The sequence below is a fragment of the Channa argus genome, chromosome 21 (assembly GCF_033026475.1).
Source record: "Channa argus isolate prfri chromosome 21, Channa argus male v1.0, whole genome shotgun sequence".
Taxonomy (NCBI): Eukaryota; Metazoa; Chordata; class Actinopteri; order Anabantiformes; family Channidae; genus Channa; species Channa argus.
This window is the reverse complement of record NC_090217.1, coordinates 7,319,760-7,463,938: the sequence shown is the minus strand read 5'-3', so window position 1 is coordinate 7,463,938 and position 144,179 is coordinate 7,319,760. Positions and strand designations below refer to the sequence as shown.

Below are 144,179 nucleotides of genomic sequence, written 5' to 3'. Positions count from 1 at the left end.
CCCTCCCTCTCTTCCTTTTCCTCTTCCACCTTCTGGCTCACATAACGCTCAGACTTTTGAAGGGCTTAGCAAGCACAGTAAACATTTTACAGCATTTTTGGGAACCATAAAAAGGAGTCGTTTCATCTCGGCCCTAAAACCTTTTTTTTTTTTATAATGTCAGTGACTCACTGCAAAGAGAAGTACACCTCCTGCTTAGTGGGGATACAGTATTCACAAAGTTGCCTTTTTCTCTGCTGCATGCTATACTGAATGAGGTGTGTGGGCTGGTGCAGGGTTTACAGAGTGGGAACACTTGATTACATTTAAAGGGTGAAATGCTGAGGGTTTGTCAAGTGTGCATGAGTGTATGTGTGCCATTGCAAACTCATGTGTGTACATATGTATTTATTTATCAAACGTCTGCATAGCTGGTTGGGAACATATCATTACCGCTTTCCCTGGTAATTATTGTATACTATGATTAATGTCCCAATTTTAGAAATTATATTAGAGTTTTCAGGGTTCTCAGTGTTCGCCCTTTGGAAAAAATGTCACGTTAATCCAGAGCAGTTCAAATTGATTGGACTAATGAGTCTATCCAAGCAAATAGAAACAAAAGTGAATCTCTAGTAGAAGAAGTAGAAGTAGAACAGTGGGAAGCCAGAGTGGGACGCCCAGGGAGCTAGCGCCGATTGTTTCACTTAGGGACATACCTGGTGGGTAGGCTGGGATTTGATTCCACTGTCTTCTGCATCCTATCCTGCTGCTCTACCCATTGAGCTGCCAGGCCACTACAAAGCTAGAAATTTAATTTACATTTTGTGAAACCCTCATAGTTCATGCCTTGTACCTGAACTTTTTTCATACCAAACGACATGTGGTATGACCTCTGAACTGATAAATAATATGACCTAATTTAACCCATTAACAGATTGTGTTAGGTCGTAACTTTAAGACAATTACTGGTAGATGATCAGTTCATGTTTGCTTGGTTTAAGATGATGGTTTGTGGAGGCAGGAGGACTCTACTTTAATAGTTCCAACACACACACACACGCCTAATGTAAAATTCTAACTCTCTCCCTGACTGACGACAACTCATCCTCAGGAGAGACAACCAAGTTAATTTGAGTTTTAAAGGTCAGAGGCGGATGCTGTAATAAATTACTACAGTCAGCCATTAATAAATTTAGTGAAGAATAATGATTAACAGATATTTTTAGTTAATATGACCACCAAAACAGATTCTATCTCCACAAGTGCATTGTAAAATTAATACTTATTCTGCATGAGGCATACTGCATGTATTGGTATTACACAAAAAATGTGCACTATACAGTGCATTATATCATCATAAACTACTTCGCCCCAGACTACTGACCCTCAGCGTCTGTTTGTAGTTTTCTTCATCAACACTAATTAAACATCTGCCTGCTCTTTCTCTAACAGAGGCGACACAGTTAATTGCAAATAGATTACCCTCCTAATTGTGTTACTTTTCAATGTCCATGTTTGTTTTGGATGCTTTTGAGTGAAAAGGTGGAAACAGCATGTATAATAATGTGCGTGTGTCTGTCTGTATAGTGTATGTCTTGATTTCTTCTTTATTCACAATTATGTAAACAACCTCTTGAAAATATGCCCTTGAGAATGTACTTACACAAGCAGTTGTGGTGGTATTTGTTGGGTATGATCATCTGTGCATTATTGTGCTGTGGGTGTTAGCTTGCATTCATGCCCCGTCAGCTCTGTTTGTCTGTCTGCATTCTTAACTAGCAACCTTGGTAGAGAAATAATGACCTCAGGAAGCTTGACGTGACCCAAGTTGTTTGTACTATTTTTCTAAGACCTAATCCTGTCTTTTCTGTTGTGTTTCCTTTTAAGAAGTATAAGATTTTTTCTGACAAGCCCAAACGCATGTCATTAGTTCAGAGGGCACTTTGCACCAATTGAGAAATCTACAGCAAGTCATTACATCTCAGTTTTCCCCTGAAACTCTCGGTGTCTGTTATGGTAGATGGATCATCTACGGCAGCTGAGGCAAGTTTCTGGGTATGACATTCAGGACTACCAACTGCATTTAATGCTCAGAGCTTTCATTTCTCCCTTAGCATAGAGAGAAGTAGAGAAAAGGGATCCAAGGGAAGCACAAAAAGGTATTTTTTGTGTTTACTACATATGAAAGAGTCAAAGGTGGATGCAACATGGTGGTGAAAATTGATGTGAAAGAGATCAAGAGGTGAGGAAAGACAAGCTAGGAAAATGATAGAGTAGTTTTAATGAAACGCCATGGTTCAGAGATTCAGACCTTTCCTGTCTGGAGAAAGATAATTAAAAATGGAAGAGTGAGAATGATGGACAGAGTTGCTAATTTAAACTACAAACTGTGTCCCATAACCACTATAGATGAGTAGTAGTAGTGACAAACAAACTGTGAAAATGCATGATTCAAGATTCAAACACATTTATTTCCATAGGGAAATTCTGCCTCCTTGTTACAGCTGCTCTCCACGTGAAAAGTAGATGAAAAAAAGGAAACAACTTCCACTAAAACCAAGCTAGAGGAGTAAAAATAAATGAAATAATGAATGAAATGAAAACAATACTTTTTGTCCATTTTGACCATTTAGTCCCCCCTCCATTTTACAGAAGGGGGTGAGTTGCACAGTTTACTGGCCACTGGGAGAAAGGCTCTCCTGTGGCTGAAAGTGCTCCTCTGTGCAGCCAGCACGCAGTGGAGTGGTTGGAAGGGATTGTCCAGGATTGAGAGGCGTTGGGATAATATTCTCCTCTCAACTCACAACATGCAGAGGGTCCAGCGTTTTCCCCAGGAACAGAACCAGCCCTCCTTATTAGTTTGTCAGATCTGTTAAGGTCTGCCACCTTCATATTGCTGCCCCAGCAAACCACAGCATAGAAGACAGAGCTGGCTACAATAGACATGTAAATGTCCGGACAACAGTCTCACAGTAACATGACCAGTTTGACACTTGATGTACACAACCAGGCCCCCTCCTTTCTTGTCTCCTCCGATAGGGCCACACTATGCTGAAGCTGTCAATACTGATGCATGTGTCGGGCAAACTGTCCAGCAGCCATGTCCTCTAAGTATTGTTTTTATTAGTGATTTTATATGAAATGTACTAACTCAAAAAAATGCAGAAAAACAGAGTAACATATTTCCACTACTTGTTACTCTTTGTTACTCATAAGACATAACACATAACTTTTTTATTGAGTCTAATGACAAGAAACACAAATCACCTTAACGTCACTCCACACTAAACCATTTTTAGCAGTCATCCCAGCTGCTCATCACAACTCCAGGCTGCAAAGTGGCCCAGAGGCTCAATATGTGAAAAGTTCATTTTTTACTATATCTTTTGATGCACAGGATTAACAACCTGTAGACACCTCTTTTAATTTCCTCAAGAAACAGATGTACAAGTGTTTTCTACTCCAACTCAAATACCTAAAACTAAAGTCTACAAACACTGGTGTAGTAGTAACAAGAGAAAATAATTGCTAAACCTGAGCTGGGTATGTAAATCACATGCTACAACATTCAAGCACATAAAAAAACATGAGAGCCCCTGCCACTTCACATCTACATTTAGCTCAGGAAAGTTTTACAATTCTCCAGGCAGCTAAGGCCATTTGTGCATTTTCCTCCATCCACATTAAAACATGTATAGAGGACTGACAACTAAGCCAGTCTCAAAACTAGCACAGAAGAAACAGTAAATAACTTCAGTACCACTCCACACAGTTATATCAAGCAGAAATTAATTTTTAAGTTACGGCTTTGTCACAGAAAAAGCTGAGGACAGTATAAGGGAAAAAGAAAACTTAACTTATTTGTCCATCCAGACCAAAAAAAAAAAAGATCTAGTAAAATGCCCAGCTATTGCCACCACTTGGTTGGCTAGAAATAAGAGCATTTCTACCAGAGCTACACTGCATCGCAACACACAATGCCCAGCCAAGAGTCTTGTTTTTACACAATCCAAAGGGCAGTTTGGAAAACGTTAGGTATATTTGTAAGGAAACAGAGAGAAAAAGGCACAGTTACAGATCTGCTCGGCTTAATGTAGCCATGGTCTAAGTCTATGTATGAAAAAGGGGTTAAGAACTGCTCCAAATATAGTTCCTGACACTTGGTTACTTCGTGGATAGGTCCATGGTGGCACTTCTGACTATATCCAGCCTGCTACTGAGAATTATATATTATTGTAGTTATATAGTTGGTGAACTAGTAAAGAGATTATTTATACACACACAGAACAAATTTATAGCATCAGCTCTTAGTCTGATAAGACATTTCGCTGCCTGATGTTAACAGGTTTCAGCCAGATCCTTAAGTCACAGAAGCCCGCATAGTAGAAGTAGTCGGAGAGGCTTTGACTCACAAAGTACCTGTATATACAGAATGACAGTAAAACTCTACGTCCAGCACGCTGTAAGCCTGCAACAAGACATGCAGTAAGCTGCTTAATGTCATCACAGAAAAGAGGAAAGCAAAGCTGAGGGAAGAGAGCAAGACAGAGGAAGGAAGATGGGAGAGGTATGGATGGATGGATGGGTGGATGGGTGGATGGACGAAGAGAAAGAGAAAAGGGATTTGGGCCTGTGATAGGATGTCACAGGATGGGGGAAAAGGGTGGATGAATGACAATCAAAGAAAAGGATGGGTGTGTTGTTGAGAGAGAGAGTAGGGGCAAAGTAGACAGACAGTGAAATGAAAAAGTCCTTCCGGACAGCTTGGTGACAGGCTTAAGTAACCCCCCCAAGTCAGTCAGCACATAATCCAGGTAACTTGGCACTAATAACAGATGAAACATCAAACAGCAACCCCACCGCCCCGCCCACTCCCGACCTGCCAACCTCCCACCTTGAGCTAAAAGCTATAGCGTTCACATCACGACCTGCCAACCATCCCATCGTATCCAAAAATCCCCTTTCATGTTACTGCCATCCGGTATGTTACAAAAGCTTATAACCATTGACAAGTCCCCTTTTTTTATTTATTGCATGAAAATTGTGACATAGGGGGGGGAAAAATGCTGATATGTTCATTATTTATTTGTTTGAGCATGAGCTTGTTCTACATTTATTTCCTTGGGTTCAGGGTAGTGGAAGCTAACTTGATGAAAGATGCGTGGAGTACCAACACATGGCAGGAAGACAGAGTGTTAGTGCTACCACGGTGAGAATTTGAGGGGACTGTTACATAAACATGGGGCCCATTAAGTATGGGGAATTTAATCTGTGAAATTGACAGATCATTCTTTCTACGTTGTCTTGTAATTGCAGATGCTGCATCCTTGTGCCTGTGAGTGAGACAAATACGGGAGAAGTGCTTAAAAGTGTAAGTGTTCACAATGGGTAAATGTGGGGTGTCATGTGTGTTCATGAGTTCGTTTGAATGCCCAGTCTGTCATATACGATGATGGTGTGAAACTTTTGCTTCTCCTAGCAAGCACTGAACCTTCTGGGCTCCAGTTAGAGAAAGCTGCTAACACGTAATTGAAAGTGGCTGGCTGAGCACCGCTGCAGGCTGAAAAAGGTGGGGTTTGATCAGAGGCTGGGGGTCACAAAAAGGAAAACCTTCCTGAAGTTTCAGTACATGCTGAGGTGTTTTTGATAGAGAATGATTGGAGCACAGTTTTTTTTTTAACCTACTTCTTTACCCCAACTGCTACGAATATCAGCATGCGCAAACACACACACACACACACACACACACACACACACACACACACACACACACACACACACACACACACACACACACACACACACACACACACACACACACACACACACACACACACACACACACACACACACACACACACACACACACACACACACACACGCACCACCTAGAATCAGAATTTACCTCATCAGAGCTGAGTCCTTGGGGCCTGAAGGGGTCTCCACTGCCCTGCTTTCCCCTCTCTTCTCCTCTTTCTCTTTCCCTCTCACACTTTCTCTTCACTGAGCCCCAGAGCCGAGACCTTAATGAAGACGAATGCGAGGAATCAATTTGCGGCATCTTCCCTCCATCTGGATGGGGCTCGGCTCTGCGCCTCAATTAGCAAGGCAGCTGGGGGAGAGCTACTCTAAAGCAGCCCTATTACACACACCAGCATCTTGCGGAGCGGCTACGGGCTACAGGCTTTGCTGAGAGAAGAATGAATTAAATGGGAAGACTGTGCTACTTAAAACCTACCAGTAAAATCTGTTTTTCTTCTGAACCAAGGAATGAAAGGATAGTTTTGCCATACTTCACTCTGCATGATTAAATGTTCCCTAACAGCCCAGTGAATGAACAAAAAAAGAGAATAAGACGTTCACTATTAACTACTTGACCAAACTATTATGATATAACAGATTTGTCAAGTATATAATACTTGACTAATCTGTTATGATATAATAGATTATAAGTATTAGTATTATATCATTCAACAAATTAGCAATCTATTGTTTGTGATAATAAAAATGCTGGGAAACCATCTACCTGTTCTTCTCTGTTCTGCACCTACGGATACAGCAACAAAGTATGCAAGTATAACAATTTTAACATTTCGGATCAGGAAAACCATGCTAGTAAGTGTATGTGTGAATACAAAGAAATAAATATAAAAGTCTAGACAAATTCAACAACCGTTTAAAGAATCTTTTAGAGAATTTTTAGGATTGGCAGTCTCAAATTATGTTTTCAACAAACACCACAAAAGATAAAACTAAGGTATAGCTACCCAAAAAGTGTTCTGTATAAAGGTTCTGTTGCTCACCGCTCATTCCTCTGTGGTCTTGCTTGCTGAGTCAATAGATTCAAGAGACATTTAATCCAAGATTGGTTGCTACCCAGACAGAAACATAAATACCAGCATCCACTGTCACTAAAATCTGCTGTATTTCAGGATTATATCAATATAAGTCCTACATTAAATACTGAGCAACATTTACCAAATATTGACATGCTGCTATCCAACTGTCCCAGCTCAACCTGCTGGTGTCCATCACCCTGCATATCAGATTGGTGTGAAGCTAACAAATAAGGGCACAGCAGGATACTGCCAATATCGAGCTTAATCTTGGGCATTTACACTGTATAGTAAGCTTGTAATGATGACAAACTTGGCAATGGATGGCTGGGATAGAGTTAACACCATACTAGAGCTCAGGCAGAGAGAAGCTCCGTTCCTCAGAGGGACAGCTTATTCTGAGTGGGCCTAGAGAGGCTTCAAAGTTCAACTGGAGGAAAATCAGTGTGGCCTGGTACAGGAGGTGATCAGGGACTTCTAAGGGCTATTTGGTAGGTGGAAACCTAATTAAGTGAGCAAGAAACCAAGTAAGCTCACTATTTGCTCATTTGTTTGGCAGTGGCTTGCTCCAGGGTAGATTAATTGCTCTTAAGGTAAAGGAAAATTGAGAGCCAGAGGAAAATTGAACTCTTGATTAAGTCAGGCCTATACTTTGTCCAGACACTTGTACTAGACTGTTAAAACCCCTGTTTGTTTATCCAAATAAAAGTAAAGTGTTTTGAAAGTGCTTTTAAAAACCAAGTAACTAATTCAATTACCTCAATCACACACACACACGCCCACACACACCCCGACCCACACACAGTTAATGTAAAATGTACTATCAAGACGGTAGCAAAGCAAGAACATTTACTTTGGCAGTAATGTCTTTTTATCTTTCATGCCAAATGGTCTCTTATCAAACTAAATAGGTGTGTGCACTTATCTGAATTCTCTGATGTAGGTCATGTGTGATTCACAACATACCTGCTCATTGCTCTCTCCCTTTCTGTCTCTCTGCTTGTGCTCCGTCACCCTCCCACTCGACTTTCCTGATACAGAGGACTAAGCTAGGATCCTGCAGATATGTTTAAGCACAGCATGTTAGATGATTTCAGTCCAACGTACAGCACACAGCTTGAGAAAAAATATACCTGGAATATGGATGACAGGCATAAGAAGAGGACAGAGGAAGAGGCATAACATGAATGCACATTCACACAGACTTAAGCCCATATTTAGCACTACATATATAGATACTGATACAATTATATATAGTTTGGCTCCCTCCTCTGCAGCCTACGACTCATACATACAGCTCCTCTAACAGCATGCCCTGCAGACATGAATACAACTCAGCTGGATGAGATGTACTAAGCTCTACAGGGATGAGAGATGGGGAAGACCCCTTAATGCCAACACAGAGGAGCGTCTGACATCCATGGTTATGTGCATCTATGTGCGCGTGTGTGTGTGCTGATGAGTCAACATTCCTGAGAGGCAGGACTCAGAGTGAACACTGAGTCCTGCCTCTGGGGCATCACTCCTCCCTGGCAGTGGCTGTGTCAGCATCAAAGACATTTCAGCCAAATGTCAAGCATGCTACACTATATTTATATTTTCAACACACATTTACATGTATATAGTTGTGTGTGTGTGTGTGTGTGTGTGTGTGTGTGTGTGTGTGTATGTATATATATATATATGTATATATATATATATATATGTATATGTATATATATATATATATATATATATATATATATATATATATATATATATATATATATATATATATATATGTGTATATATATATATATATATATATATATATATATATATATATATATATATATGTGTATATATATATATATATATATATATATATATATATATATGTATATATGTATATATATATATATATATATATATATATATATATATATATATATATATATATATATATATATATATATATATATATATATATATATATGAATGTATGTATGCTTAATACCACACAGTAGGTACTTTTGTATAGGAGGCGTGCGGGTAAATAAATAACCTTTGCTTAAATGTGTAACAATAATAATCTAACTAGTACTTTTTCATAATTAAATTATGGGCTACACATTGTTTTACAATGACAATGGTAAGGTTATTGAATTATCATTTTAATTTATGTAACAGCCTACCTGTGAATGAAGATCACATGCGTGAAAGGCCTTGAGCTACGTTTGATGTTCAGTGTAACAAGCACAAGGTCCAGGAATGAACCATCAGGATGTCCATAATAATGACTAAAAAGATCCATGAAGTAGACAAAAAAGTCGTCTCTTCTGCATTGTGTGTATCCTTCAGCTGTATATCCTACCATGGAACCTGGCCTTGCCAAATCCCCCGAACACTCAAACAATGAGTGTTCACTCTCTCTGAAGTCATTCCACACCAATTAGCCTCTGCTACAAGCTGTGCCTTCACACTGTCTGTGCAGATCACCTGCTAGTTCAACAGTGCCCATTAAAGATGACTGAACATGGAGGTGGTCAAGGAGGCTGGCTGTCAGGAGTGGTGCTTTTCCGCTCGCTGTGTGTCTGACTTGAGAGCAGAGACACAGCACATATAAACTAATTTTAAAGCAGAGTCTCTATATTGCCTTAGCCTTTTCAGTTTTGCCTTTTATTTAAAGAATGTATTGTGAAATTGAGGGGAAGAGGAAGGCAAAACCATGTATATGTGTGTTAGCTTGTTTGAGTATGTTTCAGAGAGAGGAGAGAAAAGGATGATTAGTCTTTGCTGGTCTGTGTAAATAGGGGCAAAGAAAGGAACCATAGGAAAGCTGCATATTTGCTGCCCCTCTCAGGTTACAAGGTGTAACTGTGCGATTACTGCTGGCAGTTAGAAAGGTCTTTTCAGAGTCTTTTTCTAATCTTCCTGTCTCCCCTCCTCCTGCTGCCAACAATCCTTTCTTGCTCCTTTTCCTATATAATTTGTAGTTTTTCTCCCTTGCTTTCCCAGTTATATGCCATCTTTCTCATAGCTTCATCGCTCTCCCCCTTGTCCATTCCTCTGCACCCTCCCTCTGCTTCTCTGCTGCAGTAATGTGTAATGGATGCCCATGGGTTCTGCATACCTGCTGCGTACAGTGAGTTCAAATAATCTGTCAGCCGAGATTAGTTACTATGTGGCATAAACTTGAGTAAAGACAGATTAAAAAAAAAAAAAAAAAAGGCTGTGATCTAGACATACAATATATAAGTTGTATGGTAGTATGTGAACAGCATATCAATGAATTTCTGTCATAACATTTTCCCAACAACTTCATATAATTAAAAATAGAATCACATGCTGTAGTCGATAAGAGACAAATAACAGTGTTAATGATGAAAATCATTAAATGCCGAAATACACTGGAGAACAGGGATGTCGTCACTGTAGCCAAGCATCAAATTAAAAAGCTGGAGTGTTTCCAGAAATCCGTGATTACACTCACATTAAATCATTATAAAATCATGCAAAACAACCTAGCAAGTAGTTTCTAACCACATAGACATAAAACTACAAAATCTAATTCTGGATAGCCTTATAAAATCTGTTGTGTGCCAAGACTTGATTTTGGCAGAACAATAATATAACACAATGTCTGCCTTTGATAGTTAAAAACAAAGTCATTTTGCACAAATTAGAAAGGTTGTCAGGGAAACATATTGAGTTGTTACATGCATTTAAATCACAGCATATTTTAGATATAAGGTGTCCAGAGAGGATTTTCACAGATTTTAATATCACCTTAAAAAAGAAAATTACTTTGCAGCAAAGCCATAAGAAAACAGGAAGAGTGATGCTCTCCGTGATCGTGAAGCACACAGCATGAAGTACTGACTGGGTGACTGTCTATGGTGCTGAGTTTATAGCCCTCTTCAGCTATTCCTACATGTGATACTCATGCCATCAAACAGACTGCTTTTATCACAGCAGTTTAGGTGATCAGATGAAAAATTACTCTTTAGTCTAAAACTGTGTGGTGAAGGCAAGATTTACTGTGCTGTAAATGACTGTGCTGTGCTTGGGTAGTAGGAGCTTTACAGCAATGCAGTGACAGAACCACAGCTAAGTACAGAGTCTTGGGAAGATGTACTTAGAGCTTTAGTGGCGTATGCTAGACAGCAAAAGCTGACTGCAGAGCAGTGAGCACCACAGGGATGCCAAAGGGAAACACGAAAAGGAGAAAGACAAAGGGGGGGGAGGAGGGAGATGACAGAGGAGCTTCCATTACTAAACAGAGAACATTAAGAAGATTTAATTTGCCTAATGACAAAGGCAGATCCCTAAATGGCTGCACAATACACTGTAGTGGAGTATATTCCATTAATACAATACATTTCTGAATATTTAGGTCTGGCTCCCTCAGCGTTTTTTCCTCTTCAACTTTTCCTTACTTCATTTTGGCTTTTTGCTTATACCCCTCTGTGCCAGTTGTATTACATAATGTTGTGGACAAAACATACATAAAGGCTTTTGCATGAATCCATGCTCTCTTTTTGGCTCCTTCTCTCTTAGTTATCCATCTGAGCATCATTTCTCCATCATGAGCACACACAAATATGCAAAAACAAAGAAAATTAGTTATGTAATTCATGCACATACATACTACAATGCACACAAACACAAATATCCATAACTTCAACAAAGAAAAAGGCTAATTTTGTGTTGTTGCACAGTATGTGATTAACATCAAAACAAAGTTTACATTCGAGCTCCAGGGTGTGAGTAAAGCTAATATATTCTAAACTGATGGAAGATACACATTGCACATCATCTGCATTCAATGACCCATAATAACAAAGTGAAGACTTGTTTTTAGATTTTGAAAAATAGAAAAATAAAAAATATTCATAAACAAAAGTATTTAGAAGCTTTGCTGTGGCATTCCAAATTGAATGTGTAAACTAAATTGGTTGTACCTAGTTAGGGTCCTTAAATTCAAAACCAAACTAGGAAGTCAAAGAAAGTCTCTGTATACCTTTGCCATTAAATCATGATAAGGCAAAGATCAGGACAAAGTTATGAAATATTTTCTAAAGGATTATATACTTGCAGGAGAAACAAGTGCAAAGATGCAGAGATGAGAGAACCTGCTGCAATAGCGACCATCTTAGCAACATTGAGGCCACTGGTTTACTGCCAGATGGAAGCCACTTTGGAAAACTCAAACAGCACTGATAGAACATACCTAATTAGCGGGCTAGTCCTTCCCATTGTTGTGTAGAAACCTGTATATCATTACATATGCTAGACGGATTAGCAGGTTGTTACACATAGTTGGAGGGTTTGTGATTTTGTGAGGCTTCATTTGTTTTAAGTGGTGCTCCAATTCGTTGCACATAAGCAGGTTGCTTCTCTTTATTAGTACACTAATAATGTTAGAGTACTTTTTTTGCTAGGCCAGAGAGTAGTTTGAGAGCAGAAACTCACTATCCTCTATGCTTCTACAGTGTAGCAATACTTGCCTCCCTTTTCAAACTGTCCCATATGACCTTGCTTCCTGCAGCTGTGTTTGAGATTAGATGGAGGAGAATACAGCTGAGTGGATTTAGATTGTTAAAGAGAATCTATGGCAGCAAAAATAAACGAAAGTTCTTAAAGATACATTAAAGCTGAGCCACAATGGTACTAGGAGATGAGGAAAAACATCTGTGTATGTGTGTGTGTGTGTGTGTGTGTGTTGTGTGTGTTTGTGTGTGTGTGTGTGTGTCTCTCTCCTCTGCCTTTGGCTAAAAACGGTGGGAGGTATACTTTTTTTTTTTAATTCCCAAATTACGCTAAATTACCTGATGACTCTAATTAAGGCCCTTAATAATGAGACATGGGACCCTCCTGATTGCCATGAGAGAGGCATAAAATAACCACTGGCTAAAGCCCTCTCAGGAGGTTGTGTCTGTGTGTGTTTATATATTTATGTGTTTGTCAGCGTGTGATGTCAAAGTGGGAGGGAGACTGGGGGGAAAAAAAAATTGCTGGAATGTGGAAATTTTTTGCCAAGAATGTGAAAGGGTTGAAAAGTAAGTAGGATGATAGAGGGACAATAAATGAGTGAGTGACCATATGTTCACTTCACTTTCTCTCCTCTTTCTTTTCTTCATTATCTTCTCTCATTTTTTTCTCCTAATAATGATGAGGGGTTGACATGGCAGTGGGCCTGCTCTGTTAACCAGCTTATGTAACCGTGCCCAGGCAGCTTGGAGGATGTGCTGACAGCATGCTTTCTCAGCGTCATTAGCACAGCTGGCTTTGAAATAGGGGGAGGAGCAAAGGAGACTGAAAGGCAAAGTAGAGTGAGGAAAAGAAAAGGGGAAAGAAATTGAGACTAGGGAAGTTGTCACACTGGAGGATAGCCCCTACTGCCAGGTAAGCAGGGGCTTCGAGTCTTTAAGGAGGTCTATCCTATATGTCCTAGCTGAGCATTTAACTCAAAGACCATTCACGCAGCTCAGTCTCACATAGCTTTTACCCTGTTTTCTCTACTTACTGAGTTTCTACTGCAGCAATGCACCAAGAAAACCTGTGTTCCACCTATTGTTTTCATTTTCTTTTTTTTTTTTTATCTCAAAGGAGACAGACATGAAAGAAGAAGGGAGAAAAAAAAAAAGAATTGCTTCTTTCCCATCGGGTGCTCATCCAGCATGCTATCGTGCCCCACATCAGAGGCAACAGAAAAGCAATTCACATGCAAATACCAATCTCCTGTGTACTGAACACAGATTAGAAAAACAGCAACCTTGCATCACAGACCCCGAACAATGTCGGGGAAGACGCGTCAGATAACACAAATGTAACATGCGGAAAACATCAACCAGTTCCGGAAACTGCGCGATAGAGGAAACTGTCAATCAAAATGTCTGAACTCCAGCACCCTGTCAGGATCAAGCAGAGCATCAAGACAAAATACCATATGGGCCACCTTTTTTTCATACATTATTAAGATTTTGCACAACAACTTGTGCAGTAAGTCGTTAGTGCAGCCAACAACCAGTTTTTGATTTGGCTGTAAAGGTTCTACCTTCATAAAATGAGAAGCCACAACAGGAGTTAATTCGACAGCCACAATATCTATGAGCCAGTTATGGGAAATTTAAATTAAGCTACAGCCACTATGTTTTCTTGGCCACAAAGCACAACAGTGATAAGAGGCACACAAGTATTAAAATGAGGGGAACTGATTCCGAGAACTGACAAAAAAGTTGATGGGGCTTTCCTGAAAAACACCTACATAACTATATATTTTTTAATCCATTTTACTCTTTTTTTGGTTTAACATACATAAGTACAGTCACAAACAAAACATAAAGACACACACACGCACACACACACACACACACTGTCCATCTCTCTTTCCTGTTTGGGTTTAGCACAAGAAGCTTGGCAGCTGCTGTCTGTTTATGTGTTGGTATTCAAGCTGAGTATGATTGGTGGAAGGTCCAGTGCACTACGAGCTGCGAGCTCAGGGCCTGGATAAACATCTGCTGGGTACAGCACAGAGACCGAGAGATGGAGAAAGAGGTGGGAATAACTTGGATATCCCCAGTACCCTCGCCACCAGCAACATCAGGGGCAGAAGCAGCTTCCAGTTGCCTTAAACGGTGGTTCTAAGGGGAGATGTGATGCTGCAACCCGAGGACTCTCATCTTCAAGTGTTGACAAAATTCTGGAGAAAGATTTGGGTGAAGCATCCATAAAGATCTGGGGACAGTTTATAGCTCTGAAGATGGTTTTGTAGGGTTTAGGAAGTAAAGTCAGCAAAGAGGTTAGAGACAAGAGTGGCACACAAACAAATTTAGTCATATTTGTTGCAGTATAAAAAGCTTTAGACTCCGCATTAGTCAATACATCAGCTCCATCCTACCCCTGTTTCTGCTCCTTCTCACACCCTCTTGCCTTCAACAGACACAAATACAAAAACTCTTATATTATAATTTTTCTTGACTCTAACTCATTTCCCACAGCCTCAGCCTGCATTTCTTGTTTTGCCAGTGCTCATCCAGAGGTGGATTTCTTTGGGACAAGTTCCATGTCATGGTTTGTAGTTATATAACGTTTGTTTTGTTTTTCTGCTTCTCTGTGTGTATAAGCCTAGATGCCTGTTCTGCACACAACGGTGAAAGACAGATAACAGGCTTAACTTTGACGAGCCCCTCAAACGCCTTGGGGCAGTACAGTGACACGGTTTCACCTCAAACCCACAGAAACATCCCACAGCAGTGCTTAACTCAGTGAGCTAGTGCTCTGGGCTGATGGAGAATATGACATCTCCACATACACACAGAGTTCCACCTAAATAACTACAAAACCTGGGGAAATTAAACATGTAAGGAGGATGCAAACTTATTTGCTTATTCACTGACTCATGCATTAGAGCCATCAGGCAGGTTTATTTGGGCTAATTAAGGATACATGGATATCAGTGTATAAGCTGGCACAGAGAAAATTAAGATTGCTGAAATGCAAAATTAATAAAATAATTTCTGATGTATGTTTTCATAGTTGGAGTTTAAAATTGTATTAAGTTTTTATTTTATTATAGTTAATGCATTTATTATACTTTTATATAAAGAAAAGTTTAATGTTCTGAATAAGACAAAAAATGTATTGTTACTGTCATTTAAATAAAAAAAAGTTAAATGTTTAACCGGTAAATGAATTTTGCACTCTGAAGGAAAATTTATTTCCACCATATTTTTGGGCTTTAACGTTAAGAAATTGACAAAAATGTCACTCTCTAAGCTTTGATAGTCCAAAGTGCAATATTTAATTTGTCTGACAAAAGTCAAAGATATTTAGTTTATTATTTTATTAGACAAAATATCATTATGGATTTGGTAATGGAAAGTCAAACGTTTCAAAAGTTTTATACCTTACTTAAATACATATTTAAAATTGTATCCTGCTTTCCTGATGTTTTCTGCTCACATTCTCTCATGGCTTAAATGGCTGCAAAGGAAAAGTATTTAACAAGGCTTTAGGTTGTCTCGGGGCCAACAGGTTTACAACGGGCCAACTGGTTACATGACAGGTAAAGTCTGCAAGTTTTAATGCCCACAATTGACACAGCTACTCACTAAAATAGTTGAACTATTTCTGCACTGGGGCTATGATTTAACTGGCTGTCCCTAAGTGGACAATGCAGTGGTGGAGCATTGCCTCAGGGTAACAATACTGCCAAACTGGCACTAAGGCTCCTTCTAAGTCAGTTGGTACTCACTGTGCTTTGGCTGCTAAAAGAACATCCCTTGAAGAGAGAGACAGAAAGGGAGAGTGATAGATGTGGGAAATGCTGCTGATTTTATATTCTGTGTGAGGTAAGCCGCCTGTGTGTGTGTGTGTGTGTGTGTGTGTGTGTGTGTGTGTGTGTGTGTGTGTGTGTGTGTGTGTCTTACAAATTTTTGTGTTTTTTAGAGCTTCTCTTAAGTAGCACACTGGAGGCAAACACAAATATCCCTGCGGCTGGGGTGGAGGGAGGGAAGGATTGAAGAAGGCACAGAGAGAATCGATTAGGACACATATTCAGTATACACACAGTGCACCCAGACACTTCCTGGTTGGAATGTGCAAGCACCAACATTCCAATACACACACAAATGTTACACAACACCTACTCCATATGCCTTGCTCTCCAGAACTCGCCTTCGCTCCATTTATCATTCAGAGTTTTCTCCTTTTGAGCCATTTCTTCTTAGTCTGTGTTCTCTCCTTCCCCTTTACTCCACATCCTGAAATCCCTTCCTTACTATTTTTTTGTTATAGCACAAGGGAATCAGAGACATTCTTCACCACTTTTTTACTCATTGCAGAATGGATCCTACTTTGATTAATAATCCCCCTCACCCCCCCAAGGATTCCAATTATATTTGACAAAAAAGCGCCCACTACATTGATGTTTACCAAGTTAACAATCCATTGCCATAGCTGTTCTGCTGGTAACAACACAACTGTCTCTAACTTTATGGAACAGAGAAAATCAAAAAAGCCAAAGTAGAGTTCTGCCTTACATTGGCAGAGGTAAACACAATGCAGTAAGTCAAAACAGGTAGAAAAGTGACACTATCCTTAAAAAACGTCAACATTACTCCTTCGAGTCAGTCTGTAAGCAAAATCCTTCAAAACATTTCTGACACATTCAGTAAATGGTAAAAAAGTTGATTTGTGCGATTTCATTTTTGTGAGGATTTTTACTTGTCGAAATCACCTCCCAAGATGACAGAAAAATAAATAGATTAGTAAGAATATTTTGAGCCCTGGCTTTGTTTGGCTATGCTGGTAAAAAGATTTGATTCGGTCTGCAGCCAAGCTGCATTTGCCATGTTTATAAGGTCCCTTATCAGCAAACTCTCAGTTTTGTAAATCACTTTGGATAAAAGGGGCCGTTAAATTATAGATTAAGCACAAACCAGAATTGCACTTGTGATTTAATTATTTCTTTTTAAGAGTTGCTGGCGGGCACACAATTGACGCCGGCTGGCTTACAACTGGGTGCAGGTGGTCAGAGCTCAGCAGTGTTTGATTAGGGTTTCTAAATAATGAGTGGATGGATTCAAACAGAAACTCAAGCACATTGAAGGAAAAGCTGTCTGTCTATCCTTCTAGGGACTCTCTGTCTACTGCACTTGACTACACATTTCTTCCCCTATCAGAGCCACATGGTACAGTGCAACATTTGCCCCAGATCAGGGGTTTCCAAAGTCGGACCCATAAACCAACTGTGGCACTTGGCCAGATTTTAGGTGGCCTGCAATTTGCTTCTTGATATGTGATGTTAGTGGTTCGCCAGTAAACAACACAGTTCTGGATGCACTTACTTTGGCAATTGCAAGAGGGCAGCACCATTCACACACTTTTCTGCTTTACTGGTGATGAATTCACAGCCCTGGGGACATTGTAAGGTTAACTGCATTCAACCATGGATATATAAGATTGCTTTCGTATATCAGTAATCTCATGTGGCACATCAATTACATCCAATACAGACAATTGTACACTTGACAAGGAGGAATGACACTAGCTGTACAACCAACCACACTCATGGTGTAAAATGTCTGCTAACAATTACTACAATAAAAACAATGATAATCTGTGAAAGAAAGAACAAAAACAGAACAAAAACAGAACAAAATGCAATGCTCTTGATTAAATAATGGGGAAGGAATGCACCTGGTTTACATGCAATGCTTCCAGTACTACATTAACCCAGTGGCTCTCAGCGGATCAGTCATTTGTTGTTATTTACTGAAAACTGATAACGGTAGAAAGCTAGCTGTTACTTCAGACATGGGACATAAAGGAACAATGCAGATAGGGTTTTCTACAAGTAGAAAACAAAAGCTTTATCTAGCTTTGTGACCACAGTGAGGGACCCAAATAGTATGCTAGCATAACTTTCTGTGTGTTTGTGTGTCTTTATGTACATTTACATTTCTGTGTTTACTTGCTTTTTGTTTGGACAGCAGGTTATGTTAGTGTGTATGCATTTTGGGGTTGTACCATATATCCAGAATGTATGTTCAGTTGTTCCTAAAATACAGCTTTTGTATTATACTGAATTTCTACCAGATCTGGTGTGTGTACTGCAGACCTCAGCAGAAGGGGTGATGTCCTCGGTTATCTGACGCTCATACAAAGTAAGTTCTGGGTGTTTTAGTCCTTTGAATTGGCGGCTATTTTATTTTAGTTGCCCTTTCTGCCTCTTGTAACATCTTTCTCTAATACAACTTAAAAGTCAAGTCCATGGTTACAACTATGCACTTGTATTTTGACACTATACATAGTGATGTAAAATCAGCTAGGCCCCAAAAACATGACTCCACTGCCAGGCTTGGGTCCTTACAATGTAATTTAAGCAAGGGCACACACACATGCTGTATCTGGTGTAATCTCCACCCGTTAGTATTCAAGTCAGAGTGCAGTCTTGCTTTGATCTTTATCCCACTCATGTTCTCCCCGTTCACCCACTCTTTGCAGCACTTTCTCTCTGATCTCTCTGTTTACCACAAGTTTCCAGTAATTTTAGTTTCATTAGCATGACAGCCTTGGTTAAGCTGTCCTCCAAGTCAAGGTGCAAGTGGGACTGTTTGACAGTTTGATCAAACAAACAACAACTGGAAGTTGCCAACAAATGTCGATAAAAGACAAAGTTAGAGAAACACACTCCAAAATCATGTAAATCTGGTGTTTTCTTTGGTGACAGAATTTACACGAAGTTAAAATTATGTTCGTTTTTTTCTTTTTGCTTTTTAGATTTGAGTTAATCTCATTCTACCAACTTTATAGTTCTTTTAATAGACTCACAAACACTTGCACAATAGGTTTTGGCAATTAATATGAGCGCATAATAGTTTTCAGTGTGACAGCATTTGAACAGTATCTGTTGAGGCCCTCAACTAGTGTAATGAACGCTTACAGTTCCTATAGCCTACACAAGTATCCACCCCCTTGGAATGTTTCCCCTTTGCTTTCTTTCAAACATTAAAGCATAGTCAATGTAATTTAGCCTTTTTGGACAAAAATAAAAAATCTCATAATAAAAACATATCTCAACATAGCCTCACACAGAATGTCATTTAATTACAAATATGAAACATATTAAGCAAATGCATAGTCACCCTCATCAAGTCAGCATGTAGGACGTGCACCCTTGATCAATATTATAGCATTGAGTATGTTGGAATAGGTCTCAAATCAGCTTTGAACATCTGGACACTGCAATTTTTGTCCATTCTTTTTTGCGGAACTTCCCAAGCTCTGCCAGACAGCACAGAGACACAAATTCCTAACTGGGTTGAGATCTGAGCTCTGATTGGGCCACTCCAGAACATTAACCTTGCTGCCTTTAAACCATTTCTGTATAGCCTTGACTGTATGCTCTGAGTTTAATTATTTCTTAAAAACAGATCTTCACCCAAGTAACAGTTCTCTTGCAGACTGTGTCAGGTTTTCCTCCAGGATTTCACTATATTTTGCTGCATTAATTTTTCCTCTCTCTTTACAAGGGTCTGCTTCAGGGAAAAATCCCCACAGCACAATGCTACTACTATCACCATGATTCTGCCACAACCATGCTTCATGGTGGGGATGATATGAAAGCCACTGCTGAAAAAAAGCTCACTCCATGAAAAAGAAAGATTTCAGTGAAAATACATTTAAATCTTAATCTTATTTTTTCTCAGCTCTGCTCACAAGTAGAATTTTTTCATTTGAAAAAAAAAAAAACTTGACAGAACTACAAAACAAAAACATTTTCTTTCAAAGTAACCAAACAACTGTCAAAGTAACCAAGTAAACAACAGTTTCATCATAATCAGTATTACTGCATAAGGCTAGCCTATGTAATCAGCTGTGCAAAGTGCAGTCGACACTGGTCTCCTAAAGGACCTTGGAAGCTCCTTAGTGCTGACTTTAAGTGCAGTATTCTCTAACAGAGGCTGTTACATAACTTAATATGGACAACTGCATTCGCAAGGGGCATTCATGTGAACAGCATGCAAATGAAATGAAGGTTAAAGATAACAGATACAACAGCATGCCTTCATCAATAGGTCCTCAAATTCATGGGTTTTTCCCCTTGATTCAGAACAATACAAAAGGCATTTGTGAAGTTAGACAGGAAGGGCATTTATCCGGCCTTCCAGACAGGCCTTCTTACCTAACTCTGGAAAATTATGAGGAGGTTGTGTTTTTGTACAAAAGCACAGGAAGGTCAGCAGAGAAAAAAAAATCTCAACCCCTGACCACCACACACAGTGTCAGGGTTTTCAATAAATCTGGGATTGTGTGAATAAGATTGGTGAGTAAAGTAATGTTTGCCATCTTTGCTCTAACATTGCTGGGTGGAACTAAGATAATCTTTTGGAACTATACTCATGCAAACTCTGGCAGCCTTGCCCCTGAGATTTCCATGCCTGGGGAAATGTGCTGAGTTAAGAGTGCTTCATTAAATCCTCACACACATATACAGACACATGTAGACAAATACCCCTCTTCTTTCAGTCCCTATAAATTTTCAGGTGCACAAACAAACATACACAACAAATGCATAAACAACCACTGATATGCACACATAGGACCCTTGTTGCCTGTAGTGGGCTTGCTGGCACACTTCCTCGACCTGTTATTGCATTAGCTGTAAAATATAATGATGGGCAAGGTTTTGACTATCTGCCATCCTTTAGGGCCTAAAGATACTGCAGGCTTTCACACAGTGTGGAGAGACATAGTCAGAGTAAAAAGGATTCAGGCTGACGTATGAGTGTGTAAACTAAATTAAATTGAAGTGCTGAAGCAGGGTACACAAGAAAAAGGACAAAAGAATGGGCATGAAAGTGTGTGCATGAGAAAGTCAATGAAAAGATGTTCTGCAAATGTTCACAACAGCATAAGAAAAACCTTGGAGTTTTCTGCCCAAAGCAATATCAGCTATCCAACCATTTTTTTAAAATTTTAATCCCGTGAGATTTTCAGAAATTTGTGTTAGAGGAACATTTAAGTGTCGATGTGACATGTTATTATAGTTAACATTTTAGTAAAATAAAATGAGCATTTTAATTAAAAGCAGTAGAGAAAGAAGTACTCAGATCATCAACTTAAGTAAAAGCAGCAATACCACAAGGTATAAATAATGTATTATTACTCCTTGCATGCTACTTGTGTAAAAAGCTGAAAAGTATTAACTCAAAACATACTTTATCTCGGAAAAGTAAAGTCAGTAAAGTGTTTATGCAGAAGCCTCATTTTACATAAATGAATATGAAATTAATGCATTATAATGATTGATATCATTGATTATTAATTTGTTCATGACTTTAATGTTGCAGCTGGTATGAACAGACTTGATTTTAACTACCTCATAAGCTGTCACAATTTGGACCCAAGCATACAACCGGAGAGACAGTTCTATGATTATTATACAAAGTTTATAAAACCCAGATGAGACTAAAACTCTAATACAACCTAGTAACATTGAAACCAGAACTCCACATACTTGCATGATTGCATGATGATTAGTACTTAAACACATGGCAACTTTAACATGACAGGGAAAACCTGGAGCTTTGTACTTAACAGGGTAAAAGGATACACTAAAGGTTACACCTGAAATAGCTACTAGAAAGAGTAATTGAGGGAAACCTCTAATGTGATAAATAGTATGGCTCGAAACATGCTTCAAAAACTCTGTTAAAGTCACTCCAAACCCACATTAAAAGTAATGAAGACAAAACAGAAATTAACTAATAAAAGGGGATAGTAGGCTTTTAGGCGGTTACTTCAAACATAAGCACAAAGAGGTTAAATTCATACCAACTATAAGAGCTAACTCCAACGAATAACAAAGTAACATAAAAAGTAATAAACAAAAAGCAAAATACAGGTCAGAAGCAAAGGAACAAACAGTTAGTCCTAAAGCATATAGAATGCAAGACTGTGAAAACTCGGACATGATCAGAGACTAACAGGCACAGACACAAAAAGGAACCTAATTGACAAACATGGCAAGGCAGAAAGTCCACAGCTGAAGACCCGACTGAGATCAGTGATCATATCATGGTAAGATATGGGTTTACTGAAAACTGTTCACCATATAACTGACTCAACTCTGAGTCAGTTACCGTGGTAACTTACTCTAAGAACCTAACCTGCTCACTAGCAAGTTTTCTTCAACAAAGTTTTCCTTTGTCTCCTGCAGGGTCGAAAGACATTGTCTGACCTGTTTCATTTCCTCATTCATACAGCTCATATCGAAGGACGGATCAGAGCACATTCATTTTTACAAGATTATGTCGATAGAAGATAAAAAATCCAGTTTAAAACGCTTTTAGTTTGTTACAGAAGACCTGTTTATGGTTATCACTTTCATGATGAATTACTCAACGTAGGACATCGATCTCTCTTCACATCTAAATACATTACACACTGTGGATTCCTACTCAGTTCAGAATAAATCTATCCACTGTCTTTCTAACGCTGTGACTTTGTGCATAATAAGAATAACTGTCAGGTTGTCAGTGAGTTATCCTGCACTAAAACATTTACAGTACATCAGTCAATTGTAATCATGTGAGAAACTTTGAAAACATGGCACACTGATCTATGAAAAGTAATTTCTCATGTTGTAATTGATCACACTGATGGATAATTATCAGAGTTATTTTGACATGTTGGAAATTATATATAATTTAGGCATCTGGTAGTTGCAGCTGCCAATATGTGAACAAAAACTGTTTTTAGATAAATGCTGCAGGTGATTGAAAGTTTTTTTTTCCTGTGTTTAAATGTAATATAACTACACATTGAAAGTCTTTAAATCTTGTTCAGCAATAGTAATTTTTAAACTTACATAAAAGTTTACACTTTAAACTAAATACAGTTTCAAGTGTACCATCACCTTTACATTATTAGTGGGTCAAATTGATATTTAAGTCACTTGACTACATGTCCATTATACAGACATAAAAAGGGTCCTACAATTATCGCTGAACTATCTTGACAACTGACAAAATAAAAGGTAAGATTCAAGTAAATAAAAAGACATAAAACAGAGCTTAGAGTTTTGATTTTAAACTGTTTAATATTTCACTATAATTCATTTATTTCTTATCTATTCAAATCTGTTGGGCCATTTTAATTTGTTGTAATATTTATACTAGAGACTTTTATTTCATAAAACATTTTGTCTTGTATTAACATTTTTTTAAAGGGTTTTAGTGTCAGAGAAGGGGTGCAAGTCAACTTGTACTGCTTTTTATTTTTCTTGTCCTGTTAGCTTTTAAAAAAATAAAAAGCAGTCATGCGTTGACTTTTCTTGCCTTTTAAATTTGTTTTCCATGCAATAAATTTAATCAGTTGAACTTGAACAGTTGAATATTAAACTAGTATTCTAAACAACTTATGGATAAATAATTACTGTACTCATTTCCAAACGAAAAGGACGACATCGACAAAACAACGTGGTTTGTAGAGAGCTATCAAAGTAATCTACTGAAAATTCCTGTTTTATATCATGAATCATCATATATACATATATAAAGAAAGAAAAAGGTTTTTTTTTTTCAATATTATGCAGCCCTATAAAGAATGATGTTACTTATGGCAACAAAAAAAAGCAACTCAGAACCTTACTAGCATAAGGGTATGATAAACAGATAATTACTTTAGGCAGTGTGCACTGGAGACTGACAGCTGGGCAGCAGTGTGGTCTGCTGTAGTTCTGCCAGAGGACACAGGGGTCAATTAGGTTATATCAGCTTTTTTTTCTAAAGCAGCACTCAGTTTAAGAGTCAGTTGGAGATCTCAACAGGCCACACACCACTGAATCTTTGGGGTGCAGACAGGCAATTAGAGCCCTGGAGGTGAGGAACTGTTGGAAGATGCACTATATGCCACAGTGCATATAGTGTAATGGAAACTGCTTGAATGATTCAACACTGGTGGAATGGTGGGGGCTAATTTATGCTTTTCCTGATAATTGCAGGAAAGGACAAAGTAAGTTTCTTTGATGGGTGGGCTGACATCCTGGTCAAACAAATTCAAGAGCCTAAGGAGTAATAGCTTGAAAGATGTTGCAGCTCTTTCTCTTGTCCCATTAGCTTTAATAATAAGTGTTCTTCGATCAATAGCATGCCCACAACATTTGCACATTTGGCTTTTTATAGCGGGGGGGAGTCAAGTGCCCTGACCTACAGTATATCTTATTTAAGGACATTATCAAGCAGATCAGGTATTGGCAAACCATAGTCTAAGTGAACTGGCATCCAACAAATCATTTAAACCCATTTCTTGTCACTCTCAATGTATTAGGTGGAATTTGTGTCTAAAATTACTCTTTAAAAAGAATTGCAGTGCATAAATGTTTTGGACTACATTTGTAATGAAGCATTCCAATGCCATATATATAGAAAAAAAAAGTAATCCTACAATAAGAAAAATTAAAAATGGTTCTTGAGACCGATGCTATAGAGGAACCAAAAAGAATCTTTTACCAATGGTTCTTTAAAGAAGCTATTCCGAAAGCTATAACATGAGAGACAACAGAATTTCTTTGAAATGACTGATGTAAAGCTGGGGGCCTTTTTTGTATTTCCCTTCCTTTGGCTAATTTATAATTTATATATAAACCAAAAGATAAACATGTCACTGAGTGTGAAATACATATTTTCTTTATGCTATTCTCCACTATTAAAAAGCTCAAATATTAGTAAAGAACCATTTAACATTTTAAAGAACCATTAAAAATATCTAAACTAAAAATATCTTTGAAACTGCATGCTTCACTTTTATGATCAATGATGGAGTACACAAATGGAATAAAGTTTCTCCAGAGTGAGTCCTGGTGTCTCTTGTCAGACTTTAGTTCACTCTATTACTCACATCATGTCTCAAGTCCTCTTAAAGTGAAGGTGTAAGAGAGAGAATAAGAGACATGAAAAGATCAAAGTTCTGGCTCTGTGTGTGTGTGTGTGTGTGTGTGTGTGTGTGTGTGTGTGTGTGTGTGTGTGTGTGTGTGTGTGTGTGTGTGTGTGTGTGTGTGTGTGTGTGTGTGTGTGTGTGTGTGTGTGTGTGTGTTACAGCAGTAGATGTGTTTGTGCACACACCGACTTATGCATCTTGACAATGACAATGTATGGCACTGAAAGCCTGAAGGCACATCTCTGCTGATCAGCATCCTGCATCACTCTACTTTCAACATTGAGAACACACACACACACACACACACACACACACACACACACGACATTGTGCTTTAAAGTGTAGAGGACAGACGCATACTCAGCTGGGGAGACTGGAGTGAAGCTAAAAGCACTTAAGGACACACCTAGCACTACAGTCACAGTGGGCAGGACAGAGAAAGAAACAGGAAAGAAACAAAATGGACAGCTAATGGTAAGTAAATGAGGGAATAAAATCCTAATAAAGCAAATACATCAACTTCAACCTTGACGCAATATCACTGAAGTTCCATTTTAAAGCCTATACTATCAGGGGAAAAACTGACAACAAATAAGGCCCAACTAAAACAGGGTGAAAATCGTACCATCTTCAATGCTTGGCTTGTTAAGAGAAGTAATCCAAGTGATGTGTAATCATTTCCAAAATTAAGGAAAGAGAATTAAAAAGAAAATGGGGGAGAAGAGGTAAAGACCTGATTTGAAATGATCTTGGCTAAAATACAAGCCAGGTACTGTATGTGTTGGTGGATGGACTTCTATTTGTGTCTGTATCCCTGAATACACCAGAAATATGTCCTGATATTTGCTTAGCCAGGCAAAGTTATACTGTGCTAGAAATGAAAAATGAACAATACTATTGTATAGTCTTCCCGCTACTTCATTTTTATCTTCTTTATGGATGGTTATTTAACACAATGTAGAGAGACTTCGAGTATTTCTCATTAATTTAAACACAGCTAATTTCATGAATTCAAGTCAATGTTTATCAAAACCAGATTAATAATATCTTATGCAAAATGCACACTCTCCATAATAAATAGTCATGAATACAATTTATATGACTATAGCTGTATATTACCTTTAGATTTGTGTAGAAATTGTTAAAAAAAAAAAGAGCTTCTTTCATAATTTGTAACATTTACTTGAATCGATGTAGTGCTGGACAGCAAACTTCAATCCTGTCAGGAGTATTAGCAGAGTCTAACCCAAGCTGTAGTTCCCTGTAAGTTTTCAGCAGGCAGGGACAACAGTCTGCCAACCTTTTATACAACTGGCTTTGCCACAATCAGTGTCTAATGACTCTTTGGCCTTCATGTCCATTGTGCAAACACATTACTGACTCACCTCACCCACAGATGCATTCAAAGACATCGTTCATTTCCTCTGCAGCCCACCCAGTTTCTTTCTTGATAATGTTTTTACTTTCAGTCTTTCTGTCAAAATGTTGTGCTCATTCAGACTGAAAAGGGACACTTGTCAAGCAAGAAGGGCAACTATACCTTTTGGATTGGATGTACTCACCATTTCTTAAGGTTTTTGGAAGGCTTAGACACTGTGGTGTTGTAGTATGGGAGTCATTCACTACACATTGCAATATTAATAGGTAAAAATAAAAGTTTTATTAATGTTAACACAATAACATGTAAACACAAATTTCTTTCAAAGCAGCAAATTTTTTTTACATTATTAACGCAGAATCTGTAAAGATGAACCCTTGCCTCACTGCTACAGGATGTGACAATCCAAGCATATTACAAATGCAGTTAAAATGTAGAGTGCACATTAGTGTGATTGATTCCAGGTGGAAACAGTGATCGATTCTAAGCATTTGTTTTGCACTCAGAGAGCACTGACTAAAATTGGCAGATGTGAAGTTATGTATAATTTGGGTGCTTATAATGAGGTTTCTCTGCAGTTCGCTGAGGGTCAGACTCAGCTGAGTTAAGACACAGAGTTTGACAATGCCAATGTTCATTACTGTACACACATACACACACACACACTAAAAACTTGCCAATAAAAGTAGTTTATTAAAACAAATGTAAAATATGCATATACATGCAGAAAAGTGAAAAAAGAAGACGATACACAGGAAACAGAAAGTCACTACTGAAAGGAGGACAAAAACGTCAGTCAAAGGTGCACACATACAGAGACTGATCAGGAGCAGGGCTAACAATAAACTAAACGCCATGCACACACAGAGACTAGCTCACAGTTAAGATTTGTGAGCACGGCTTCTGAAATAAGTCAGAGAAGGAAGAGACCTCAGATTACTCTTCTGCTGCTTGTATACTTGGATTTCCAGTAACAAGGTTTCTTAAGTGCATGTAAACTCTGTGTCCCAATTACCCATGAAAGCTGATTTCTCCAAGTAATTTCTTTAAGTAACCTGGTTACTCAGAAAGTACTTCATGTTAAGCTGTCACTACAAAACACATTTGGGGCAGATTAAATGGCCCCAAAAATGCTTGCGTAACAACTTCAAGAATCCAATCAGCCAGTAATGCAACACTCTCTGTAAAAGACCATATTTATACTGGTACCCCATTTAAAAAGAATAGATGATAGAGTGTGATATCTAGTCCTAAAATAAAAAGGTGACTTCCACTTTTCACATAATTTCCAGAAAAACAACCCCTTGGCCCATATTTGGGCCCATATTTGGGCCAGTACAATATCCTTTCTCTCCAAAGTGGCAGAGAGCTAGAAGCAAAGTTTGTTCCAATCATCCAGATTATGAGTTATACAATATGGAAAACCCTCTGACTCATGATCAGGCCTAAGGTCTGATCTGAGCTGAACACTGACCACATATTTCTCTGAAGGGCAGCAGGGGTTTAAGGGGTAGGAGATAAGGTTGGGTAATGTGGAGGAGTAGTTGCCCTCTTATGAGTCCAGACATAGCATCCACTTTTGTTAGGATCTCACATTCCCCAATGGAGCCCCCCTCACTCTTGCACAGCCAGTTTCCTAAATTAACAGTCTGAGGCTGCAGACAGCTAAGGGGGGGAAAAAAGCAAACAGTTCAAAGTCACTCATACACACACTGCCGTCTAACTATGCTTCTAACCACACTTCTGCTCACGAGTATACCCAGTAAGGTGTTTTATTTACAAAGTTCCTCTTCATTAAATTTAAAAAAAAAAAAAAAATAGTCCATAAACACAACAGAAAAAAATTACACACGCTTCCCAGTGCACGATGATTCACTTTAACACCACAAGCCTCACTATTATCAGCACGCAGGATTGCAATAGATAGGAACTGCAATATTTAGCACTAAATGTAATCAACACACAAAAGCAATGTTTACATGGCAAAAGTGATAATCCATATGACCACTCATTACCGACATGGCTAAAGACAACAAAGATTTTTAGTCAAAGCCATTTATCGGGAAGTCTTCTGGAAAAATATCCAGTGTCTTTAGGAAAAAAATTCAGATTGATTCTCACAGGAATGACAACAAAACAAATCACAGACATTTGGTTATCAAACAACAAATACCAATGGTTTCTGGACGTATATACAACAGCTGGCACGCCTGTCTACAATTCACATACTCCCAAATTCTATCGGGCATGGTAGAAAAATCCAAGTGTCAAAACAACAAAACGAGGGTGGTGGCCTCCTTGCTACACGACAAGGTGGGAGATATTGAGTGCCTAGCCCCTGATCTCGGTGGTAGAGACAGAGCCTCAGGGGGGGCGAGAGAAAATGGAAGCAAGGAGATGGAAAGACAAGAGAGCTTGAAAACAGTGATGGCAAAAAGTACAGAGAGCACAAGTAATGATGGAAAAAGAATGAGACAGGGCAGACATTTGTCTTAGAGGCATAGTGTAAAAGGCAGACGAGGGAGAGAGAGCTCTGAGGAAAAGATAAGGTAGATAAACTGCACTGTATAAGAATAACTGTGTGTGTGTGTGTGTGTGTGTGTGTGTGTGTGTGTGTGTGTGTGTGTGTGTGTGTGTGTGTGTGCACGCACACACATAAGCTGAACCTGAAAGGAAAGACCGAGACTGTGCATATTTGCATGCACTCGTGTATATAAAGTGCATGCACACACTTCTACTGCAGTAGTATCATGTTCCTAGACCTTTAAAATGTTTGTGATTGTGCTTAAATTTCAATTCAACATCATTGAAGCATCTATGAAAATTGTCATTCAGGTCATAGTTATCCCAAAATTGTTGTTCAGAGTTTATCAGAACTGAAGAAGCCTTTCAGATAAGAGGTGAAACTGCTTCAAGAACAACAATCAAGTCCAATTGTCTCTAAACAGCAATTTTAGATCATCACTGGAGTGACAAGGCACAAGACATGATGTAACAGATTTCACTAACTACAACTTTACAAACAAAGCTCAGTAGCTCCACACAAAATCATTAACACATTCCACAAACAAGCACAAACACTACGTTAGAGACATTTTATGAACAATACTCATCATAGAAAAGTGTCTGCTTTATTCAGCACAAGGTGCTTCCTTTGGTGTTCCCATCGTTTTGATTTCATAAGTGAATGAGCACAGAAATGATGTGGCTGATGCATAAGCAACCAAGATCAAACATATGTTGCAGGATTTGTACACAGTGTTTTTTATTTTGACTGTACACATGCTTTTGTGGTACTGATATTCTGAATAGATACTGATTAGTACCTGTGAATATACAAAACAATAGTGTATACAACTATATAGCGTAATTACTGATAAATTAGTGTCTTACAACCACTGAGTCTTTCTGATTGGATTGCTTTCACATTCACGTGCCTCTGTGGCACGAGGCATATTACAACTGAAGAAGTAATACAGAACCTATACATTTGAAAATCAATGGAAGCTTGTATCTGAGGGCTATGAGGGCTCACTCCCATCTACAATACTGCATTGCAGAGGAATCCCCTGGATTCTCAGATATACTAAAGATGTAGCTGTTCTTCTGTTCCATCCTTCTTCCTCTGGTTCAAATACTATACACTTTGTCTCTCTGTTTTTTCTGTGCACACACACAAGGACAATCAGATATGCACGACGAGAGTTTTGTCAGTGTTTCCTTAGTCAGCATGACCTTTCACTCATGAACATGTGTTTTAATTAAAGAACATGAAGTACACTTGATATAAATGAAGCGTCATTTGAGTGGCTGAAACAAAACGTGTTAAAATATGCATGATTTGGTACAACTGCCTCTGGGTGTGTATGCACGTGCATTTGTTCTGTATATCTGCAGCAGTGTTTGCATTGTATTATTCTCTGATTACATTTGTGTGTTTCAGTACACAGTATATGCACAGTACATGCTGTGTTATGTCTGCATACACCATTTGCATGTTTACTGTGCAGATAGTAAATATGTATGTGTGTTTGTGTGTTTGTGTGTTTACTCAATGTGGTTGGCTTCAGAGCCTGATGGGCCAGCCCTGGGAAAATAAAGAGAGGAAGTCAGGAAGGCAATGATAGAAAAATGCATGGGTCCAGTTGTCTGAAGCTGACAAATGTGTGTTTGTCAGAGCAAATTTATTTATCACAGATCCCAGTGAAATTAGCATTGAAATGACTGTGGTGACAGACTCGCCCTGAATTTCTGCAATGGCAGACACCCAAAATGTTTATATTCAAAGAACTCAAGGGGAGAGTAGAAAGGGGCAGTAGTGTAAGAAAGAAGGGAGAAAGAAGAAGGAGAGAGTGAAAATATGCAGTATGGGGAGATAAGAGAGGTAAGATTAGGTAGACTAAAAAGCCAGGGCAAGAATATTGGACGAAATGCTGAAACGAGATAGAATATGTAAGAAGATAGAGAAAAAGTGCTAGACTCTCGAGGACGAGCTCCACTGTAGAAATAGTTGAATTGTGAGTCACAATTGATAAGGACTTTGGCTGAAAAAAAGTGTCCTCCTCCTCCTACACAGAGGGAGCGAGAAAAGAAGAGTATACAAAAAAAAGAATAGCAGAAAGATACTTCTGAGATTTTCCCCGTGGATAAAAAAATGCTGGGGAATGTAATGCAAGAATAAATCGGTTAAAAAAAAAAGTAAAAAGTTTGGAGAAGCAAAAAAGCAGGGTTAATTCAGAGGAAGACATCAAGATGAAAGATTTAAAGAAGTAGTGACAGAACAGAGAGAAAGGATAGAATAAAAAGGCACAAAGCAGTGGGGAAATTAGAGAAAGTGCCAGTAGAAAGAAAAGAGCCAGTAGTGCAGCTAGGCTCAGTCAGGTATATAAAGTATATGCACATTCCCCTTGTATGTGAATAATAATTCAATCCCACCTATCAGCCTTTTTATTATTAACCAACGCATCACAGTACTCCTAGCTCCTGAACTACTGCTACACCGCTGGCTACAGAAGAGGGTTGAGATATGGGGGGAGAAATGCAAAAGAATAACGGTGTCAGCAGAAGAAATGAATAAAGAGAAGAAAAGAAGGGAGGGCAAAAGAGAGGGGACATTTGCAAATCACTCCCGGAGCGCATCGAGAGAAACAGGATGTTGCCATGGTAATAGATACACCAGTGGCTAAGTGTTACTGTGTGCATAAAAATTGATGTGAATGTGAATTCTTGCAATTTATAATGAATAAATATCGCAGTTGAATTGTCTCACTTATTGTACCTAAGCTTTCAATGCCTCTCATGAGCTCCACCTTTCAACCACATTCATCAAGCTTATTACGTGTGCAGGCCTTCCAGCCGGCATTCTATCATAGCAATATAATTGCTAAATGGAACATGTGCCTTCTTACAGAATAATTCAAGTCAAAGTTTCTCTTAAGACTCATAAAGCTTAACCGAATTTAGGATTTATTAATAAAAGTGGAATACCTCTCAAGATAATACTTGTACAGCACGCCAAGTATGACTGAACAGAGATTATAACAAAACATTACTCAATATAGTGCAAATATATAGTGTAAAAAAATCCTTACAGTATTTATGAAAACCTTATTAAATCATGCAATAAAGATTCAAATAACCCACTTAGCTCCTACATTTGTGTTGATAAGTTAAGGAATCAAAAAATTCAGCTAATGTTGTTCTGGGCCAATCAAGTAATTGTTCACTGTAAACTGGGCAATATCTAAATGTGTACTAAAAACACAATCAATGCACACTATTGTAAAATTATGCTAAACACAGTCAAAACAGTGAAGATAAACCAAAACACATTTAATATAAAATATCAAAATCAGTTTGAATTAGTTGGATAAATATTTTAAATGAAAGCTAAATCAAGTGCATTTCATATTGCTATGGTTCTATGTAGTCTTTATTCATATGGCAATTCATTTTGCAATTGGCATTTCAATATGCAATGTCATGATGCATTTTCAAACTGCATTTTGCAAATGGCAATTCAGTTTGTAAATTCAAAATTCAACTCTATTCAGTTTGAAATATTAGGATTAAATATGTATATAAAAGTTATAGCAATTTAATTTCAAAAATCCATGGTTTTTGTAGTCTTTAGTCATTTGCCAATTTAATATACAGTTTAGTCATGCAATTTCTAAATGCATTCTACAATTGACAATTTAGTATTAAAAGTTGCAATCTTCAATTCAGTTTGAATAATTTTGATTAAAAAACTTAATAAAAGCTAAATAAACTCCATGTCATACTGGTATTGTTTTCTGGTGTCTTTATTCAAATTCACATTTGACTGCACATTCAAATGTGCAGTCAAACAGCTTTCCCTCCCCCATTTTCAATTGTCACCATGCTCTGTTGGTGTCAACGCTCAAACTGCAATGCAATATGCAAGTCCACTCATCAAGGTGGAACCCCAGCTGCACCTGTTATGACCTGCCCCTACTCTGCCTATGATTGGCCAACTCTAACCGTAAGTCTTAACCAATCAAAGCAACGAGAACCAGCCAATCAGATGATGATCACTGATGATTTTTAACAAATGAAATCAGCCTTATTTGCCTTAGGTTGTGTTTAAATGAGATAACACAGAAGTAGCAAAGTAAACAATCCTGGTGCGTAATCTTGTAACGCTAAGGTTCTACCATGTAAATCCCTCACAGGCTCAGACATACAATTTATCCTTGTGTTTGCTTCTGATTTTCCAATTAAGCAGCATTTAAGAAAGAAAACAAACATGCCTTTTTTTAATAAGACACATAAATAAGGTAATATAATAAACAACTCAGGGGGCTATACTCCACATATTGCTTTCTTTGTTCTTTCTTTTCACGTGGTGTAGAATAATTTGTGATGCTGGAACAGAGGCAATAAGTTGTTTATTAAGTTTATTCTTTGGCAGCTTTTTTCGTTTGTTATCTGTATTTCATTATGGTAATTAACCACTGTCTTATGAGCTCAGACTCCATGCGTAGTGACTCTCTCCTTTCTCTCACTGCAGTGACTGCAGCAATGCTTGAGCATTTGGAAGAGGAGGGGGTTGTTTCTGGGTCACCAGCTGCCTACGATTTCTGCAAACACAGCACTGCTAGACCTCACCAGCTGTTTTCTCTCACCATCTCTACCCCTTCAAACTTCCTCCCTTCTCTCCCTCTCTGTCTTTTCCCCCCCTTTTTCTCGTTACATGTTTCTCTACACTGTTTCCAGATGCTTGCCTGTGGCTAGAGGAAAATTAACTGTCTCCTCACTTACTACAGTTTTTTTTCTGTGGATAATTTTGTTTGCATATTAATAGGGAGTAGATAAGAGACTAAAGTCTAAAGCATTAGGCCATATTGATCATTAGTAAAGAAGAGCATGGAGAGAAGGACAAACAGACGAGATAAAAGTAGCTGAAATTTTTACTTTGATTTTGGCTGTGGTAGCATGAGTGTGGAAGTTTTGTTGGAAGATGTGATTATCCTCTATCCTACAATTCATTTTATTATCACTCTATAGCCTGGCAAATGAGGGGGAGATGGAAAGAGAAAATTAGAAAAAAGAGAAATACAGAAAATATAAAAAAAGAGGATGGAGAGACGGGGGAAAGACCAAGAACGCAAATGGAACTTGGAAAAGAGTAATTGGACAAGAGCGATAATTCTAATCCTACAGCAGTTAAATATGCATAAATGGGATTTAATCCATGGGGCAGGAAATGCGTGAAGCCACACTGGTAGTAATTGTGTGTTTTAATGTATGTCCCATATTATGTATGAGCCATTTAGACTGGATGTTGCTGCTTAAAATGCTAATGCATGTTGTCTGTGTGTGTGTGTGTGTGTGTGTGTGTGTGTGTGTGTGTGTGTGTGTGTGTGTGTGTGTGGTGGGCTAAATCACGTCCATAAGTGATGAACGTGCTTACCCAGTTCTCACAGGCCTGCGCTCTAAATATAATATTGATCAATATGTACTGGTCTCAGAGCTAATCTCTTCATAGTCCACATGTACAGTACTATTCAATCTTTGTGTTTTGTAGATAAAAGATCAAATGCAGTCAAGTAGGGGGATTATGCTTGGAAGTCACACACATGCATACTGTATATACACACACATACCTATCCAATCAAGGTGAGCCCACATTTCTGGAGTTAGAGCTTTGCCAAATACTGACATGTGCGTGTCGATTCACAGCAGTCAAACATTCCTATAGATTAATGGCTTTAGTAACACATACATAAACAAACACAGGATATAGCCTTACAAACTTTACCAGAGCATTTACTACTGAACACAGCTACCCATGGATAGAAGAGATAGTGATAGGCACAATTCAGGGGCAATTTCAACATAAAAACAAGAGATCAATCACTTCAAGCAAATGTTAGCTTTTCACACACATGCTTTGAAACTAGGCTGGTAGAAAATGTTAGGCACTTTGACAGCAGCCAATATGCCCTTGAACATACTTCACACCATGCCACAGTTCAGTAAATCTGCTGGGAGCAGTTACAGCAACTTACAACTGCACCAACTTATCATTGCATGCCTTATGGTAGCTCTTCAATAAAGCACTGGTGGCTCAGTGGTAGAGCATTGGGTTGGGATGCAGAAGGCTGGGGATTCGAATCCCGCCCCACGAGGTGTGGCCCTGCCCAGCCAGTCCCGAGCCCGAATAAAATAGGAGGATTGCGGCAGGAAGGGCAAGTTGAAAGCCGTTGATCTTTATCTCTGTCAATACCTCCTGAACCTCAACTACATCAAAGCACTCTTACACTGTGTGACCCCTAATAGATATTTTCTCATCAGCCAGATACTTTATATTGGTATTTTAGCTGGGCTATAAAGGCTGTTTATGACTTTACCCTTGTGTGATATTATGTGGTTATACACAAATGATCTATCTTGCTTACAGCCAGACCTTAAACAAAGAGGGTATTTAACATTGTATGTGTCGAGTAGCTTCCACAGAGAACAATAATTTAAAAAGTTTCACAATTAGTTACCTGCACCTGTAATATTGTACCACACACAGAAAGTACTCCATGTTCTTGTATACCAGTGCCATGGTTCAATAATGTACACCAATACAGCAGCACACCTATAAAGACAATGACTATTGTGATGCTATCAAGTATAAAAGGCAGGAAAAGATTACTGCAAATCAAAATATGCAATAACAAGTACTGAGCTGAAGAACAGGACAAAGGTGTCCAGTGTAACAGGAAGGATGAGCGAAAGCTGTTCTTGAGGAAATACATGGAAGAAACTGTCAAAACCACATAAGCTCAGTCTCCATGAAATCCACACTTCCACCGGCTCACTTTGCCACTTAATCAGAGCCTAGCCTGAATGATTACATGGCCCTTTTTTCATAAAAGTGCCACTATTTAAAAAATGCTCCTAATACTGCGCTCTAGGAATCATTTCTAATTTATTCTCACCAATCCTGATCTGCCAACTAAAGCTATTATAAGAAAGTCAGGATGATGTGCTGTCAGAAGCCAGAGAAATAGATGTCATCCACAGCAATAAGCCTGTAATAACTACCGTCAAATTATTTTCAGGGACTAAGTAACTTTTCCTTCATCTTCCCGCTTGGCCCCTGGTGCCTCTTTTGCAACTTATGAAATGCTTATTATCATAATTGCATAACTATGCATATAGCATTTGTGATGTTCAAGTGGGGCAATATATGCCTCTTCTCATTATTAACATACAAGAAGATTACTGAACTCCACTCGTGCACAAAAAAATCATGCTCTCAAGTGGACATATTTTCAGTTGTGACTAATAAATCTGCATGCATGTGGCACTGCAGTTGCCAGCCCCCCACCCCCCATACTGACACAGTGTGGACATACTGTACAGTCAGGGCAGCTAATTACAGTACATCAGAATGTGCTTGGCATTTACATTTGAGTTTCTTTCTCAAGATGCTTGTTGCGGGTGTGTGCGTTAATGATTAAGAGAGAAAAAGAGGACAAAAGGGGGTGAAGACTGAGAAAAAGAAAGAGGACTTAGTTGTGTTTATGGTGGTGCAGTGTAGTTAAAGTGACATTTTGGTGAGATGTGCACTTTCCAAAAGCCCTGTGGGAGTGCAAGAGGGCATGCCCGGCCATGCCAGCATACTCTACAAAGTCACACTGTATCATGACACTAAGCACAACAGGCAGGCCAGACCACGCGCCCAAACACATTATACTCTTTCCTATCTACCTCTCAAGCTAAATCACACTAATTTTATCATATCTGACATAAATACACCATAACCTTCAATAACATTTACACACACGTTCATCTGTTGCACTGTGAGATTATACAAATGTTTCTTTATCCCCTGTGGTAGTCCATCTAGGTACTGAGTTACAACTCAGCTTGTTCCATATAGACACCAAATAAAAAAGGTTTCATGCTGCAAGGACAATCAGCTCCTTGTGTTCTGCATATGGCTAACAAAGTCTTGGTCCACAGTTTGGCTCTTGAACTGAGCAGAGACAAGGCTGGGTGACAGAGTGCGAGTGGCTACAAAGGTATTTGATTGTGACAGGAACGTGGGATTGAGTGAGAATATGTATGTTATGAACTTTGACACACTGTTATAGAATCATCTTCAGTTCATTTAGAGAGGCTGAATGGCTATGTGGTGCCTTGAATCCCAATGATACACAGCAGAGTGTTATATTGACTGAAAAACAACATTTGGTGAAAGAATACACAAAACACACAAACCACTTAGACAGCCTGCTTTCCTGGGGCACTAAGGGGGACAGTATGGGTGGATTCTTTCCCACTCTAACAAAAGCACTACTGCTAAAATGTCAGCACACTGTTGGGGAACAGGTCAAAATGAAGCTGGAAACAGAGAGACAAAGAGAAAGTGATGGGAGGTTACCACACTAACCAAAGGTCACAGTTCCTCTAATCAGAGGTTGGGGTTAATTTTACAGCTGAGCTTTAGTGTCCTTTCAACAGTAGTAGCAAACAAACAGCAAAAAAACAACATCCCACTTTGGGACTACTTCATTTCATTTCAGTATTTTGCTACAGTCAATAAGAAGATATAATATTTACCCAGATTCACTACAGTGTACTTTCTGCAGTGTAATTGTTGAAGTGTGTAAACACAAATGTTTTAAGCTACTGGATGTCAACATCCAAGACTACTCTAACCAATTAGATTTCCTTTTGCTCAAGCTGCACATTAAAAAGCCATACTGAACATAAAAATCCGAAGAAGGCATCAGGTGAACTGTAAAACATGACAAGAAGCAACAAGGAAGGTTCACTCATTACAGTAAGGTAATTTTTATTTTTTTTACTAACAGATCCAAAGGTCTGGTCTGGAGCCAGATGTGCTTGGTTGTCAGTAGGAGCTTTATTATCAACTGATGAGACATAAGACTAGATTGGAATGTAAAGTAGATAATGGAGTGTGATTTGATTATGAATACATCAAAAGGGAATACTGTCAGAACAAGCCATCTGATCGGAAGATTAAAAAAGCTGTGGTTCCCTCTTTGGAGATAAAATGTACAACCGCAAAACAAAATAGCTGGGACGATGTGTAAAACCCAAATGAAAACAGAATACAATGATTTGCAAATCTCATCAACCTATATTTTATTCACAATAGAACATAAACATCAAATCAGAGGTTTAAACTGAGACTTTTGACCATTTCATGGAAAAAATTAGGTCATTTTAAATTTCATGGCAGCAAAACAACCCAAAAAAAGTTGGAAGATGGGCAACAAAGGCTGGAAAAGTAATTGCTGCAAATCAAAACCAAAACGAGGAGCATTTGACAACTAATTAGGTTAATTGGCAATTGGTCAGTAACATGACTGGGTATAAAAGGAGCATTTCAGAGGCAGAGCCTCTTGAATGTAAAGATGGGCAGAGGTTTACCAATCTGAGTCTAAAAATTGTGGAACAATTTTAGAAAAATGTTCCTCAAAGTAAAATTGCGAAGACTTTGAAGATCCCACCATCTACAACATATAATATCATCAAAAGATTCAGAGAATAAGGAGGAATCTCTGTGTGCAAGGGACAAGGCCAAAGGTCCAAACTAGATTCATGTGATCTTTGGGCTTTCAGGGGACACTGCATTAGAAACAGGCATCATTCTTTAGTGGACATCACTGCGTGGGCTCAGGACCTCTTCGAGAAATCACTCTCTGTTAACACAGGTCACTGTGCAATACACAAATGTAAGTTAAAGCTGTATCATGCAAAGAAGAAGCCATATGTAAACATGAGGCAGAGATGCCGCCATGTTCTCTGAGCCAAATCTGATTTATAATTATCCAAGACAAAATGGAAAACTGTTCTGTGGTCAGATGAATCAAAATATGAAATTCGTTTTGGAAAACATAGATTAAGTGTCCTGTGGACTAAAGAGTAGAGTGACCATCCAGCTTGTTATCAGCAGACAGTTCAAAAGCCTGCTTCTCTGATGGTATGTGGTGCATTGGTGCCTATGGCGTGGGCAGCTTACACATCTGGAAAGACACCATTAATGCTGAAAAGTATCTAGAAATTCTAGAGCAAAATATACTCCCATCCAGACAACGTCTCTTTCAGGGAAGGCCTTGCATATTTCAGCCGGACAATGCTAAACTACATGCTGCATCCATCACAACATCGTGGCTTCAGAAGAGTCCAGGTGCTGCACTGCCTGCCTGCAGTATAGACCTTTCACCAATAGAAAACATTTGCCACATCATCAAATGAAAAATCCTGCAACAAAGGCCCAGGACTGTTGAGCAGCTAGAATCCTGCATCAGACAAGAATGGGACAACATTCCTCTCCTAAAACTCCAGTAACTGGTCTCCTCACTTCCCAGACATTTACAGACAGTTGGTAAAAGAAGAGGGGATGCTACACAATGGTAAACATCACCCTATTCCAACTTTTTTTAAATGAGTTGCTGCCATCAAATTCAAAATGAGCTGACATTTTACATGAAATGCTAAAATTTCTTAGTTTCAACATCTGATATGTTATTTATGTTCTACTGTGAATAAAATATGGGTTGATGAGATTTGCAAATCATTGCATTCTGTTTTTATTTGCATTTTAGACATCTTCCCAACTTTTTGGGGAATTGGGGTTATAAATGTAAAGTTTTCCTTTCCCAACTGGCAGAGTGATATGTTATTGATAGCACAAAGGTAGAGAAAAATTGTTCGTTTATTTGCAGCATAGCCCTATCAGAGTATTTGCACTCTGCTAGTGTATCAAAATATGTCCTAGCAATCTCCTCTTATCATGCAATTTTTAGACAGAGGTTTACCAACTCTACCCTGTAATAGAATTTTAATAGGAGCTTTGATTCTAGAGTATTTGTTTTGTCAGTTTTCTACTCATAAGTGGACATACGAGTCCATCAGAATCCACCCTATGTCCTTCCTGCCCAAGAACATTAAGAACTCATTAGGCTGAGGATGATTCAGCTAAACTCATTCTATCCTTTCCAAAAGGGCAAGCAAAAAGAAGAATACTTAATTTAGGGAACTAAAACATGCCGAAACAACAACTTAAAAAAAAAAAAAAAAAAAAAAACACACTATTTTCAGATTAATACTGATTTATCCTTCTCCATTTGCAAATAGTCCTACTTCTTCAAAATCTTACTTTGAATATTATTGAAAGCTTGTATCAGGTTAAAAATTCAGGTGATTGATTTTCATTTAAAAGCTATAACCTAAAATTTAAAATTATGACCATCAAATTGTACAAATATGAGCAATATTACATATTTAAACCCTGAATGAGGACTATAGGAACATTATTATTTATAATCTCAACTCAACACTGTCATAGCTAACCTGTGTATCAAACCTAAAGTGGAGAAATTGTAACTATGGTTTTTAAGTAAGTAAGAACAGTCCAAGACAACAGGAAAGGCAAATCACCTTTAGTGTTAACCAATGTACAAGGACATTGCTGGGCTATAACCATCTTCTTAATTTAATGGAAATAGTTCTATGGTTCAACAAGCACAGTCAACTACAGAGTGCTAACAACCTTGCTGACCAAGAATGTTCAATTTGTGCTCCTTTCTTTATATCCCAGACAGAAGTGTATATGTAGGCATACTGCATACTCACACAGCATGCACACACACACTTACACTAGTCTTACACTCCAGAGACCTAACGTGCCCTTTCTCTCTCCCCCTTTTTCTAATCCTGGCAATTAGTGAGAAATAATTAATGATAAAAAAAATGAAAAAGTTGAGGGCAGAAAGCCTTGAAGATAGAATTTTGCACCATAAGCATTCAATTCCCCTCTCAAGGTCCTCAAGGTCCACTGCTCCTTGGCTCTGATCATTATACAGCTATTGGGGGAGGCTTGAACAAAGGCCTCTTTGATATCAGCCCACCCTCCCTCACTAAATTTATGCTCTCCCAACATACACTCTGTTTTCTTCTTTTCTTAACTATCTTTACATACAACTTTCTCTCTGTTTCTCTTTGATTTCCTTATAACACCAAGGTCTTGGCCTGCCTGTTAAAGGTCCATTTGAAAATATTTCAAAAGGTTAAACCAGACATCTGCTGCACCCCCCGGAGTAGGAGCTTTGTTTGATTACCTCCCTGTGAAATTAATAAGAACAGCCATTAACAATCTGGTATAAACAGTGAGTTAGATGTGTAGCTGTGAATAAATGTGTGATGCAGCAGAACTTTGATCATGCATTTCAGCACCGGATCTATAAGTCATGGGAGAATGGGGAAGTTGTGACCTTGTGAAGTCACTTTGGGGCCACATACAAGCATAATGTGATGACAAAGAAACTGCAATGTCATCCCAGGCTGGGGAGCAAGTGTTATATCCATGTAGGTATGTACAACTGCATGTAAACATCTAGATTTCTGCCGAGGGAATAAATATTCATGAGCATCTATGTGCACAACTGCAATTACTCTGAGCAGGCAGACAAACTGCTAAAAAGAGAAAGTCATGAGGGAGGGACAGATGGAAAAAAAAAACCCACTCGTGAGCACTTCTGCCCTCTGGTGGTAGTTTGCAGAAACCTCTGACTGTATGATGGAGACAGCAGCTGAATCAAAGTGGGACTGCCGTGTGAATTGTCTGGGCGTTTCTGCTTATTGCACCACCTCTGACTCCTGAAGCATAGCTTTGATCTTTGCATAAATCTCAATTCCAAAGCGGCAAAAAATACCAAAGGGTAGTAAAACTTAGTCATTCATAAATACTACCTTTACAGTGATCATTTATTTGCCATATGCAGTAATAATTCTTTACAAACTTCCACCAATCAGACTAGCCCGAAGAAAGAATGTTATATTTCATATTTCCAAAACACAGCATACAGTAAGTTGTACGTATAGAACTTTGGTGCAAAATAAAAGACAAAGGAGAACAGAAAATGCAGAAAAAGGATTATCAAGGAATTATAAATTCTTGAAAAGCCTGCATAGAACTACTATATCTAGTGGATCTCAAGCAATACTATATCTGTAGTTTACACTTTTAGCCAGCAGATGGCATCAGCTGTTAGTGCAGTGTTCACTATGGTGTAGTGCAATCTCCCCATGTTGTAGGTCTTCTAAGCATTTTTTTTTTTTTTAATAGCACGGCAACTACATTTTGGGAATCTGCATTTTATGATTTTGGATAGACAAACTTAGTTCCATATTTCAAGATAAAACATACCTCAATACACTTTAGCACTATTTTATTATCATTTCTCAGTATCCTTTAGTCTCGGGATTATTATTTTTTTCCCCCATTCCCCTCAACTGACAACCCTCCCACGCTCCTACAATCACACACATGCGTCTATGTCAAAGTGTCTTCGACCCACCAGTTGCTTGCGTATTCGTGTGTGAAAGTAAGTAAGCGATCATTAATACACATGCTAAGGAGCGTAGTACAACTTGTCTGGGGAATCAATACAAACATCAGAAGGAGGAAGAGAAAGATTAGATATTGACTGAGGTAATGGGGTGAGGTGAGAAAGAATTGCATTTAGCTAACTGCCATTTTCATCTAGCAATACTAATATTGCCAGTGTAAATTGATGAAGAAGAGTGAGCACTTATGCTCCCAACTGTAAAACCTACAGACAGTATCATCATAGGAAAAATGTGTAAGAATGTTGTCCCTGCATGGTCACTTCCAAACAAGGCAGACAAAAAAATGTTTTTTCCAAATATCTGTCACCACTTCAGTTGTAGGACCACAAACTCAACTCAGTTCAACAGAATACAAATACTTTGTGCTGTATACACCACAACGGAGAAGACTGAACAAGAGAAAATATTTTATAGTCCATACAGTTGAATTAATGTATTTAGAAATTCAGACGTTTTGTTCTCTTGTGATGCCAGTAATTCATTAAGTCTCTGCATTAACAATTTCACGCATGAATTAATATCCACTTATGAGTTTGTCGGCACAGAGTGGTATTACTGCTCCATATGCCCTCTTTTGATCGAGACCAACATGATTGCACCTTTTCTCTAGACTAGGTTGACCAATAACAATTACTGCTAGCCCAGAGCTAATACAAATCTACATCATAACAGTGAACTCTCACTAACCAATGAGAAAACCAAGCCAAAGCCAAAAATCAGAACCAATGACTCCAAAAAAACAGATGTTGTGATACCCACATATTATGGCATCTCGTCATCTTTTTGACAGCCATTATCATATAGAGGAAGGGGCATTTTCATTATCATGCAAGTGCATTGATTTTTTTGATGAATCTAAAAATACTGTAGATAAACCAACAGGCCTTATTGACACATCATCATATTTCTCCTACATATTTGATTCCTTAGCAGAATAGACACACTCAATGTTGTTTAACTCAGCATTTCGATTACGTCGGATTACATTTAGAGACTTTTACAGACAGTAAACTATACGAAGAATTTGGAAAGCCAATATACAATGGAAACACCAAACAAATGTTAGGGTGGCATCATATTGTGACTACTATATTTCTATGGTACCATATCTTTAACGCTGATTCTGACAAAACGTCTACACATAAAAGTACAGTGACAATGACAATGTATCTAGTATTTTTCACCTCAGGGAAAAGTCACTGACCAATCAGGTCACATAAACATGCACAGATGGCAAATACTAATCTGACCACACTGTAACTAAGCATCGCCACAAACGTCAGTCCAAACATCACAGTCAAATTTAAAATATGTTTTTACGTCTGCATTGCTGCCACCTTAACAAATGTGAATAGCAAAACACGATCTGCCTACCTGAAATTTCCACATGCAGACTGGGCAGGGTCTCCACGAACATGTTGGGGAGTGGCAGTGTAGCCATGGCTAATCCTGGTTGCATCTCTGGATAGCTAGCTTGACATCTTGAGTTACACCTGGCCTCACCTGAAATAAATTACGTTTACACATTTATGCGGTTTCAGTTGGAAAATACTTGACCTTGCATTAGTTTGACATGACAACTTAATACACTTCCAACCTACTGGAAACGTACAACTTTGCCGTTATTTAGAAAGGTTAGCAGGGAAAGCATCGCGTCCGCATCACGGAGTTCGCCTGACCTCAATTAGCTAGTGGGTAACGCTAGCTGAAGCTAGCTCGCGGCCGAAAAACCGCGTTTTGTTTGGAAAACAGTTGCGTTCACTTGCTTAAACTAATATTAGAAGTTAGCTAACGCTAACGCTTTACCAACTTTATGTATATACATATATCCATAAACAAGTCTAGCCATTACTAACTTGCTAGTAAAGGCAGCTTAAGTCGCTAAATGGTCGCCGCTAGATGGCAATAAATAGCTCGGCCTTTAAGTAGCGTTTTGTCAGTAAGGCAGAGCTAGTTGGCGTTGTTAAGCTAGTTTCGTTACTGTCGTTGGAATTACTCGAGTGGTTTGTTTTGATGCGGCCTGAATGACGTTAGTTACACTCACTCGCTCGCTCTCCAAAGTTTTGTTTAGCACCTCAGTACCCCAGGTTATGTATAGATATTGAGAATAGATATTAACTCAGTAATAGTTATATACACAGTTTTGGTTTTGTATTTCATGTTCTCATTATGTAATGTGTTTATGAGAGCGGGGTAAGATAACCCACCCTAGGTTTCTTCGCATGTTTGGCCATCTTCTGTTTTATTCGCCAAGCGAGCACCCATCATTGCTAACTAGTTGAGCTGGAGAGAAGCGGTGATGACAGTCTGAACGCCAGCGCATCGAAGGTCTTACTACTCGGAGAAGTGGAACCTGAACGTCGGTGTCGAGGTGTGTATCTGTCCCAGGACGTGTCATTGTGCCTGACGTATAAAGCGTGGATATCTTAAATGACGTTTTGAATATCTAGAATTGGAACCCCTATACACATGAATAGCAAAGTGACGTCATGTATCCTTGGAGGAATGACGTTGTGGCTGTCTGGACTTGAAGACTGGAGAGACAATCCTCATATTTCTGGGAAACCTTAAAAATTGACATGTAGTCACAGAATTAGGATGTTTTGGAGTCATTCATTCATTTATCGCCAAACAAATTAGGTAAATATTATCTCATAATGACAAGATCATATTATTACAATGTTAGAGTGGACATGTGCATTGAACCCACATTTCTCACATCACGAGAATGTGGCAAATGTTTAAACCATAGAGCAACAACCATAAAACACCACAAGGGCTATTCTGCATAAAAAGTCTGCATTCAAATCCCTGTAGTAATTCATTTTGGTCACTAGTTTGTTTTCTAAGACACTTCAGTTGGGCTTAATAAATACATTTGTATATGGATATTTCATGTGAAATGTGTGTTTTGATTCCCACATTGCTCGTAATATTACCGCCTCTTCCTATAATACACTTTAACTATGTATGAATGGATGCAAGTTTTTACCTTTACAAATATAATGAGGAATGGGTTTCCAAAATAATTAATTGAATGTTACTTCAATTTAATTGTTGGTCCTTATAAACAATATTTCCTCCGTGAGTGTGTGGTGAATAGGCTTGTGTGACTGACCATTTTTATTTAAAAGCAGCATTAATAACAATCAGTATGCCTTAGAAAAAATGTACCCCCACAACACTGTCACGCAGAAATTACTATGCAATACTACAAACCCACAAACTTTCCCCACAGTTACACCTTGCATCCCAAATATTAATAAAACTTCACATTCTGAAGTGAGCCTCAACACAAAACTCAACATGCAGTAAAACTGGTCCTCAGTTTAGTATTTAGCTTGTATTATACACATTGTTGTTTTGCTAACAAATAAAACAATGTACATCACTTAGCTAGAGATTAACCTAAGCTAACTGTTTTTTTTTTCACTTGGCTATGGGACAAGTTGAACCAACCTGCTCTTCCAGATGACATCATCTAAACTGGAAACCTCTTACTGATGTTGTCACCTTTGTTTTTGTTTTTTCTGCCAGAAGCAAGCATATAGATTACTACACATAAGGAAGCCAGTTGGAAGTTTGCATACATGTGCTTACCAAAATAAAACTATAGAAGGCAACTTGAAAATCAAGTGTCTGTGTCGGTGAATGTTCTTAGTCATTCAGGTTCATAGTCAGGACATTTGTAAGCGTTATAATAAGAATGCTGTTCCTCGGTTTGGAGTGACACATAACCATGTAACATGGAAAGCGCTCCTGTGCAGAAGATCAGATAATATTAGAAACTCCTGAAACCAAAAAAAGGAAAAGAAAAATGAAAAAAGAAAACCACTATGCATCAGGACACTGAGGTCATTGTAAAAGTCTGGCAATTTGCTAGCCACTTGATAAATAGTCAGGAGAATGTTGTAGTGCTGCTGATGCAGCCAGAGGAGCTCCAACTCAGTGGAACATGGTGAGGTCAAGATGATGATTGATGATGAGGTCATCTTGATAGAGGAGGCTTTGCAGGGTTTGAATGTCACACCAAATCATTTGGACAAAGTGTGAATGGTAACAATAGTCAGAAGAAAGTCTTTTGGATTTTTTGTGAATCACCTCAAAACATCAAAGAACTGCTTGTACCCTAGAGGAAACAATATGGACTGAACCTGACAGTATGAGCAAAATTATTTCTACTTTGAATACTTTGACAGTGAAGAAGGAGTGAGGTGTGGTGCTAAAGACAGACAGCAATATTGTAATCTGGGGCCCAGTTCTTTGACAGTGGTTTAAGTATTTTAGGTTAAAATGGAAATATCAGGCTAAAGTAATTGTTGTTAATTATCATCCGACTGATTTGGTTCTTAGAAAGCAGTTTGAGGATTACTTTGTTAGTTCTAGACAAAGTTATCCTGTGTTAATCCTGAACAAAGTTATCTTGATTAAAGAGTAAATGGTTGCTATTGTGATTGGCTGAGGCACATGAGACTGGAGGGTTATCCCAGCATGCACTGGGGTGAGTGAATAACATATACAAGTCCAATATTCACTAGATGTAAACTAGACTTAGAAAAGCAAATGAACATTTGAAAGGAACAGAGTCCGTTAGCCTAAAAATAAATTTTAAAACGTTTATTTTTGCTGACCGCACTTGTTATTAAGATAAAATTATGATCCATAAACACCGTCATAAACATGTCATTGCAATCCTCTATCATCTCACAATACTGACTGTGCCAGAGTGTTAGCGCACTTACAGCACTCGTGCTAGTAAGCATGCTTCCAGCCAGGTGTCACAGGGCTGGAGTGTGTGCATGTACCTGTATGTGATGCATTGTGGGGGCACACAATATCACGTCACTTGATCTGGAACACCAGAACAGATAGATGAAATCAAACCGATTACATGGGAGGTGGGCTCTATGTCATTGAAGAGGTGACTGCCCTGTATATGTGAGTTGACTAAGAAGATAACTACATGAATGAAAGAACAAAGAATTAATACTTTAGAGCTGTTCCTTATTTTCGTTGAACCGGTCCCATTAAAAGCTTCTCATGAATGTTTTCAGAAATTTTAAAAATGTTCTGTCATACAATTTGTTTCTTTTGCTATAATAATCAGTTAGAGGTCAAGGTCAGTGTTGAGGATTTAAATATTTATCCCGTCATTACCAATACGTTTAAATCACCTTGCTACTGCACATTGGCCTTATGCCCAATTTATATGAAAACACATTAAGGGTTAGGGGATCTAATTAAGTCTCATTCTGGTTAAAGAGATCTAACATAAATATTGTACCATATAGAGGCAGGGAGGACATCCAAGTGCATTGGAGTAACTTTAACAATGAAAATGACACAGGACTATGAGCAAGCTGGCTGGCAGGCACAAAAAAAAACCACCATGCAGCAAGACAGCAAGAGCAAGAGGAGCAGTCAAAAGTCATATTCCAAAGAATAGGCAGCTCGTCAAAAACAGACAGGATAAAGAGGCTGGCACATAGGCTGGAACCCTCCAGCCAATATGGCACAGCAGGAAATCCTGCATCAAGCAGGTGGAGCTGGCAGGGTTTTAATACTGGGAGGATTGATGAGAAAACTGGGAACAGGTGTGTGAGTGGATGGAGCTGGTGGGAAGGTTTTAGGGCATCTAGTGGCTAGGTTAAGTATGGCAGGAGTCAGAGGCAAAAAAGCCAAAAATAAACTGGGCTCAGACAGAAATAGTGACAAGGGACGTAAACAGCATTCACCACTTTTACCAGTTTTTAACAGTGTTTACTTAGATGACTAGTGCTTTTTGCATCCAAACTTAAGTATTCGTCAGCCTATTAGTCAATGTCAGCTGGACTAGTGGTGATGTGTAAGAACTAACTAGAATAATATTAAAGAGCAGTACTGCTTAATCTTATTTGGCTCTTTGTTTTTTTTTTTCCGTCTCCTATATCTTTTGATCTCACGGTTGCATCAACAAATTACAAAAAACTATACATATATATTAAAATCATGTATAAAATTGGCCATGAAGGGTGTAGTTACAAATAGGTACATATTTGCTCCAGTGTTAGACAGTTCACCACAGCTCACTACAGAAAAACTAGACAAACTGGGCAACTGCTCAGAGCTCCCACAATTCCACGGTTACCTTAAATCTGTTGGTTTGTTCTAATTTAACTGAAATCGAAAATCTAATAAAGCACAACCTAACCAATACAACACAATGAGGGCCTCAAAACAGGTCCTGTTTTATTCCCTAATTATGAGGCCCTGTCTGGGACACAGCAGGTTCCTGTGTCAAATTCTAGTTTGAAGTCAAATAGAGTGTACTTTAACAACTCACCACACAAAAAAGCTAGAGACCAGGTTGGACTGGACAACACAGGGGTAATGGGAGGAACATGGGTTAATAGGGCTCATTTTGAGGAGCTCTCTAGTAAGTTAATCTCTAGCCATGAATTCACCAAACACATTCAGCTGTGGTGTATCTCTAAAACAATAGTGTGTGACACTATAAAAGTTATGAAGTCTATAAATTTAGTCAAATGTTGCTGTAAAAGCACACAATTATGTCTGGATCGTAAATAACCACCATTTGATGTAGAAAACACGAAGGCAAGAAAGAAAAGAAAAAAATCAAGCTCATGATATATTATTGGGATCTAAGGCTACTGGATGCAAATATTCTATTTAAATATTATATCAAGAGAAGGAATAAAAAACCTTAAGGCTAAATATACCACACGTAAACACTGAAAGGTACTACAAACACTGTGGGTCTGTTATTAGTTAAAAGAAAAAAGCACAATAAGGTTATCATAAATAAATATAATTTTTTACTTTATTATAATTCTCCTGTCAAAATATGACAAAGGGAATCTATGAGTGTTGAATAGGAGCTGAAAAACCAAAGCGAACGGGGTGTGTGTACGTGTGTGTTTGTCTGGGGAGGTGAGGAGGGGTGGGTCAGAAGATTACAGAATGGTACGAAGAAATAGTCGCCAAAAACAGCCCCCAACTACCCCCTACCCCAACCCCCTCCCACCAGCCTGGGGTTTGAATTAATGTGTTTCTATTTTTGGCTCTCCCGTGTTTCCAGGGGAAACCTAATGACGCAATGACGTCAATGCAGGTCACCAGCAAGAAGCAGACTGGAGGAATTGAGTGGCTTCCATTAGAGGTTTTGCAGCATTTTCCGGAGAGGAGGGAGGAGGACAAAATGGATTAAGATTAAGAAATGCACAGAAATGAAAGTAAACAAAAGTGAATGGGAGGCAATGCGACTGACGTCTGGGAAGAGAGGAGAGGATGGAGGGAGGGAGAGGGTGGAGGTGGAGGGGTGGCGGTGGAAGGTGGGGGGGATGCTACTGCTGCATATCAATGGGTGCCGTTGAAATTCCCAGGGATTATTGGAGGGAAAAGGGGGGGAAGAGAAAAATGATGCACGCTTCCTCGGATCGGTGATGGCTGGGTGAGCCCATTCTGTTTCTCTTATTTCCTTGTTTCTTATTTTTGAAGTGACTGTAACGACAACCTGCCAGTTTTCGTGGTTAGACACAGTGTTGCCATATAGAGAACCATTGAGAAATTCATCCCCGAGTTTGTCGGTGAGGCGCGAGTGGCCAGCGTTTTCTCCGGAGGGACGTGTTGATGTGCGATGATAGAAGGAGAAAAAAAAACATATCAAACTAAAAGTGTCTTGGTGATAACTTCCACTGAGTTGATTGCAATTCTTGATCATTCACCGCAGAGGTGGACGTGCTCTGTCTACAGCCGTGCTATTACGATGCAATACAAATTCTGCATCCATCGATGTATATTCACCGCTGACAGAGAGGAAATACATTTTAGCAGCAATAATTACAGTTACGAGGGCTGGTCGTTGGTCTTTTTCAATTAGAAACAACATGAAAGCACCAAGACAATACTTGCAAGCAGTGTCGCGTAATTGCAACGCCAATCAGTGAACAGATTACACGATTTTTTTGGAAGTAAAATGTAAAGGATTCGGGTGAGTTCGACCTTTCTATAAAAATGGAGCCGGTTGATCATCATTTGCCAAGAGGCTACTTTTCATAGCCGGGCGGTGTGTGCGTGCGTGTATGTGTGTGTGTGTGTGTGTGAGAGAGAGAGAGAGAAAGAGGTGGAGGGGGCGCAGTCGTGCGCGTGGAACGTAGAATAAGTACCGATCCTTCCTTTAGGCTGGAATAGCGAAGATTAGGCCCGTTCTACCTGTGCACGCGCGCACAAACCCACTAAAACCCACTTGGCAGCCTTCCAATGCGTTATGGCAACAAGTGCCAATTCATGCGAGATCAATCCATCTTCAGCCTGCACGTCCCATCAAAATACAGATTGTACATGGTTGTGCCAGCTGTTTATTTTGTATTTTTCTGCTTTCTAAGTTTCAGTGTTTCTGTCATTCTCTATTCAGTCGTTTACCCTCCCGCCTCCCAACTCCACTTTTTTCTCTTTCCACAAATTGGGCTCCAGTACAGGGCGTTCACCGCTCAGTTTCAGCACCATGGAGAGCTCTCTCCTTGCGTCCATCCTTTAACGAACAGGTGTCATGCAATCGTCTGTGAACACTACGGGGAACATCCTTTGTCGTACAGCTGGACCAATCTCAACAACTTCTCTAAGGCCGAGAGTTTAAAGTGATTAAGGGCCTGTGGAGCTTATACTGGAAAAAATAAGATAACTGGAGCCTGTTTGAGCCATTAGACACATGGGGTTTTTTGTTCATTTAACTACATAACTAATCAGAACACACCATATTCTTTCATTGTGTAACGTAGAACGAAGTCAGCTGAATATGGGACAATGTAGGACACATTTAGAGACAGAACAGTAGGGAATGTGACACTTTTTTCCCCCACATATGACGCATGTGGTGAGGTAAGTGTGGCAGATGACTACGTGTGCAGATGGTCCAGTGTGCTGGTCCCTATCCGCCCTGGGCTTGACGTAACACCCGCATTCAGACATAGGCCCCATCGTCCAGATGTGGTCGTGTGCTGCGCTACAAAACCTTTTTAAAAACGCAGTTTTATGAGCTCGTTCTTTATTGGAGCATGAAATTTCCTGATGTAGGCCTGAGCTCTGCATGGATTTACACACGCAGTTTAGCTTTGGTTTAAGCCTATGTTGCTTTATATTTTTATTTTCATTTCTTTATATTTTTCAGGATTTGAGTCAAGATTTCAGCTGGATCCTAAACATGTCTTTTAATTAGTTTATTTGCTAATAAATGTATGAAGAAGACAAATAGCCTTTTTATAATAACAATTGCTACAGGATTAAACATTTCATGATAGCTCATGCAAGGACATTCTTTAGAACATTGATACAGTTTAAACTAGAGGTCAAACTTAGATCTTAGGATCATGAAGGAGTCGAATTTCATCTCACCTTCATTTATGTGTCTTAAATATATGAAAGTCTGATATACATTCATATTTCCTAAAGTAACTTTCTTGCTAATGCAGCCTTTAAAGCAAATCTATAAAATACCAGGAATTAATTTGCTTCTCTTGTTTGTTAATGTAATCATTTGTGATAAATGTTCCTCACTGATAGCTCCAATCAAAGTTAAAATGGCCACAGGAACCATATGATAAACACACCCAAATAAATAGAATAAACCAGCAGTGGTCAAATCTTTCAATATTTAAACCCGAAAAGGTTGATAACAATGACACAGGCTGTAAATTCAGGTCATAAAAGAAAATTTTTTTCCATCGTTGAGAAATGCTGAGTGCACGTCTTGGCTGGTTAGACAGGGTGAAAAGTTGATATGAAGAACCTAGGTACACCATGTTATTTGTAGCCTTCAGCAACAGCAACTTAGACATGCAGCAGGTGGAGGCTTCGCAAGCAATTACTGTATTTCAAAACGATAAGGGTGTGGTGTGGGATAAAGGGTATCACGCAGTATGAAAGATGCAGCTACATTTGGTGGTTTCTATTGTCTTTGTCACACAGTGTAGCACACTGGCATGTATCATGGCTGGCTCGTGGTGGTGGGCAGTGGCTGAGGTAACTAAAGGTTTTAGATTTCCTGGTTTTCCTAAATAAAATAGGAATCACCTCATTATGCTTTCATACTAATGTGGATGTTCATGTTACATGTTTGGTTTAAATGAGTGGTTTCATTGAGTTATGCAGCCCTTTAGAGCTTTCATGTACGTCAGAAGTTTCAACATGGTTTTAGCGCTCTGACATGTTTGAGGCCGATAAGTAGAAGTTTGACTCATCCACACTAAGACAGTCAGACATGCCAGAGGTTTATTGCTCCTGTTGCAGTTGCTGATGGAGCAGATTCCTGAAATGAACTTAACTGGTTGAACTTAGAGCAGATTAAAATGTGAAACACTATTTCAAGCCTTGTTTTTACGAAAGTGACTAAAAAGAACTTTCATTCAAACAACAGTACTTTCCAGTTCATGTTGTGTATGACCCAACTATTCATATCTGTAGGTAAAATCACTTGTGATGCACACATTTCAAAATTTATCTATTTATTAACCATTTTCACCAACTTTACAATGGGATTATATTATACTGGAGGGGGAAACTCCTAATGACTAAAAATAAATGATTTAAATATTTCCCCAAAATAACTCCAGCTCATTTACCTTAATTGGGCCTTGTACACAATTTTCAGTGTTTGCAGATATGACATCAGTAATTCTGCGCTTTAACCAATCAAAAATCTTTACCTCGATGAAGGTACCTCGTTAATCAAACGTAAAAGATGATTTGTTTGGGTGGGGTGGGTAATTTTTAAAGCCCTGTGCTGCTATAGATGAAAAATCACACATCTTTAACCTTTGTGGAGAACATTTGATACATATCGAAAAGCGTTTTAGGTATATCTTACTGTAAGACTAAAAAAGATGTCCTGATTATTAAAAAATGGCATACAATGTAACTTCAAGAAATTATTACATTTGATGCTGAAACGAACTGTTCAGTTAATGAGTGACAAACAGTCAAAACCCTTTGAAATAAAGTAAATAAAATAAATAAATATGTAAATGCACACAACCTTTAATGCCACCTGTTCGAAACCTGTGTCTTTTTCTGAGAACTTATGGCCATAATCTTAAGACTGTAAGACCGTACAGAAGCAGTTATTTAGTAATTAAACATCAATGCCTGCCACTGAATACATCATAGATATGCTGGTAGGGGTTGGACACTGCAGCTGGACATTCCAATGAAGAACCACATTGACATTGTCCAGTCAAAGTCTCAGTTTACCGTGTGAGGAAGACGTATTTCATCTGTAACCAACTCCTGCTGAAGTCTGCTTAACAATAGAAGTGATATTGTACTTGCATTACTGTCTCTATTATTGACATCACTCTTTCTAGTTTGTCTTATTCAAGTTTCATCTTATGTGCAAATTTCTGATGTAGCACTATTAAGAGCATCTGTGCATTTTGTCACGTCTCTTTAACTCTCCACCTTTCAGTCTGTTTGCAGTCTCTGTCAGCCATCCAGCATTAACAAGCAAGCACACGCAATTAAAAAAAATTTAAACATTTGGTTAGACTTGTAAAATTTCACTAATCCTGCTATGAATTTTATATGTACATTCCGTAAGACAACAGTAAGAGAAATGATGTGAGAAATGCCCAGTAGACTTTCTGTGGAATGTGGTTGATGGAATAAAAACACTACATAAATTTATGTTCTTAATGATCTGAAATATACAATACATATAGCAAGTTAGTTATATGATTAGTTGATAAATTGATGGATTTTCCCGCAACACACACATAAAGAATATTTCTTATTAAAGCCAAAGGGGAACTTGCTTTCTATATCTTTATGTGTTTAGTGTGTAGATGCACATTAATGCTTTTAAACTTTCCTCTGACTTCCCTATATTAAAATATTTCTCTTCTGTAGCTGAAAAGCTCCTCTAGATGAAATCACTCAGAGAAGATTTTCATCATTAGGAGATCAGATGATGTCATCTGGTAGAGATTTGGAAAAGCAGGTTGACCATTTTTAAAAAACTCCATAGTGTGAGCAACAAGATGACAAAATCTGAACTGAAGGTTCCTCCAAGTGATGTCATCTGGATGCATTTTTCGGCTAGAAGTAAAGAGATATTTGGATATAGTTAATCAGAGGGAGGATTTATGGAATTCAGTTAAATGTACTACTCAAACAAGAACCAAAAGTGTCAGTGAAGGTGCCCGTTAAAGAAGACATATTTTTTGTCACCATGCAGTTATCATACACTGTAACTTCTCATTTCGAAATATTTTCCAAATAACTTTGTGTAAATATCAGTTTATTTTCAAGCCAATTCAACTTAGAATTCGCATTTGTTATTGTTAGAACTCAGCTTTTTATTAGTTCACTCAAGTCATTAGCTGGATAAAAAAATAAACAAAAGACTAGTGTACTGGACTAGACTTCCCAGCATGCACTGAGAATTCAATGCCCTTTAAATGTTGTCTTTTTTTCTAGTTAAAAGAAAATTTTTATGGTGGAAATGTGCTTATGCTGATGTTTCATTTTCTTCCTGTAGGGGCTGAACAGATCACAAATATCATCATGAGGTCAATTTCCTGTCCTTTGTGGGTCTTTTTGCGGTCTGGGCTTGCTGTTCCTAAGGCAGTAGCCAGGAAGCCCTTACCCCAAAAAGTATCTGCACTGGATTCTGGCATCTGAACCCGACCATGCCTGTCTATCTTCACAATGGAGCGGTGGGCTTACATCATGTCTGTGGGTATTGCAGAGTAAGTACACACAGAGTTACTGTAGGTGTGGCTTTTGATCACTGGTGAAATATGAGAACGTGGCTTTTAAATAGGAAGCCTTTGAGAGGCATCATACAACATGTGACAGAACAGAAAAATCTGATTGCGAAGTATTATTATAGTAAGAAAGAGGCATCTATACTCCCCTTGACTTGGTTGGTGTATTGCTACACTTCCAAAAGTTAATCCTAACAACCAAATTTCCAACCAGCAGACCACTTTATTATTACAATTTATTATTTCTGTATTATCAGTACAGAACCTGTATATTCATCATTGTACACAGTAAAAGGAGCAGGCCACCACAAGGCTGCAAAATGTGACATTTACTCTGAATGTGAAAAATATTTTAATTACTTTCACAGGACAATCGAGGTAAAGGCTAATGTGAACTGCCTACATTACATATTAGTCCATATCATTCAACAAAAAAGTCTAAACACCATATTTTGCATTACCAGTGAAAGTAAATCTGTTTTATGTTATTGTGCCTTATCAGATTATAAAAACAGCTGTCTTTATGCAATGTGGTACCCATTCCGTAATACATTTACACTGATTTAGTGTTGCCTGATCAGGAATTAACAGTTGCTGTGGGTCTACTGCTTTTAACTCTCCCTATGTCACTGGGTTCAGCACTTGAAATTCATCACTTCATAGACTTAAATATTTTAAACTTTACATATTAAAAATGCTATTGCATATGTTATAGGTAAGTATCTCATCTAAAAACATGAAAAGCATAAAATGTATGTCTTTTATGAAGTGTTAAAAAACATAATTATCAGTGAACTGTAATTAACAGGGCAGCCATTTATACACAGTAGAGTTAGCTCAAGATAATGTTCATAGACAAGTAATGAGCAAAAGGAAATGAAATGTATAGATTTGAGCTTTTGATGTTTTATGTACATAGACATCATTATTTATCCAAACCCGCGAGCCCTCATGACCTTTTTTTTTTAACGTTGAATTCCATCGAACTCATGACTCAGTATGCGTTTATATTCATGTGTATGTACACAAACATCCATTTCACACAGGACAGCGAAGATTTAGTGCAGATGTTAAATGTTTAGTGTTATAATGACAGTGCCCTTTCCACACTTTCCTTTCTCATTATCTGATTTCATGTTTTTACTGATGTGTATTGAGTTTTGTTTAGCTCAAATTCATTCTCCCCTTTTCCTTCAGACTATCAGCTGTGATTTACATGTCCATTATCGTGAGCTTTAGACTTCTTTGTGTTATGACTTATTAAAAATAAAGCTGAAATAAAATGGAGTTAAAATATTGTGCTTTATTGTTGTCTTTACGATGTATTATAAGCAATATTCATAAACCTTCCTTTGATTGATTGCAGCTGTTTAAGTATTCTGTGGGTGTCTGCAGTACTAGATGTGTTTTTATAATGAAATAGATAATTATGATTTCTAATCCCCTTTTGACAATTGTTTCACAAGAAAACATGTTTCAGTGATGTTTAACAAATTTACAACACAGCTACACAGGCAAAAGGAACAATGCCCTAATTATTTATACAAAGGGAAAACCGATTTTACTGTGCAACAACAGTACCGGCTAATTGCAAACTAATTCACTGACTCTTCCTGCTCCATAGGAGGCTACAGTATCACACAGACTAATAACAGCGAGATGTTTTCCATCAGAGCCGGCCCCTGTGTCCATTCATTGACCTAACAAATCTCTGACTGACCTTCAGTTGTGAGCTAGAGATTCCCAGCTAAATCGTGACCCACAATTTGTGTGTCACACTTTGCCCCGGGAAATAGGGCAGTGCCAGATCCATGTCATCAGATAAAGGCACGGGTTGGTGGATGCACTTTTGTTCCTTCCCTGCTTGTAACGAAGTAAAATAAACTGGTAACCACAGGCAATAGGCAGTGGTAAGGATTTGTAGTATTGTATTACTGTACAATTTTCAGTCCTTAAAGTAATCATCATTTTGGTACAAAATAAAGTTGTTGGAGAAAAAAAAAGTATATTTAGGATATTTTCCATGGCACAACAACTACAGTTTTCTCTTATAAAAGACTACCAGTCTGAAATATCTCACTAAATGTGAACTGTTTGATTTTAAATTAGTATTGCTCTTTGCCTTTCCAAGAACATTATGTAAAAGACAAATTAAAGAGGAAAATAATCATATCAAACTGTATGATCATATCAAAAGAGACAGGATAAACATATTTTAAAAAAATAGAAAAAGAGCATATTTGGACAAGGTGAAATGGAATAAATTCACACTAATTGTGAGAAACCGAACATGAAAATACATAAACTCCAATTTTATCCAAGTGAAGATCCGCAACATTTAAAGATGAGCTGTCGAGATTTTGCATTCAATAGGAAATTATTGAAGGCGTATAAGGAAATGAATAAGCAAGGAAAAATGTTTTGAGACATAGTCAGAAGTAACTGGTGAATGTTTTCTCAATCAAATGTCTGGGTGAGTATAGACCTCCAGAGGATGTTATACGAACTGCAACCAAGATCACTCAGAAGCTCTAGCGGATGTTTCACTGCTTACAAGAGTCGCCACAATGGTTTATTTACAGTGTAATCACTGGTTGTCCACAGCTGTGCTTATCTGATATCCTCATACTTAAAATGAGTTTGTGAAATGTAATAACACAGTACATGACTCAGGAATGTTATCACAATGATTAGAAAAATTATGACTATGTGGGTTTACTTTTCTGCAGTTACAACATAGTAAACCACACACTACGTGCACAATGCAGAAGTCTAAACATCTGTATTTACAGTCTCTGCAAGTATGAAAACTGTTTTCGATATAAAAAAAAAGGGCTGAGCTAAATATTAAGCTGGTAGTGCTGCTTGAGGAAACGTTGGGAGAGCAACTTATACTGGTGAAAGTTAAATCGACTCAGTAAAATAAGTTTTATAGAAATAAAACTATCAAGCTTCCCAGGATGTATTGTTTGGGCAAAAAACTCTTCAGAGATTTAATTTTTAGTTTGAAAAAAGCAATCGTGAGGAAAACTTTCTGTATGCTTTTAATATATATTGAATTGTTACCTTTCATGACTATAAAAAATGTGTCATGAAGGTTAGTCAAACCAAGCCAACTTTATTTATAAAGCACTTTAAAAAACAGCAAAGAATGAGCAAAGTGCTCAACAATTAAAATAACAATGCCAAAAATAAATATAAATAATTAAAAGTATAAAAGAATTAAAGTAATAAAATGCAATCAAATACAATCAATTCATACTCACACTAGGTCAAAAGTCAGGGAGAAGCAGTGGGTTTTCGGCTTTGATTTAAAAATAGAGAGTGGCCCGAGGCCTGTCTAAGGCCTTGCAAAGGTTCGTGTTGAATTCAGTCACTGGTTCGAGACACTATGATTATAACTGGGACTGGGAGCAGCTTCAGATGTTAGCTTTGAACTAATATTGAAACAAATTGACTACAGCAGTTACAGCTGGAGGAGAAAAGACTCCTTATCAAGTGAAAATGTCCTTTGGCTGACCGTATGACTAAATAGCTCATTAAACTTAATATGTTCAGTTAAGGCAGCTCTTCCCTTAATTTTACCTTAAATTAGTTAGTTTTACATTAAACTCATAAAATGATGGTAAACTATTAGAGATGCCCCCTCCTCCAAACAAGCACACACCAAAAATGTGGCTTTGACTGCTGATGCGTGAACTTAAGATAAAACCATCTGTGACGTCTAATACTTTGTAAGATTCATGCTTCAGTCATGCCAGTTAAACAGCAACTGTTTCCTGTGCGAACATACCAGTCTGCCTACAGTTGTTTAGTTGGGATCAAAGTGAGTTAACCATGAGCCATATCCTCCTACCGGAATTGAACAAAACAGGTCATCCAACTAATAACATCGTCCTTCCACAACCGCCACAGCCCACCCTCGAGTTTAAATTTTTCATTGCATGCATCATATTCTTTAGAAACGATTTACATTTCCATATTCATCATGTTGTTGCTTCAACATAAAAAAACAATTTAGCCAATAGTCCCAATCTGATAGGTGAAAGAATTTGATTAGGTGAACAACAGTGTATTTTTATGTCACCATACCCCCCTCCCACCTGAAAAAGTGGCAACTTTCTTTTGCTTTTAAAAACTGATTTCTGAGGATGTGGAGGTCTTTCATTTAAGCAGGACAGGCTCAAAGAGACACTTAACAGGGCCCATTCATACATCGATCGGCCAGAACATCAACACTTCCTGGTCGTTTTAATGTTATGGTGGACACGGGTCAGCATGGGCACTCTGACAGGGCTGTGTGTGTTCTAACACCTGTCAAACATGGCCAGCATTACATTTTTCTGTTGCTGACCCCTGTCCACTACTGCTTTCTGGTTGACTCTCAATGCGTACAGGTGCAGGACTCTCCCACCTGGAATATTCAGGGTTAGACAATGGCCACATCCCTGACAGATCACTGATCAAGCTCTGGGGTCAGAGGGTTTTCTGTAGTGGAGGCCACAGGACATAAGCATCATGCACCGTCTTCCATTTAAGTTACTGCAGAGAGTTACTGCAGAGGAAGAGACAACATTAAATAATAACAATATTACATGTTAACCAGGTATTCAAAGGCATTAACAACCAAGTATTGAGCTCAGGCAGAGCAGGAAACCAAAAATCTAGGACAGGAATAGTGTCACACTATTCTCTGATGCAGGATTGATAGATTTTTCATTTTATAATGTGGCAAATGTTTTCTACTGGTGAAGGGTCTAGACTGCAGGTGGGTCAGTTCAGCAGCCATAGTCTTCTCCTGTGAAGCTGTGCCGCTGTGACGGATGCTTGTGGCTTGTGGCTTGTGGCTTGTGGACATCTGGATGAGAGCATATGCAGATCACTTCTGACCACAAAATACCGCAGCGTTTGTGGATCATGTTCACATATGGCTTCTTCTTTTCATGATTCATCTTTAAATTACATTTGTGGATTTCACAGTGAACTGTGTTCACAGACAGTGATTTCTGGAAGAGTTCATGAGCCCAGTCCAGTAGACAATCAGGCTTGTTTTTAATGGAGTGCTCCCTGGGGGGCCGAAGATCACGTGCATCCAGTTTTGACCTTCATCCTTGTCTCTTGTGCACAGAGATTCCTGCTGATTCTCTGAATCTTTTTATTGCTATTACATACTGTAGATGGTCTGATCCTCTTCACAATGTTACATTGAGGGACCTTTTTCTGAAATTGTTCTGAAGATTTTCAAATCATTGCATTCTGTTTTTATTTACGTTTTACACATTGTCTGAACTTTTTTTTTATTGGGGTTGTATTTAAAGTGTATTTATATTTTTGTCCACACTACATACACTTTGCTGCAGTTGCAAACAGGCAGGTAATCTGTGCATCTCTATCCATCTGTTTAATACTATTTGTTTACTGATATTTGAGGTTACAAACTGTGGGTATAAAATCTTATTGTTCTACCTCACATTGCATCAGGCATTTTGTATAATGGTAGAGTACTTTATTACTAAAGAAACATTGTGGACAGATTCTACATAAAGAGGCCTGACCCAAACATTCAGTGATGAAAACTTGAAGAGCTGCATGGTGTCTGCACTGGTTATGGAGGAAAATTGGAGAATGTTCCCTATTCTACTACAGTAATCACACTGACACAGACACACACACACACACCTTGGTGGCTCAAACATACATATCAGGGAATCACCACAGCTGTTTCCATTTTAAAATGGTTGCTGCTGCTTTTGGCACAACATAAAAGCAAAGACTGTGACTGTGCTTCATTATATGTATATTATAAAAATAAGCACTAAAAATAAAGGGAGATGTTAAGCAAAAGGATGATGGCTCACTGACTTTATTCTGAATAATAAGGTGGTACATTAAACATTTGTGTGGAATTTGCATACACAGATTGTATTTTGCAATAGTTTTATGACTGAATTGTAAAATCACAAAGAGGTCTATGTCAGAAGACAACCATGCAGCAACTCAAGTACTCCTACAGCAAAACTAGTTCCAAGTAAGTGAGTCAAAAGGATGTCGTGTGTCTTTTACTGACATTTAGTTTGAGTTTTCTGCATAATCTGAGAATGTTGGGGGTTAAGCTGGGGTCAGTCTCAGATTTGAATCGGGGGAGTTAAAAGGAGGGGAATGGGTCTATACAAGACTCCAGGTCAGCACAGACTATTTAAATGTGGGAGACCTCCAAAGTCAGATGTACCATGTCACTCTCATTCAGTGTTACAGGGGAGCTAGCTGGAAAACACAGGTAAGACTTTTATGTTATTTTTACACTATGGAAGCCTTATAGTATATATATTAAGTTAAAAGTAGTCATTTTTGTTTTTATATCTATTGTAATTATTTAAAGGGCAACATCAATGATTTTTTGGTGAGTTTGAGTGATTATGAAAAAATATTTTTTTTTTTAGCTTTTTATTCCAATTTATGGAAGGCAAAGCCTTACTATACATGTAGGAAGGACATTCAACTAAAACATTTTAAGTGCAAAAGAAAAAAGTCCAAATTTTCTTTTGTTTTTCTGTTTGTTGTGGTGTTTTGGTCATTTACATAACAGATTCACTTTTCTTGTATTACAGCATGGACATCCTTCTGCCGCTTTTCTTTGTCTCTCTTCTTGCAGTTCCTGAGTCCTCCGGTCTCTCTATAAAGGAAGACTACATCAAAAAAACCCTACAAACCGCTCTAAACATTGCTCAGACGACCCTGGTCCACATTAAGAAATTAAGGACAAAGGTATGCGCTTGGCTAATGGAAACATATTTCCTGTGCAATCTAGTGTTTTCAGGAAAGTATCGGATGTGTTGTTTTCACCATTTGGCCAAGGGTGACCACTAAAACTTTAAATTCATGACAGTAAGATTAACTTAAGGCTACGTTTTCTAGCACTTATACTACAGTCAAGACATACTTCACTGAAGAGCACTATAAAACCTCAAACAATCACTTTTCCTTTTTGTTGCCAGTTGCCTGCATATCCAGAGATAGAAGTCACTACTCCTTCATTTGAGGGGATAACTAGTATTACTCATGACCTTGGACTTTTGGAAAATGAACTGCAGAGCCCTTCGAATGAGCTCCTCAGCCAGATCCAGACCGATGTCTCCAGCTTGGAGGGAACTGTCCGCTCCCTCGCACAGACTATGGACTGTTCCATTAAGCCCAGAACCACAGTAGGAACCAGCGACAATTTATTTCCATACAGCCTCCTTTACCTCACTCTGACAAAGGTTCAGCACTACCTGGAGCAAATCCTTCTCAATAAGGATAAACTCAAGGTCTGCTGAGAAATGCACCCACTTCAAAAATACTGCTTGCTAAATCTTGTACAGACTTACTTGCACAAATAGTAAAAATGAACTTCCTCTGAATGTCCTCTTTCAGTCAGCTTCTTATGGCTGAAGCCTTCGGACAGATAACGTCATCAGGTGAAGTTTTAAGTGTTTCGAAAACTGGTTCCACATAATACAAGTAACTTCCTAGATAGACATTTTATACATTTGCACAACAAAGATGTTTAAAGATGATGTTTGAAAGGTTTATGGGCTTTAGCCATCTCTTATATGATCTCTAGGCTTATTTATATGAATAATATTTAGATAGATATAGCCACAGGTGCTTCTTCCAGCATGATTTATTATTAAAATATGTTTGTATGGCTTATGTCAAGTATTCATATTGTATTTGAAAGGTCAGTTTGACACTGTAGTGCCACAGTCGCTTCTACAATAATTTGGTCCTTTTTTAAATTCGTCGTGGTGTCCACAATCATCATACAGGCACTAAAACCAACACTAAATCTTCTCTACTTGTTTTATTGCTTGTCTGTCTGAGCTCCTTGATAAGCTTGTGCATCTGTGCCACAAAGTGCCATGTTTCTTGCAAAAGCGCTGATGCCTAAAAATTCAATATTGCTTTTAGCATCTGTATTATGTTTCTGGACAGTGTAATACATTTTTTAAAATTAGAGAAATCACAAAATTTTTAAATTGTGTTTCCCTGTATTTATTTTTTATTTGGCACTTAAATGATGGTTAATTGTTGAAATTGCATGTCTAAATCACATTTGCACGCTTCTATATTAGATTATCTATTTTTTTTTTATATCAAACTACTTTAAAGGTGCTTGAACACACTTTTTCAAATACAGAGTATATTTAACTTTAACAATTTTTTTTTCTGGATATATTGTTTTCTCAACATGTTAGCAGGTTTAATGGGAAAAAAAACTTGCATAGTTCTCATAACACCTGGAAAAGAAGATTCTCTGAGGTCAACATTTTGGCAGCACCTTCTGCACCTGGGAGTGACAGTAGCTCTGAGTGTCCCACTCAAGGACTTACCTGGTGCATGGGTGGGGATTTGAACTGGGAGCCTTATGTTCTGCCCACTGATGCACCAAGCCATCCAAACTACTCAAAATGGTGATAGGTATATACTGTAATCACACTATGCAGTAATATGCACTTACCCATTAACAACCTGCAGACCCTAGGGCCTTGCCACCATAAAGCTGCAGTACAGAACCCTCTGGCAGGTGCCACCCTGACCCATTTCACCTTTCATCTGCCTTTAAATCCTCTTCTCACTGAGGCAAAGAACATTTACTCAGGGGCCTGATCCAGCATTAGTTTATACCTACACTGCATGTACTTATACTGTGGGCTAAACTGTTGTGGCAGGGCCCACTAGCTTGTTGAGACGGTTTAATCTGAATGTCATGGCCTGCTCGGTTGGCGGACCTGTTACTTCTGCTTCTTACAAATAGTTATATCAGAAACTTGCATGTTGCCGTCACAGCTCACAGTTACCAGCAAGCTAATCGAGCCATTGAAAGAATAAAACAACAAATGCCATGTTAAGATACAGTGACTGTCATCAGCTCTAATCTAAAACTTGACTAATTACCATTATGCACTCACCTTTGTGCTGTCTGCTTTGAGACTAGTCTTCCTTTAGTTAACAGGAACAAAAACGGGACAAGCAGGCTTCCTTGGCTATGCTGCTGGCTCTGTGGAACCTCCATTAGTATGTTCTGTGCCATGGCTTTGGTCCAGTGAGCCCCACAAAACACACTGGTTCCAACTACAACTAAGTAACAGGTCTTTAATTAGTGATGGCTGTTTTCCTACATCTACTCTCATGGCTTTTAGCTGTCTTGCATCATGCCTGTTCAAAATTGCTTGCAACCTGACTGGAGATCTGACTTTACCCTCACAAAGACATAAAATCCCACTATGCACTACGTAAACCTGTAGGCTATACATTTAGTATATTTAGGCAGTTAAAAAGACAAAAGACAAAGTGCTCTTTGAATCAATTCATGTTTAACCTTGTGCAGAAACCCCATCTCTGGCATCGAGTGGAACAGTTCAATAACTGACACGTGCAAATCAAGCATCACTTACAATGTTACAATGACAATAAAATTACTTTACACTGGTAATTGTGTCATTGCTGCACGGTAAAAATAATTAAAGTGCTTTTCTTTGAGATCACAATGTTGCATTTAGTTTTAATTCAAGTCAAATCCGATGTTTACTCCACCAGCAGTTCACATTTCTGCTCTGAAAGAGGACACAGACAGAGACATCAAAAATTTTTCCAGTGAACTAAGGTAGTCCTGTGGGTGGCACCTCATGTGGGCTGCATGTATAGACTCCTTCCACTTCCTGCTCTGCACGGCCACGCCCCTCTTCCTCCAGAGGTCAATCATCTGTTCCATGACAACTGGGTCGCACAGGGCATCGTTTTCACTGAAGAAGAAGAGGGCCGGTGAGGTGATTGGGTTGTTGTGGAAAACCTGGATGCTGGTGTTGTAGAAGTCTGCGGTGTGGCTTTTAAAGAGCCAGAAGTAAAGCAGGGTGGTGTGTTTGATGAAGACCTCTAAACGTGGCATCAGAGTCCTGCCAAGGCCTGAAAAACAATAGCAGATGGCAAATAAATAAAAGAATAAATATTTTATAAGTAAGAGCAGTTTGGTATCAGCACATAAGTTAATAATTAAATATTAAATATTATTATTAATATTAAAATATTATTTTTCCATTTCATTTTCTATTCTCATGGGAAAGTGTGACAGGAAGGTTTCACGGTTTTGGAAAATGTTTTGGACTAAACGATTCAAGGGAAACTTGATCCTCCAGGCTAGTTAGAAATCTGCTGCCACAAAACTGGGCCAGTACAGTAGGTCAGCTGCCCAAATGGATTATTTAAAGATCAGACACACATCCAACACAAAAGTAAGCTGAGGCCAAGTGGGACTGTGGGGGATGTTTCACACTCACCTATCGCCATGTGCTCCAGAGAACCAACCACCAAGCTGTCGTATATGTGCCCTATCACCCTCTGAGCCAGGTCTGCGTGTGTTTTCGGTCCCTGGGCGATGTGGGTGAGTACCTGTGTGAAAGTGTAGCCACCGATGGAGGAAGCATGGACCAGCACTGGCCTCTTTGAGAACGGAGGCTCCTGCAGAAGCTTCAAGATTTGCAACCCATAGTCGAGCCCCCAGCGAGGCCAGAGGAAGTGCATCACACTGCTCTGAACCAGGAGGACATCCATATCATGGTCTAGGTATAGGTCCCTGTACTTAGCCACTGCCCCTGGCTGGGCTCCGAGCCAGGAGAAGAGAACAAGAAGTGGACGGGAAGTGAAGACGGAATCTGATTGGTTCTGGTAGGAGGCTGATGTCTGTGATTGTGAGCCAGAGAGGAGCACAGAGGAAGAAGGGTCTGCGGATGAACATTTAGTAGGGGGTGAAGTGGGACAGAGATCAGTGCTGGGTTGACATTCTTTAGCAAGACATACAGTCTGGTCCCCTGCCATGGAGAACGGACTGTAATAATAAGTTATGCCATTTCGGATCCTCTGGGCTGCAAACTTCCCTCCACTGACTTGCGGAGACAAAGCTGCATCAGTCCTGGAGAGACTGGAACAAATAAATCTCAAATCAGATTAAAAAAGATTTCACACACTCTGACAAAGACCATTGGACTGGAATGGTTTACATGGCATCATCGGGAAGACAGCATTATTTATTATTAGTGGTATTTTATGTTGGATTTAGCTGAAGAAAATTTAAATGTTGTCTTCAGCAGTTATGTGATGTTTTATTAGGCTATTAAGCTTTATTGCGTGTGGAAACAAGGTTATCGGTTCTATTTTTACTCACTTCACGTGTGTCTACACCCATCACAACCTTCTTCTTCCGCCGAGATATAAACAGGATTTTTTAAAATGTTTGTGATACATGAAAAGTATTTAGACTCGTGCATAGTTAATACAAATATATGGGGCTTTGTTATTGATAAGATTATAAAGTCATAGAGAAGAAGGGACACAGTGGGCCGTATTGGCCACGCATTTATCATTTAGTGTCTTTAAGGCCTGAATCGTTGAAATATTCCTTTCATTTCTCAGCTGTCACGTACTAAACATAAAACGTTTTCTACAAACACACTCTACAAACGCATAGAAGGTCATGTCTATATGTGTGGGTTTATCGTGTGCGTGATGGTATTTGACGACGTGTATGTTACAGTTGGTCGCTCTACCGACTCAGATGCAGGTCGCGCGAGGACAATGACAGCATTCACGTTCATTCAAGTTCCGCAAAACAGGCAACCTGCGTGGAGGCAGCGCGTCATTCCATCAGTTACCTCAGGAAGAGCGGCAGATTTCCCATTTAGAGCGCTGGCGCACCGCGGGTCCTCCTGGATACCAGTAACCTGCTCCGGGATGGTCGGTCAGACCGGGAAGGACGCTTTAACCCTGAATGCAGGCTGTATGATGGTGCGGATTAAAAGGAACTGACGGTGGAGGACCCACCTCTTTCCTGCCGGCACTGTTTTCACCACCCTCTGCCACGCACTTGCAGTCCTCTGTGTGCGCGCACGTTGCCCATGCGAAGCGACGCTCGCTCCCGTCAAACCACAAACCTTAAAAAAAGGAACAACACAGCAAAAACAGCCTCATCTCTCATTGTGGGTCAGATGGGATTGATGCAGCACTCAGCCACCTTAGGCAGGAGGATAACAATGGAGGGGCAACAGTAGCTCACTCATATCAACAACGGCTTGATTAAACATGTTAAATCACTGTTGCACCTTTAAAAGATCAACCCTAAACCTTGTGGCCATGAACCACATTGAGCCTCACTTGACTTTAACAGGGTCACAAGCTGTAAGACAATTCTGTGCCACAAGATGGCGCCAGAGACTAAAACATGTGGGACCTTTAATTGAGTTGGGATTATTTTGCATTTCTGTTTCTCCTAAAGTGACTGTGGCTTGAGGTGAAACACCCAACCCAGTGAAAATGCATATTATTAGATTATTAGTTGTGGTCACAGTTTAACAAATTCCAGCAGTTTTGGATTAAGATTTGCACACTTTAAAAAACACACTGCAAACAATTAACTGAAATTTACAAATTTGGACGAAATTGCTGGTACACTTCGGCAAACAAACCAAATAGATAAATAATAAATTAATAAACATATATTTTTTTCAGAAAAAACAATTAAAATCTGACTTGTTTAAAACTGATTTGTTTAAAATTCAACCATGTTTTAAATAACACAACAAACAAAAATGGCCACGACAGATTTATTAGAGAAGATTATAAATAATTGTGTGTCTGTCTTTGTTTGGCGACCTTTCCAGGATGTACCCCCACCATAACAGCTACGATAGACTCCACACAGGATAAGAAGTTACAGATAATGGATGGACGGATAAATATTTGGATTATAGTTATATTTTAAACTTTTGCCTGTAGGATCACACGATTCCAATCTAATGTAATCAGTAATTTAATCTTTTTAATTATTTTAATTAATTTTAACAACAAAGACTGAAAGATTTTATTTTTATTCCTTTTAACAGTTTCAAGTTATTCTGCAGTAAAAATTCACATCTAGCAATGACTAATTGTATTTTCAAAATATATTTTCATAGATTTTTTTGTGATTAAGCATTTTATGTGTTACAATCATCAGGTTTATTATACAAAAAATGTTTTTGTCTTCTTCCATCTCTTCTCGCCAGTAACCTTTTTTATGTTTTTATCTGACATCTCCTTATATTTCTTTATCCACCAGTTTACCCATTTGATTTGGAAATAATAAAATACTTATTCTACATTGATTGATATCTCATCAACTCGCCTTGTCTACACTCAGTGAAACATTCAAACTTACGAGTACTTGTTTTTTTATAATTGTATGGTGAAATACTTTCTTGTACATATATGTAAACACATTTTCCTAAAATTTTGCCCTATGCACTTTGTATTATTATAAGCGTTTGGTTCTCTGTTAGAATTGAAAATAAAGTTGGGTGGGTTTGAAGCAAGTTTTGTTCAAGTTTAATTACAATTCATGTGATTTCCGTGAATGTGAAAGTAAGTAAGCCAGCTTACTGCCTAGTCTGCCATGTTGTGTGTAGGTGACGGGATTTTTCCATTCTTTCACAGGTTTAGATCATCACAACTACTCTACTTTCTCTTTCTTTTCCTTTTTACTTTAAATCATTTTTCCACAGTCATTTGCACCTTCTTCCAAAGAACACGTAGACACACAAACACACACATCTTACCTTATATTTTCCAGAACTGGTGTTTTTTACCTTCAGAGCTGAATGAGTGCACTAAATATCTGGTATAAAAATAGGATTTATTTATTCATTTATAAGTTTCTTAAGATTTATTCTGCAAAATTGCATGCACGATACTGTAATATCCTGCTGTGTCACAGTTTTGTGTTGCACATGCCAATATAATATCTTTATTTCAGAGACCTATATAAACCTGGACCTATGAAAACCTGTTTTGCCCTGGTCTGATGGGATATGCAGCTTATACTGGTTTCTGCATATGCTATACACTAAAAGTTTTAGTGTGTCTCAGTAAATCAAAATGTATGATAAGAAATGATAACGATGACCTAACTGTAGTAAAAATATAAATTGAATATCTTTATGTGGAGAACGTTGTCATATTTAACTAATAATCAGACAGGGAGTTCAAATTCAGGAGAGTGATAAATACAAAGCCAAACTCCATTCATAATTAACTGACAATGGCTGACCTAAAATTGGGTTTATGCAGTAGGAGACTTTTTGTTGTCAATATAGTTTCTGTCGCTGCAAATGGAGGTTTATTGGTGTGGTGAGAATAAACCAAAAATAGTTCTGTTGTGGGCTGTAAAGTTTAATAATCAGTAATCAGTTTCATTTAATAATGCAAAAATGCTCACATAATAATTGTATTAATGATTAGAGTGAGTCCTACTCATATTACTCTTAAGTGTTTCATCTATTATTATTATAAAAGTACTGTATGGACTGAAGCTGAATTCATTTCTCTGACTGGCACTGTTCCCAGTTGTGCTGTATGCTGTGTGTAAACTTCTGTGTGCAACCAAAAATTCTTTCTTTCACTTTCAAGCTCAGCCAGGCAGAAAAAATGTTTGAGTCCTAGGAAAAACATTAGTGTGACCCACACCATTAGTTGCCCTTCTCTACCCTACACCCTTATCCCATTCTAGTCATCCGCTTAAACAAACCCCCTCATCCCTGTGGATTTTCTATACATTTCCCTTTCCAATAAGCTCCATCCCAGAAAAAGAAGGCTTCCATCACTCTCTTCTGACCCTCCCTCTAAAGTTGCAAGACCCTCTCAATCAATTTTCCCTCTCAGCACCCCAGACCACCCCCCTATTAGTCCTTCACAAATTCCCAGCCTTTCCTCTTTGCATTGTTTCACCATGGCCCCTATTGTCCGAGCAAAGACAGAAAGCAGCGAGGGAGGGGAGGCAGAGAAGAAAAAGAGTATAGTTTAGGTAGAATGTGCCCTCTCTGTTCTCTGGGTAGGAGGGGTCCACCCACATCAGGGTATGGAAATTCCGGTGCAGCTTCCTGCTTTCTCTTCAAGTCTTTCCCTTTATCCCTCTCCGTCATCTTTGTCACATTTTCTCCTGGCATCATGTGCTTTCAAACTCTTTACGTATGAGATGTTATTGCACCAAGCCTGTGTGGGCGGTTAAAACACCAGACGATTTACTTTTGACACTGAACAGCATTTAAGGCTAAACAATAAGAGGAAAACCTTTAAAAATGTACATAGAAACATAGTTATATGCAAACTTTAAGCAATAATATTAAAGGATGCATACATTCGTAATTTTATGGTTTGTGATGGTTGGAAGGTGCAACAAACCATGATGAATCAAGTCTTTTTCTGTTCTGTGATATTAACATCTGACATTTATAATAATAAATAGCAATATTACATGTGGGCTAAATAAGCCTAAATAGTGGAATCTAATATGTTTTTGTTCTTCCTAATAATGAAAACGGCAAACTTTAATCCTAAATCCATAATGGTTTTCCGGAACTCTATTTCCAATATTTGATTAGCAAGTAACAGGATATTGAGCGTTATAAAGAATCAACATTAGCATGAGCAGGGAATTTACTCTGCTCTTTATCTAATTTTGCCTTGTTATTTAATAAGATGCAGATGGTGTACAGAGGGAGTGTTTGTGTCTGAAAAACAACTGCATGGTGCTTCTTGCTGGCAAGTTGCTGGCTGTAGAGCCAAAAGAATGAGCTGAGAGGTGATAAAATGGGCTAAGAAGAAATCGATATTGATCATTAATTCAGTGTTCACTACTGCTTTCACACTACACCAAATAATAAATGCATGGCTAAATGATTGATTACAACACTTGTTAGCATTATACAATATCACACACACATAAAAACACTGGGCATGTTCACCTATGATTTATTTCTGTCTCCTCCTCCATCCATGTCCTTCTTCCATCCACCTCATTCCATCCCTTCCCAGTTTACAAGCTGTGCATTTACATTCAAAACATGCACAGCAGTAGCTTTAGCTCATGTGTGACACCTACATGTCTTTTAAAAACCCTTCAGGCATTGGTATGAAAGCCATGTTCAATCCCCAGTGGTTGCTCTGAGCAGATGTATTATAGCTAATATAGTCATTGTCTACAGATGACAAGCTCACATCTCACTAGCCCCAAACATCTGTACCATAATCCCATTAGAAACCTCTTCCTGTCATTTTGCATTTTAATTAATCAATCAACAAGCTAATATATTTGTGATGCAGGTGTAGGTGTTGTTCCCTGTGCACTGACAATTGGTATTTCTGACTGCTTGGCAGGCATCAGGCCAGTATATGAAACTGCAGGTAACCATAGTGACAGTGTGTCTTCGTTAGGACATTTTACATAATTGTCACCACTGAAATGACCTAAGTACTTGGTTAATCTGACTACAAACACGTTTGAAAAAGGTGACAAATTGAACTTATAAACAGCCATGGAATAAGTGTGATATGCACCGTGAGAGGTGGCACTGTATCTGTGTGGCTAATCATCTTTAGTTTGTAGTGAGATATGAAATGTGCACATATTGTAATGATGTGAATGACAGGAAAATGAAGACCACACATCATTTCTCATACAGTTGTTCTGTGTATCTCTCAAGTAAATCCAGATGGTTTGTCCACCAAGGTCATCTCTGATCCTCCATCTAACAGCCCTAATCAACCATGTCAAATCTGAGCAGAAAGCTGTCTAGGAAGACGACCACGGACACACACCCCCCCACACACTCACACATGCTACTCATTGAGCTTTAAAGGACACAGCAGCAGCAGCAGCAGCAGCAGCAGCAGCACATTATTCTTCTGACACCTTGACAAGGACATCCTGATGCATATTAATAGATACCGCGTGTGCATTGGCGTCTTCTCCCTCAGTCACCTCGTCTTTTAAAGGTATTTTTAAAGGTCATTTTTACACTGCTGGCATCCCAGCATTAATGACTTCCTTCAAACTACCATTATTTTAGTCAGTTATAGAAAATAGTATAGGAAAACATTTTTCCATCATGAAAGCACATAGGTACAAGTTAAAATAACTGCTGTAAGAAGACAAATAGTTTTTGTTGCTAAAGGATTTGACTGCTATGGGTCTTGACCTTGCTAGCGCTATAAAAAGACAGTGAAAGGGCCTGGGCACGGTCCATATGGATGGTAGAGCCAATAAACTATTGATAGAGTCCATTGTTTTTTTTCTTCTTCTATTTCAAACTAAAAACTTTCTGTGACCTTCACAATCTGCCATTGTCTGCAACTTTCCGTGTGTTGGAGCCAGTGGACTTACTGCAAAAAGAGAACATCAGAATGAAGTCTCTCTCTCTCTCTCTCTCACACACACACACACACACACACACTGGATACTTAGGGTTCTCTAGGGGATGCTGATCTGCTTCCCAGTCCCTTCAAGATGCCAGCCAGACCTGAGAAATCAGGAATAGTCCTGTTGATAACACACTAATAATACAGGAATATGTGTAAAAGTGCACCACAAGGTCCACAGAGGTTATCTTAAATTGGAAGTGGAAGTGGTATTACATCAGTGTACCAGAGCTGCTTTGATGGGCTGGAGTAGAAACAAATGAACTTCAAAGCAGGGCAAAAGGCAGAGAATGTGCTAATATCAGCATTATTATTAGAGGTTTATTTTTTTATTAGTTAAAAGACTGATTATTTGCCCCAGTACTCGATAAAATGTCAATGAATGAATGTATGTGAATGAAGAAACTGCCAATCACAACTGTTCAGAGCCCAGAGTGACATCTTCAAACATCTTCTCCTGTCAACAGTCCAAAACCCGACATTGTTAAATTTACTATGATATAGTTTGTGTAAATCTTCATATTTAAAATGCTAAGCTCGCTAAGGTTTTATGATGTCTGATGTAATTTTTTTTTCAAATCGTCTACCCTCACTTACTTTATTTCTGCAATAGCTAAATGAGAAGTTAAAGGAAGTTACTGCTCCTTTCACTGCTGTTATGCCAAACTTGTGGACTCAACAAATGTTCTTATTTTGCATAAAAATAGGTTAAATTTTGTACCATACACTAAAATGTGTTGAGTCCTCATCTTAGTCTTTAAAGAATTTGTGTAATTTCTTTATACCTTATCATATCAGCTCATGGTTGTCGTGGCTAGTTTTGAATGTCAGACATACATCTTCAAACACTTTTAACAATCTATAAATCCAATTTTTCACAATACATGTAATTTAAAATAATAGAAGCAGTCATGCAACCCATTTGTTTACAAGAACTCCAAGGAAATGTAGCTTTTATACAACGAAGCTAAAAGTAAAGGTGGTAAGAATAGCAAGCGGAATCAAGGTCATACAGTATGTGTTATTAAGGTAAGCTTGCATGTACTGGTGGGACTGAGGTGAACCAGTGAAGGGGCTTCATCTCAGGAAGTGCCACTCAATTGCTGGGCAGGAAATTATTTTTCCTCGGGGTGTGAGGTCACTGATTGGGGACAGAAGAGACACAAATCTGAGGAATGTTGTGCGCCACATCCAAGTGATAGTGAAGTGACGCCAAATACTGCGTCCAACTGTGTCAGAGGTGAGTGTTTTTTAAACTCATGTAAACTTAGCAGGAGGCAGGAGATGACATAAGCTGTTTTGCGCCTGGGTGGGATAATAGAAACTAATAACACATAGGCTGTAAATGGGAACTTGAGTTTATTACTTTTAAATGAATGGATTAATGCAGACCAGACGTTTTTAATGTTATCATGTAAGTTAGTGGCCGTTAACCCGGATGTTGTTTGTTTCATTTTGCAAACCAAACCTTATTGAGTATTTATTTTAAGCTAAATTGGCCTTTTTCCTCAGCTGTAACATTTGTTTTTGTGTATAAGGGTCACTGACATACATGGATCCTTCACATGTATCTGTCACAGGCAAATTGTTTTTAAGTTATTCTTTTTAAGTTATTCTTGTTTTTTTTTCTATTGCGGTAACTTACATTACAAACCATTAGCATTAATAATCAGAAAACCATGCAGCAATCCCCTTTTTCCACACTTTTATTCAAAGTCCTTGCACTTTGGGATTTAAAGTGACTCTCTGCTTTAGCTTCCGTTGGAATCGAGACGCTTCCTGATTTGCTCATATCTGGCTGTAGCGGCATTAGTCAAGTTTTGCATGAAGTTATATCTTTCTCCACTTTCCACTGTTCCTGTTGAATCTGTCTTACCCTGTTGGGGATACATGGCAGCGAACCTGGTTTTTCATTGACACTTGCTGGTCCTGACCATAACCACGATTACTCACTTAACCAAGTATTTTAGTCAGCACAAATTTTGTGATTCATAACCACAATATTATATCCTCCAGATGTTTCATTAGACTTAAAAATGCTAGTGTTGAACAGTGAAGTAGGGCTAAGGTTTGGCTTGTCATTCAGACCATAAAGATCCAGGAATGCATCAAAACAGGAGGTCAGTTGGCCTCATCACAATTCAAAAACTAAGTTCATACTTAGTTATATTTATACCAAATATTTTCTGGGCAAAGAGTGATTATTAGGGACTTACATTGGGTACTTAAATTGTACCTGAAATCTGGCTTGTTTGTGTCCTTTTGCCATTTGAAGTACTGTCCCAGTTACCTTGGTGAGTCCGTTGTTGTTTGTGAGCGATGTAATTAATGGTCAAAATTATGAAACAAGGCAAGTTGTAATAGATTGGAAATAATTATGATATAAATGTAAGCCATGTAATTTTCCATGAACTGGGCTATGCATGACATATAGAGCATGTGAATTTGGATAAGCCATTGCACTCTGATGGCCAACTGTGTTTCCCTGTGTCCACAGGAACTTGGGGATCTCTGCTAATGAACAATTTGTCCAGTGAGGTGTGACCACAGGCATTGTGATCGGAGACACATAGCGGTATACTGATGCAGTGGGCGAGAGAGCTAGAGACAAATGGTAAGAGACAGAGAGAGAGAGAGAGAGAGAGAGAGAGAGAGAGAGAGAGAGAGAGTGGGAGAGAGAGAGAGAGAGAGTGAGAGTGGGAGGGAGGCAGTGAGACTGGAACTCAATTCCACACAGACAAACCTACACTGGCTCAGAAGGACGGTCTCTCCTGCAGCACACACGACACTGGCTGTGGATTCCTCATCCTCCTCCATATACCTGCAGGTAGGCAGCTGATGTGATTTCATACGCATACACACATAGTAACTGTACCTCTCACTCGCTCTCCGTGTGTGTCCATTAATCAGCTGTATCCAGGAATAACGGATGAGTGGGTCTCAGTTCCTTATGCATGCTGTTACACGCTGAGACACAAGCACTCTAGCTGCAGCTAGGTAAACCCACTGGAACCTATAAACATACAGGATTTTATTAAACACATGCAAAAGGTATGTGGCTGATCTTGGTGTGTTCACAATCAGGATTAAGGTGTTTGGAAAGTCATTTAGTGGTAAATCTGTAGGCAAGTAAACAATGTATGCTATATGTTGGTGGGTGTATGTATACTGCATGTGTGTGTCATCTAGGTACAGATTAGTGCACATGTGTTGTTATGAATAATATTCATGCAGATTTTGTATTAAACATGTTCATGTAAAATTTAATGCAGATTACATGAGTGTATGTGTGTGTTGTTGAGCAAAACAGCAAATGCTCTTGTAAGGATAGCTTGTGTCTGTGTGTGTGTGTGTGTGTGTGTGTGTGTGTGTGTGTGTGTGTGTGTGTGTGTGTGTGTGTGTGTGTGTGTGTGTGTGTGTGTGTGTGTGTGTGTGATTGCTCATTTGCATGAGAGTGCAGCACACTCCTAAAAGCAGAACAGTGGAGTCTAAAAGGTGCTTAAATCCCGGGATTAGCGAGACGTCTTTGGCTTCAGCTGTCACCATAGCAAAGGCAGCCGGTTGGAACGCCTGTGTTTGGGAGCCCCGTGTATAATCTGCAAGTTCGCTGAATTCATCAGTCCTGGGGCCACCATCAGCCTACGGCCATAACATGTAGTCTTTTTCAATCTTGGGGAATATGTTTAACAAAGGGATTAAAGTGAGGGGTGGAAGATATTCAGATAGTCAAACTCATTTGAGAAAAGGGAAACATGACATTTGAGTGAATCAACAGGTTTCACAGATGAATGTAAAGTCCAGATAACGTGTCATCAACTGTTGTGCTAATGTTCTGAGAGGAAATTCTACATGTGCAATTTAGATTTGTGAGATGGCATTTCAAAGGGAACTCCACAGATAAGAATAGCAAGGGACTGATCTTGTGTGTAAATAGAGGGACTCAGGATGTTGTTTGGCTGTAAAGCCAACAAGACATACGTAAGCTGCTCGAATCCTGTCTGTGATGCTGCTTCTTTGGACAATGGGCTTGGTTATTCTTGCCCACTTTCATTTGGGTCAACATTGTCCCGCGACTATTGAATTGAACGTGTTGCACCATTTCCGTTTGTGAATCTGTCCCTCACAATGCAGTTTAGTACAAGTTCACAGGAGAAATCAGGTGCTGAACTAAAGTATGATGAAAAACAAATGTGTGTATTAAAGTAAGACACACACATTTGGGTTGAATTGCAACCCTGTATAAACACCACTGTGGTTTGAATGCAGGATTACACACATGACTGTTGTGGTCACCATTAGTTGACAGAGCCAGATTAGCTGATTCCACCTGGCTTTATGCTGTGCTGCAGGTCATAGGAGCCTGTTAGCTTAGTAGGATGACACAGCAGGAGAAAGATACTGAGGTTTACCTTTAACTCTTTGCGAAAGATCAAGTGTATTCACCAAAATGTTGGACTGTTCCTTTAAGTGGAAGAGTCATGAGAAGAATGAGAATCAGTGTCAGTGCGTACATGCAAAACATTGCATTCTATGAAAGTATGATTCTTTACAAATTCCTTTGCTATCTATAATATGATGGATTCCTTTTGATTTGCAATGATGACAGAGCATTTAATGTGTAGTAAGTGTTAAAGAGAACTCTGAGCGCAACATAGTTTTTATTTAACATGGTGAATTACAATGAAAAGTAAAACAAACTGTAGTGTGTGTGTGTTTGGATCATGCTGATATGATTATCGGCACATATAAATGTACTTTACATTTCTTTCCACTGATTTGTCATATTGATTTTATATGCCCATTATGGCAACCGCTGTATAGACTGACACATGGATGTGGGGCTTCATAAAGTGTCAGACAGAACAAATGCCTACTGCTGTAAAGTGGCCAATCAGATTAAATCAGAGCAGTATTGACATCCCTGTGTAGTGTCAAAGTCAGGAGAGGACAACAGGAAAAAGCTGTATGTTAACTCCTCAGATGGTAGATACTGTAGATGTTAAAGAGCTGCAAGCGAAAATACAGCACGTAGGAGGATGCACATGTAAATACACTCTCACATGCGAGTGCACCTACACATACCCATGGGAATAATACTAGGGTGAAAACTGGCGCTTGTAAATATGCACACCCACACTGCGGAATGAAAAAACTCACCCACAACAGTAGGCATTAGCAGGGAGGTAAATTACTCCATTATGCTGGACTGTGTCATTGATCCTCAGGCCTCACTGTGCTTATAGCAGGTTAGTTAAATAGCAATGACATTGGCCACAGTCAATTCATCTCTATTTGGGAGTCCGCTCAGCGTAAGGCCTCTCCATTTCAATCATCCAAACACCGCTAATACACTAATGTTTCCCCTTCACTTGTGTCTTTGTAGCTGGCTCTTTCCGTTCCCAGACACTGTGCTTCTCTCTTTATCTTTCTTTTGCTGGTTGGTTTTATTACTTTGTGGCTTTACTATGATCTCATTGAACACAAATACTGCAATTCACCGCCGTAATTCTGCCGTCAGAATAATTTAGTACATGGAATTTTTCCATGGAGAAATATGGTACAGGCAGGTTAAAGCTTCACTGAGATTAGGATGGCTGATGGTCCTGAGAGAAGAGTTTAAGTGGAGGCTGCTTATGAACACACGCACACACACACACGCACACACACACTGAAAGACAGAACTCTGTTTACAGAGTTAATGAAAGCAGCTCTGGCAACAAACTAAAGTGAACATATGGAGATTGCTGCGGAGTTTAGTCTCCTGCAGGAATGTCACAACTGAATGTCAATATGGCGGTTTTGTCATTTTTTGTCTTTCAATTCTCTCCTGTGCCCTTGTCCTTTCCTCTGTTTCCTTCTTTGCTGGTTCACTTTCTGTCTCGCTATCTCTGGTCCATCGAGCTTCATTGAGCACACTACAGTTCCAGGCCTCATGTCTTTGTCAGGCGCAGTGAGACAAAACACCAACAAAATAATAAAGGGGACTTGTAAATTCCCAACAGACACTTTTTATAGTCCCTTTCCACTTGCTCTGCGGCCCGTCAAACCAAACAATGCCTTCACTAACAAGCATGGATTTGATGTGGTGACGAAAAAATCAGAAGCCCACTGTTTATGAGAGCAAAGAATTGAATTCGATTGTATTAATTAGTGCCTAGCAAATCAGGCATTAGTAATTGCTAGTTTCCTGGTTGATGAAAGCAGTTCTTCGAAGAGGCACTTCCAACTAGTCATGACTGAACGCTGGCTCTACGTCACTTTTTAAGGTATAATTGTTTGTCCTGCATGTTAGAGCCTCTATTACCAATACACACACACACACACACACACACACACATATATGTATATATTTAGTAATAGATCACATAATTATGTGTATGTTAAATTGGTTACTCATAATATCCAACTAACAAACAATGATCTCTCTACTCTGCCATTCCATAATTGGCACTTTCGTATTTTCCAGCTCACTGAATTATTTGTTTTTTGGCTGACAACTTTGACATTTTTAATTCCTTCTCACTGCTCTCATCTGTGTCAATTCTGACTGCAGCAAGCACCTAAAAGTCCTAAAATTAAGTTGCAGAAATTATGTTTGCATGTCTGCTATGACAGGATGAGTCAGCTGATAGCAAAATGCCATCTGCTGTAGTTTAATAAAATCAAATAAAGAAAATGAAATGTCTTCTATTTGTTTTAGGGGCGGGAAAGAAATGAAATTGTGGTGGTGTTTTAAAACAGGAGATAAATCAGAGATTGTCCTCTTATACGTACTGTAAAACATGGAGATACAGTGAATAAAACAAGGAGCTACTGTGACATGAAGTAAACATTTTGTGCTTTTCATCAGATTCATTTGAACCCACGAGTGATACAGAATGAAAGTGATACTGTGAAACGTGAGAATGTTAGACAAAATGAATTATACATATCCCCTGCTGTCTAAATACATAATTGATTAGTTAGGTATCAAATCAACGAAAATGCACTCAAGTATAGAAGGTAATTTGCACAAGGATTCAAAAGTTTTCAATACACACAAACATTTTATGTAATTATGCAACAAGACAGTTTCCCCTTTTCTTTACAGGCTGCATTCTATATTTTATTGGCTTTTCTGCAATCCTCACTGCTAAAAGTTCTTGGAGAAACCAATTAAGTGTGTGTGTGTGTGTGTGTTTGTACCTACTACGGAACAGTACATGAGGGTGGACAAAAACACAATTGCACTAGCACACAGAGATCCAAATTCAGCTCTGATCAGATCTCTGCACGTATGAAATGTGAGCAGGTGTGGATTGTTTGGTGCAAACCTGAGCAGATAGGCATCTAAAAAAAACTTCACCTCATTGGAAATTGATTTTCATTTGCGAGCGTGTGGGAAGCTCTGTGTTGGACCCCTCTGGTAGTCAGTCTTCATATCTTATGTGTTCGTATCCAGGCTGGTTTTTATCCCACTGCAGGTGGGAACAGACAGGCCAAGTTAAGGGGTCAAGTCCCTGCTCTTACGATCTGGGAGAACAAGCTTGAAATTCTTAGGGTGGCTGATAGATCTTATTTGTATGTACAAGGAGCCAACGAGGGCCTAGTAGATGGAACAGGCATGGATCATAGAAAAAAGGGGATTTCTCTGTGAATGTAGACGTTTTATTTCACCCCCACACAAACCGATCTTTCTCCCTCCACTTTAAAGAACAAATAAATCTGAGATTGAAAGAGACTAAAGCTAGGGGTGAGGGGTGGGGCGGGGGAGCCGAGGGGGAGTTAAATACGGATGAAACATACGCGTTGTGTTCTCGTGGAGGAAATTCCTTCGGTGCTCCAGTCTTTTCACTGAGGCAACAAGCCAGTGACTTTGAACCATTCTGCGCTCTACAAAAGAAAAAGGGGTCCTTCTATTGTTACGCTGGCAACCTGAACCCTAATTTTTCACTACCTCCCACCCCTCACTAGCCCAACTCTTACACACATTATTACTTGAGCACCCCTTTTTGAATGGGATACATATGGATGGAAGTTTCTTTCTCTAACTGGTCAGTCCATGTAGGTGCTGCACCACAGCGACACAGCATGACAGGAATACTGACCCACACATCTAACGAGACACCACTAATTGCAGGATTTCTATAATACTTAAGTTCTTGTTGTGATTTGGGGCAAGGGACATGTTTTTTAAGGGTGGCATAGATTATATACTCGATTTACTTTAGAGTCTGGCTGAAAAGCTGGTTGCACTCTGAGGAAATGAAGCTTGACCTTCTAAAAAAGAAAAATGAACACGTCTATCAAGTTTCCGTCAACTGAAATATAGCTGCACAAGAGCGAATGAAAAGTGTGTCACTCAGTGTCCTGCGTGTTCTTGTCTTTTAGGCCATTTTGCCACAGTGCCAGCCGTTACTGCCTCGGGGAGCAGGACGATGGAGAACAACATGTGACTGACCCGTGCGCCCCTGTCGACAGCATGCCTCGCCTCCACCGAACCTCGATGCTCTGCTTCTGGTGTTTCCTGCTACTTCACAAGCAGGCTGTCGCCGATGAAGAGGCAGTGTGGGGATCAACATCATCACCTGAAAAAAAAACAAGTTCGATTTGGAAAGTGCCTCAGCTGAATCTCCCTTCCTGGACCAAACTTTCATCCTATGTCCCCAAACTGTGGAGCTCAAACCGTAACAATGAGGCTGCTGCACCGAACACGACTGTCAAGGGGCCGACAAAGCCAACTGATCCATCGCAAGACTCAGGTTCAGGGGAAGGGACCAATTCTGAAGTGTCTCAAAAACCCACCACTTCGACTCAGGGGCTCCTAACTAGTGTGACAAAGATAAGAACGGGTTCCCCTCCCACAGGGACATCAGATTCTCCACACAGCAGCAAAGCGCAGAGCGACAAAGATACTCTTGTTTCAAACTCCTACTCTCACACAAGCAGTGCTATCACAAACACTCTGTTCACCAACAGTCCCACCAGCACGAATGCTCCTGAACAAAATGCAACACATAGCCACCCACCATGGGACACTGCTCAGGCAGCAGGACCCAGCATGGCTTCCACTGTACGTCACCTCCCGAGGGAACACACTGCTAAAACCTCTACAGAAGAGGTCTTTTTGACGACAACACCTGAAACTACAGTTCCCACTGCGCTGACACAGGCAGCACCACAAACAACGACAACAACCCCAGGACTGGTGTGGACCACACTGACCAGGAGATACCCTCTGGGGCATGCTGAACCCACTACGTTCTTAGAAAACACATTTGTCACAAAACCACAAGACCCGAGTGTTACCCTCCAATTTGGTGAGGCCACTATATCAGCTACTTACCCAAGTCAGAGTGAAGCTGACTTGAGCTTCCCTGAGACCAGGTCGGGGCCCACGATGGAAGGGCCAGGCTCAATCATGACTGTCGTTGGGATCGATCACAAACTTGTGCTGGAATCTGTAACAAGCACAAGCCAGAGCCCAAGGATTTACACATCAATAACAGAAGGTAAGCAAAGTTAACCGAATCAATAATAACTGGACAGACTCAATGGATGTAATCAATCATGTGTAGGCAGGTCTTAAGTGTTCAATTGATGGCTGTCAAAAGGCTGCAGACAGTTCGATCGCTGACATGGTCAGCACTCAGACGTCCAACATCAACATAAATCCAGATCCTGTTTAACGCTCAGAACATACAATCTGGAAACAACATAAACATGAGTGGACTGTTGAGTTATGTGTATTTTATGTTGACTATGCTTATAGACAATCTTAAGATCTTCTGATATAATGTGGTATTACTCAGTAGTGGTTGCATGGACTATAGCTCAAGCTACAGATCTTTTGAACAGTTGAACTGTACAATGGCAGCCCGCAGAAATGGAACTTGTAATCTAAGTTTGATCTGTGTACCACATCTCTATTGTGTTTCCAATGCTTGTTTCCCCCCCGACTTTGAACAAAGGAGAATGAATCTGTTTTGCAATCGGTTGTGTGGTGGTTAGTTTTTAGAGTCATGTGGTCCTGTTTAATGGACACATTTATACCCTTAAGTTTATTTTGGCTTTCACAATCACAACCAGTGGGTAATTTATACTGTCCTGTAAAAACAAATATTTAACTATCCTGTTAATAGTCTATCATAACATCTAAAGTACCTATCAAACTCCATTGTTGCACAATTACCTCAGAAAATGGAAGAAAACAGCACTGATTGAACGCTGTTTAGTAGAGGTCTTCTTTCTGCACATTAAAAAGAAAGGATTCCGACCCAACACTGAACCATTACCTTCTTCCTCTGCTTTTCCACGACCCATCCCCCTGCACCGGTGGCTGACTTGTGTCTGTATGCTTAATGAGTTTTTTGGGGAAGGTCCTCCTCCGAGAACAGACACATTCATCATGTAGTGTCAAAAGCCGGGTCAGAAAATGGTGAGTTGATTATTCGCACCCAGGGAGGTTTGGTGTACACCTGAGAAAAGCATTACTGTGTTGGTATATAGCTTGTGCAGGGCATCATGATTCTTGGTTTGTACATAACTGTATCAATTAGCTACTGCTGCCAGCTGATCAAATAAAAATAAATAAAAGTCTTTTTATTTTTAAATTTGAATCTAATTCAGACACAACATTTAATAATGCATCTATTTGGTTTAAAAAAATGCAGTACTAATGATGAAATACTTTTTGTTTACACATTTGCTCCTCGTTGAATTTGGTGAATTTGCCCTTTAGGATAAAAATCCTTATGTTAGTGTTCCAACCGCATTCGATTTCTTACAGTTTATAAAAAAAATTTCTGTACTGCTTCACATAACAGAATTTTCTAACAGAATTGTATTTTATCTGAACACTTTAAAGCATTCCCACGTTTTATACCATCAAAAAGTCCAAACAGCAACTAAAGGGATCTTAAAACTGAACAATTTGAAACAGCAATCAACATCAAAATGTAATATTGTCTATTATGAGACACACACACACACACACACACACACACACACACACACACACACACACACACACACACACACACACACACACACACACACACACACACACATTTTGGAAGGTTGGAATGTAATGTTTCCAGTTTCACAAGAATGTAATGTTTCCAGTTTCACAAGAATGTAATCTTTCCACAGTTCCACTGCTGCCTGCTGTGAAAGATGGATGTTATGTTTTGTCTGCACTTGTTTTCAGCTGTGTGGCAGAAGAGAGGAAACACAGGCTTGGGTGTGTTTTGGAGGTTGTTTGGGGAGGGTGGGGGTTCTTGGCATGGGTGGGGAGAGCTGCTGTTGTTGTGTATCACTATTCCAAGCGCACACTCAGCGAAACCACCACCTCTCCTCTGGGACCGTCTGCTCGCCAGCCGCTGTTCATGGATTCTGAACATGGCTTGCCATTTAGACTCTTTCCATACCTCCCTCCCTTCCTGCTCACCTCCTCCTTTGCAGTTATTTTGCCTCCGCACAAATCCCTGTCATTTTTATTTTATTTTATTTTCCATGGGCAGAAGTGAAGGCTCACTCACAAATGTCCTGACAGAGAGGACAGGAGCTTGTGATTATCCAAGAATGATGAAAAACCAACAAAGCAGCCTGCTTATTGCACTACATAGGCCTCTAAACGGGTCCCCCCTTGTCAAAGGACATCTGAGGAAACTAATACAAAAATGGGAGCGTAGCTCCTCTGCATTATCATACATTATCCCAATGTGAACAGTCTGTCTGTGCACTGTAATATATTTTAAAGCTGCACAGGGTGAATCATGGCCTAGCTGAAGATCTTCACCACACAAACATTAGTGCTTTCATTGATCTAGAAAGTGTCTCTGTGACATTGCCCTTGAGGACACTCTGAGGTATATAAAAAAAAACACCAGTGCCCTGCATCTGTGTCAAATTCCACTCTACCATAGCAAGGGCAATTATTAAAAGAGAGAACGGAGACAGAGGTCAAAAAAGGTTGAAGATGATAAGATGTGTGTTTGCAGTGCACAATGTTGTAGGTCTTCTCAGAGAGCTGTTTCTGTAATAAGCCTCTCCTACATCCTGTACCTTCTTTTCTCCTCCTCGCTGCTTTCACACACGAGCACTACTAATAGACAACACTGAGACAAGACTCTTAATCTACAGTATTCCATTAGTACCTGTGAGGATTTATTGTCTGTGATGTGAGATCTGTGCCAAACAGCAGAAGCGTGGCCATTGACAGATTAATTGATTATGGAAATGGTTTCCCAAGCGAAGCATGTGACATGAATACAGTATGTGTTGTCCCTGTGCAGAACTTAAATGGAAGAATAGCTTTAATTAAAAAAAAGGAAAACTGTGGCCGCTAAATTTATTTTATGTTCATGCTGTTGTAATTATATCAGGAGGAGGGTTAGGGTTTGATTTTGAGATGTGACTCACAGCACTCAATCGGAACTAGAACTCCCCAGAAAAAGCAGACAATGTGGATCATTCTTCACTTTTATGCAGACTGATGTTAAAGCAAGTCTTAAGGGTGTAATGAAGGAAGAAAATCCCTTAGTAACCGTCTCGAAAATGGGCCAAATTAGAAGCAACATGATGCAATTTTGTGCAAGTACATTAAGACATCCAGTTTTCATTACATCTGATAATGTGCTGCACTGCTATCCAATCTATTCCTGTTATTCCTTATCACTCTGTCCTCCACACATTGTCTCCCAGAGCTTATGCAGATTGAGCACAGTGTAATGGAGTGCAACATCTTCTTTTCCTTATTATTTCTGGAAGTTGGAGATAATGAGGGGTGTCTGAACCACAACACCTAGTGAACGATTACCACAGAAACGTTAGGCCACTTCTTAGGTCTTCTCAACAGTCATTAGAGCTTTCATTCACTGCGCATGTGAAGAAACTGAGCTATATCCATTCACAGACACACAGAGAGATTCTTCTTTTACGATGGACCCACTATGTAGAGAAACATTAAAGGCGAGAAATTCCAAGGCAAATTATATTAGCAACAACCTAAATAGTGGTTATTCTTCATGACTAGTAAATATTATATCATTATACAAACTTACATGTGCCATAACATTAAAGTCATCAACAGCACCATCACAACAACAACCCTCATCATACAATATAGTTATACAGTACAGTTAGACTGTACAATGCTGTTCAGGTCAAGTAAAATGGTGATGATGAGTCCATTCATCGCTGGCCTCAAATTCTGCATATAGCTGTAAATCAGTCAATTTTGCCTGTGAACTGCTCAAGACGTGAGTTTCTCTCTTTATATGTGAGAGAGCGGTCGACTCCACCTATTTACTGTCCTTGTAAAAAGCAGCCTGGCTTGTGTCCAAATAATTATCTTTGAAACAGAAAAAAAACTAACACACGGCAACTTACGTGCTTTATTTTTTGCAGTAAATTTCTTAGTCTTAATTGAACTTACAGTCTCAAGTTTTCAGCAAAACCCATGCAAATAAAAACTGTAATAATTCAAATTGTGTGAGCAACGGATTAACTCTGACTTTCCCCATATTCCAGCTCTGCAGTATTTTATGTGCCCACATTCAGGAATGTGCATTGATCACCACCCTCCACCTTCTTCCAGCTGTGTGGAGGGGGAACAGTGCAATAAAACAATGAACGGGTTTTTTTTCCATCGGAGAATTTTAAAACACACAATTAACCTGAGGCTTACGTGATTATAAGACAGTAGCTTGCGTTGCCTAACTCATTATTCCTCCCACAAGCCTTGTGCCTTGGTATTTTATTAATATTAATTCCAACACTCTAGCTTGTTTCCCTTGCTACATCACAGAGTCAGCTCATCAGTTTTTCCCAACTGGTTCTGGCCCATTATTCATTTATAACCGCTGTACTTTGTTTAACTGTAAAACACACAAATCCTAGATGCGCAGGGGACAGGCTGCGAAAACATATTTTGTGAGTGTACCAAAGGGAAAAGGGAATGATGTGACTCAGTCATGTAGTCATTACGCCGTCCTGCTTTCTGTTTCTTTTTGCCCCACTGTGTGCTCTTTATGAAGATGCTGGATTTGTAAGGAACCAGGGTGAATGCTCCCATGCACACATACACTTAAGGATGTCAATGTAATTAGACTATAGAGGGCCAGACTACTGTGCTATGGATGACTGGCTACAAGTAAGTGGGTGACATGTCGATCCATTTGACAGAACTGGGTTAAGAAATATAGTCCATCCACTTGGTGCAGTGTGAAGCCTCAGAGAGGGTTAAACCTTTATTTGCCTCCAGACTCACTTATGTGATTTTCTCACATGAACCTACGGCGTTATGTTCTTTAAGTGATATTCCTGATTGCAATGAGATTCCTCACAGGTTAAATTCCATCTGTCTTCCCAGCGCTGCCAGGCACAGAGGTTACAGACGGTGGGGAAGGGTTGTTTCCTTCAGTTCCAGGCGGCGGCGGGACGGCAGCGGCAGACAATTCTACACAATCCACTCAGCTGCCAGCAGCATCTCTGCCACAGAGTACAGGTGAGAAAACACACTCTAAGATGTAAACAAGCTGTAACTTGCTTCAAAAAAATCCCATCTGTTTTCAGATGGCACTGCAATGCTGAGTTAGAAGAACAACCCAGAGGACTGCATGCTGTTTGTTTCATAAACCGTCCTGAAGCTGTTTCAGTGTCTGTAAATCTGACAGAGGACTGGGAGAAACAATTACCCTGCATCCTTTGCCTGAAGCTACTAATTGCTTCCAAAGGGAGAAGAAAAGCACTCACTAGAGCTTAATTTTGTAAAACCCCTGAGAACAGAGGAGAAAGGGAACAATGTCCACTGGCTAAATAAACATTTCTCTGTACTGTCTCTCAGATAAATATTCCAAAACTACAGCATCCATGTTCAACTTCGCCTTTATCTGGAGCATTTGTGAAGCTGAGTTTTGAGTTTTTAATAGATTTGGACAACAATGTAGCACAGAGAAATGAACTACAGATGAGTTTGGAGACAACTGTTAGATTTGCAAAACAGAACGCTAGATTTTCAATTTCAACAATGATTCATCATCATCCCACTGATTTAAACAACCCTTCTATTGTCTATTAGTCTCGTTCCTATTTAAGCCCAGTTCACAGGAGGAAACGTAACCCACATTACTTCACCCAGAATAGCAGATGTTGTCAAGTGATTTTCAAAAGTAGACTTGTCAAATGTGCCACTTGCTACTGATGGGACGAGACGGCAGTTTGGTTTGCCGTAAGTGAGAGACAGAAACAACCGTGTTACGAGTCTGTCTCCCGCCTGAATGGCTCCTCCCCAACAGCTAAATATCTGGGGAACCTAAACAAATGTACATTTATAAATATTTGCTCTAATGGGCACAGAACAGGTGCTCTGGCCTTATGTCAGACTGTTTGGGAAGCAGATAAATTCTCATCTCCTCCTCATTGTGCATGATCTCACCGCTCCACTAAAATGCTTTTTCTGAGATGAGCCAGAGTGAAGATGAAGCCAATAAGATGAAAAAAAAAATGCAGAGCTCTAAACCTCATGGTGCAGCATCAACATGCAGCTAATTAAAGATAAGTGTTGAGTTGCTGCAACAGGGCAACACTAGAAGAATCCTTCATGTTTATTACCTCAGCTGGTCTACAGGTTCAGGTGAAGCACTTCGTGATTTACTGGCAGAACCTAAAGAAATAAAGACATAAATTTAGCCACTGCGCACAAATAGCCGAGACCTAAATTAAGGTATGTGTTAAATTAAGCAGAAGAAATTATCTGTGAAGCAACTTGTATAATGTGGGTTTCCCCATTTCCAACACATTACTGTTCATTTCTCTTTTAAGACTGTGTGTTATCAGTCTGCATTAATAATTGACTCAGTTGCCTTAAGATGGCTCCATCATGCTTTTGATTTGTGGAGAATCATTAATCTAATGTATAATCCTCTAATAGCCGCAGCTACTGTGAAAGAAAAGCTAAATAGAATATATCTTTCAAACAGAAAGATGCCGACAACCACTGAATAAATTAATTAATGTTATTAATTAATGATATTAATGTTTCATTCAGGAGCTCTCTATATTTCATCATTAGGTCATAACTTAGTTTGACCAGCTCCAACTCTGTGAAGTCTGTAGATGTGTCACCTCTCCCCAGTACGAGACTCTTCCCACAGGAATGTGTCAGATGACAGAGCAGCACGCAGCGGAACGTAATGCTCTGATCCGTCCTTGCACTCAAGCCACCACCACATACCAAAACCCCGTCTAGTCCAAAAGCTCAGATATGACATTTACTTACATGAGCGAGGCAGCAAAACATGGCACTAGTTCAATGCCCTTCACATTTTCCACTCAGCCTGACTCAATGGCCTTTGAGTCATCTCGCCCTGGAAAGAAAACAAATGAAGAGACAAGTCATTTGCATCACACTGTACTGAACCCTGCCTTCCTCATCAGTGGCCCCCACATTCAAAACACCTACAGTTATGTTTCCCACACTAAAACATGTTTTCATAGGATGACATAGGATTCAGTGCCTGTTTATTACTATTAATTACCACATTTGAAGCTGCTGTGTTTTATCTTTGAAGAATATTAAACATGAAAACACCTGAGCAGATGTTTGGTCCTGACTATTATATCAATTATATATATATATATATATATATATATATATATATATATATATATATAACAATTACTGCAGATGAAATGCCATCTATTTTTACCAATATTCAGACAACAAATCCATATGATCATATCCTGACATTTGTGCTAGAGCCACTATGAGGTTGACATTAATGGAGAAAAGTCTTTGGGAGTTCTGTGCAACCCATTGTTCAGCCATCTTGACAGCATTTTGGTATTTGTTATTGTAGATTCGTCAGGCATAATCTGAAAACCTTCCTTATATTCACATCACGGCTCAAGAAGTCTGAAGTAAAACTGCTTAGTACTACAGTAAAAGATGCAGCGACTGCTGGTAGCGGTGTCATATTACCTTGAGCTTGATGTTTCCATCACAACCGTGGACTGTGACTCAGCTGTGGGGGTCAGGAGACGAATGAGACAAAACGACAAAGGCTTTATCAATGTCAGGCAGACAGCAGGGAAGTGCTGAGGCTTACGCTAAAGCACTTGTGAAAATCCTGGGCCACTCAGGAGGATCTGAGACAGAAAGAGAGCATGACTGTGTTTGAAAGGGGTACTTGAGGACACCAAGTGTCAGCAGTACAAGTACTTGCAAATGGATGCACACCACTCCAAAACTGGGCACGCACGAACAATTTATACATACACCACATTTACATTAATCCTCTGGGCTGTTCGCAGCATCATTTTGCTGGTGCTAAATGCAGACACGCTGTCAACCGTTTAACTCTGCAGAAGTGCACATTAAACAGAATGGAAGCAGGAGATGCCTGCATGCATTGGGACAAAGAGGCAAAGGACAGCAGAGGCCAAAAACATTAGGCATAAGAAGAAACTTGTAAAACACAATTCAGGGCTGTCAAAGAATAGTGATGTTTGCGAGAGAAGTGTGCCAGTTTAAATGGAACAAAGCCACCTATGGGACTTTCCTCTTTTTTGAAGGTGGGCGTCGAAGGGAAATCATAACAAAAGAGGGAATTAAGTGACCAGGGCAGGGTGGGATGGAAAGACAAGAATACAAGCTATCAAAGCACATTAAAGTTAAAGCAACCACATGAATTTCCCTTTTAATTTATTTAGGAAACAAATGAGACATTTTCAATCTATACCCACAGATTTAGGGCTTTGCGGTGCTGATGCCTGCACATAAACTGGCACATAACATTACCACTGAATATAATGTATTTCCCGCGCAGATGTATTTGAACCCGATTTCTTCCGTTTTTTTCCCCCCAGTCGCACACAAAAATGATACTGTACACTAAACCTCCCTGCTGTGCGAGTTACTGCGCTGCCTGTTTATCTTGTTCATTTGTTCCTGCCTCTGTGGCCCATTATAGCACCTGGCTCTTCACGGAGGAGTGATAGTCTTTGATAAATGACTGATGATCGTGTGTGCGCACAAATGACAGAGAAGCAATTAGAAGCTGCTTCTCTCCTGCTGCATTTCACTGCCTTTTATAACATGGAAAGGTCTTTAAGTTCCCCTTATTAGACTAAAGGTCTCAATATGCTTTTGTTTCTGTGGTGGTAAGATGGTAAGAGCACAGCGAAGGTTATGTTTTGTGGAAAAGGACACGCTCCATAATGTAAAGTTCAGCGATGTGGAAACTAGAAGTACACGAGAAGGGTTTTTACCCCATCTGTGAGGTATTATCTTGTGTGAATCATCCAGATCATACCTACATTTGTGAATGAACTCACATGGTTCAGATGAGCTTTGCGGGCGCCTCAGTAATGCTCATACAAACACACATACACGCAGTTTCTCCTTCGTCTTCAAAGCTAAGCGACTGACAAACAACCACTTCCTTCACAGTGCTGAAACATGTCCAACACAATCATTATTAACTGTACCAGCATGGAAACTCAAGATGGCTTTCGTACCGGGAGAGAAACCGGCTCTGAGTGGGCTGACTACATACACACACACACGCACACACACAATTAAATACTTTTGTGTATTGCTCTGTTCAGTTGAAGATTAACATGGCTTTAAGTGTAATAAATGTAAAACAGCCACTGCCATTTCCTAGTTTTTCTACATTTTCTAACTTATTCAGATGTTGTTTAACCAGGAGTTAATGCAAAGTTACATTTGGTCAAACTGAAGTTCCTCTTTCTTTTCAGATATTCCCAAAGAAACTCGACACTATCCTTTGTACACTGTAGACTGGATGTCCAACTCAGTGGACAGTGACGACACCTTCCTTACAGACTGCAATAAAGGACACGGGGGGACCTGCAACCTCTCAGAGACCTGGGCCTCGACAACCTCCTCATACATCAAACCCACACAAAACAACACTTCCCCAAACCAGTCAATCAGCCCCTTCCTGATCCCAGCTCCACCCATGTTGGTGCCGCTGTACACCGACTGGAATAGTGCCATGGCAGCTTGGGGCATGGCCTGGGAGGCCCACGTTTATGGTGCTGGTTGTGTTTTTGCGATGCTTACAATAGCCTCAGCGCTCAATCTGCTCTGCTTGCCCCTACGATGTCCATCTGGTTGTGGCTACTTCGCATTGGTCAGCCTGTTCCTCCTAGCTGCTGGTAGTACGCGATCTTTCTCACTCCTGTACGATGCATATGGCCACCAGGATCGCTTACCCTCCACAGAGGCCTCAGTGATGCTGTACGAAGCCCCATTTCCCTGCATGAATGCTGCTTTTGGTCTGGTTTTCCTTCTCCTCTCTATGCGCTCCAGAATGCAGCTCTCCTACTCAGCCTTCCAGAGACCGTGTTTCCTGGCCTGCCTGGTTGTGCTGCACTTTGCCGCTGCATTCGGCCCTGTGACAGTGCTGAAACTGTACCATGAGAAGCCTCCTGTTTGCCTCTTTCTTTCACTAATCTCCCGTGGAGCCTTTGTGGCACTGGCCACATTTCTGTCCGCTGCCTATTTTGTTTTCTACATCTATGTGAGGGCAGATTCAAAACACATCTACCACCTGAACAACACATCTCCTACCCCAGCTGAACGCTACAACCGCTGCCCCTTTGCTGAAAGCCGGGACTGGGACCGTGCAGCCGGAACAGTTTGTCTTTCAGCATTGTTTTCTTTAGCCTGTGCAGGGCTTCAGTTATATGCAATCCTCAATGCTATGGGTGTTGCAGGTGGAGAAGAGGTCTTCCACCCCTGGCCTTGGTGGACTTTTCAGTTCAGCTGTAGATTGTGTGAGCTTGGGGTTTGTCTCACCTTAGCTTTGGTGGTGGCACAACCAGTCTACTGTTCAGATCACCTTCCAGCTGCTGGAAATTGCTGGACTGAGCTGTTGGCATCCAAATCGCCCATCCTGCCTGGGAGCTACCAGTGGACCCTAAGCCATCAGGAGAAGCTTGCCATCGTTGATATGGTTGGGCTTGGGGAGACTGAGAGCCTTCCACTTTACACTCTGATTGATGAGCGGATTGGTAGCAGTCTGAACGGCCTGGACCTCCTCTATCACAGCAACCGGGCCTTGGCATACCGAGACCTGGACTTGGATATGGACTTACACGGGTCGGGAAAACCTGAGAATGGAGGAGGCAAAGAACCATCAGCGGGATCCTCGTTAACCAGTGACTCCACTACAGACCTACGGCCACCTTCGCCCATCAACCTGCGTCGCAGCATAGACGAGGCACTTTTCAGCGAGGCTCTCTTTAGCATGAGCCTCTTCAGCCCTGCCAGGCCTTTTCACTGCAGCGACCTATCCGTAAACAAACACTGTACCCTTCCCAGCAATGCCCTCTGTGATCCTGTCTCAGCAGACCCCGGCCTTTATCGGACTTCTTCCTGCGTGGAGGTGTCCTCTGAACCCCAGCCCACTACTGACCAATCTAAAGAAGAGAATGTTGTCTGCGATCCACTGTCTCCCTCCCTATCCTCCTCCTCCAGCTGTCCATCGCCTGAACGGTGGAGGAACAGTTCTTCCTCCTGTTCTCTCTATCGAACATCTCTTGGGAGCTCCTCACTGGTGCTCTGCCAAAGTCCAGAAAGACATGCTCGCCAGCTTCTCCAGGCAGGTGGCACAGGCCACATGGCCCCTTGTGGCAACCAGTTGAATGTGAATCCACAGAGGCACTATGATACGCTGGGTGCAGCCTCACAAGAGAGCCTGGACCTGGACATGTCATCTGAAGCAGACCGATCCGTGCAGGAGGAGTTCATCAGTGCTTGCAGACAAATTGATACGTTGAGCATCTGCAGTGAGACTATTGATTTATAAAAAGGACGAACAAGGGTCACTTTGAGGACATTTATAAAAACGATATTTGCTTTTTGCAGCAGGTTGCCTGTAAAGGTTTGTTATAAACTGTGTTTTTTTCTTGCATGGTAGCTTAAAAGACATAGCTGCCAAAGTAACATGTTTGGAGGTTTGGTAAGCTTTCTTATGTGGTAATTAGAATGTGTAAAAGTGTCCAAGTGCCAAGAATGTCATAAGCCAAAAGGTAATTTGTAACTTTTACATGCTTGATAAAGGCTGACGTTTGATACATTGAATAGAACCATTTTACTGAAGGGGAGTGAAAGGGAATTTGTACAGGTGTTTTTATTGCATTTTAACATTCCAACAGCTATTACTACTACTGTGACTGAATTAAGCACTTATTATACTACTGAAGTCACTTTGAAATTAATTCTGAATTTGTCATCAGATTTCAAGTTGAATAAATGGATTAAGTTTGTAAATCCAAGCTCTTCATACCAATATGCTACGTTATTTGCAGTTCTGGTGCATTAGTGCCCTCTAGTGGTAAAACACACACGCGCGCGCGCGCGCACACACACACACACACACACACACACACACACACACCCCATTTCATTTAACACCCACAGACTGTGCTTCTTACACGGACTGCTTCTTCTATGACCGGCTTACCAATTTATGTTTTAATACAGTATAGCAATGCTCAACACATGGATAAATAAAGTTGTTTTGTAACACGTGGCTTGTTTTAATCAAAGTTTATACAGATCTCCAGCAAGGTGATTCATTTTTAAATACTACAGCAGTCCATACACTGTTTGAATTATTTATTAATCTTAACCATGTTGAACAGCAAAAGCAACCGTCGTCTGTTGAGTGTTCTACTGTAAACATTCTGAAGGGATATACCTCAAAAAAAGAAAAAAAAAATCCCTCAGTGGATTTATTGAATACTGAGTCTTTTTAGTCCATCTAAAGAGCGCTTGTTTACCGTTTTGGTTGTTTATGTAGATGAAATAATAAAAAAAGTGCAACACATTAAAAAAAACAACAACACTGTAAACCTCACAATGACTTTGCGCTTTCTAGATGGACTAGTATGACTCAGTACTTGACAAACAGAACATGTTAAAAAACCTGAATTTTCTTTATTAGATGGGGAACTGAATACAAGCAGAAGCAATTTCCAACTGAATATTAGGCATATATTCTCCATATGCATGTGAGTGTATGAACATTTTCTCACAAGTCTGTTAGTAAATGCTGTGCAGAGTAAAGTACATTAGAGAATGCAACTGAACTTTCAATATAGGACATTCACTCAAAATGCGGCAAAAGGGACATCCAGTATGAAAATATTATAAAAGCCTACTGCTACACAAACTAAATGATAACAAATACAGCAATACTGTTTCAAAGTAAGAAAAGCAGGCAGGTGTGTACAGCGTTAAGCATTTCAATGCAGCCTGTTATCTGTTTCAAGGCATATCTCTAGTAAAAAGAAATACATCCATATACATGTCAGAGACTCTACACCACACAGAACACAGGAATGAATGAGTGACCAGGCAGCAAACCACCTGTGCCAATTTTGGTTTCGAAGTTACCAAAAACAAAACAAACACAAGTGGAAGGGGTCTGTAACTACACTTGGCAGTATGAATGCATTGCAAATAAAATCTATGCATGTTCATCTTAGTGGAAAAAAAAAAACATGCATATCACAAACCCATCATGCTTAATTCAAAGCCCCAATAAGACTATACAGGTTTAATATAAAGTTTGTTTATCTAAAAGTATCAAATTAAGGGCGGAGAAATTCTCATTCTCCTTGTTAATAACTATTTTTTGGTACTTTTTATTTTAAATATACCTGATCTCCACCTTTTGGTCCCTTCTATGCTCATCATGAACACTATGTATTAGGATGGGAACTGATTATTTGGCTCAAGACATCTGAGGGCAAAATAAATGTCCACAGCGATAAAGACTGTGGGTCCATGTTCTGTCTACAGATTTTAGGAGACACCGTAGGATACAAATTTGACAGGACAACTGTCATGGACAATTTCTCATACCTCAGGATCCACGGTACACCAACAAGAAAATCCGCACTGAATTAAAAAGCAGCTACTGTTCATTAGATAACTTAAAACCTGTGATTACACAAAAATGCAAAAAGTTAAGTCTGCTGTCATAAACTGACTCACTGCGCAGAGAGACAAATATTTAGTCAAGCATTTTTAAGAACCTGGATGTGGCTTCTGAGCTTGCTGGGCAGCGTGGTTTCTAAAAGCCAAGAAAGAAAGGAGAAAAAAAAAAGAAAAAAGGATGCTGACTGGGATTCTGCAGAGTCAGCAGAATCAAATTGCAGAATTAAAAGAAATAAAAAAGACAGAAAACAAATAGAAACACAGCGCACCTTCACTTTGTTTGTCCTGAAACATGTTGAACTAAGCCACATTCAATCACATTACCCATAACTGCATGCACACAACTCATTCTCTCACTGACCTCAAAACGCACACAAAAGTCGGTATCGGGCTGCATACTCAAGACACAGGTGTGTGTGTTGTTCCAAAAACCCGGATGAGTTACTTATTGAGTGCAAAATCCCGGATGATTGGAGAGTGTGATGTCAGTTTGAAGATTCTCACTTCGCTACAGCGCCTCCTTCCTCCCCAAAGCAGCTGGTTGGGATCAGAGAGAGTGCACACAGTGGACACAACACAGAGGAGGGCAGGGAGGGTTTTGTTGGTGGTGTGTATTTTAGCAGAAGTGGCAGTTTAAGAGTTGGTCACTTGGCCATGGTGTATGCACCGCTGTTCTAAGCTCCACCTGGCCCTGTTCAGTAAAGCCGCTTCTCGTAACTGTGGAGACAAAGAAATATCGGGACAGAAATCAGCATTTGCTCTAATATAAACTGTTTTCACTGCTATTCACATCAAAGAAAATCATTATGTCATATTTTCTGAAAGAAAATGGCACATAGCACTTTTTTGGTTATCTTACAGCAGGCAAAGTGAATAAACCGGTGTTGGATGAATGATTAACCACTTATCTGTTGTACATTAGGGTACAAACAAACATTCTCAAAAACTACTGCTGAATCCTAGAAGTTAAAAAATAAAATGTTACAATTTTGATAAAAATAAAAGTAAATAATTAAACCTTAAAATTGTTAGTGTTCATGCATGATCCCTACAGAGGACAAATAAGTCTAACTGCTGGGGACAATAAAAAAATTATTTGTTTGTTTTTGTACTTACGAGTGGAGCCCATGAACACCTCCCTCCACCTGTGCTGACATGGTCCGCTTCTCAAACTTAAGCTCTCCAGAGTACATCATGGATCTAGAATAAAATGGATCATGAATAAAACAAAAATACACACACACAAAATTATATAGTATACAAGTAAGAATCTGTATTCTAGTAACGATTAACATGCACAACTCACCGGAGGACAGAGAGACTCTTTGCCCCAATGTCCTGGCAGCCATGTTGGATACCAGCTATCAGGTATGGTGCAAACTTGTGGATGGAGCCCTTGTCCTGAACAGAGCCGGACACGCCCTGGGCTACCTTCACCGTGTCACCCTCACTGTGGAAAAATTCTCACCCATTTAAACTATCCAATGTGATCACAACAATGTGACAGCTGCACCTGACTTGTGACCTTCAACATACCTAAAATAGCGTTTCTGACTGCTGGTGTTCTTCTCCATAGCATCTAGGGAACCCATGCCGCGGTACTTTTTCAGCCGCACGCCATCTGAGAAAAAATACTCTCCTGGAGCCTCAGTGGTTGCTGCTAGCAATGAGCCCATCATAACTGGTGTGAAAGACAGGAGAGTACAACTTATGTTATTGAACATGTACTGTGCCAAGTATTAAGGCATTTTTCCAAAATGTTACTAGAGCCTGTGTGTCACAATTTTGACATCTCACCAGTTGATGCTCCGAGCGACAGAGCTTTCACCACATGGCCCACGGTCTGGATGCCACCATCGGCAATCACTGGCACACCGAAACGCCTGGCGTACTCAGCTACTTTGTACACTGAGGTCCCCTGGGGACGCCCACATGCCATGACTGGAAAGTAGAAAACGTGTCTTAAACATGACTGCCACGAAAAGAATGTGACACAACACAACAAGGAAGTCAAACAGAAATCAGCTGCCAAAATAAAAAGCAGCATCTATTTCTCATGTCCTTTTTCTTCTTCTGATTTGTACTAGTCGATGTGACCCAGTCTGAGCATTCGAGGCTTGTCCCCATGGCAACCCAGAATGGGGCCTTGGCAGATCACTATGACAACTAGGAGTGGTCTCAGGGTATTTGTTACCACCAGCAACCAACAGTCACCACTTTAGCTCATATCTAGATAAAGAACAGGTACAGCAAAAGGGGGCTGGGCTAAAATTCCAGATATATGCGTTCTATAGCCATTTGTATTTTAATGTACAGCTTTAAAGGTCCAATCTTGTTTCTCTACTGACTTCTATCTATGCTTTTGCACTTGTTTGATAATGAGAAAGAAACTGGCACTGTGCGACAGGATTTAGTACCTTCTTGTGTGATGCAGATTGAGCCACAGCCCATGCCCACTCTTAGAGCATCCACACCAGCATCAATCAGATTCTTGGCCTGGGCTGCTGTAACCACTGTAGAAGAGAAAAGAGCTCAGCAAAGACGTACATATTTAGAAAGAACAGCAACACCAGCGTCTTTAAGTGTTTCCTGTGTCAATAAACTCACCATTTCCTCCCACCACTTGCAACTCTGGATACTTCTGTTTAATGTAACTGATCATGTTGATTTGATACACAGAGTTGCCTTGTGAGGAGTCCTACAATTACAAAAACATTCAGGATTGAGGAACAATGACATTAGACAATGATGTCATAACTCATAATAAAAGGAAGATTGCATAAAATGTTCTTCATATGTCCTGTAAAGATAATTGAATAAAGTCTGTTATCACACATTTTTCCAAGCCGGGTCCTGAACTTCAAGCACAATTCAAATCATCCAAATACCCACCAGGACAATAACATCCACTCCCGCCTGCACCAACAGATCCAGTCTGTATTTGTCATCCTCCCTGGTGCCAATGGCAGCGCCACACAGCAGCTGTTTGCGCGAATCTTTGGAAGCCAATGGGTAGTCCCTGTTTTTCTTCAGATCCGTCCTGGCGATGATGGCAACCAGCTCGTCGTTGTCATTTACAATAGGAAGCTTGCCTTGTTAGAAGGAAAATAATAAACAGAGTTTTTGAATTGCTCTTATAAGAGCGGTTAAAACCCAAATAGAACAATTCATATTAACCTTTTTTACTGCGCTGCAGAATATCATTGGCTTCTTTTAGTGTAACACCAGCTGGGGCCACAACCAACTCCTCCCTCTTAGTCATAGCCTAGGAGATCACAGCACAATTATCAAGTTAGTGAGGAAAATATAAACATTCACGTAAAAAAATTTTTTTAATTATAAATAAAGCATTTAATAATACACACCTGCTCCAGAGGTTTGTCATGGTCTTTCTCAGAAAGAAAGTCAATATCTCTGGAGGTGATAATGCCCACCAGTTTGCTGCCCATTTTGCCCGTCTCTGTGACAGGAATACCAGAAAAGCCATGTCTTATTTTGGCCTCAAACACATCCCCAACTGTGTGGCGTGGACTCATCACAACTGGGTCTGTGATAAAACCTTGTTCAAACCTCTGGAAATCAAGAGAAACCAAAGCAAACCTGATTATTATTGTTATTTCTTATTTCTTCATCAGTGAAAAACAGTGTAAAAGGCACACATCATACACACGTTAATAATAAACAGTAACAAACAACGAACGAAACACACACACGCACAAAAACATAGAATGGAAACAATTACCATAACCTATGGGACAAGATAGGAAATAGTTTGCAATGATGAAAACAAGACAACCACAAAAAACTAACAAACAACAACAAAAAAAAAAACCCCAATAGTAATTTCCACTTAAAGATGATTAACACACAGTTTTCTTCACTACAAAAGTAGGTTAACACCGGTGAGTTATTTGTACATATAATAATCCAAATTTACCTTAACCTTGCGGACCTCATTGGCTTGAAATTCTGGTGTGCAGTTGTGGTGAATGATGCCAATGCCTCCCATTAGCTAGCAAATATAAAATTAATATATGGATTTTAGAATTAGGCAAATAGGGGAGAGAAAAAAAATCAATCAATCAATGCATGTGTTTTTCGCAGAGCAGTATCTTACCGCCATAGCTATAGCCATGGCAGACTCTGTGACAGTGTCCATGGGGGAGGAGATGAGAGGGGCTTTGAGTGTGATCTTCTTGGTCAGTGCTGATGTGAGGTCCTGAAAGAGAAGAAAAAAAAAAGAAAATAAGTTCTCACATGTTCCACGAGGGGGCAAACTGTACAAGGGAGATACAAATGGTTAATGCGTTTAAAGCTCTTTTAATGGCACCAAAGGCTCATGACCTCAAATGACCGGTGGCTAATTAAGGCAGTAATTTTAAAACATAGATGTACATTATACAAGCTCCCTTTAAGCAAAACGTTATGTAAATTTAGGTTTGGCATGTTTCTAAGTGTTTATTTTAAATACTTCATGTCCTTCAGTGTCCTTCTTCACATGGGCAGAAACCTGGTGCTGTCTGGAAAAATGGAAATGAGCCAGACAGCAGCCAGATTATACTTTTACTTCTTACAGATTCCCACAACCAGCACCAGGCTTCTGTTATCTTCAGATGGAAATGTGCAAATTATGACATTCCTTGGACATGGGAAAACCAGCTAAGATCTACGGTGTTCAAGATTTCATTCCTTATCTGTAACAGACATAAACTGGAGGCTGCTTGCAGTTTTTCTCAGGGGTTTACAGTGAAGGCAACTAATGCCACCTCTTCGTTTATAACAATCGCGCTAACCTGCTAAATTCCACTGAGGGATAGGAAGGCATGTCAAGAACATCACAACCCAAATGAATGTGCCACAACAGCTCTGTGCAGAAGCCCCCCCCCCCCCCCTTCCCCCATGCATGCCTAACAAACCTAAAACTATGTTACAATTGTTGTAAAAGCCTGTTGTACTGAGTTTCTCTCTGGACATGAACTACACTATACAAAGTTGTGACTGGGGTCAAATGTGGAAGCAGTGTTATTCAAGCTTGAAGAGGCTCACTATCTAATGAAAAAGTAGGGCAGACAAAAACTGTGGACAGACAGACAGGCACCCCACATGGTAAAGTGAGGTCATCTTAATCCTGAGAGAAACTGAGACATTATGGATATCAATTAGATAAAAACCCTCTGAGATGGGCAAAGTAGAAGAGAGGAGTTTCATCTAAAGCTCAAAGATTTACTCCCCCTTGGATGAGCAACTGAAGAGACAATTGTACACACACACACGGGAGTTGAGGCAGACAGGGAGTGACCACACTGGGCAAAAATAGCAGACCAGCAGGAGGGAGGAAACTGTGCAGACGGTTTTAAATGAGCAAAAACAACACTATTTTTGTAAGAGCTTCAATTATGAAACTGACGCTGAGGTCAGGAGTAGAGAAGCTTGTTTAAAAAACGTAAAAAGACTCCACTGTAATAAGGCTGATGGTTTAGGAAGTGGCTCTGCCAAGAAGGGTCTGTCTGCTGACACTGCCACATTGCATGAGCATCATTTCTACTCTGCTGAGACGGGACAGAATTGTGACCATCGTCTGATGAAATCTCAGACCACATGCGGCCAAGCGTCCTCACAAGCGCGCCTTGCGCCCTCATGCATACTCACCACTTCGTCCGAGGTAAAGTCTATGAAGCCAGGTAAAATCAGGAAGTCACTGAAAGACAAGAACCAAATGCAAAGTCAGGGGCTTGTAACTTAGCAACACAGTGAGGTCTGAAAGTAAAATGCCACATCATAAAACAGCTCCTTATGCTTAAAGCAACACATGGATCATTAGTAGTCGATTCTGAATAATAACTTTAATTAAAGCAAATTACTGAAAATTTTCTGTAAATTAAAAGTGGTTCACAGAATACAGTGTGAATTGAAAACAGAACAAGTGAGTGCTCTTGACAATCTGGGTAAACACATGTAAATGGGATACGCCTTGGTAAATTTGTCACAAATACAGTTTAGAGCATCCAACCTATTGTTGGATACTCTGTTGCCTCATGGTTTCTACAATATTGTCCAGAGGCAAAGTGGATGAGTGAAGAAACAGGCTCTGGCTGGGTGTGTCCTGCGCTTGGTAAAAAGCTACAGCTGACCTCTTCCAGCTCTTGGCCTGTATGAACACAATGAGAAGTAGAACAAGATGAGAGGGAGAGCAGGCGCAAGACACAGGAATGCTGCTTGTTTTTCAAACTAAAGTTATGTATTTTGTGGGTTTTTTTTTTTTTTTTGCAAAGGGGTGTGAAGTCAGACAGGAAAGATGGAAAGAGGGAAAAAGAAGGGAGGCTTAGAATGCCCTGTGCAAGTTGAAGGAAAATGGAGGGGGAGGAAAAAAGTATAAGTCAAACAACGAGCAGTACAGGTGGACACAACTGGGTCCCAGAATGCTTCCCCTCATTTCATGATCCCAAACACCTAAAAGACAAATATAAAATCAATGCATGACAAGCAGGAAATCCAGCACACATCTGCTACCATTTAGGGGCAGAAGCCACAAAACCTTAACCACAGCGCACACACACACACACGCAAACACACACTGGCTGTACCTACAGACTGTGGGTCGATGATACACCAAAGCTCTTTGTGCTGGATTTAAATTCTAAATACTTGCTTGGTGATGGTCTTATTATGGTTTTCAACTGAATGTTAAAATATAGACAAATCCAAGAGGCTAAGTGGGAAAATTCTCATGCTACAACTGGTTTTTACCTATTTGTGTAAATGAATGCCTTGCGTGGCCTGCCATAAAGGACTACCACCAGCACTGTATGCACGCAAGCAAAATATGATTTGTTAAAAAGGTAGAAGCGGGTTTGGACTACATTTACTTTGTGTGCAAAGACACAATCACTATACTGCATTTAGCCACACTGTTTGTTTTGCTACAGTCTTCAGGCTTGTTTGCAGTATTTGCCTGTTTAATGTGTAGACACTGTTTTGTAGTGTCTACACATAGAAATGCACACACACACACACACTCTGTTACCTTGTATGAGCACATTTACTTTCAGGGCCATTTCATTAGTGCAGATAAAATTGTAAAGACAGATTTGATTAAGAGGACATGTTCAAAATCACACCAAGGACATGATTGCTGCACCTTGTTGGTGTGCAGGAAGCCAATTCTCTCAAAGCTGTTTTCCTGTGTTTGCGCCTCACTTTCTTTGGGTGTTTTTCTTTTTCTCCTCAACAGACAATACAATTAACAAAAATTTAAAAAGAAAAAGGAAAAATCCTTTTAAAAAGTTATAACCTTAAAAAACACACTTAAAAAGATAGGTAGTGTTAAATAGAAACATAAAAGGTGAGACTCCTCCATTACTGTAGCCTTGCTGTATTTGTACAACTCAGTCATACAGACATTAGAAAAAATAAATTAAACAAATCCAGACCAAGTGACTTGGTTAAACCAGTCGCAGCCATCCCAATTTCCCCTGCAGTTCACATGATGTCAATTTATGCCATCACACAAACAAGTGTTCCTTTGTTTGGATGTGTTTGATTACAGTGTGGAGAGGTTATTTACACTCAAACACTATTACATTATCTCCTAAATTAGTTTCAGCAGAGCAGGAGCAGCAGGATTAAAGCCAGGAGTCATGGTTCCTTTTTTAAATTGAAATGCATTTTTGTTGACCTGGGTGATGATGACTGGAATTTAGACAATCAATCATCGACCATATATTTCTCACTTACACAAAGAAATCAGTTAATTAGTCATTTCAGAGAATACTGAAAAGGCATCTTAAGCAATAAAAGCTGTTAGGACTTGTAGCGAAAGATATTCAAGAGGCAAAGCACTGTCATGGATTAGAACCAGGGTTTAGAAAGTTATAAAGAGAGATTAGATTAGTGTTTTATTAATATCTTTTATCAAAGTATTTGTTAGAAGGCACATGAGCTGTTCTGACATGCAAGCTGCTTTCACTGGATAGGTTGTGTGTGTGTGTTGATGGTTAGCTGGAGTTAATAATGCAGTTATGTCAACTGGATGCATATTTAATTCCCACAAGTAAGATCAGGATGACCATTAAGCCCTTCATTTAACTTTGGAATTCATGCACTTTTTACGATACTAGATTGAGCTTTTGGTATGGTTTGTTTTGGTCACAGTAAAGCTGATTTAGAAGAACAGTTCATAAATTCACCATTTGGAAAGACAGAGTTGCTTGAACAGTTTAAAGATGACTGTTTTACTCACTTGAAAGTCAACCCATCTCCTTTAGAGCATAGCTCTTCAGCCGTATGACCATCGCAGACAACAAGCTGTTGGCCAGATCTGCTGGTTCAAAATGTGTTGGCCATTACAAAGCACTGGTGTGTACACTTCACCCACCATTGCGCGCAGGTGAGGTTTTGACATTCAGGAGACCTTACTTTTAATGAGTTTCATAACTTTAATATGGGAGAACCAAATCAAAGTCTGTGCAGAAAAACTTACTTGTATGTGAGGCCATCTCCAACTGAGAAGAGCTGCTGAGCCGAGAGGCCATCTTCAGGGACGTAGCCTGTACCACCACTGATTAAGTAATCTGCCATGCTGACAAATGATAAGAAAAGGCAACTTAAACCAGCTATGCATGCCAAGAATCAGATACAGTTGTACATGTACAGAGAGTAAAATGATGCTCTGTGAGATCCACTTTGCAGGCAGGTCTTTAGTGACCTTCTTGCAGGAAGACATCACCATAGCAACATCAACATCCCCATGCCAGGCTCAGGTCAGTGCGCCTGCGTGGAAGGGGCAAGACGCCACTTCCGCCAGTTGCAAAAACAAACTATTAATAATCCTGCAATAACCCTGCAACCTGCTGTACAAATATTTATGAAAATCAAACTGCACCACTATTAAAGGTATATACCCGCATATTAAACAAGTCAATTATTACAATAAGATTAGTTTAAATATAATAAAACCGACACTAGTGTGCGATAACCATGTAACAGCAGACGTCCTCTGTGTGTTTGGTGCAGAAACGAGACGTTTTTTGGGGCCTCTGCAACTAAAATTGTAAACTTGCTGCTGTTTTCGAGCGCATCAGGAACGAGCCACAGTGCATTAGTCGACCGCGTGGGAAGCAAAATATGGCCGCATGACCCACTAACATTTACATGAACCACAATGTCTAGCAGTGCACACTTTTTATTTCAAATTAACGTTAGTGGATAACGTACAGTGATATCGAATCGATCAAACGCGGTCATAAAACAGCACAATATCAAGTTGCACCGTCTCCACTTCAGCGGGGACACACATTGCTTTAGGTTATGAGCAGCTAGCAAACATTAGCACTTGCTCCGCAAGTCCTGTCTTTGTGGTTCATCGTGCATGAATGCATGAAACAGAGACAGAGACGTCAACCTTTTAGCCTCGCTTCTCTCCATTTTCCAACTCCATGTCTGGTTAGACACAAACACAGACGTCTTTCGGGGATAACGTTATAGCGATATCCAGCAGTAAAGGTTGGAAAATGTTACAACAGAAGCTACATCTTGAGTGGTGAAAGTATGCCGAATTCAATACTGGCTTGTTTGAGGTTGGAAATGACATTAAACGTGTCTCTACTTAGCATAGGTGCGCTGGTAAAGCAGAGACAACACCATTTCAGATGGGTTTTCTAAGAGAGTTTGGTTTGGCTTCATGCAAACACCATGTGAGAACATGCAGGTCGATTTAAAAACTCTCTCACATTTACAGGAACACGAAATGCTGGCATTTCGCTAACATAAACGTTCGAACACAATTGCCAAGTCAATTCGTATCGCCACACAAACGCCAGCGGCTCCGCTTTACTAAAAAAAAACGAATGTTAGTGAGGCTGTTATTAAAACGTCCAGCTAGAATTGGAGCGCGTACACACTCGAGCTGCGTCGTTCTACTTGGGAGACATGTGGGAGACACCGCTAGCATTTAGCATTAGCAGGTGGTCATTTCAGCCTCACCGACGAAAAAGCCTCTGGAGCTTTTGGACCAAGCTCCTCCATCCTCATGTGGGTAAACGAGCGTTTTAAGTCGCCTAGCTAGCTTCACTGCTGGCGTGAACACCAGCATCTTTTCCTGCAGCTAGTAGGAGCCTTAAGTTAGCTAGCTGGAGCTGATGCTCACGTTGAGTAAAAGAAAGCAACTTTCCAGCTGTGAACACACGCGCGCGAGCGCGCACGCACACACACACACACTGAGTGCAATTGGCCGCAGACTTCCTTTACCTCGAAGAACAAACTGGTTAAAGACGCGTCTCGTTCGTGGCTCCAAGACGTACAAGTAGTGGTCGACACTAAAGAGAATCAGAAATGATTGCCTGTCGCTGCGCGCACACACACACGCGCGCTGCGTATTGCTGTTATGTACCAGCAGCCGCGTCACATCCTCTGTCTCTCTCTCTACTCAGAGGCGGGTTTAACGCTGCATCCTGCTACTGTGAAATCAGGACCAACAGTGGAACGAAAAGGGTTAAAAGTGCAACGAGGATGCTTTGTAAGATAATCGAAATGCTGCCAGACCAGTTTGCTGACAGTGGGCCATGCTCATGCGGCAGCAACAATATTTACAAAAGCACTTGATAAACTTCACTACATTGTTTTCGTTTAAGTCTTTGTGACTTTGGAAATCTGACTGTACTGTAATTATTAATCAGTCTTAAAGAGTACTTTTCAAATTAGGGTTGTTTAAACAAACCTCATCATAACCATCATCATCTCATTGAGTACTGTGCCTTAGAATAAACTTTCATTGGAGTCAAAAAGGTCCATCTCTACCAATAAAAGTGCTCCTTATCTATACAGAAGACTTAAATACACTTAAATAAAGTGTTTTTTCACTGATTTTATTTTGGCCCATTATAAGCATTCACTGTGCTGTAATCCATCTTCTAAGCATATGTGGGTGATTGACATGCAGAGTTAAGAAAATCTATGTTGGATGGCGTCAAATGGCATTAAAAAAAACATTTCAAATTTCCTTAACTTAGTGAAACACTACGTTGAACTCAAGCAGCACTGTCTTATTTTCAGTCACATGTAAATCATCTAAACAAGATTAAGTTCACTCAAAAGCCACCAGCAGTCACATATTATCCACATGATAACAGTAAGAAGCATGCAGAGTAGTGAGTGGGTTGTGCTGACTTCTTAGCTGCTGCTCGTTTATTGTTCAGGGAACTCCAAAATGTGGATCAGCTTCTCTTACTACAGTTTGATGAGAAAACAAAAATGAGGTCAAACCAGTATGGGAAAAAGTGGTGTTATTTTAGGTCATACTAAGTATACACAGGTCAGCGAGAAGAATGAAATGGTTGGAAATGAGGACACGTCTGTTAAAGCTTTTTTTTACCAGTTTCTAATGTGAAGTTTCGTTTTCTGCACAGAATACCTTTGAAAACAATCTCTGCTCTGTTACCTGGCAGAAATGTGATCATTCACGCATGAGCAAATTTAACTAACGCTATTTGACACAGATGTCTATCGCCAGCCAAATATATGGTTAGGATTGTATTTTATTTGGCTCTGAAGTGGTGTTAAACCTGGCAGAAAGAAAACAACTGCAGATTTGTCTGTCAGAAGTTAGGGATAATGTGATTCAGAGTTTAGATTAGGGAGTCACTTCAAAATCTGCTCTTGCTACATATGTCTGCAAAGGTGAGTCAAGGGATATTCTTCCCAGTGGGTGTTTGTGTCCGATGAAATGTGGGCCATTACAGATATGGGTCAGTGGTTCCTTTATGCACTGTAGCTATTCTGAGCAGTTGATTCAGCCTTGTTTATCCTCCCTGCAGCGTGTTGCTCATTCCTGCCTTAATGGTGCATCGCAGAGTGCCTGACAGGGCCAAAGACTGTTTTAGCATCTGCTCGTCTCCCAAAACTACTATATTATCTACAGAGATGTCAGGCAGCTGAAAAATAAAACATGCCTACCATAGCAAAGGATTTAACCTCTGGGGCATTTGCAAACTGATCTAAATGGAAGTGTGTGGACATGTAAACCGAGCCGACGGCATGAAGTTAATTTACATGTGCAGCCTTGTGATATTGAGTGAAAGCATTACAGTCAGAGACCTGACCGTGCATGCTGGCATTGAGTTTTTAAGGCATTCACCTATTAGTGCAAAGTCATGTTCAGTGTTGCTTTTGCACTTGTTTTCAGAACATCGACTAAAGCTCCATGTGCAAATACTGGATTAAACATTTAACATGTATACACGTATAACATATATTCACACATGCTGGTATGGAACTCATTCGGCATCCGACCAATTTGCAAAAACAAATAGCTACAAAAAAAATTTCTGGCACATTCTGTAAAATTTACAAAACAAACACATGCATTTGAACGTAAACATTGCTTGAGCTATACCCGAGGGTGTAGTTTCCAAATAACTCACCTCTCTGGGCCTAGACCAGCCTGGATGCGTGTGGCGTTGTATCTCTGGGCTGCAGTTTCATGTCTATAGCAGTGTGAGGTTTGCCGGACACAATGTTCAGCTCCCAGGGATGAAACATTGGTATGTGATGGCTGAGGGTCCCCTATGATTCTGCTATATTCCACCTGCTGGCTCTCCCCTGCACCAAAGTGCTCATAACCGTACCCCTCCATCCTCTGTCCACAGTCAGTCTCTGAATCCACTGGCCCTGCAGCCTTGTTGTGCAGCCCTTCAGTGGTTTTCTTGAATAGAGGCTGAATGTCTAAATTCAGTGAAAATATCCATGTACTGAAGGTCACATTTCTATCGAAACAGAAAAGGCTGATGTCTTGAAACCCTAAAGTTATATGAGCCTCATTATCCAAGTTTTGTTAAATAGTTACAATGTGGAAAAAAACTCTGTAGTTGTTTCTAAATATTCTTATCTGAATTCCAGGGTCTGCTGCTTCTGCCTTCCAGACTAGACACAAGGCTGCATAGGTGTTCCCACAGAGAAAAACAGAAAAACAGATCTGTTACAGGCTACTCGGTCTGCCCCTGAACAGGATGCACCTGCCTACACACACACACACAAAAAAAAGGACCAACCACCTCTAGGCGTGTCAATAGAGGCCATCACCTTGGAGATTCTCCCACTGAGAGGGTGTCACCGTGGAAATGACGCTAGCAGCACGAGCGGTGTTGTGAAGTGGTGGCTGTGCCGATGCCTTTGAAATCTTAGAGAAGAGTTGCTGTCACAAAGTATAATAAAGACAGAGAAGAGCACAGCTGAGCTCCGTACTGTACTTTCAGATGGGATAAAGCAGTCATTGCCCTGAGCGTTTCTCTACTACAAGTTGAATGGGTTCAGTGGTACCATCCTGCTGAGTGCTCCACGAGGCTCTCTCTATATCTTACTCCCCTCTCTATATGTGAGTTAATCCTGCTTTCTATCAGTGGGACCACAGCACTTTCACAAAGAGGATTTTGGAATTAGAATGGACGGCAGTAGAGTTGAGCTGCGCAAAGAGAGCACTACGTTCTTACACCACAAACAGCCAGCTCATGGCTGTGGGGTTGTTATTTTTATTTGGCTCAGTGCTTTCTACTAAAACCAACAAATGTAACATTTCAGTGCAGTGTCAGGACCAGATCCCACAGGTATAGTTTGTACTGCTTCTCTTGCAGGCCTCACAGTCAGAACATGCTGGTTTACTACAGCTAAATACGCCGGGGGCTGTTTAAAATGAATATATACAGTAAAAACAGCTGATAAAGCTTGCACCAAAGTGTCCCTGTCCAACTTTTGCAAAGCTAAGAGGATTCCCCTCCACTCACACACACATATGCACTCAAGGGGGCCACCTCCAGGTGACTGACTGTTTGTGGCAGTCAGTGAGACGTTAAGATGGAAAATCCTCTTAGCCAGTCCTCTGGGGCACTCCTAAGTCCGCCACTTACAAATCACATTCATCTCCAGCACATCCTAATGGAAACCCCTCACCCACACTGAACATGACAAATCATTCAAATGATGTGCACTATCAAGAACATCTACTGATATGTAACTCGTGGGTTTCTGTTGGACTATAATTTTTCATAACGTGTCTGGCATTAAGGGGCTAGAGTCACAAGAGGGACAGGAGGGACTCTGAATTTGACATGTGCATGTCCTCAGGTTGTCCAAGCCCATCCCCCTTTAATTACATTTATCACAATGACTGTCATGTGCACACAGCGGGTACTCATTGACTGAGCGGAGACAAATCAGAGTCATAAGATCTAACCAACCATTCGCCACAAGAGGGATTCTGTGTGTGTGTGAGTGGGAGTGAGTGACTAGCAACTTTAGCGGTAATCGCTCCAATGATCTAAATACATGTCTTGGTAACCGCATCACAATAACTGGATGTCCATGTTTTACCCTCTTTCTAAGCAATACTCTGCACCAGAACTGCAACTACTGTCTCATGTATGCAGTTTGTAGGAGAGTTGGATCGAATCCCACCCCACCAGGTGTGGCCACAAAGGGCTCATGCCAAATCTGGAAGGGACAAGCTGAAAACTTTAGATTTTTTCAAATTAAACACAAAATTAAAACAACCGCAAAGTTTCGGAACAAGGAGGACGGAAATGACCAAAAACAGATTGACATTAATTTACAAAAAAACAAAAACAATAGCAAAAAGAAAGGAGTAAAAACAGACCAAATATCCCCAGACAAATGACCACAAACAGACTGATTGATGAATAGTGTGAGTGGACCTTCTATTGGTTGTGCCTGGAGGCCTGGAGGCCTATTTTCTCCATAATCTCATAATCTGTCAAATGACTAAAGTAAATAATCTGCCCATTATTCTTGGGCTAAGATGGGAGCTGGAACAAAGTGTGACAATGAGGACAGCCTGGTTTATAACCAAACAAAACTATTAGAAAAATCTTATTGGTATTAATCATATTCCCAGTACTCCAACGCTTGTGATAATATGATGGATAGCCTGGTTTCCCATTTTACCTTTTTTCCCCATTTTACCTCCACACTTAAGTGGTAAAAAAGTTAATCTAGTCGGCTATGGAAAATGCTCATTATAGTACAGCATGACATGATAAAATATAATATATAATACTTTTAAATCACTATTTTGTAGTTTAAATTTTCACTTTCACTCAAATGTAATGGTAAATTTCCAATCCTCAAGTTATGCTGCTGTCTGTCTTCAGACTGTTTTCTGTGCTCATAACTGTCAAGCACTGGCATCTAGAGGATGAACTGTGTTATTGCCTCAAACAGTCCTAATTTCCTGGGTAATTGAGTAACTTTTGTATGTTAACCATTGCCTGTAAAGGACCACAACATGCTCATGACCTCATTTTCATTGAATACTCGGCAACACTTTATTCCTCTTCACAGTATTGGTCTCTATGTTTTATAGTGCATACAGAGCAATAAAGTTAAAAGAAGTAAGTAATACACTCAGTAAAATGAAAACCAGATGATTGTGTGTGTGTGTGTGGGTGTGTATGTGTGTGTGTGTGTGTGTGTGTGTGTGTCTGTTAGTAATTAACCTACTGGCTGCAAGTCAGTTGTAGCTGTGGGAATAGAAATTTCTGGCAGTTTGTGAAAAGTTATCTTCAGTTCCCAGACTCTAAAAGCTGCTTATGCAACTCTCTGCTTTTTTTACCCTCATAAATCTCTCTAGATTAGTCTATCATTTGTAAGAGCGTGGGCTTTCCTAATGTTTGCAGAATCTGCAAATTTATGACTCATAAGTTGCAGTGATAATGTTGTGAAAGTAAAGATCTTGAGAGGTTTAAAACTAGTGTAGGAAACATAGCTAGGCTTTACTCATTAGTTTATGCTGTCTTTGCTGTTATACCCTCCAGTGAACTTGACTAGTTGCTTTCTGGGCTGGAGTTTCCTCAAAACCCTGTGATAAGCCTCAGAGGAAGTGAAATCATGATTAGCGTTACTCTGCTTTGTTCTTTCGGGAATTTTCCAAAGTAAAAGTTGCAAAGCAGCATGTGACTACATTGGAAATTCCGACATATCTATTTAGCTTTCTGACAAAACACTACAGATCTTCTAACAAGTTTACACAGTGTGGATGATGCAGGTCTGAGCAAGTCTGTTAAGATATGTGCATGAGATTTAGTTGAAAAAAATGAAAAATGAATACAATGCATCCCCTGATCCTCACTCACTCTTCTACTCTCACTCAGTGAAAACATGTTGCTCAACATTTCCCTTTATCTTTAAATGGCAACTTCACATTTTAGACAGAGACTTTATTGTCTTTTGGACAGATCTTAAATTAAGAACTGAAAATGTGTATTCATGATATCTTATCACTTTTAGTTACGGGACATAGATCTATTAAAGAAAGATTTTTCTACAAGTGCTTCATGTTGCATTTCTCTTATGAGTTGATGAATTATCCCAAGAAAACTTTAAATGACCTGAAATATATGTACTGTGGCCAAACTACAAGAACATATTGGTACAGAACATATTGCACTAGCAGTGCGTCTTTAAGGATGACAATGGTTGCTTAGTCAGTCAGTCTGCCCACTGGTTTGCACCACATTGACATTTCAAAAATATTGGATGAATTTGCAGAGATTTTTGTTCACATTGGCCACTAACTTTAAGCCTGACTTTGCCATCTACTGTCCCCATGAGGTTGACATTTGTAGGTTTTGATGAAGAATCTCAACGACCCTTAGGAATACTCCACTTTTTTATTTTCGGACTCCTACAACACTGCCAAACTCTCAACAAACTGTTTACAAGCATCATGTTTGATGCAGCAGAACTAAGGTTACTGTCATGTTATTACATCATCTTTCCTGGGTAAAACTTTGCATCTACAGTATATTAGATCCAGCTGTGCTGTTCTCTACAGCCGTAGGGATGAAAGCAAGCATCAGATCAGCACTGGCTGCAGTGCAGAGATATTCACTTCTAAATGTTTTTAAGTGAGCTTCACTCTTCAGTTCAGTCATTCCTGTTCACTTAGTACCTTTTTTAGCGTTCTTCTTTTTGTAATTTAATTATGACTAAATATCTTAAGGGCTGTTTACAGATTCCCCGTGAGCAACAAGTATTAGCAAATTTTTCTCATATATGCAGAACTACTCCTCAAAACCAGTAAATATTGACCTTTCGTCCAGTACAGTCAGCAGACACCAAATATTAGGTTTATGACTAAATTCTTGAGAAACTTACCAAATTCCTGTTAGAATCAGCTGTTGGATGTAACTATTCTGTCACACTACACTAAGGTGCTCACAAGGCCCTTAGCATGGCTGTATTCTAGCCATTGTTGTGTCCATAGTGAATTTCAGTTGTAAAGGTATTAAAAAAAAATAAGTTCATACTTTCCACAGTCATCGTACAGATGTAAAACTCAACAGCCATCAACCAGCAGCCTGAATTACTGTGGAGGACAAGGGTCTGCATGTCCACTCTGAGCAGTCTGCAGCTACACAGTCTTTGCACAGTAAAATGCGATACACTGTGTACAGAGATGGTAGAAATACACATACTCAATAGTCTCATAATAGTGCAAATATTAGTCTAAAACATTCTAAACTACAGGTACAATTTCAAATATTTTACCCAAGTAAAAGTACTAAGCAGATTGTCTACATTTGACCTAAAGTACATAAGTAAAAGTACTCCACTAAGAAAATTGTTCATTTTAAACACTACTGATTGGGGTAATTTTGCCAAAATATGTACAGTCATTGATAAAACATAAGTCACAAAGGTGAAGCTGATTTTAACCACTTTATGCGCTGACAGGAGGTTAACCCATAATAATACATGCTTGTTTATTAGTTCATATTATTTTTAGAAAAACCCGGTGTATGCCCTCATTTTCTCTCTTCTCTTAACTTTTCCTGCCCTTTATTGCGTCCATGTTTCCTTCACTTGTTTCTTTCCCCCTGCGTCTTTTCACCTCCCACTAAAGATGTATTCAAGAAAAAGACACGATAAAAACGGGAAATGAGGAAACGTGTTTTTAGGGAAGTGACACATCCTTTCCTTTGAACATTCATCTGTAGGATTGTGGAGGCTCCGCTGAATTATCTTAGTCAGACACTGTCCAGAAATTATTAGAACGGGGGTTCCACTCTTAGATAGAATCCTCCGGCTTCTGATTGGCTGAACACACCTGACACAGGTAATCGGCAACAGTAGGTAGGGCAGGGACCACTGCTGTAGACTAATGTGTTCCGAGAAAATCATATTGTAGGTGTAAAATAAAAAATAAAAATATTAGCGACGGAAACGACATTGGAGCGAGTTTTACATGTCACAAGCGTTAAAACTCAATCTGGAAATCCCTGGACTCTCTTAAGGCCAACTACTGTTTCTAGACAGGAAATGTGTGTTCTTTCATCGTGATGTCACTGTTCCGCCTATTAAAATACTCCTTGATATGCAGAAACACAGACGAACACACACCATTTGTGTCTCAGCTCCAGCGAAACGACGACTCTCTCCCAGCAGAAGAACAAAAAAAAAAAAAAACCTGCGTGAAGTTACTGACGGACTGGAAATTGTTCCACTTAATTGTACCTTTACCTGAAGCTGTGTTGTTTGCAGGAGAGCGCTACAGTTTTGTCATACAGGAGAAAACAAGGACTGAAACCCGCGGAACCGGACGAGTCTCGGTGAGTAGTGCCTATGGACGGACTTGAGTCCTCGTTGTGGATGTGTGTGTGTGTGTGTGTGTGGTTCGCGCTGGTGGAGGATGAACTAGCAGTCTTCTGTTTTACAGGGTCTAAAGCCATGTGCTGTTGGCTGCTTCCTGCAGGCTTCTTTGCTAACGTAGCGCTTTCGTTTTTGACGGCTCGAATGTAAAGTGTAAAACGCGTCTAGCCGTGTAACAGTTGTGGCGTTCAGTGACCTTTACGTTGGCAGAAGGACAACAATTGTAATACATGTTGTACAGCCATTTTAACAGCAAGACACCAATAAGAATTTGTCCATCCATATGCATGACTTCACTTCACACTTATGGAAAACTGATCTGCTTCCCTCTTATAGTCGTTCAGTGTAAAAACTTAAGTTATCACTGTCAAAATTGACGGTGCGCATCATTGTAAATTAGATTTTTTTTTTTTTTCCCCAACAGTGCGCAAACGCACAACCAGCCTGCGCTGTTTGGTTTTTCCTGTTTTTGTTGGGTCGAGTTCCTTTTCTAGTTTAACAGAAGCCCTTTTATATTAATCTATGAATAGCTGGACTGAAATGCCTTGTGCACGTACCGATGCCAATTTAACAATCATGTTTTCTTTCCCCTGCAGCAGATTCAAAATCGGAGCCATGGTGGCAGCAGCAGTCCTCAAACTGTATTTTATTGGCACTGCACTGACTTTCCTTGCGGTCCTTTATGGACTAGTTGACTCTTTTGGTGGACTGATGTACGTCCAAGACCATGACTACATGCTGTACATGGACCATCAGACGCAGAGGGAGCTCACGTCCAGTAACCACAGGAAAGGATCGTCTGTGACTAAAAACATCGGTTCATAATGGCGAAATTTGCCCAGAGGGCTGCTGGATGGATATGTTGCAAGAGACTTTGCATTGCTGATTCTTCTTACGTTTTTGGACAAGCCTGGACTTAAAATAAGCACTGCTTGATGTGGCTTTACTAAGGACCTTTTAAAGGCATGTATTAGTGTGTTGTACCTCGCTCCCTCTGCTGTCAAACAAAAGCCTTTGATAAAACACACAAACCTAACAAGTGTAACAGCACTACTGAACAAAGAATTGCACTAAAATGTTTTGTGAGGCCAGTATATGCATTTTCTAAGGATGTGTTTTATATTTTTTATTTTTAATAAAAAGCAATTAAACTCAATTAGTGTATCGTTCTATTCAATCACAATCTCTTCTAGAGACCAACAAGACAGAGCACTTCCAACAAAGTTTATGCTGTGTACAAGACGTTTCATGCTGCAAAACTTAGGACAGTCCTTCTTCTCTCTTCCCGTGTCTGATTGCACTGTGTGTAAAGTCAGGATTTCATGACCTTTTGTATGTATCAGTGAGTGTATGAAAAAGTAACACCCACACAATGTTTGCCTAACATACATAAAAAATAAAATTTAAAAGTCAGGTCATATATTCACCCATATGCTATCACCACCCACCTAAAGGCTGTCAGACCTATGATGGTGCCAGACTCAGGAAGAATTGTCTTTTGATGCCTGGCTCTGTTTAGCATTATCTCATTGTTTTTACATCCTTTAACTTCTGGTTAAGTACAGCACAATGTTTTTTGTACTGTAGGACAAAGCATTTAAGCAGCCCGACCCATGGCTGGCACAACGTTTCAAATAATTTGAGGATTTCCTGTTCTCTCAAGTGCCCTCAAACAATCAATGGTGCTTTAATGCTTTCATGTGTAAAAAGCCCTCTACACTGGGCAAATGAATCTGTCCACTGCTCCTACACCTTAATGTGAAAGGCAAAAAAGTTTCAAATCAGAGTTTTTATGGCCCTCTTAGTTAACAGTGGCAGTGCTAAGACTTGCTAAGCATGTGGACACACTGACAAACACACTGATAATCAGAGGTGAGTCATTGTTGAATTGGTGAATCATTGTTCTGAAATGCCGTCTTCACAAAAAGGCAGTTTTTGAGGTGACTAATTTGATCTTTTCATTACAAACGTTTAAAGCAAACAAAAAACTTAAACTTAAAAAATAATTACAGCAATGTGTTAATAGAGTTCAGTCTGTGTGTGTCCCCTGTTCTATAAAGACAACCCTTCCTCATTTGTACAGTTAAGTTAAAGACGCCAGCTCCGCAACAAGTTCAAACGTTTATCCCATCAGGATAGACTTGTTATAGCTGGTTGCAGGATCATCCCGCGGCAAAACTCATAGATGTTTGCTACTGTTGACTACTGGCATTTCTTGCTGTAGGGATTGGCTTCAAACACCTACGCAGATTGGTACCTGTCGGTTTACCTCGCGTGCGTCAGGGGAGGAGACGCGACGCCCCCTTGCGTTCACATGTGCTCATTACAAATATAACCAGATTTATCTGTCCCTCATTCGCGGCCCTGTCCAGTGGCAGAATTCACAAAAGCATCTCCGTCGCTGCTACTACCCATTTCACTCCGTTATTTTTTATTTTTTTATTTATTTTTTTTTGGGGGGGGATTCCAATATATTTGACAACATCACAGTATAACCTCCAACACGTTAGTAATCAGACTGCTCCTACGTCCCATAAAATGCTTATCAGATGTAAGATCACCTGGATGCGGGCAGAAACACCTCACGCAGCACTTTTCACGTTAATGTGTCGTCCCAGCACTTCCCACCTTCATTTACCTTTTAGATCGCAGCGCATCACCTAGCTGGTTTTATTTTTCTGGTGAGGCCTCTTAGCTTTCACACCGGACATGATGTGGAGAGCGGTGGTTCTTGGCGGAGTGCTGCTTCTACTTGTTGGTGCTCAGGGCAGAGGTCGCCGGAAGAGGACAGTGACTTTCCACCGGACTCAGCAGGATGAGAGCTGGGCCCAAACGCGCGCACGCCCCGGGAGAGACACCAGCGGCCTCTTTCGCACATCCAAGTCTATTCATAATCCTTCCTTCACCTCCTGCCGTGTCCCCCTCACTCCAGCCGAACACAAGATTCTGGATGACAACACACATGAGGTTTGTTTTAATCGTGTGACATTGCTCTGAATCTGGCACCAGACTGGAGAGCAGCCAGGGGCAACGTCAATCCAAGAAGTCATCTAATCTTTTTCATCTAGCTGCTTTGTTGTTGTTTATTACACATGACTAGTTAATTTGCCAAGATAAACATGTCCCAGGACTAGACATTATAGTTCTCTGCATTTTGTATTTCCATATTAAGATATGTGTTAATTATTAGAAGAAACAGGTTTTTAGCATGGTAATGATACTACATGGCATCTATGCGAACTTATGATCTAGTCACACTGTGGTCACAGCCATTTGATAAGAACAGTTTTTTGACTGCAGTAGCAATGAATCAATGTGGTTTGATAAGTTTTGGTTCTTGTATTTGGATGTGATATGTTCCCATTTGTGAGTCTTTCTCCTCTGTCTTTTTCCCAGACAGGGTTTAATGGTGACGATGGCTCCCATGTAGTTCTCACGTGGGTGGGCGATGGTACAGGAGTGAGTATTTCAGTACTCCATACTAGTGGTGCTCACACTGATGTTTAAATTATATCTTTCTAAATTCTGTAGTCATAAGATGTAATGAAACAAATGCAGTTTTATTTACACTATTATGATCATTAAAACATTTAACTGTTAATTTGCTCTCTTTCCTAGGTCATTCTCGTGTTGTCCACGATTGATGCTCTGCTCGATACTTTTCACAGGGGCTCCTCACGACTTTACAGAAGGCGAGTTAGTATTTGACATAACTGGACATTTCATTCTAACATGAGATGCAACTCCACCTCACTATTACACTCTGCAGTCTTTGCAAGTTTTCTTATGCAGTCATTTTTTAATATCTCATCAGCACGGACTATGGAAAGTCCTTCCATGACATCTCCCAGCAGATCAACAACACCTTCATACGGGAAGAGTTTGGAGTTAGCGTTGGACCAGGGAACTCAGTAGGTTCACATTAACTTTGTTTTTTTTTTTTTGAGCAGTTTGAGTTTTGGTTTTATAACACGGTCACGAACGGGGAAGTCTGTGAGACATCGCCCATATCACTATGAAGACGCCTCACATGTTGCTTTGCTATCTACTGAACTTATGCCAAATCCTCACTTTTCAAGCTCCTTCTGATGCTGACATGTTCATAATTTACACCCACAGGAGCTGAAAATGTGCAGGGAAAACAATTTGATTTTGTTGTTTTCATCCTGTTAACTTATCTTACGTAGCCCGTCATCTAATGGGACAACTTTCCATCTCAGATTGGCCTTTAATTGATTCTAAGTAACTTTGGACTGACAGGTGATACTGACAGCAGACATACCGGTGCTGAACAATCCAGGTGGGATCATCTTCACCTCTGTAGATGCCGGTGCGACTTTCAAGTTCATTCAGCTGCCCTTCCACTTGGCTCAGCCAATAACGTACCACTTCTTCAACCCCGACTACCTTGTGGCCCTCAGCATTGACGTGAGTGAATACACAGCTGTATTGTTCCAACTGCTCACACACACATTCATACATGGGTCATGTTACATACTGTATGCCTTAAGGCACGTCAAGCACACAAAATAAAGGTAAACATCCGTCTGTTTTTGGACTTGCAGGGCAGTCTGTGGCTGTCTTTGGACTTTGGTGCCGAGTGGGCAAAACTTCACGATGGAGTGCAGACTTTCTCATGGTGAGAATTAACAGCAAACCCCACACATTCATTATGACACCATATTATAATTTTCCTTGAATAGATGCCAGGTTTTAAGTGAACTGTATGATATATGACAAACAGTATGTGACCGTTTCTTGTCACATTTGTTATGTTTGATGAAATGTCTTCCTCTTTCCACCAGGGGGGCTGGTATTAACTTGTTCTTCAGCTGCAGTCGAGTGGATGCAGGTAGGAAACCCACAATGTAAACCTTAATAAGGCAGCTGTTTACTAGAAATTTGTTCTAGGAGGTTTATTCACGACTTTTACATAGCACGTATAACATTATAGCATACATATAGCATTTGCCTCCAGTCACAGACAAACTGTGATGCAGATGTTTGTAATATTGATATGTTGTCTGAGTGACCTTAATCTGACATGTATGTGAGAGTAAATCCAACATTAAAGTTATGTATTCTAATCTAAAACAACCAAAAGACAAACAAATTTAAGAGAAGTTCAGCATTTCCGAGTAGAGACAGTGTTTTAGCGGCAAGGAAGCATTTAACAAGAGTCTTGCAGTAAACATACACAATAGAAAATGCATTAGGAAACCCACGTGACAAAAACATCAAAGCATTAATGTATTTAATGCAAAAAGTAAAGTTTCTTCCCCCCCTGAAGTCAGTAGCTTTGCTTAGGTTTATGAAAGTGTTCTTATCTTACCACTGTACATCACCATTAAACATTAGGTTCTTGTAATGACTCTTGATGTAGAAAGTGTTCTTTGTTGTACTGAGCACTAGATAAACAGTAGAGCACACAGGACACAATGCAGTCTCATAAAGAACAACCTCATTTAAAGTGTGCGATCTCCTCTGAGAACTAGCTGCTATAAGTGTCTCTTTCTGGTATGAATTACGAGTCATACTGGAAGTGAGACAGATGGGCAATCACCCAAGTAAAGTAAACTACAATAGTGTGGCCTTGATTGAACTCAAGTGGCGTTGGGAGAGGAAGGGCTTTAGTTTAACAAAGCAGAAAGAATCAGCCTTTCACTTTGTAATGCTGAGTCAAACAGGGGACCAAGATTTTTGGCATGGGCACGAAGATTAGATATCAAAGGTAAATGGCTCGTTTTACTCCTGTGGCATTGCAAAGGCCAAAACAATCACATTTGTCCTATATAATTAAAAACAGTTAAATCCCAGTCAGTCATTCAGTTTAAAATTGGCCTGAACTGAATTCAAAGCAAAGGAAAACCACTACAAACCACTACCACTACCACTACACGTCCATATGGTAATAATAATTTTGCCTTCCCTCCTCCTCGTCGCTGTAGTTGAGGCAGATGAGAGGGGAGATTTACTGCTGAAGAGGACACAGGATCTGGGGAAGACATTCGCCACAATCCACGAGGACATCTACAGTTTTGGCTACATAGGAGCCTTTCTCTTCTTCTCTGTGATGGAGGACTCGGTGAGGTGCAAAACCAACCTCTTAAAGGGCAACTTCACCTACTGCATTATTACATTGGAAGTACCTGCTCGTAAATCGTATCGACACTTTCCTCTGACTTTTAAAATAAATCTCTGCTTGTAGCTGAAACCCCCCCCATCTGGAGTGGGCAGGTCAACCAATTTTACAACCAAAATTACACAAAGATATTGTATTATAGAAAAGGCAGTTTAATTAACTCAATGTATATACGTATATTCAAAACTAGAGTCTCAAACTAGAGTCAGTAGAAGATGCCCTTTAACATACATGTGTTATCATAGTAAAAGTAAAAATATTAATTTGTGCACTAACAACAAACGTGTCATTTTGTTCATAAACAGATGTAAATATTTAATAAGCGGTGCTTTACTTTAATCCCAGAGATCCCCTCGTGTTATGTATTTCTCATCAGACCAAGGAGATACCTTCAGTCAAGCGCTGCTGCCTTCTGCCTCCACCGAGCAGGTGAGAAAGCTGTATTTAAATACTGTCATAAAAGACGTATTCTCTGGTTTAATATGTTCCCACTTCATTCTGCCTACATACTTTACACGCTTTTGTTTTGTTGCCTGATAAAAACCTTGGCTTCTTTTGTTCCAAACATCAAGTATTTCATTCTTTAAAAAGTGAAATTTAAAACTTGGCTTCAGCACAGGAAGTACACAGATGTTTATATAATTATTTCCATTTGTCATATGTTGCGCTCACACAGTGAGTCAGACTTTGGGGATGGGAACGCAAAATGTTCACTTACACAGACACACACAGACATGTGCTTTGGGCTTTAAGCATGTGTGTCCAGCTCAAATTGAAAACATCAGTGGCCCCATTTCCTTTTTCAACAGCGAGTGACCACATGTGCTATGGCGAAACACGCACTTACACAATTACCGTAAATCCTTTTGACAGCACAAACACACCTTTGCTCCCACAATGAGTCGTTGAGGGTTATGGCAAATATTAAATTATCATTGTCATCACAATTTATTTTTTTACGTTTAAATACAGATTTTCTCACCAGCGTGTGTCTGTTTTTTGCAGTTCTACTCCATCCTAGATGGAGATGAGGACATGCTCTTCTTACACGTCGACAACCCTGGAGGTAACAGACGAACACACGCACCAGTGAATCTGCAAGCACACACTTACCTTTAAAATTAAAAATTAAAAAACTCACATAGAAACATGAATATATTTGCAAATATGACCATGTTATGAACCCAACATGTGATTATTTATTGCTCGCTCAGCCGTTTCTCTTGTAAGGGAAGGCTCAACGGTAAAGACCGGCTAGACAAGTTCTTGGTGTTGCTGACAAAGCATTCCAACATACTGAGTGTGTGTATTTCCAGTCACCCAGTCTTTCTACTGTTCTTTCTCTGTCTTTGCTTTCTCTTCACTTATTCACATCAATTTCTGCTCTGTCTCTCTCTCATTATTAATCTTTTCTTGGAAAGTCCTCGAGTTATTGCTGTATAGGCTATGTGACGGTACTTTTATACTGCTGAGATAAATAGGGGTGATATGCGGGGAAGGGGCCTTATCTTTTGTTGGCTGGCTGAAGGATGATTTATGTTGCCAAAAGCTGACTAACATGTCTTGTGGTCAGGGTGTAATACAGTACCTTGCTGCTTTAGCTGACACGTGTGTGAGGTAGAATTTGACTGGTTCTTGTGCTTATGCTAATGTCAGCGGGACATCAACTGTCATCAGGTGCCACACGTAGATTTCTAACAACAGCAAATCACCAGTACATTCAGTTTGAAACATGCAAATACTGTTTATAAAGACAACAATGTTCAGAAATTTTTCACTTTTTCACTTCCCTTCTTGCCATTTCAAAACTTCGGACAGTGGCTTGTGTTGGTCTGCTTTTTACATTGTGCCACTGACAGATGATTCACTGACAGAAAGGCCACCTTCTTAAATAAAAGTAAAAGCATAAACAACCCCATTATCTGTCAACCAGGAAGTAAGTGGAAAGGCTTTGATTTTGAAAGATACTACATAAAAACCACCGGAATACCACAGACAATTTCAACTGTGGTTTTGTTAGAAAAACCCACAGTTTATGGCCTTCCATAAAGGCACCTTAGAATTTAATATTTCATGAGATTGTTGGACAGCACAGACACAATAAAAATGATATAAAATTTGTGAGGTCAAGATGCGCTGTTTAGTCCACGTAAAGCTCCAAAAACACCAGATCCTACATTTTCACATCCTGCAACTTCATCAAATATTCCCAGCCTGGACAACACCTGCATCCTTCAGCCTGCACACATCCGTTTTTTTAATGCTGTTATCATGATAAAAAATATACAATGTGTTCTCTGAAAACATCCCATAATCATTTTGTGCATAATCTGATTCATCTGATTATACAGACTGGAGACAATTGACTAGTGGCTAATAAAACCTGACTACACATCCTAACAAAACAGAATCCACTGGCCACGTTTAACCCCTGTCCTTAGAAACCTGTATGTGTTTTACTGTTCTGAGAGACTAAAATTCTTTCCCTATCCACTCCAGACACCTACTTTGGGACCATGTACACCTCAGACGACCGCGGGATCTTGTTCTTCAAATCCCTGGAGCGGCACCTGTTTGATGGGCACAGGAGGAGCGATTTCACTAACATCACTTCACTAAGAGGGGTTTACCTCACTAACAAGCTGGATGAGGGTACAAAACACACATACAGTACAGTTGCAACACATTAGTTAAATCTTCGGACAATATTTTAAGATGCATTTGTATATAAATGCAGGTAATCCCATAGGGTTCACTTTCCTTTTCTTGCCTGTTGTAATAGTTTAAATGACTTTCCTTACATCAAACTGCTCTTTGTGATGCAGCTACCCATTCACGTTTTCATTATTTGACATATAACACAGAAGTATGACTTTAACACTTTTTTTTGTTGCAGATGGACGTATAAGATCAGTCATTTCCTTTAACAGAGGAGGCATGTGGCAACAGCTTAACAAACCAGAGAATGTGGACTGTGAGGATAAAACGAGGAAAGTATGTTACATGCAGAGAAATAATCCCTGTTTGGACAGAGACTGTGTGCATCGGCACCGCATTATTTAAATGATATGACTAATATATGTATTGGTATTTTTATCAGTGCAACCTTCATATTCATGGAGAACACAGTCGGAACAACAGGATAGTTCCCATGGTGGCTCTGTCTGAACCAACTGCTGTCGGTCTGGTTATTGCCCACGGTAATTTACCTGCAATTCCAACTTCATCACACAAAACAAAGTAGGTAAAAAACGTGACTTACAGTAATCCTCTGCTGTGTAAAACTGTGTCTTCTCTGTGTCTTCTCCAGGCACAGTGGGTGATTCTCTGTCGTCATCGCAGCACCCAGACGTGTTCGTTTCCTCAGACGGTGGTTATAACTGGAGGGGGACACTGAGAGGACCTCACCACTACAGCATATTGGACTCTGGGGGTCTCCTAGTTGCTGTGGAGACTCAGCGTGAAGGACAAGTCAAGACTATCAAGTACTGAACACATATTTTTACCTTATGCTTAATTAAACAACACTGTAATTTGCCAATGAGAGTTATAGTGAGTGATTTTTGAAACCTAATAGCTCTGAAATTGTACCACAGGGTTGATTTTACGGCCATTTCTCGTTTCCAGGTTCTCGACAGATGAGGGCCAGTGCTGGAGATCGTATAACTTCACCGAGCAGCCGTTCTACTTTGCAGGCCTGGCATCTGAGCCGGGGACCAAGGCCACGAGTGTCAGTGTGTGGGGATTCCGGCCCGAGGAAGATGGCCAGCCCATGTGGGTGGCTGTCACCATTGAGTTCCAGAGCCTTATTAACCGAGAGTGTAAGTTAAAATGATTTTTTAAAAAAAAAGGTTTTACTATCAAATCAGTTACTTTCTCCTTTACAGGCTGTTGCACCACCTGGTGGTAGATGCATGTTTTTCTATTGCCAGGTGGAGCCTCACAAAAGTTTCTAATTAAAATACCTTACCTCCAGTGACCTGGGAGAAACCTTAAGAGCTTATGATACTAAGTGTCACAGTGATAAACTAGGCACAATATGAAAAACACTTTATATTTTGCTATTGGCAAAGCCACAAGCCTCTGCTTGTGTTGCAGCTGTAATCTTCCTTTTTCAAAGGCTCTGAAAACATATTAGTCCAATTAGTTTTTTCATAAAAGCTTCAAGTAGAAAAGTGATGGCTTTTCTGAGGAGCTGAGTTTTGTTTGATCGACAGCCCTATGAGCAGGTTCTGAAGGTGAATGGAAAGTGGATATAGAATCACTTCAGAGAGGCAGCATGACGACTGCACTTTGTCTAATGTTTTGATATGTTAAATTTGTATACAATGGAAAATGTGTATTGCATTGGGGAAGGGTGCTGCCTACTCTCTGAAAAATTGACAGTGAATTATTATCATCCAATTTACCAGGTAATGACCAGGACTATGAAGAGTGGATGGCTCACTCTGCACAAGGCTTGGGGGACAAAAACGGTTGTGTCTTGGGTGTCAAGGAGATTTACAGAAGGTTAAAGAAACAGTCTGTCTGCAGAAATGGAAGAAACTACATGGTGAGCAAGAAGCAAAGCCCCTGCTTGTGTACCAGAGAAGATTATTTATGGTGAGTGACATTGTTTGCAACTTGTTATGGGGCGGACAGAATTAAACTTTAAACCCCCTGAATAAGTTTCATATGAGCTTCAACGGGAACATGTTACGTCTGGAGGAGGATATTCCCTAGTGGTTGACACACTTTCTGTTTTTCTTTTTCAGTGATTATGGTTTCTATCGCCATGTAAACACTTCAGAGTGTGTGAGACAACCCAGCACAGCAAATAAAACCTTGGAGACCTGTTTAAATGGAGAGGAGGACGAGCTTTTGACATCAGGGTAATGATTTTCGCTTCTTTTGAAAGTGAAGAAGACACACATCCAGATCATGCTCACTCACTTCATACTCTGTTTGCAGGTATCGAAAGGTCCCGAGTAATAAGTGTGGTGGCGGGTTCACTCCGACACACACAGCGCAGACAGTCATCAGACCCTGTGGTATTCAGCCCAGCCCCGGGCCACACTCATCGACTCAAGTTACACACTTTGACACACCTGTCAGTAGATGTTAAGCTCTTCATAGTGCATGCGTCATTTATATCAGATGAAGTTTCAAGAAATATGATGTTGTTGTTGTTGTTGTTGATGTTGCTGTTGCATGTGTTGTCCAGGGAGAGAGACTTGTGTTGATCCTGGTATGTGTAGGAGCAGGAGTCATCATCTTGATAGTTACTGCCTCTGCTGTCCTCGCTGTCAGGAGAGTGGTTTATCGAAACAGGTGAGCGACACATACATCTGAGCTGTGTGTACACTTTTCTTCACCCAGTGTGGGACCTGACCACTGTGGTTTCTTCACCCCCTCTGCAGGACACCTGTATATCGTTTCTCCACCCTCCAAATTCAGGAAGACAACCACTGTGTTACACCTGAAATTGAAAGTGGAACTAGCAGCAATAGCACAGCCTGCCACTCAGATGATGTAAGAGTCTAACATTTTATCACTCTTTACTTTTTTTTTTTTTTTACCTTTTTTTATTAGACTGAAAAATTTACCCAAGTACAAGTATTAATACTTTTTTATTTCTATTTGCCAGGATCTTCTTGAATGACACGTGACACACTGTAATGGAAATAACAAATGAAGCTGTACTGAAAAGGACTGTGTTGGAATAATCCTTCATGTTAGAATGGGAGTGCCTTCTGTGCCAAGTTCTGTCATTTGGAATGACAGGAATGAAAATGTTAAATGTCTTAACTTATTGAGATTATTTCATTTCATTGCTTTTCTCTGCTTAAAGCTGCAAGTAGCATGGGAATCAAAATCCGTTCTGTTCACTCTGCCCAAAGCAGCTCTCACTCCCTGCCCCGCTGTGGTCCACCACTCTCTGCCTAGTCCTTTATGTAATAACCCTATAAAAAGTATAATAAATAAAAATACAATAACATTTCTCTGATTAGTTAGAAATGTGAACCTCATAAAAAAACGGTTAGGTGGGACTATCTCTGCACTGCTGGCAGGCCCTGGGTCACAGGAGCCAATGAAATATGAATTGGAGTAAATTTCTAATCATACATATTTACAAAATATTATATAGAGCAGCTTCAAGTTTTGATGTATAGATTTGTACATTATTTTTGTTTAGTCAGTCAAGCAAAAATCTAGAAGAAAACATCAAAGCGAAGTTCTATCAGAAAAGTGTTTACATTTCATGAGATGCAGGTGCAAGAAAGAGCAGAAAGGAAGTTTTCTTTTTATAGATTTAAGTGCATAGTAAGGTGCAAAAGGGTTTTGTTTTCAGCAGTTTTTGAATATTGGGAATGAGATTGCTGAGCGTTCTGTTCAATGTGAAACAAAATCCAATCCTAAAAGGACATTTGTAAAGTAGAACAACAAGAACTCATTTGATATTACATATGTTTTCATACGGTTGGATTAGGATTCCACCGTTCAAAATATGCAAACATTGGTTTAGATCCTGTGGTTCTAATGCACAATAAACTTCTGCTTTAAAGCTTCTGTCCATCTGATGGCGCTGCTGGCGCAGTAACATGTCCCATCTGTTTCAAGTGTCACAGAAGAAGAAAGAGAAAAAACTTTGGCGTGACGAAGATACTATAATTACAGGATGTCTCACTCCTTTGAAAAAACTTACTACACAGCTAAGAGGAACAACGAGGAAAATACAAACAAATAAATAAATATTTATATATAAATATTCAGGCCTGGGAACTGAGCCTCTGTGTGGTAGCAGGAAGCTCTTTGCAAGTAAAGGTAGTTGAATTGCCAGTAGCATTGCACCACAAACATATTCTATTAAATTATTGGATAAAGGTCATAAAGGCACCAAAATTGTTCTGGAGGCCTGTTGGGGGAGGGAAAAGGGCCAGTGCATAGCTTTGGTTGTATAGCTGGTTCAAGAAAGTCAACTCAAGGTGTTGGGAAAAGAGTTTTGCGCAATAGTGGTTTAGCCTGTAGTTCTTGTATGCCCACATGAAACACCAGTAGAGTTACATCTGTAACAGAACGGAAAGAAAAAAATTACCAGAAGTGATAAATGATTTTAATCTCTACATAGAAATTAGATATGGGTCTATTTAGATCTGTGCAGACAGGTCCAAAGATCAAGTGATAAAAATGACTGGTCCTGTGGTTACAGTTCAAACCCATAGAATAGATTTAATTAGATGGACCAACTCCTTAAGAGTTACGCAGTGCTGGGATCAACAGAAAAAGAGCAGATTATATTCCGTTCAGAATAAAACGATTAGGACACGTTAAGTGAATTAGACGCCTATACACTGAGTTTAGAAAACAAGGAGCACCAGGAGGTTTAGAGCGTGCAACAGGACTGAGATGGCAAGCAAAGAGTGACTTTCATTTTTTTTAAGAAGAACTGGATTAGGAAGGAAGGAAGGAGACGGTCTGACCGCCTCTGTAGTCTAACATCTCACCGGCTTTCCTATCTTTACTGGCTCAGCTATCATTACACGAATCATTTCTGGTTTTGCTAGAACGTCGTACACCGCGTCAGACGGGACTTTAGCGTGTCACTTAAACAGGTAAGCAAGGTGTGACTCCAGAGTCAGGGAATGACTATTAACGTTGTTATAATTGGGAAATTGCTGCAGTTATTTTGGTGGTAGTTAGCAATCAGAGATAACGTACACAGCATGCGTCCTTGCGTAGCGTTAGTTTGAACGTTACGTTAAATGCTACAGTTGAGCCAGTTAGCTTTTCAAAATGTTGTTAGCGTGTACGATATGCAAAGCAGTTTACTAAGATTAAAGTAAGTAAACGCTAAATGTCTGCTGTTAAGTTAACTACCCTTTAAAATACCTAACTTTGTCTGACGTTATTAATGAAGTCAGCCAAGTGCCTCAACTGTCAACAACTAAAGTTGACACCCTGCACACAGAAGTTAGCCAGTTAGCTTAGCCACTATGGACCCTCTGTGTTTTATCAGCAGTGGACAGAGGACACACAGATGCAGACAGACAACTGACAGATTCATTCCCTGTCTTACCAGTGCAGGTTGTTAGCTGTGGACACCGTGGCAGAGATGTTCAGGGCTGGCGGTGAGTATTAGGCTGAACACAATCATATGCGAGCTTATGAAACATTTGATGTTTTAACTGTACTGAAATACTGTCATGCCATCCATCTTTTTTTAAGGTATATTGAAGTTAGCAGCGATCGTCTTTACGTCCCTCCTTGCGGTCTTTCTAGCTTTTCAACTCCTAGAGATCAACTTGGATTTTAAACTGACAAATGTGTTTTGTAAGTTACACGGAACTCTCACAGAGAAACGGTAGCACTCTGAGTTGCAGAAGACGCATCACAACTGATCTGTAAAATGTTTTGTAGCGCTAGTTTTTCACTATTGTGGTGTGTTCACATCGAATAAACTAAACATGAGGGCCTGATAACCAACGCTGCTCACTGTTTGCTTTAGCAGAATTGTAAAATGTGCTTTGATCAGGCAAAGGGGCTTTTTGAGGCTACCTTCCTTAACGTTGATATTTTTTGCTTTCCAGTAAAATCTAAGCCAGAGAATTCAGGCCGTAAGTATTAAATTATTTTTGATTTTATCCTTTTACTTACTTTTCTCGGGGACTGATTTATATTCTATGTATGTTTATACCTTTACCTCTACCTACCTTTTTATAATCTCTCTGTACCAGTCAACATAACAAAGGTAATAATGAGCCTGTGTCACACTTTAGATGGGTGTGGTTAGGTCCTGCTGTAGATGTCTATTCAACAGAAAAACCACTAAATAGTTTCTTAATAGACTTGATATTTGCATTAGTAGAGTTGATTTCGTTCTGTCTCCACCAGTTTGTGACTAGGATTATGGGATCGATTACACGTTGTCTGATATTGTGATACCTCTTAATTTAAGTGTAAGCTTTTTTTTTTTTTTTGGCTTTTAATTTGCAGCAACAAAGCCGATGAGGTACAAGTGTGGGTTGTCAAGGCCATGTCCACTTGGACACTTTTCCTTCAAGGTTGCGAGTGGAGCAGCGAGCGTGGTGGGGCCTAGAATCTGCTTAGAGGACAAATTGTAAGTAATGATGGGTCTTGAAACTACACTAAACAGATGCCTGTTATGTAAATAAATTGTGGTATTTACAGAGGCACTGGAATCATTGGAAGTTATGAAACCTTCTGTCAGAACAAGGTTTCAGATTGTGCCTAGTTTATTACTGTATGATCAACACTGTTGAAATCATCACCTAATCTGGAAAAATTGTTTGATAAAAGTGCCAACATGAAATGCACTTCTGCACTATTGTTTTACACGTGGATATTTTATATTACAACAACTGGATTTGTATTACAGTATGTTATTAATTATGATCAGCTTTACACCAGTCTCAATTTATGAGTGTCCATATAAGTAGATTTAGTTGTGTATTTGTAAATAATTAAACAAAAGGTTTTGCACAACTGTATTAAGTTGTGCTATTATCTATTTGAAATTTTTTTTATACAAATTATGTATATAAACTGTATAATATTGTTCTTTCTACTGGTAAACAGGGGGACTTAAAGTGCAACGACAGAGCAACTTGTGAAAGTATCCTTCAGTCTAGCCTGATTGTCCTCCTGTTTCTATTTCTAGATTAATGAGTGGTGTGAAGAACAACGTCGGGAGAGGAATCAACATTGCCCTAGTCAATGGTAACATTATCAGCTGTAGTTCCACACCTTGAAGTCAAATAGGTTTAGTGGCAGTGGCTGGTATAAATTTATTACGGCTACACTACAGCAGAAGCAATACGATGAAGAGGGCCATTCAAATAGAGATTCTTGAGCTTTAACCTTTCTGTACTACAGTATTTCCTGTCAATCAGGTTGGATCATACCAAAAACAAATATTTGAGTACATTGTCTTTATTGAAGGTATGTCAGTCCTTCATGTAGTACATAGTAACAATCCAGACAGCAAGATTCTGTAAACTCTAAATTACTTTTTTTTTTAATGCTCAGATTTACAGTGGAATAAACTTTAATCTTTTTCTCTAACAGGAAGAACAGGGGAACCTATCAAGACAGAGTTTTTTGATATGTGGGCAGGAGGTGAGAATACTCTGGAACATATTGTTTTGCGTATTTAAAGACCTTCGCGCACACACACGTGCGTAAATAATAGTGTTAACCATGTGTAACCTTGTTTAGATGTGGCTCCCTTAATTAAATTCCTGAAGGAAATTGAAGATGGGACAGTTGTGATGATGGCCTCATTTGATGATACTTCAACAAAGTAAGGACTTTCTCTTCGCAGTATCCCCAATAATTTAGGTTCAGATGAATGATTTACTTTAGCTCTGTCTAATATTGATTGGGTAATTGAAGTAATATTGGTCTTTGTTCTGTAGACTCAATGATGAAGCCAGGAAGCTAATCACTGACCTGGGCAGCTCACTTATCACAAATGTGGGCTTCAGGGATAACTGGATCTTTGTAGGAGGAAAAGGTATCAAGACCAAGAGTCCATTTGAGCATGTAAGCCAACATAATCTTGTTTTTATGTCTACTTCTTTCACCAAAGTATTGCACAGTTTCTGTTTAATTATTACACATAAGAACATCAACGTCAGTCTAAATGTAACATCAGATTTGCATCAGATGTAACTATTTATAATACTAGCAAATACTCCTCAAATAAGGCAGAGAGTGAGATGATGGTGTTAAACACAACATTGATGTTTCCTGACTTCAAATCTAACCTGGTTGGTGTCATCTATTGTGGTGAACACTTGCAGTCTGTGGAGAATAATGCCAGTTGAGTTTAGCACCAGATTATGGAATTATACAGATTTGAAAGCAGAAATGCCTCCTTTTTGTAGATTATCAGTTGTCTTAAAATAGACATCCCATGTCTGCAGTCTGCATGGGATTATCCATGATGCCCAGGACATTAAGGGGAATAAAACCAGATTAAAATATTGTGATACTTGCCTCTTACTCCATGTAAAGTCGTATTTCCTTGCTGCACATGAGTACAAAATTGCCCATGCTGTTTGGTTCAAATATTTCATCTGTCCATTACACAAGAATGTCAAACTCTGCCTTTTGTGTGTCCACCATACACTAAAATAGGATTCAAAAACAATCCAGACTATCCCGTTTTACAATAAACATAATGTGTGTCTGTGTTGTGTCCTTGTGTTTCCCTCTTCAGCATATCAAGAACAGTGCAGACACCAACAAATTTGATGGATGGCCTGAGGTGTTGGAGATGGAAGGCTGCATACCCCAGAGGCAGGACTAATCTGATCTCTTGCTGCAATTGTCGACCATGCCTTTCTTGTCTGACAGACATACCTAACCACTGGACGATTTTTAGTGGTTACATCTTTGGGCTGAAAATGTTTTTTATTGTATTCAGATTTGATCTAACTAGTGTCTTTTCAGATAACATTGGCACAAAAGATAAGTTGCTTCAAAACAGGAAAATGTAGCTCTGACCATGTTATGTTGCTCCTTCAGTTCTGATCTCATTACATAGATGCCTGGTGCTGGTAATTGGTAGTAGGTATAGTGCGCTCATTAGAAGGCACTGACATACTATTGACACTTTTTTATCTTTAAGTTCCACAGACTTAGCTGTGATAGTGTAGTATTACTGCACTGCTGTTGTTTGAAATGGATGCCATAAGCCAAATGTTCTTTTTGGGAGGGTGGGGGGCATTTGTCTGCAAGATGCCCTAATTTAATTAAGGCAGTCCTTTTTGTTTCTCTGAGTATTCATTTGAAGAAACATTTTTACAGGGTTTGAGGATGAATATAACCAAATAAACCAAATTCACTGTGAAATTTGTAAATATTTGTGTAGAGAAGGATCCATATTTTAAATATCCCAATTTAAAGAACATTGTAATAATATAATTTCTTTAAATAAATGAGAGCGTTAAGAATCTATATGTGTTTGTGTGCGGATTAAAGGTGTTTTGCTACATCTACAAGTCATACAGTAGTTATTTGCATTCACTTTGACTCTGTAGGACCAATTTGTGTTCATAAACTGTAGCCTGGAGATGACCAGAAAAGTTTGTTGTAATGAGAGAGTGTTTATTGTCAAGGTGGCTGTAAAGGCGCTCAGACTAAACAAATCCAGCCCACACCCTTAAAATGTCTACTTTATCCTTTGATGTTTATTAGTCATAAGGCATTAATGCTCAGAGCAGTAGTCTGTAGACTTGAGTTGAGTTGACAAAAAGGAATAACTTAGTTTGTCTAAGATGTTATACAACTTTATCAGATGTGCATTCAAATGATTTCCCCCCCCTACAAATGTGAAAATTTAAATTAACATTCATCTGCTGAGTTCATTTATTGCTGAGTAGATTTGTGTCTAGTTTGTGGTGTAAAAAAGTGAATATAATGCATTATTTGCAGACATCTGCATATTTTAAAGGGTTTCCTTAATGAAACAGCTAGGAAGTAACACTGTTGCTCTAGAAAGTAACACTGTCTTAGAACTTTACATTATTTAAATCTAAGTTTGCCCATTTTATGATAACACTTTTACAGTAAGTCATCTTTTCTGTTTTATCCTAAAAACATTAGTGTATAATCATTTTCATTAGACATTTCTGTGTGCTTACATGTTCCAGTTAGGAAAATGACTGCATTTATATTCATTTATACACTGATAGACTGATACTATACATTGAACAGTCATTGGATTTACCATCCAAGTCTTTGTCTGCCAGATTTCCTTCAATGCTTTATTGAAAATTTCACTGGTGTAGGTCTTGTAATTTAAATTCACTGCTGGATGTTGACATTCTGTGCAAGACTGTGACACTTTGTGGCAATATCTGCTGTTGATGGAGTCGGTAGGCAGAGGGCACCATTGCCTCATTTAATTTAGCCTGTGTGTATCCTGTGCTTTACAATATCTAGAGTATGATGGTTGTGTTTTTGTGCTTTAGTTATACAATTGATTATATATCAAGAGCCTTTCTCCTTCCCAGTAAAGCCTTTTTAACATGATCACATGCGTCTGCCCTGTAGTAGATTTAAAAGCTCTATTGAATACATCATGCACATTTTGAGTGTACATGTGTCTCTTTGTGTCCTTAATGCTGGTCGCCCGTATGTATACAGTTTTTACGTTTGACTTTTAGTTGTTATACTTTAATACAGTGTAATAGGATGGACTTGACCTACACATCAACCCTCACACAATCTTATGGGAAAATGTTTTTCTCCTCCCACTCGAAGTATTTTGGCGATATGTTTTTGCACCTCAGGGTCAGACACAGTACAGTGTCCAAAATAGAAACTCTCAAATAAATAATATCAATAATAAATAAATAATCATTGATAAAGCTTATACTTAGTTATAGTTATGCTGCTATAGGCTTAGACTGCTGGGGGACCCCCCTCCTCCTGTCACTCTCTCCTCTCACACCACAACTGTCACTATTGTATGACATTAACTCATGACATGTGTGTTTTCTTCTGTAGTTGTCTGTCTCCCTCTCTGTCCCTCTCTGCAGGTGTCCCCGGGCTTTGAAGCTGTGTGTTTTCCAGTGTGCAGCTACCCGTCCTACCAACCTGCCCAATGTTTTGTTGTTGCCTGTGTTGCTCTTTTTCTTTTCTCTCTTCATTTTCCACTCACCCCAACCGGTCAAGGTAGATGGCCGCCCACCCTGAGCCTCGTTCTGCAGGAGGTTTCTTCCGTTAAAGGGAGTTTTTCCTCTCCACTGTTGCCTAGGGCTTGCTCAAGGGGGTATTGTTGGGTTCTCTGTATACATCTTTATAATCTTGACTTTATTCTGTAAAGTTCCTTGAGATGACTTTGTTGTGAATTGGCACTATATAAAAAAAGTTGAATTGAATTGAATTAAATGTTTTTTCATTATCACTTGTGTATTTCCTTTAAACACTCCATGTATTCACACACACTCACACTTGTTTGTTGCATATGAAGGAAGTCAAGGTTTGTCCCTCTTCCAGCGGATTGACCTTAAGAGTTCCTCTCAGCACATTACACTTCCTCATTTTGGGTATTAAAAAAAACAACATGGGGCTATCCCTCTGACACTGTAGATCCCCTAGTGTGCTTTTCTAACCTTTGTTTGTCCCTTTTCGCTTTACAGTACTATACTGTGTCTCTGCAACACATTGCAGCCTGTTATGTGGTTCTTGCAGACTGTGCTTCTGTGTGTGCTTCAGAGATGGTTGGCGCTCATGTAGGTTCAACTTCCTCTGAGAAACCATGTTTCTGGGCTGAGAGATGAAGTGTAGGAGTGAATTGTCTCCAACTCATCTTATATAAGAGCTCCTATATGATGCATTATGTATGAACACAGGATATCTCCATTCTCATAAACCTCTAATGATGAGACATTTCATGGGAGCCTGAGGGGCAAAGCTGTGAAAACACAGGAGTGAGGATAACATGCAGCCCCTAAACAACCAGTCAGGGTTTTTTTTTTCCCCCCTTTCTCCCCTTTCCTGAATGTTTCCCAAAATAAATCTGTCCACTAAACAAAGGTGCTCACTTCTCAAAGAATCTCTCAAGAGCTCATCTTTCTCATTCCCAGTTGCCTCAGAGTGACCCCTGACTTTTGCCCTTTGACCTGTTAATGTCACTCATGCTTCTGTTTGCTCCAAAACAAGTTTCAATACAGCTCCTTCCCTCTACTCACCATGAGTCTTGCAATGCAAATGCTTTTGTTACCAGCTTTGCCACCTACAGCTGTAACTAAAACATGCTTGTAGCCTTTTTCCACAGAACGGCTTAATTTATTTCTCACAATGACTGTAAAGCAAACACCATTACACCCACCTCCACCGCTGAATGTGTCTTACCACAGACCAGCATGCATGCACACCAGCACACCCAAACATCCAATTCAAACCCAAAACCCCATCTTCAGCTCCACTACTCCAGTCCAGTCTCTGCCCTGTGAATAAGTTGACCAACAATCCCTCAGTGACCGTAACATCTGAGCTCTTTTCAAAATACCAATGTATGCTTAATTTAAGATATGTAACCTAATCTGTTTTTGTAGCCAAACTTACACCCCAACCCAGCTCAGTCATGACCACAGGTGGCCAGAACTAATTTGGTACATTTATAACATTCCATACGCCTACATGTTTTTCTAATGGCATCAATTGGATTATGACAGTAGCAGAGTGACATTGATATTGTCCAAAGCACATATATTCCACCCACCCACACATGAAGCAATTTGAGTGGTACCTTTTTCAAGGATGATATGACGTGTGGACAGGAAGGTTATTCTGCCTGACTGGGTGGGGCCACACCTGGCAGCTCTATCATTGAGTCACCAGCCCACCCCTTCTCTGTAAATAACCAAAGCAACGTTATCAGGGATGAGTCCGATTTGGTTTGGAGGTGAAAAATTAGCAGAAGTTTGTCACGTTGCCCTTATGTATGGCTGCCACTGCTGAGACTGGGGTTGTTTGTATCAGCCGTTAAAAACCGCCAACAGGTATGTAATCATGACTTAGTGACATCTAGCGACTGTAATGAATGTTATGTACTAAAGTTCAATTCCCGTGGGAAACAACTGCTATTGTTATTGATCAAACCAGTCATGTTACAGAAGTACTGATTTTTAAAGCCAACCGCAACTTTTTTGCTACCTAATATCCTTATTTAGTGCATAACCATAACTAAACCGCTGTCTTTGCACAGTTGAAATCTTGTGTTTTTGAATATTTTGATCAAAAAATGAGCGCAGAGCTGACTGCCATTTTGCCTGTATTGTAAGCAACGGCATCTGCCATTTTTCTGTGTTGCCAATAAGGATGCTGTTTCAACATTCCCTACATGGGGGTGGGTGCATGGGGGGGGCTATTTTAACAAATTGGGTTCTGTGAGAAGGACAAACGACCTATGGAAGCAATAAAGTTGTAGGACTTTATGCAACAGATCCTGGATCAGGGTCACTGCTATCCAACATAAACACTGTTACATGGAGAAGTCGGTTTGTCTGTAGGTTGTAACCACTCCCCTAAACTGTCTCTTATCTGAACCTCAAACACAGCCCCCCAACACACACACACACACACACACACACACACTCACACTCACACTCAACCCCCGTACCCTTTGAGTCTCAGCACCAATCTCACTGCCCTTCCTTTCCTCCCCACCTCCAACCCTGTAATTGGGTCTCTTCAACACACACACACACACACACACACACACACACACACACACACACACACACACACGCAGACAGCTGTGTTTACTTGTGAGTCTGTGGGAACTTCCTGCTGACCTCAGCAAAAAAAAAAGAAAAAAAGAAAAAAAAACACACTCGCCACCGACACGAATGGATCGATAGCTGATCATATGGATCTGTTCACACCATCCTGAACAGATAAACGCACAATTGTCGGCACGAAGACATTCAGAATACACTTGACAGGACAGTTTGCTCAAAACAAATCAATACATTAATGAAAAAAATTGACAGAAGGATGAAAAGCTAAAAAGAATGGCTCACGTTATATTTCCGTGTTGTTGTTACGATGGTGGATGTGCTGTTTTTATCTCATGGATTTTTATAATCCCACATAGTCTTTTCTAACTTTTTACCCTAATGACATGCTAAGCACTCAAACAGCACCAACTTTGTAACCTTTGGAAACAGCTAACACAGCTCATACACAATTACACACATGGAAAACACAAAGGTCTCATTTATAGTGGTCACTCGGACATTTTTGTTAGTTCTGGCTCAGGGTGAGTACGTTTGGGGTGGATCACATCACTATTGGTGAGAAACACACACATCTTGTTTCTGATAAACTCTAAACTGGAAAGCACCAACCAGTTTAAGAGCCACTGCCCACTGACATTTGAATGTTATCTTTCTACGCAGTTGTATTGACACGTATCCATATGTTTTCAGGCTGCACAACATTGTGAGTACAGTATGAAAATGTGTGTACAAAGTTTAAAATCCTAATGTTTCAGCAATGCTTAAGAAATCATGCTGTGGACAAAAAGACAAAACCCACCGATATTTCTAATTCTTATTTGCAATTAACAGAAAGTTCAGATTCTGTGTATTTGACAGCTGGTGGTAGGGTGGCCATTTGTCTACATTTGAGCCTCCTGCATTTGCCATGTTTCAGCAGTCAATAGTGCGATTCCTGACTTTTTTTTGTTTTCACTTATGCCACTTTGGAAGTGGATTCACGCTACCATTACAACACGTTATTAAGGGTGTCTGGAAGACTTTTGTGGCCCGTGGACTTTCACTCCTGCAACCACAAAGTCTCATTCATTATGCAACAGTCTAGACAACACTCATCTACTTTTCCTGATTGAGCACTATCACTCCTAAAGCTGTGTATCCTTTCCAGAGTAACGGACATGTGCTTTAGTACATCTGTGCACTTGTCTTTCTGGGTTCTAACTTCTTTACATTACCAGCATTAAGTGGATAAAGATAGTTAGATAGATAGATACTTAGATAGTGCAAATAATTTTGCCAAACTTAAATTAGAGGCTATGAAGAATAGCAGGTGAGAAATCTACTTAATGAAACATGCCTGCAGAGCTGGAAGATCATCAGTCACATTCACCTTTAAATGTGTTGCATGTGAGTCACTCTTTGGACCAAATCAGTGATTCTGACTACAGTTATTACTGCATTTCACAGTGTATATGTGGCATAATAAGTAACAGAAGGATTAGAAGCCTACTCACTGGGCCATAATGTTGCCAGCTGGTACTAAGAGCAAAAAAAATAAAAAATAAAAATAAAACTATATTTTTCTGGCATGCCAGTGCAGCTTTTCCCATAAATACAGCCACCTCATTCCACAGCGTCAGTTTGCATCTTACATGTCCTTCACTTGACGACACATACTTAAGCATGGCATATCATAAAAAGAACCGATGCCATTCCAATGGGTCCATGTCATCAGAGAGCACACTTGGTTTGTTTGGGAGCCAAGAAATGTATTTTTCTTGCATGGCAGCAGGGCCTTCCTGTTGCTGTATAGGCAAGATTTCTTTTTGGGGGCCTGATGAAATATCTGCTGTTCAAACTGTCTGTTTTATGTTACTGTTATTTATTTATCTATTACACTAAGGGGCTTCCAAAAAAGTTACATACTTTCACATCTGAAAGTACAACTGCTATAACCATTAGGTTAACCATTAGGTTAGAGCAGTTGTACTGGGAACATGGGCATCGGTTTAGGTCAGACCTGCTCTGAGGTGTTATTGATGTTCAAATGTGGAGACAGAAGTGAAAAATAGCTGCTGCGCTAAGTCTGTTTTTCACCTTGTAGCACTAGGGTAAAATTATCAATATACTAAACTGAATTTTACTACAAAATAAGAGACTCCGGGGATTAGAGCCTTAAGTCAAGAGAATGAGATTCAAGCAGATCAGTAGAATTTTATTGTACCACTGCCTGTCTTTTGAGAACATTGGGGTTGTTACTGTCTCTTTGAATCACTTAATACATTCACATGGTTGGTTGTTCACGTTGTCATAAAAGGTGTTAAATGTGACACCATGCGTAAACCTGGTTACACAACAAACCGACATCAAAGAATTGTGCAGACGAAGACTAATTGCCACGTCGGCTCACGTTGCCTTTGTCTGGGATGACAAAAATGGCACTTGAACCCTCTGTAAAGACAACAGCCAATGAGCATGTAGCATTGTGTGAGAGAAACTGGAAATCCTGGGACCACATACGTACAAACTGCAGCATTAGTTGCATTAGCAGCATTAGTTTACCATTTTCATTACATTGCTCGCCATAGACAGTTTATAGCCACTTCTAATCAAGAATGTGTCTGATAGCAGTTACAAACTGTACTGGCAGTGTTACTACTGTGGTCCATTATTGTCAGCTGAACAGCCAATCAGAGTGATATGTCTCACTGAAGGACCAATACCGACTGACGTGGTGGTTTCTCTTTGTGAAAAAAACAATTTTCTAACACACAAAACCAACCAACCAAATGATTTCCACAGACGAACAGTTTTGACTGGAAACGCCTCATAGTTGAAAGCAGGCTGAACAAAAAGTCCACTAATGGTCGTCATGTTACTTCACCATGCATCTGAGATCCTGCGAGTTTTCCTGGCTGTACCAATGCAGGGCTATGTGCTGTGTGTTTTTGCTTACATAAAAAGAATGCAGGTGTAGAGGGTTAGCCGGCACATATACCTCATGCTATGCACACACACACACACACACACACACACACACGTAACCCATGGAGACAAACCCGTGTTACTTCACAGGTGAGTCTTGTTACACTATGTTTCACATACTGTACATGCTTTGTACAGGCTCACATACTCTACATGCTTTATTAAAACGACTTCTTCAGAAAAATACTGACCCCTCCCTTTGAGGCATTCGTCAGATGTTGTTGTTTTGCAATTACACAGGGAGTGGAGGTGACTGAACCTTCAGAGGGTGTTGCAATTACTTTCCTCAGGTGACCAATGAGAATATAGTAATAACTGGTGATAGGAGCGTAGGGGAAGGGCCACAGTGCCTGTTCTGGATAAACAGCATCTATGTTTGTGTGTGTGTGTGTGTGTGTGTGTGTGTGTGTGACAGAATGTGCCCAGAGGGTGCGGTACAGCAGGGGGGGTGGGGTTTCCTTCAACTGATGAGGTGACAGGACAGATGATGGGGGTGTTGTTCCATTAAACTGGTTCCAAAAGTTTTGTGTGATTCTATGTTTTCACGTTTTCAACCTGTACGGCTGTGTCCTTTTGTTGTCATGCATTATTGTCTTTGTATAACTACCACCACTGCAGAGCCAAATGTGTCTCATTTCAGCACTGACACAATGCTTCTGAGATCATTCTTCATAACATCTCTGATCTCTGTCCCAAACAGCCAATGCCTCACCCCCATGTTACACGAGCTGTGTGGAAACACAACACCATTCGGCCCAAAGCTATTCAAATATAGCCTGCAACACATTTGGTCATGCCCACTACCCCTTGAAGCCTAACACAAAAAACTTGTTCATCGTATTTTCGGTTCGTTCAACAGCAATTACATTATTCAAGCACAACAGAGATAGGCAATGATGGCTCTCAGTTTCTATGCTTTGCCTTTTCAAACTATTCAAGTGATTTTCAATGACAAATGTAATGTGCCAGCATCACATCTTATAGAAGAAGGTAATAGCAGCCAAGGACAAACCCCCGCTTTCTCTATTGGTGAGGCACGGGAATATGTTGTGAGCCATAGAATCCACTCATTTAGGCTCTATTTGCCTTTATTATATGACCTCAATATCAAGTCTCTCATTTTCTCCGGGATGGATTGTTCGAAACCCTCACCGCTGTTTCTCCCACTCCGTCCCTTCTCCAGTAATCTGCGTCGGTTTGGTGATAATTATAGCTTACTGGAAGAGATGTGCTTCTCGAGGAGGAAAACCAGAAGGAAAAACAAGGAAGAATTTTCCTCTTCTCCTTTGAGGGGGGACAGAATGCAGGATTGTATGGGAGACATTTTGGGTGTAAACAGGATTGCCGCTGCTCTTTTCTCCTCCTTGTTTCACTTCCTGCCAAAAGAAAGTGGGTTACAGGGGTAGATTCTGGCTACGGTCAAGATTTTGAACCCCTTTCTTCTTTTTTTTCATGCATTCATATATGCCTTTGCACACACACACACACACACACACACACACACGCACAAACATACACACATGCATGCATGCATGCATAATTACTAACTGCCCACTTCAGTGCTGGTAATGGTTTCCAGTATGTCTCTGAACGTGTGTGTCTCCTTTCTTGATACCGAGCAAATGTCTGCAGCACACACACCGTATATCTCTACATGTAGCCTCAATGGTCTGATCCGGTTACACTAATGGCTGCAGCCTTTGTTTTAATGGCACACGAGAGCTCACCAGAGACGGATGGATGACACAGGAAAGACTGAGACATTTGCGCACACAGTATGTATATGAATCATATGACGCAACAACAGAACACATCTCCATTACTAGGGACTGTTTCATGAAGGGCCATTTAATTATATAGACATGTCTTTCACCTAACAATGTCTGGCAGTTTAAAATGCCAGACAGTCCTTCTTCCTCCACATCTCCATCTGCCGTCCTCCCCTCATCTCAGAAGACCACTTTATCAATTGGAAACAACAGGCATGTGGATTTCTCCTTAATGTACAACATATGTTTTTCATATTGCTGACTTTACAATATTAGGAGCTCATCTTCTTCCTTTTACATTATTACTTAAAGGAGCATGATACCTAATTATTTCTAACCATGAAACCCAACAAATGCAGATGATGTGTTTATGTGTTTGTTGAGTTGTTTGTGTTTAATTGCACTAGACTGACGAAGCTCAAACATGTATCTCTGTAATATGGAAGCAGCAGCTACTTAGAGGATAGAGATGGAGGATTTTGGTAAAAGGAAGAAAGTGCGATAGTTTTTAGTGAAACTTTATCAGATTAGGAGCAAGAAACTAAATCCCTGATTGCTTAATTACAACCATTAGTGAGCTATGATTGTAGTGGGACTAAATATGTTAAATGAATATACATGATCAATGTTTATATATTCTATAAAGTTACATGTGTGAAATGTGGAAATGTTGAAGTCTGTTCTATAGTTTAACTTTTAATTTTCATACACAGAACACACCTTACCCTTCTTGTTTTCCTCTTTCCTTCCTTCACTGTCCAATCTGATTGTTTTTGCAATAAACTATGACCTATGACCCGTGTTCTTAGACATAACATGCTCCGCCCTTGTTGATAGAGAAACGGCTGACTTCTGTTCTGGAAATGTTGACACAGTTAACAGTTTTTAACACAGACGCTGCAGAGAGGAGAAAGGCTCCACTGTGGCCATAAAACAGCTTAAACTGAAGAGGGGCCTGGCTAACAGCACTTGGTCTAGTAAAGTTTGGTTTTTGGTTGTGGTTTCTGTGTGTTTCTCTGAGTGTGTCATTAGATTTTTTTTTCTCCTATATTCTTCTTATCCGTGTGCAGAGGTTACGGCACATAGTGTGGATCCAGATGAATGTACAGAATGGGACAAGCACCAGCCTCAAATCACACCCTTTGTTTTCTAATGAGTTGAGCTTATCAGGTGTAAGCGAGCCAGAACTGCATCATTATAGGCCGTATAAAAAGCCCAGGATCGGTTTCCTCAGCAGGACCTCATTCCTGGGCTGCAGCATTATGGCAGAGTTAACAACAGCAACACAACGCAATAAAAAAAGAACACAACATGATCCCAAAAATTCCCAGAAAAACTGACAGATCTCCTAGAAATGACATTTATGCATGACTCATACGATTGTCTTGACTGTTAGTGTTGTGAGAGTAATTTGAGATGGATTACCTTTGGCAGAAAAATCCTTTCCCTGAAGAAATTGCTACATTTGTGCAGAGCACGAAAGTTCTGAGTCCTGTGTGTGATTAGTGTAGGCAATAAAGCACTTTGGCTAAAGTTAGGGAAAAGATCAGGCCCCTGTAAACACCCCCCCATCTTATCACCTCAAGGCTACATTGGTAGACTGTTTTTGTAGCCAAGTTGCGTTGTGTGTAATGTAGGCACCCAGTTAAGAGGCAACGCAGAAGAATGTTTGGAATATAAAGAAGTGTTGCTAACTGTGGTTCGTCAGGTTTAAAATGAAGTCGTTGGACTTTATACTGGAACTTTAACCTAAAAATAACAATTAAAAAACTTCATTCATGCAGGTAACAATAGTGGGAATGGTACCGTTCACTTCTCCACCAGGAAAGCTGTTTCATCAAGACCTTTGTAGATTTGAATGAGCTAAATTTCGGCAGAAGGCAGCACCTATATCTGCGCTTTGTACCGTACAGGCACCCACATGGGAAAGTACTGAAGATTTCTTGGAAAGACAGTCAATGGGCAGTGATTAGTCATAACATACTGTAGGCACAAAAACAGTCTATTATTTGGTTTCAATGGTCACAACAAGGTGACTCTCTGAAGACCAACTGACTACAAACAGATGATGCATGTATGCATGCATGGAAAAACTGTAGCAGCTGAGAAACTGTCATCATAACTTCAGTTCAGTGTGATTGTACCTTCTAATTTTATTCTGTCTCTATCTCTTTGCAGCCCAAGTTACAATGTCTGGAGACATAGGCCTGTTCTATCAGGTCACTTTGGCCTCCTATATACACTGATCGTCTATCACCCAGTCAACACACACACACACACACACACACACACACACACACACACGAATGCACACTACTGATGTTATGAATACCACAGTTGCTATCTCAGCTGTGATGTGTATGCGTTTCCATAAGGCCTCGTGTTAATCCAGCTCCCTTCCTCATTGTCTGCATTCATGCATGTGACATTTTCCCAAACACCACAGCACCTCTTTCATGACCTCATTTGAAATTAACCCTTCACAATTCACGTGTGAAGCAGTGTGAAAGGCAGCGTTATTATCCTTTATTAAATGTTGAAAATGTATGGGTAGATATTTGGCTTTTCCTCAAAACGAAGCCTCTTCTATATTGTATAACAGTCTGGAATGGTTCCCGGTGATCATGCTGGTAAATTGAACAATATATCTAGTTTGCTTAGGCAAAATTGCCTGCCCTACTTGAAAACGGATTATGTTCATATTGTGTGTGTTGTGCAAAAAAATAAAGCTCCAGGTGGCTTATTCTCACTGTTTGATGTGAGTCTAGACGTGAACAGTGACACTTCAGTGCACATAGACTGAAGTGAGAGACCACATAAAATATGCCGTATACAGGTAGGTAGATGTTTACGCTTTGACTTATGTGTGTGTCCCTTTGTATGAGG

The 144,179-nt window shown here is 39.7% G+C and overlaps 6 protein-coding genes and 2 long non-coding RNA genes across 21 annotated transcripts; 5 read left to right on the top strand and 3 right to left on the bottom strand.

The window, feature by feature from the left end:
• The first annotated feature begins 56,644 nt into the window (after positions 1-56,644).
• lepb (leptin b) lies at positions 56,645-64,493 on the top strand. Its single transcript, XM_067491020.1, has 2 exons — positions 56,645-62,051; positions 62,282-64,493. The coding sequence occupies exons 1-2, from the start codon at positions 61,896-61,898 to the stop codon at positions 62,600-62,602; spliced, it is 477 nt and encodes a 158-aa protein (XP_067347121.1). The 5' UTR covers positions 56,645-61,895; the 3' UTR covers positions 62,603-64,493.
• Positions 64,494-64,623: 130 nt separating this feature from the next.
• Positions 64,624-67,190, bottom strand: LOC137106933 (uncharacterized). The gene is made up of 3 exons (XM_067491019.1): positions 66,974-67,190; positions 65,603-66,243; positions 64,624-65,231 (listed from the first exon to the last, which is right to left on the bottom strand). Exons 1-3 carry the CDS (start codon positions 66,997-66,999, stop codon positions 64,870-64,872), a joined length of 1,029 nt encoding a protein of 342 aa, XP_067347120.1. The 5' UTR covers positions 67,000-67,190; the 3' UTR covers positions 64,624-64,869.
• An 8,045-nt stretch (positions 67,191-75,235) lies between these two features.
• prrt4b (proline rich transmembrane protein 4b) lies at positions 75,236-94,092 on the top strand. The gene is made up of 4 exons (XM_067490053.1): positions 75,236-75,375; positions 80,919-82,039; positions 86,902-87,036; positions 91,293-94,092. Exons 2-4 carry the CDS (start codon positions 81,010-81,012, stop codon positions 93,368-93,370), a joined length of 3,243 nt encoding a protein of 1,080 aa, XP_067346154.1. The 5' UTR covers positions 75,236-75,375; positions 80,919-81,009; the 3' UTR covers positions 93,371-94,092.
• Positions 86,911-89,651, bottom strand: LOC137106575 (uncharacterized). The gene is made up of 4 exons (XR_010911974.1): positions 89,512-89,651; positions 88,810-88,897; positions 88,143-88,194; positions 86,911-87,020 (listed from the first exon to the last, which is right to left on the bottom strand). It is a non-coding gene; the product is annotated as an uncharacterized lncRNA (long non-coding RNA).
• A 75-nt stretch (positions 94,093-94,167) lies between the features above and the next one.
• On the bottom strand, positions 94,168-105,915 carry impdh1b (IMP (inosine 5'-monophosphate) dehydrogenase 1b). Of its 6 annotated transcripts, none has more exons than XM_067490056.1 (16): positions 105,754-105,915; positions 103,988-104,086; positions 103,748-103,828; positions 101,158-101,206; positions 99,626-99,727; positions 99,446-99,520; positions 98,874-99,080; positions 98,686-98,773; positions 98,401-98,600; positions 98,116-98,206; positions 97,926-98,021; positions 97,306-97,449; positions 97,045-97,189; positions 96,815-96,958; positions 96,625-96,708; positions 94,168-96,225 (listed from the first exon to the last, which is right to left on the bottom strand). In XM_067490056.1, exons 2-16 carry the CDS (start codon positions 104,083-104,085, stop codon positions 96,204-96,206), a joined length of 1,626 nt encoding a protein of 541 aa, XP_067346157.1. In that variant the 5' UTR covers position 104,086; positions 105,754-105,915; the 3' UTR covers positions 94,168-96,203. The 6 variants fall into 6 exon arrangements, with proteins under 6 accessions (XP_067346157.1, XP_067346159.1, XP_067346158.1 ...); XM_067490058.1 differs by having other exon boundaries at positions 103,748-103,825; XM_067490057.1 differs by lacking the exon at positions 105,754-105,915 and adding an exon at positions 105,490-105,663.
• A 5,990-nt stretch (positions 105,916-111,905) lies between these two features.
• On the top strand, positions 111,906-115,318 carry LOC137106955 (uncharacterized). 2 transcript variants are annotated; one of them, XR_010912048.1, is made up of 3 exons: positions 113,615-113,629; positions 113,894-114,122; positions 114,759-115,318. It is a non-coding gene; the product is annotated as an uncharacterized lncRNA (long non-coding RNA). The 2 variants fall into 2 exon arrangements; XR_010912047.1 differs by having other exon boundaries at positions 111,906-114,122.
• Positions 115,319-116,792: 1,474 nt separating this feature from the next.
• Positions 116,793-126,494, top strand: si:dkey-159a18.1 (sortilin). The gene is made up of 21 exons (XM_067490575.1): positions 116,793-117,129; positions 117,559-117,621; positions 117,781-117,854; positions 117,977-118,073; positions 118,423-118,590; positions 118,728-118,801; positions 118,968-119,014; positions 120,111-120,247; positions 120,650-120,733; positions 121,310-121,370; positions 122,804-122,956; positions 123,201-123,298; positions 123,405-123,504; positions 123,615-123,789; positions 123,932-124,125; positions 124,717-124,906; positions 125,059-125,175; positions 125,255-125,393; positions 125,508-125,614; positions 125,704-125,815; positions 125,931-126,494. Exons 1-21 carry the CDS (start codon positions 116,872-116,874, stop codon positions 125,943-125,945), a joined length of 2,463 nt encoding a protein of 820 aa, XP_067346676.1. The 5' UTR covers positions 116,793-116,871; the 3' UTR covers positions 125,946-126,494.
• Positions 126,495-127,484: 990 nt separating this feature from the next.
• fam3c (FAM3 metabolism regulating signaling molecule C) lies at positions 127,485-132,302 on the top strand. Of its 8 annotated transcripts, none has more exons than XM_067490580.1 (10): positions 127,490-127,896; positions 128,369-128,412; positions 128,510-128,614; positions 128,872-128,898; positions 129,278-129,401; positions 129,963-130,021; positions 130,370-130,420; positions 130,520-130,604; positions 130,720-130,846; positions 131,526-132,302. In XM_067490580.1, exons 2-10 carry the CDS (start codon positions 128,397-128,399, stop codon positions 131,613-131,615), a joined length of 684 nt encoding a protein of 227 aa, XP_067346681.1. In that variant the 5' UTR covers positions 127,490-127,896; positions 128,369-128,396; the 3' UTR covers positions 131,616-132,302. The 8 variants fall into 8 exon arrangements, with proteins under 8 accessions (XP_067346684.1, XP_067346683.1, XP_067346681.1 ...); XM_067490578.1 differs by having other exon boundaries at positions 127,493-127,896; positions 128,364-128,412; XM_067490577.1 differs by lacking the exon at positions 127,490-127,896 and adding an exon at positions 127,975-128,123 and having other exon boundaries at positions 130,720-130,817.
• Positions 132,303-144,179: the final 11,877 nt, after the last annotated feature.

What these genes read in the sequence shown, in the direction of transcription:
- lepb (XM_067491020.1), top strand. Translation starts at nt 61,896, where the DNA reads ATGGACATCCTTCTGCCGCTTTTCTTTGTCTCTCTTCTTGCAGTTCCT. An exon ending in TTAAGAAATTAAGGACAAAG is followed by an intron (nt 62,052 to 62,281) that starts GTATGCGCTTGG and finishes TTTTGTTGCCAG; the next exon opens with TTGCCTGCATATCCAGAGAT.
- LOC137106933 (XM_067491019.1), bottom strand. Translation starts at nt 66,999, where the DNA reads ATGGGAAATCTGCCGCTCTTCCTGAG. An exon ending in AATCTGCCGCTCTTCCTGAG is followed by an intron (nt 66,244 to 66,973) that starts GTAACTGATGGA and finishes TATTTGTTCCAG; the next exon opens with TCTCTCCAGGACTGATGCAG. An exon ending in TCTGGAGCACATGGCGATAG is followed by an intron (nt 65,232 to 65,602) that starts GTGAGTGTGAAA and finishes ATTGTTTTTCAG; the next exon opens with GCCTTGGCAGGACTCTGATG.
- prrt4b (XM_067490053.1), top strand. Translation starts at nt 81,010, where the DNA reads ATGCCTCGCCTCCACCGAACCTCGATGCTCTGCTTCTGGTGTTTCCTG. An exon ending in TTACACATCAATAACAGAAG is followed by an intron (nt 82,040 to 86,901) that starts GTAAGCAAAGTT and finishes CTGTCTTCCCAG; the next exon opens with CGCTGCCAGGCACAGAGGTT. An exon ending in ATCTCTGCCACAGAGTACAG is followed by an intron (nt 87,037 to 91,292) that starts GTGAGAAAACAC and finishes CTTTCTTTTCAG; the next exon opens with ATATTCCCAAAGAAACTCGA.
- impdh1b (XM_067490056.1), bottom strand. Translation starts at nt 104,085, where the DNA reads ATGGCAGATTACTTAATCAGTGGTGGTACAGGCTACGTCCCTGAAGAT. An exon ending in GCAAGTGGTGGGAGGAAATG is followed by an intron (nt 98,022 to 98,115) that starts GTGAGTTTATTG and finishes TCTCTTCTACAG; the next exon opens with TGGTTACAGCAGCCCAGGCC. An exon ending in AGTCAGAAACGCTATTTTAG is followed by an intron (nt 96,959 to 97,044) that starts GTATGTTGAAGG and finishes ATTTTTCCACAG; the next exon opens with TGAGGGTGACACGGTGAAGG.
- si:dkey-159a18.1 (XM_067490575.1), top strand. Translation starts at nt 116,872, where the DNA reads ATGATGTGGAGAGCGGTGGTTCTTGGCGGAGTGCTGCTTCTACTTGTT. An exon ending in GCGTTGGACCAGGGAACTCA is followed by an intron (nt 118,074 to 118,422) that starts GTAGGTTCACAT and finishes TTGGACTGACAG; the next exon opens with GTGATACTGACAGCAGACAT. An exon ending in GACGAGCTTTTGACATCAGG is followed by an intron (nt 125,176 to 125,254) that starts GTAATGATTTTC and finishes CTCTGTTTGCAG; the next exon opens with GTATCGAAAGGTCCCGAGTA.
- fam3c (XM_067490576.1), top strand. Translation starts at nt 128,098, where the DNA reads ATGCAAAGCAGTTTACTAAGATTAAA. An exon ending in AGCAGTTTACTAAGATTAAA is followed by an intron (nt 128,124 to 128,368) that starts GTAAGTAAACGC and finishes TTACCAGTGCAG; the next exon opens with GTTGTTAGCTGTGGACACCG. An exon ending in TAAGCCAGAGAATTCAGGCC is followed by an intron (nt 128,899 to 129,277) that starts GTAAGTATTAAA and finishes TTTAATTTGCAG; the next exon opens with CAACAAAGCCGATGAGGTAC.